We start from the raw sequence: 140905 nt of genomic DNA on the forward strand, positions 1-140905 counted from the left end.
TGTAACAATAAACTTTTTATTCAATAAAATAATTTTATATAAAATTTATTTTTTAATACTTTTATTTTATTATTTTGAAATGATTTAAATATATTAGTTTTTATTTATAATAATTAAAATTTAATACTATTAAAATGAAATATTAAAATAAATAATTATTAATATTTTCTAATAAAAGTGGAGCTTTGCAAACACTGATATTTTATAATATAAAGTAAAATAATTAATAATAAAAATTAAGCATACTTTTTACATTATAAACGACTAAATTTAAAATTAATAATTTTATGTGAAATAGAAATAAAAATTATTGATTTTAAAATTTTATCATATTAATATAAAGTTAATTATTAATACACTATTTATTTTACATTTGTGTTATAATTTTGTAATACTTTTCAAAATAATTATATATTTAATGACTTAATTAAATAAAAAGTATGAATATGATTACATAAATAAAATTTTTATATTTTATTATAATATTTATAATATTTTATAATGAAAGATATAAAAAAATTAAAATTGAGAGAATAAAATGATTTTAATGAAATGATGAATGGATAAATTATTTATTTTATAAATATAAAAATAAATTAAAGATATGAAAGTTAAATTTTTAATAATATAAATACTTGTTAATATTATATTATATATGAAAGTTAATAATAAATATATAAATTAATTAAATTGTAAATTAAGTAATGAGTAAATTGACATTCTCAAAAACACTTCTCCTCAAATATAAAAATTATAAGTTATTTTATTTTTATTTATAATTTTTAATCTAATTAGATAATTATAATAGTGTTTTACTTAAATTAAAATTATGAGAAATTATATTAATATTTTATTAAATTAAATTTTTATTATAATTTTTAAATATTTACTGATAAAATTTTTGTCCCAAATAATTTTTAGAAATTAACGTTTATTTGATGAATTAAATTTATATAAATTCTATTTTATAATAATATTATTTAATTATTTTAAATTAATTTTACCATAGTATTTTCAATTATAATAATTAAAATTTTAATACTATTAAAATGAAATACTAAAATAAATAAATATTGATATTTTTATAAAAATTAAACCCAAAATAATAAATTTAAAATTGAATCATTAAAATTAATTGTTATAATTAGCTTATTAATTAAATATATGCCATGGTTTCTCCTTGTCCAATTATCTTTCATTTTAGTTAATGAAATTAAATGATGATAATGATGTCTTGTCACGGTATTGGAATGGCAACGAATTAGGTGTTTAGGTGTTTTTGGTATCTGATTTCATATTATAATTTAGATTAGAATATATTCAAATTTAAAAAATAATACTCGTTCCGATTTCGGATATTAGATAGAGAGTATTTATTATTGAAATTCGTTTATATAAATAATTAATTTAATATAAAAAATATATTTATAATAATATTTATAAATTTTTTTTATATATTTTTATTTAAAAATTAAAAATTAAATATTTTTTAAAAATATTATTTTTTTCTATTTAAAAAAAATTATATTTTTTAAATAAAAATTATTAATGAAAAATATTTTTATATAAATTATTAATTAAAATATATAAAATTAAATGAATTTAGATTTTATTTAGATAATAATAATCGGGTTTTAAATACATTTTGATAATTTAAATTAATTTTTAATTGGAGATCGGTACAGATATTATATTCGAATTTGAATAGTTTAATTTTTGCGAGTAACAATTTACATCCTACTACTAGGGAATCTTTAAATTAAAAAGAAATAATGCATATATATGTATTGCCAGAAATTAATTTCAAGATTGGAAACAATCTTGAAGATTCAATCTTGATTATGAAGTTTGTATTATTTGGCAGAAAGAAAATATTAATGCTGTAATTGAAAATATGATCTCCCATTAAAGAAAAAAAAAATTAAAATTTTCATATAAATCACTATAAATGCCATATTGGTAAAGAAACCATTTCATAACCAACTCTATGATAATCATGGAGAAACAAAAAGAGAAATTCATTATGTAAATTTTTTGGATGCATATTTAAGATTCTCTGTTGTCAGCTTGATCTTGTTTGTCTATGCTCCATCAGCATCAATATCTGATCATATAGTTTTAAGTCTTCTTATCAGAATTATGCGTTCAGTAGAATTGGTCTTCAGTTTCATATTGGTGATTTGTTTATTCTACAAGTTATATAATACTATTGAAACTAAATAATTTTGCTAAGCAAACTTTACTTGTCATTCTGTTGCAATACTATCTTTACTTGTATATAAATTTACATGACTACAAGTATTGTTACATTGTATTTAGACATATTTTTCCTATTTATATACAAATAATCTGTCTCTTCATCAGCCAAATTCCACAGCTTTTCTCTACACAAAAGAAAGCTCACTTGTAGTTAAAATGATAAATAATCACAAAAAAAAAAAAAAAAAAGACTTACCAAGGCTAGAAGATGGAGCAGTTTACAACCATAGTTAACTGTGTATCTGTGTTCTCTTCTCCTTCGTTTTCATTTCCATTTTTTGATTTATTTGCTAAAATCACGCACAGCTTGCACAGTATTAATCCCATATTTCCAATATGTAGATTTAAAATTCCATGGTTAGCTGGTGGCGCTGATGAGCCATATGGAGGAGCTCCACCTTGAAGAAGGCGACGATGGAAGAACATCTTTCAAAGGGGAAGAATTTTTATAAGCTTTCTCTTCTTTTTAAAGATGAAAAACTTTTATAAACTCTGTTGTGGGTTTTACAAAAGGTGCGAAATGAACAATTACTATAGGATTTTATAGTTGTGTAAACGTAGTGTGAAAGGAAGTAATCATGTGCTTTTGTGATCCCATTCTGTCTGCAGATGAGGATACATGTCATAGTTTATGATTATTTCAATAAGGTTTCAATTTCTTTTTGTATAGGTGTGTATCAATTTTTTTAATTTATTTATGAAAAATATTTGTATTTAAAAGATATCTTATGTGGAAAATATATTTTATAAAAAATGGTGCCCTCAAAATATTTTTTAATAAAAATCTTATTTAAATTGTTTATTTTTAATTAAAAAAATAAAAATATTAATAAATTTTATATAGAACCATTATTGAAAATTTCAAAATGTAGAAAATGAAAATTAAATAAGAAAATAAAAATATAATTAGCAAAGTTAGAATAAGGAGAATTATTAAAGTTGAAATAATTAGATGAAATAAAGAATAATTTAATCAAATTAAAAAGTATTTTGTTATGATTTAAGTGGTTAAATAATTTATTAATTACCATGAAAAAACAGTAAACAAATAAATAAAAAGAATAATGTATTACTCACTTATTTTGAACTCTTTAAAAGAAAAATGTTTATTAAATAAACAATGCCATTTAATTAAAATCCCAAGAAATTGAGTAAAAATTAAATTATCCGAACATGCACATAATTTATATTATTAATATCTGAATCTCTTTTGAACTCAATTAAAAATTAATTTAAATTATTTTTAAATTTAATTATTATTAATATAAATAAAATTAAATCTGTTTAATTTTATATATTTTAATTAATAATTTATATAAAAAATATTTTTTATTAATAATTTTTATTTAAAAAATTTAATATTTTTTTAAAAAATTTAATATAAATTTTTTAAATAAAAATATAAAAAATTTTATAAATATTATTATAAAATATATTTTTTATATTAAATTAATTATTTATATAAACGGGTCGAAATAATAAGTATTCTATGCATATAATCCAAATCCGATTCGAATCCAAATATTATATTTTTAAATTTAAATCCGTTACAAACTCAATTATAACTAGCCAAACTCATTCTATTATAATTCAGTTGGATCGGATGTAAAAAATACCCGATCTATGTTATCTAAAATTTGTTATTCCATCCTATCTATAATTTCACACAGAAGTATATCATATCATACCCTATGAAATTTTTTTTCAAATAATCTTTAGCAATTAACATTTATTTGATAAATTAAATTTATATAAAATTTATTTTCTAATAATACTATTTAATTATTTTAAATTAATTTTAACATAGTATTTTTAATTATAATACTATTAAAATGAAATACTAGAATAAATAAATATTAATATTTTTAATAAAAATAAAAAACTTTGCAAAAATTAGTGATATTTTATTACATAAAAATAATTACAAATAAAATAATTGACAAAAAAAGACTTAGTCTTACTTTTCAAATTAGAAATAACTAAATCTAAAATTAAATATTTTATGTAAAATAGAAATAGAAATTATTAAATTTAAAGTTTATTATATTAAAATAAAATTAATAATCGATAAATTTAAAGTTTATCTTTCTATTTTTTTTTAAAAAAAATTGTTTCAATCGTAAAATAATGGAAAGAAAATAAGCAAGAGATGAAATAATTAGATTAGATAATCGATAATTTAATCAAATTTAAAAGTACTTTATTACAATTTAAGTGACATGTCTTATTATTGATCTATTTGTGCAACTGGACCGTTACAGTCCAACAATGGTGAAATATTTGACAAAAAATTTTTTAAAAAAAATGAATCTCAAAATCTAATCAATTGTTTTTTTTTATTTAAAAAAAAGCACAATTTATATATTAAAAAAGCCCAACAAATGAAAATAGAGGAAAGCCATCAACAAATCCTGATTAAGGATAAGATCTAAGATTTAAAATATCGGTGACCAAGATGAAATCAAATTAGAGAATTTCGATAGGTGAACTAAATATTAGTTATTTTGCAGTCGGACATATTCCAATCTAATTATGTTGTAATGAAAATAAATATTTTCAATAAATAAATATAAACATTTATACGCATTTGTTTCCTAAGAATGAATACATGTCAGTTTGTACAAGGAAAGATTCTGGTTTTCGTTGAAAGATTTGATTTCCAGCCAGCATTACGCCTTCTAATTCAACAGAACTGAGTAGAGGATTTTGGCGGAAAAAAGACAATCTATAGGATTTGACAAGGTAAAAATGACCTCATTCCTCTATCAATTTAGATTCCGGACCCAATTTTGTGGACAGGATGTATCACTTGTTCATTGCAATTGCATCTGAAATTTTCTAAAAACACTAGGTAATTTAGAATGCCATACTTACAATTAGGAAGATGCTGAAAACCTATTTTTACCTACTATACAATTTTAGGTAGCTCGACAAAAGCCTAATATGCCAAGACTCGATGAAAAATGCACTCCCAAAAGAAGTTGGAAGCAGCTAGTTTTAATTGAAAAATGGGAGAATAACATTTCTTAGTATTTCAATGCATCCATCTTCCCATTTTCATCGTCATTATCTTCCTTTTCTTGTGGGCACGATGCTTTGCTGCAATCCTCAATTTCCTCCTAGCATTACGCACTGGATTAACAACAGCCATGACCTTTTCCTCTCGCTTCCGCTTCTCTCTCCTTGCCTTCATATTTCTCCTTATATCACTATAAAGCTGTACAAAATTTTGGATACCAAGAGCACTCCGCACACTTCCACAAACCTCGTGTGCTAGCTGTCTCAGTTCATCTGAAATACATGCCAAACAATTCATGTCAACAGTTAATTGTACGTGAAAGAAAGTAAATTGGATAGAAAATTGAATGAAGCTATTTCAATAGACGTGATGTGATTATAATGATAGATGAATGACAGCCCAAAGATTAGAGAATGCATTCTGCTGGAAATTTGATGTCGCTGATCTCCTCCAACTTAGATCCTACTAACTTCAGCTAATAATAACTCACATGGACAGTTCCCAATAAAAATAGCAGAGATACAAAAAAAGGGGAAAGAAGACCCAACTCGCATGATTACAGGCACATAATGTCAAATCCTTCACAAACTTTCCACAATGGTAGCAGCATTTCAAAATGCATAATGATCAGATTACAAAGCACACAAAATCACGAGGTCATGATAATTCACTTCCCAATAGGACTATGAAATCAGTTATTTTGGTCTCAAATTAAACTGAAACAAACTATTTGAAAAACGGAAATCTAAAATAATGGCAACTAAACCTAAGTACATAAAAACTGAATCAAACTGATAGCTCATACAGACTTCAGTCAGTTTAGTTATTCTATTTTTTGCTTTTTTCACTAAATCAACCAAGCTGGAAACCTGAACTTTTTAATCCATAACTGAAACTGAATGGTCCGGTTAGGTTTTTTGGTTAAAACCTTCAGCTAGCTTTTAGTGCGTCAAAAAGCCAGGTAAGGTTCAAACCAAAGAGAAGAAAACAAATCAAAAGCAGTGCTATTCATCTTCATGCCTAGAAATGGAGAGGCACAGAGGAAGAGCAAACTGACCAGTGACAACTTTCCCAGCAAATCCTTCACAAACTTTATACAAGGGTAACAGCATGTCAAATGCATGCTTCTGTAACTCATCCTGTTTTATTTGTGAAGAAATCTTTCCAAAAGTATTGAAGATGATCCTCATCTGCATGCAAAGTTTAACATTAGACAACAATTGTTAAGCAGGAAAAAATTCCTCAATAACAAGTACAAAAAGGTAAACCAAGGGAAAAGAAATATTCATAAATATTCTAGGCAAGCACAGGAATCAGATGAAACAACCTGAGTAGCCTCCATTTGTAGAGCAATTTTTCCCATTTTTTTAATCAAATTAGAGAGGAGCAAGTATTGGAGATTATGACAACAGTCCCCATCATCTTGGTCACGGACACCAGAGAGAACTTTCAAAAAGATTTCTCTTCCTTTTCTTGAATCAAGCAACTGAAATGCTTTAAGAAGTAGACCCTGTTCGTGCTGTTCAAGCGCAGACCAGAATGTAGAAGGATCCACAGATTCTGCTTTTCCCATCAGAGAATGAATAGCAGAAATTGTAAAGACAAGATTCTGGGTGATCAGACTTTCAACAGTGTCATCAACGACTTGTGTTTTTAGCTGGCAGCAAAGAGAAACAGCTACCATAAAAAGCCTATGTGGCCTCATAAGGAAAAAAGTTCCCAGTGCTTTTTCATTACTCTCTTTGCTGGCCTTAGTCACAGTAGCATAGTAAAAAGCCACAAGGCGACTTGATATGTTGCGTAACCATGGATGCGGATGCAAGAGCAATTCACATACTGCCTCCCATATATCCTGGGGGAAAAAAAAAAAGAAAAAGAATTAGGGGGGGACGGGGAAGAGAGAGAGAGCAAGCACATAGCTGAGCTGCCGGTGACTCGAATAATTGAAATTACTTCATCTAATGTTATCTATTGCATACTTCTCTCCTCTCCTCATGTAAGTAATAAAAACCTGCAAACTAAGCACAAACTAAAATAACATCTTCACACCAGTTTGTAATCCCAGTATCCCACTACTCATCAATAATATACATAGCTGTACATGGATAACCGATTAAGTTACATTTGACAGTCAACTTTGCTCCCAATTCTGCAATGATGGTTATTATTGTGCGTGTAGTAACCGTTATATTTATAGTCACATTTATGACAATAGTGGAAATAGTAGGAAAAGCAAAGATTCCAATCTATAAAAGCTAGCACGAGCAGTAGCAATTTAATTATAAGAGAGCTATGATGGCCTCAACATAACTAAAAAATGACAGAATTTATGGGTTTAATAAGAGAATTGCTATGGAATAAATCATAATAATTTTTTTTGAAGTAAACAATGAGATTTATAAGCTACAACGATATAATTTGAAAATGAGTAGCTTCAAATTAACTTAGGCACTTGGGATCCTATTGACTAGATGTCCTAGAAAGTATGCTTTGTATTTAATGAGTACATTTGTATTCTAATGATAGTAAAAATTGGATAACCTATACCTCAAGATCCCTTTCAAAGCTGAGATCATGAAAATGATGTAGGATCTTCTCCAACAGAACTAATGAATAATATGCTTCTTTCCAGAGAGGAACAGTTTCATGATCTAGCGTTGGACTCTCGCTGACAACATTGGCAGCAGCCTGCAAAATGGTTTTGCTCACAGGCAATATACTATTGATGTGCTTATAAAAGCTATTATTCATGACCTCAACCAATAGTCCCATGACCTGCTCATAAAAAGTTGGGAGACCATTAGAAAATGGAACATATGAACATCAAGAATCCAAACCTAATAAGCAGATAGTTTGATCACTTCAGGCCATCTAGAATTGGAAAAGAGAAAACGTCAAGAAACACAAATATAAATGTGAAATTGCTAAGTTGAATAAAGAAAAAACAAGACATCAAGAACTCCAATTAGGCCCCTTGCAGCAGTATCTTATCCATTATACTCAAGAATGCCACATTAAGCCAACATTATGAGATATGTTCCTCAGAAGCACATTGGATAATAAATCCTCACATCATAGGAGGTCCGTCGACTGGCTTATACCATCCATAGCCTCCTTGCAGACAAAGGACAACATGGATGTTGTAGCGGTGTAAAGACTAGAGATATACTTTCCTAAAGTTCCTACATAGGAACATGCATTTAAGGCCTAATGATCTATTAGGTAATTCAAAAATTTTACCTGTGCACCAGTGCTCTGAACTTGCCGCCTTTTTTCATCCGTATACCAAGATAAACTAAAATCAAGCATGGAATCTAGTAGATGAGGACTTGCACGTCCAATCAGAAGCTTTAAAACTACACCGGTCATGGAACGAACTTTATTGTCACGGTCATTAACCAAACATTGCACCAAATGGATAAACAGTGTTTGTGCATGTTTATCCAGAAAGTTCCTGGGAAATTTGACAATTATCGCATGGAGCATTTCAAGTACAGATTCTCTTCCAGTTGAATATTCATAGCTGCAAGAATAGCAAGTTAATATATTCGGGAAATGGTGAGACAGAGAAATCAAACAAAAATGTGTTGAACGTCAGTTCATACCTCAAATTTCTCAGCAGAAAATCAAAATGTTGTTGTAAATATGTTCCAGAAAGATGATAATCTAGTAAAAATTGTAATATAATTTGACTGCATTTTTTCCGAATTGAATCCACTTGGCTTGTTACCATCAACTCTGCAATGCGAATCATAATATCATAGATCTCAGGAACAACCAGCTTGCGATTCACAACTGCTTTTAGAAGTGAGAGGGCAACAAAAGAGGGATTCCGCTCAAGATCAATAAATAGTGGACACTGAATTAGCTGATGCAGTTGATCCGAGGAAAGAGTAATATTAGTACTTCGCAAAAGCACAGTTAACATTTTTAGACATGACTGCATCAGAGAATTGTTGTTCACAGAATTCTGAGAAATACCCAGTAGTGTCACCTTTATTTTATCAGACTGAGATGCAAGGGATGGCAGAGGTAGTCTTACAAGTGGAGTAAGGCATTTAAGTGAAGTAGACAAAATGTCCTCGTACCTAGAACTCAAGCAGTCACCAAGCAGTTTAACAAAGGGATCCAACATTGATAGAAGTTCTTCATTGCTTTTATCGAATTTCAGACTCTTCAATCGATTGTGGAATAGCCCAAGAGCAAAAACAGTAATCAGATGCGAGCACACTGACTTAGTTCCAATAACTTTGCCAGCAGAAATTCTTTTTCCATTCCTATCAAATTTGTTGGCAAGTGTCGCTTCTGCACCAGAAGAATTCTCACCTTGACCATCTTCACTATTGATCCCATCTTCAATAAACCCATATATAAAAACAAATAAATCAGTCTGCTCAACTAATGGATTACTTTCAATACCAGCTGCTATGTGATTTAACATATTCTCCAACTTGGTTTTCACTTTGGGCGTCAGATGCTTCTGCAAATGAGCTTTAACTGGCAAAAGAAGTTTCAAGCCATGGGTTTTGAATGTTATGTTTTGGGATATTATCTTCAAGGTTTCAAAGGACTTCAGCTTCCTAGTTTCTTTCATTTTAGAAGCAATTTTTTCTACTTCTTTCTCCTCAGAAACATCTCCAAGGATATCATTCTCCACCACATTAAGGAGATCTTCCAAACAATAATCCAACTTTCCAAATATTGGATTTGAAAGAAGTTTCAACAAAATAAAATGAAGAGTATACCCCAAAACATGGAGCTCAAATCCTCGCTTCAAGGTAGCTCGCAAAATCCCAACTACAAATTGCAGATATTCCAGCCCAAGTTCCTTCAAACAAGCAACCAAAGCAAACCTAGCTTCATCACGGATGCTTTCCATACGACTCTTTAAATTGTTTGCAATGCGATGAATGATACTTGGAAGTTGTGAGTCCATTATGTCCACTGGAAGCAACTTCAGTACTTTCAGTGCAGCCACATTGATATTGACATTCACCTTATCAGAATCAGAATCCAGTAATTTTTGCATCTTTGGGAACACAGTTTTTTGAAGACATGACTGTATTTCAGGGTTTATGACAGAGGAAGTACATTTAAGCAGTGTAGCTGAAGAACCACCACCACATTTCTGGAGTGTAATTAAGGAACCTGTTTCAGTTGCAGTAGAGCCTAAAATGCTATCTGCAGAGTCTTTGTTTTCTTGACAGGAACAGTTTTGTGAAAAATGGAACTGGTCCAATATAGAGCAAATCAGCCGCACTACAATTTTCTGCTTGTCCACATTTGACTTCATTTCCCGAAAGCATCTAATCAATAAGGTATAATATGCCTTCCATTCCATCTGAGCAGATATTGAAGCGAGAGCTTCAATGCATGCAGTTCTGATATGTTCTCCCTTTCCACATTGTACATCAAACAACATACCAAACAAGAATGGAACAAACACCTTATTCATGGTATCCTGGAAATTACAGTAGCACAGTGAGTTGCAGTTACATGCAAAACGCTTAAACACAACATGGAAAAAAAATACCTCTGACATCTTCTTTTGCCTGATAACATTACTGAAGCGTAAAACTGCCCTCGCCCTCCTATGCTTCTGCAAAAACATAAGGAAAGTGTAAGGGAACTTCTGTTGCCAAGCACACTGCTTAAGTTCTTTTATGAGCAATAAACAATAAAAACAAACAATGGAAATTCATTAGCCAACAAAATCCTCAAAAAGGAGGAATATCTTGATCAATATAAGACATGCCAACTTAAATTGTATCTAGTAAGATGTAAGGGGATTTTTCAGATTCAAGCACAAAACTAAACCTGCAAATGAATAATATTGTTGAAAAAATCTTGCTCAGCATCCTCAGAGCACAGTACTTTGAAGGAATTGAGATTCTCCATCCCTGGAAGTTTCAACACCATATCTCGTAATAACTCAATCCATTCCTGAAACCATGCCAACCAATTATGAACGGTAAAGTAAAAAATCTATGCAAATACCAGGAACAATATTACTGGCCACATGAGCTTTGGCAAACTGGACGACTTTTGGATGGTAAAGTAAAATATTTGATAAAAACTTTAATAATTCTTACACTACACCAGTTATTCAATTGATTTGATGGCCAAACAACATCATACAATTCTATCCTACAGGAGGGTTATGTTCATACCTTCCTAACTGCACCTCCCTCCTTCATTGTGTTCCCCATATGCTTCAAAAGGAACTTGTTTATTATGCGCTGAACACATGCTTTTGTCCAACAATAATTGCCACCTGTTGGGATCACTTGATGGCTTTTGTATTGACTCTCAACCTCTCCATCAAGAATTAAGGCACAAAATTCAACAAAAGTAAGCAATGATCTGTAAGCACTATTCCTTAGAATTAATTCTTCCGATGACATATCATACACACAATGTGACAAGAGAACTAATGCATGATCCTCTTGGATGGTATAGAACAAATCAACATCTATCTTTTCATATGCGCTGATTATGGTGTCATAATCAAGGCCAGTCATTTCCACTGCAGAGGTTGCATTCAACTCTTGAAGAAGTTTTGCCTGCATTTAAGCCAACATTAAACAAAAGATTATCCCGTGAAGAAAAAATCAGAAACCGTGAAACTTTTACCAAATATCCATATGCAAATAAAAGACGAGCAAGTACTACCACAACAAGTACAGAAGGATCAACTTTAGCGAGAGCAGAAAGCAGATCACAGATGTTCAACCGCATATCCAGCTCAACAGAAATAAGATGTGGAGAGACAGCATTCAGAATTTTGGTTGTACATTCATTTCCTAACACTGGTATTATGTATCGAATGATTTGCAAGCATTCAACAAAGACACCTGCACAAACATAATAAAATTATAGCACTCCTAGGTAGAAGCTGAACAGTATCCATATGTAAATTAGAAACAGTCTCACCAGAATCTTCATGTCTTGTTGCTAACAATGGGAGTAAGATATCCAAAAACTTCCTTGACTGTAATTGATCTTGTATATACTTGGACAACAATTTGAAAATTCTAGTATGTGTCTCCCCAAGATAGCTGGCCAGTTTCCTGGTGTAACACAGGTAAAAGAGAGTTTAAGAATCTAAATTTACTAATCCTACAAACTTAACAACAAAAACCTATATCGATAAGGACCATAATCAACCTTTAAGTTGAGGCCTCAAGCAGCTATAAAGCTCAAATCAATCCCAAGTGTAATACATCAGAATCCAGGCCCTCAAATTCATTTTTGTTGCCCCATTTAACCACCCCCCCCCCAAAAAAAAAAAAAAAAAAGCACAGGCACACACACGGAAAAGGGAGAGAGAGAGAGAGAGAGAGAGGAATATCACATTCAGAAAGCAAGATCCAGTTGCCAGAAGAATTTTGCATAAATTACAATTGGGAGTGAGTCTGCCAGCAGTATGCAGAAGGTTTCTCTTTCATGTAACTGACCTAAAATATTTGGAATTTGGACTACAAGGAGGAGAAACAAAATAACAACCTTCAATCCCATTATTGGTGTCACAAGAGACAATCAGATGAAAACCCCACAAGCCTATGACAAACCCAGTTGTTGGGTGTGATATTGCAGAACCAAGACCAACCATGGAAAGAAGATGACCGCCCTAGCCTCTTTGCTTTGGTTGAACCTTTTGTTCTATCCTATCAATATTCCCTAACCTACTCTACAACCTAATTAATGCTAGTAAAGGGTTTGAGTTGGCTGGCTACATCAAATAGGCTAAATCACTTCCTTAGTCGTGCAACATCTTCAGACACGAAGTAACAAGACCTGAATACCTCAGAACTCAGGCTGACAACTGCACCCAACTGACTAAATGATTCCTCTTACCAGCCCCCACCAAAACTGCTTGAAATCTTACACCACCTCCTGTAACCTTGTAACCGTTGCTATGAATATTAAGAAAACACAAAAGGGCAACCATGAGGCAAACAACCCTCAACCAAAGTAAAATTCTGACCAATTAAGTTAACCATGACAATACAATTGAGCTCGTGTTGTATCTCCGGAAAAGATTCACCAAAGGATTGAAGGATATTAAAAATCATGAAGGTTATGGAACAAATGAAGTAGCAGAAAGTAAAGCAAGAAGAGGAATCCTAATAGCAGAACTAATGAAAAATTACCTTGGGATGGCAAAAGAATGTCTCTATTATCTTTGCAACAAACATCAAAATGTTTTTCTTAGAAAAATACACATGCATTCTTTATTCTACCATATGTCAAGTGCAAGGCAAGCAAAGACACATTTAATTCAAATAAATATAAGTTCCAAAAATACAACCAAAACAAAATTAAGAGTGAAGTGCAAGCATATCATTGAGTAAACCATTAATACCTCTTGTTTGCAGTATCGCCCTGAAAGAGACGGTGCAAGCTACTGATAAGTTTGTCAAAGTTTGGAAGTAGAACGTTCTTAACTGAATTGTCTTCATCATCCAACTCTTCATTGAGATCTAGAAGATGCTCAATGAACTTAAGAACGCAAGATATAATAGCCTTAGAAGCAGTAGTGACAGTTAGAATTGAGAAAATATCAGAAACCAGATTCTTTTCCCTAGACAAAAGTGGTACAAGGCAGCGACTGCTACTCATAGCCAGAAAGCATGAAAACAGTGAACTTGGTTTCTCACTACTAGCACCCTCCTGCTTGAAACTGTCAATTAAAGGTTTTACAGATGCAAAGAACATATCCCAGAATTCGCAATCAAAGTCATGATCACTGTACTTGTTAATAACAAGCGACACAATTTTCAGACACAAAGACCTCAAATCCTTCAACTGCTTCAGTGATGAGCTGGTCTGAATAAAGCAAAAGATTTTTGTTACGAGATGGTCATATTCAGTAAATGCAACTGAATGCCAACAATAAATGCAACTAAATGCCAACAACTACTACTTTAATTTATGAATGACAGAATTTTTTCTCCTCTTCACAAAGTACCGACTATAATAACAGAAGCACTATTGGCCTACAGATGCACTTTATGTATGGCACAAAGCTGGAATGAGAACTCGCAGTTGTGAGGATCACGAACAAAAAGATTTAGTGCTAACAAGGTTCAATATAATCAGCATATCAAAACATTACCAGCACTTGATTTACAGCAGTACTGTCATCATTATGCAATCCAAGGCCGACATCAGAATGACTTTCCATAGAGGATCCACCGCCCTTTGCAGTTTCAATACTTGACATGCAACTTTGCAGCACTCGAACAACACAACCCATGAGCAGATCGAGAAAAGGTCTGATATGTGATTCATCAAAACTTCGGAGGATGTCTTCAATGACATGCAGAAAACCATATTTCTTCTTCCAAGATAGTGCCATGATATTTTCCAAGGTGAAATACTTCAAAATATTTGATGGTTGAAATCCATCCAAAGAATTTTTAGATAATGTCCAAAATATATTTGGGGTACCATCAGCTTCCTTTGAAATATTATGCAAGGGCTTTATTAATAATGCAAAAAAAAGAGGAATCTCATTGACATCAAGTTGAGCTATGAATCGAAGAACTGCCTTCCGATGATGTACACTTGTATGCTAATAAGAAGTGGATAATATTTAGTAAGTAAAAGTAGGTAAAGCTTGTATGCTAACACAAGAAAGAAAGTAGATAACATTCAGAAATATAAAGGCAAAGGTATCAAATAGCCCCTGAACTTCTCATGTTCTTAGTTTCTTACATTAAGCCTTTTCATTGAAGTTCTATTTTATTGAAACCTCAAAACTTTTTGGTTTTGCTATTAAGAAAACAGGTTTTAACATAAACAGGTATAATTTGCATATATATAGAGGCAACATGCAAGACCCAATAGCAAAATCCCTCTAAATGTTGAGGCAGAGGAATAGGATATTTACGATTTGTTCAACAAAAGAACATTTGTTTTTTTAAGTGTGCAAGAGATAGAAAAAAGTAAAGAATTCAGAACTTTGAACCTACTGATCTGAGAGACTGAGATACCATATCAAAAAACCACTCAGCCAAAAGCTCAAGCTTGTAGGTAAGAGCCTGTAGTGATATTTTCAATATCACACACCTTAAGTTGAAGGGCTCAATAGCAGAACTTAAAATGTAAAAGGGTTTTTAACAGGTATGCAACATCTAAGCAGCAGTATCATCATTTTGCCTGGAGGAAATCTTCCCTCTTCCCCACCCACATGTTTGTTCTTTATTAGACAGTGACGATCACAAACTCACAATCAACATATGAGAGGAAAACTAAAAGGAAAGACTCTAGCATACCTTCCTAGAGGCAAGTATCTTCATTTTTCTCACTTTTGGTACCAGAATAAGGATAATTAGAGGCACAAGACTAGCTCTGTGCCCTTCTTCGATGAGAAGAGATTCTCTGTTCAGACTCCACGTTGTTAGTTCTTCTCTCAAAGCTTTTGAACTGATCAAGTTTCTCAGATGGTGTTCATATGGCAGTAAAAAATCATCTTTCCAAGTAAAGAGGCAGTCAAGAACCCTCATCTGGATTTCAGCATCATTTTCATCCATGAGCCTAGTAAAAACACCAAAATAAAATCAATTAGTAGTTTTGAAAGCTATGAAACAACTAATACCCTAAAAAGAATTATGTACAATGATACGTAATCTCCCACAACTGTAACAACCTGATTAACAGAACATCTTTTAAAGACTGGCTCCTATAGAAGGCCCTAGGATTCCGCATAAGTTTAAACAGGTTTAACCATTCCTTGAGGACACCCCTCCATTCCTTGCCTTTGCAAGCATCTGAATTGAATGATCCCACACTGCGATTACAATTTAAAACATAAATCAACTGGAAGGTAAAAGCAAAGACGCTTGCAGAAACCATCAGCAGCAAAAAGGCAAGAAGCTACCTGAGAAGATGTTCATTGTTGTAGCCCAAAAACTTCAAGAACAGCGGTACGATTTGTCGAGAACGAGATTCAGCAACAGAAGGAATTTTTTGTAAAGACTGAAGCAATGAGGACAGAACAGTTGCATAGGGTGTGCTATCAGATGTAGGAGCAGCAAACGAAGTAAAACACTTAACCAGGTCTGGACAACAAAAACAGAGTACAGTTAAACATACAAGCCAGCTATAAAGCAGACACAGATGAGGTACACAAGAACCCACAATCCCAATTTTCCCCCTTTTTTGGCCCAACAGAATGGAGTATCAATTCTAGAAAATAACCAACAAAAACTGACCAGATAAACATGCTAACCTGGCACATCATATGACATGAAAGGAAAGAAGCCATGCAATCATCAATACAATTACAAAAAAATAAAAACAACGTTACATACCACATGAATTGTAAGGCAATTCAGCATTTTGTTCATCAGGCTTATTATGACATGACTGAAATGTAGATAAGCAACTTTCAAAATAATGAACAAATTTGTCCCATACAAGTGCAACATTTTCCCCAATCAGAACTGCAAGGCACTCGGATGCAGGATTCCATAGATAACTGAAACGGTTATAGAAGATCCCAATTATTCCACTCAAAATTATGGGTATATAAGTTTCAGATAATCTTCCAGCAGAGATGGCCATCTGTATTTTAGATATTAACAGGATAACTTTCCTGCTGGTAGAAATTGAAAGAGGAGTTGCTTCAATGGAGAGAAGCAGCTGAAGAACCTGGTTTGTCAAAGGGAAACAACCATTACTTAATTAGAATAATTATAGAAAACGACAGAAGTTGTAACACGCCGTCAAAGTAAGTATACATACATCAACACCACAAGACCCATGATCTTCTGCAGGGTGAGTCTGATAACCTTCTGTTTTCATTATCTTCTCAGGCCGCTCATCATTGGTAGATTTTTTACATTCAAGACATACATAGTGGCACAAAATTCTTAGGGTTGCAACACGAATTGCCTTATCTGAGTTGCACAAGTTATCAGCAAAAATGCCTAATGCATCCACAGCCCTATTTGTTTCAAACTTAGGATGATCAGATCTGCAGTGATTGTCTGCCTCCATCATCGACCTATTACATTAATCATAATAGCAAGTTACAAGGAAACAGTTTTCAAGCAAACTTATGGTGAAAATTAGCAATAAAAAGAAACAAGCTCACTACATCAATATCAGAAAGGTTATAATAGCAAGTTACAAGGAAACAGTTTTCAAGCAAACTTATGGTGAAAATTAGCAATAAAAAGAAACAAGCTCACTACATCAATATCAGAAAGGTTATCCTACCCATACACATGGTCCAAATAATCAGCAACAGCGGATAACACATGGAAGGATGAATTGCAGGTTTCTGCAACACGCAAAATTTTGCTTGTTTCTTCTAGCCCATGTATATTGCTACCTTTGTAACAGGAACTTAGAGCAGCACCCAACAGGCTTTGCCAAGTACGTTTAGGAACACCAGCAAAATTTTCTGGGGTATGAAAAGGAAAAGCAAATGCTTACTTATGATAAAACAAAAGCCTTCTAGATAATGGTACAAACATATAAATACAGAACCACTTCGACTGTTCAACCATCTTTAGGACAATACACTAACTCAGTTAGCTTGCTACCAAGATACAAAATTCATCTCTGTCAAATAACTAAGCTTATATTTGTTTAGGAAGAAACAGCCAAAATGAATGCCAACTTGATCAACAACCTATGCAGAAGCTATCTCCAGAGGATTTAAAATTAACAACAGTCTCAGTCAAAGAATATAAAACAATAAAGTTTATCCTAAAAAGAAATGCTAATTGAAGCCATTTCATGTCGCACATCATTCTTGAAGATATATTAACCCAGCAAGAGGTAGACAGGTTTGCAAACTGCACTTGTATTCAAAACTCACCAGATTCAATCATCAAAAGACAATTAAGTGCATCTATCAAATCCATTAGCAAGGATGAACTTTCTCGGATGGATCTTTCTCGGATATCCATCATATGAGGATAGCAACGGATGACTCCCCAGAACAGAGCCAACCTGCCCTCATCAATTGTGGTAGATAATGGATTACCACAAGTAATATCATTGATCACCCCAATCCAGGAGCAGATGGCCCCCTGTAAAAAACAGCGAATTCTTGAAAGACCATCTGCAGATGCTCCATCTAAGAATCTAGAAACTAGAGAATCGTTTTGCAGTCTCTCACAGAATGAACAAATCAGATATACAACCTCCTCCTGTGCAGTATCTATTAAATCATTCATTGCGCTGAAAATACAAAAGAAAAAGGTTAACTTGTCTGCCAATTGCAAACTTCTGTGAACATCTTAAAATCCCAAAATTATTTGAACCATGACCAAACCACAATCGCTACCTTAAAATATTAACTCTGGATTCATGTAATATGTACGGATCCTTTTCCAGAAGTTCCCTAATAAATGTTAAAACACTAAAAACCCAACCAAATCTGTCAGAATGAAGAAGAGCAGAAAATAGAAAGAAAATGCCACCAAAATACCAAACTATTTCACAGGATGCAATACCTTGAGTTTCTCAATGCAAAAACTGGAGCCCACTGCAATAAACAGCTAGAGATAGAAGACATATCATTGGAACTTTTGAGCCCATCAAGGATGCAAAGCATTAACTGCAGTATCTTATCAACAATTTCAGAATTGTCTTCTCCCACCACTATGCTAGAAGGGACAATGAACTTCTGAACAAGTGACCTTACGCATTCAATCATTGGCTGGTAATCTGTATGACATGGAAGCATTAAATCCATTTTGCTGGTATCCATAAAGAAACTCCCCACCTTTCTAGTAATTTCCTTTTTCTATAGAATAAAATGAAATGGTGATGTGAGTCCAAACAACAAAGAACTTCAAAGGAGTAATGCAACCAAACTCACCAGAAACTTTCATCCCATTATTGATCTGGACAATTGATACAAGCAGTGTTAGAAGGCAACTTAGATGCTGGAAGTCTCCATCATTAACAGAGTCATCTACCCTCTGGTATAAGCAATTCCACATCAAATTTAACTCCTCCTGTCCTAAATTCTCACATAATCTTTTAAAGGTGGCAGTGAGAACTTCAATAACTGTGTCCACATCTGAAAAAGAGAGAAAAGCATAATCACACAAAAATATCCAACTCCCATATATAATCACACTTGAGGGAAGAAGCATCCAACCAAAAAATTTAGTAATCCAATAAATGCATACTAATAAAAGCCACAAAAAAAAGAGTTGAAGGGGAAAATGCATTGCAGGTCTCAGTGTGAACATACTTCACCAAATTTAGATATGAGAAAACACTCAAATTTTTGGCCTACTAAAAGGAATATCAACCAACAGTAGCATGCTCAACTTAGAATAATTAAGTTGAGTAAAAAATATTTGTTACCTAATTTGCTTTATTTTTTATCCTAGGCATGACAGCGCAGAAGGAAAAAGACATGCGCACTGATTTTCCAAATAAATAAATAAGGTAAAAAAACTATAATTATTACTCAAAATATTGTTTCGAGTACGAAAACAAATATTTCTCCGGAACACTGACAAAATAAATCAAGAAGTACCAGATTTATAGGATAAAAGGATCAAAGTGGAGGAACAATTGGCTAAACATACCACAGGAACAAAGAATGCAAAGCAGCAGGATGGAAATGGAACTGTAGAAGTTAATAACAAAACTAATCTTAGAAAAAAACTTGCCTCCATTGAACTTATCACCAATATTGAACATAGAATTTTCTGTCAATAGCTGCAATACCCAACCAGCTCTTGAATGAAATTTTGATGAAGGTCCTTTGATGATATGATAAAGTAAAGCAATGACTCCAGATTTTCGAGAAGACAACGGTTTTTTCACTGCTTCAAACACAATCTTTCTAATGCCTGCAATTGAAGGCACACATCAGTTACTAGCGCATAAAATAAAATTTGAACCACATGAGCCAAGAAGAATTTGAGAATAAGCAAAACACCATCAGAGACCAAAATAAATACTTCTCTTCAATCAAATTTCTTCCTAGATTTTGATATGTGATGTGAATATACCTTTTGCACGAATAAATCTTAAAGCACCTCTTACGAATAGACAAAGCAATTACATAATCACTTATAGTCATGTAGAAGATAAAGATAAACAAGAAAATTGATGAAATTTTAAACTGATTAGTACTAATAATATCTGAAATTGGTAGATATGATACCTTTATTTGATGTATTTATGCTTATCATTATCCTTAAATATCTATTTATTTCATAACAATTTTTTCAAAAAAAAAAACAAATTGCATGAAGATAAGCTGTTGCCATCATATGCCTATCTCCATTACCTGCTATTAACGCAGCCATGACAGCGATTTAAATCCATTTCCTTCCCCACTAATACTCACGCAAGATCAAAAGCAATAGCATAATTTAATAAGGAAATAATGAGATTACCCTTTGAGATCAATAAAGATTGATCAAAATTCACAATGCCAAAAATTGCTGAGTACTGACATTTCAAGCTTTATTGAATATCCATGCCAAAATACATAAAGCATACCAATTACAAATAAATGAAATGGACCTAATAAAACAAAATATGTTATAGCATGTGGAGCAATGAATTCATGCATGTTATCACATTGAACACAATAAACATATTTTTTATCTTAACCTGCAAGATAGGATACCCTCTCCCCCCCCCCCCAATCCTGTCAAGGCCAGCTAATGCAAATAGATAGAGCGAATGAAACAGACAACCCACAGTATGATCATACCTCTTTTAAGTTGCTCTTTAGGAGCATTTCTTAGCAAGAATGATGTTGCGTCCGCCATAAATTCTTGTATGTACCACTCCGGGTAGTACCTTAACTTTGTTGTCACCCTTCAACAAAAAGTAAATACATATATGAAGGAGCAAGAGGAGAAAAAGTAGAGCTAAAATAATGTGGAAAGAAATAGTAATGAATAGATTTACAATTTTGAATATTGATGTGCAATATGAAAAAAAGATCTGTACAGACAAACCCAACTATTTTGGAATTAAGCTTAGTTACAATCACTAATGTATATATTATGAAGGGGGGAAAAAGATCCATCAGTCAGTGAATGAATAAATGTAAAAAGGCTGGCGTTTGCACATGCACATATTCAAAAATTATTGAACACAACTACATCATCCCTCAGCATGTGTAGTAACCCAGCTTCAACTAGTTGAAACACAAAAGCATCATTGTAGAACCATCATTCAGCAATCAAACCCAACCTCACTAAAGACACAAGAGAAAATAGGAGAAGATGAAGAAGAAGAAGACCCATTCAGGGAAAACTGGAAGAATAATCTCATAAAAGAAAAAAAAATAGAACAAATAAAAACAGCTTCTGGATTTCTTTTACTTTGGCTACATCATAGACACATAGTTTCTCTCTTAAAATGGACATAGGAAAAGATCTTTAAGAGTATTTACTCTCTCTATCTCCATCCTAATGTCTTCAACATTGTACTTCAGAATCACTTAAGTTCCTTTCCAGCATATATTCACATTAGAAATCATTATAAAACTTCCATGGTGTTTGTAACAAATTAAACAGGCTTTTATGAAATGTGTTTTCAATTCCACTATAAAAGAAGTTCTACAATTTCAATTTTAAGAAATCAATTAATTTGAGACAAGGTGTCGGGTGTCATCCAAAATTCATAGCCACTAGGGTACAAGTTCCAGACCACCTACCCTTTGCTGTTCCAAGACAACAAGTAATATCCCCTTTTTAACTTAAGGGCATTTTAAGTGGAAAAACATTGAATAGCCCAAACATAATACTGAGTTGAATCTAGGAATTAAAATATAACATATCAAACAAAAATTTTGCCAAATGAGAAGCACAAATTGTTTCATTATCCAACTAACAAAATGACAGAAGATTCTGGAAGCTGATTCAACAAAATATGAAGTCATCAAAATTACCATGTCATACTTACTTGAGCACATGTATAACATCCTTCACAAGATATTTTTGCAAATACATCAAAATATGAGACCATGATTTAAAAACCTGCAAAAAGAGGACAAGCTTTGAGTTCATACAAGTATTAAAACAGATAAATGTAAAACGTGGCATCCACAAATTAACAACTTCACGGAAACCATAATTATACCTGCTCAATGGTCTCTGGCTCCCTATCAGCACCACTTTTGAGAAGAGAGTAGAATGAATCAACAATCCTAGGCAAAAAGCTGGCAAATCCCAAAATTAAGAAATTAATAAGCAGCAACACCACAACATTCACATAGAACAGCTTTCATAACAATAGTCTCTCCAAAACATGGAATCTGCATCCTATTATACACACAAATAACAAACATAATAATTTAAATGGAAACATTCACATAGAATAGCTTTCATAACAATAGTCTCTCCAAAACTTGGAATCTGCATCCTATTATACACACAAATGGCGACCATAACAATTTAAACAGAAATATGAAGAATACAATCAAAATCCCTCTTTTGACCTACCAAGAACTCAAGAAAGGAGAACAGAGTGAAAAAAAATTTTAAACAAACTATGAGGAACATGAGCACAAAACTTCTTTTTCCTTACTGTGAGCACATAGAAAGCGGAAACAAGATAGTTGGACGTAGAAAGAGGAGACAGGAAAAAGATATAAGAGTTGACCAAGCATAGAGTCACAGACAGTATGACAGATGAGCACAAAAAACGACTTGCATACTTGCTTACATCTAGAATATTTCCAGAACTCCTCTTAAGACAAGCATTCATAAAATGGCTGGTAGAAGAAGCAACCCACCCAATACAACCTAATCACTAGATGCATCATGAACAAACATGTGTAGAAAAGAAGAAGACTTCAAGATAACTTGCTTAACTCTTATGTTACTTTGAATGACTTGCTTTACATTACGTAGAACCAAAAATGATTTCCTTGATTACTAGTCTTTCCACTGTACCTTTTTTATGGAAAAGCAAATTGCTCACAGTAGTCTGTTCAATAGCTATATTCACATTGGTTTCATTAGACAATTAGCAGAACTACTCCATTTTTGTACTGAAATTCGGAGACCAGTAGGACTGGTTTCCAATACAATTACAATATCCAGGTGGAGATGTGAACCTCACAAAGTATCCCTTTTTTAATCCTCTTAAGCATCAATTTTTCCTTTTTTTTCTCTTTCAATTATTAGTGGAACATGAGCTTAGTTGGATTTCAGTAAGGCCATGCATAATTATTCAGTTTGCTTTACATCCTTGAACAGGTTTATTTTCATGCTAAAATGCATATTTGAAGAGAGTACGTGCTGAAGATAAAAGTATGCGTGCAGTGAACTGATCATAATTCATTTTGAAAACACATTACATGCATTAGCATTATACTGATTACTGAAAATGGAAATCTGGAACACCATGCAATGAGTTACTTTTGGACATCTAAAACACAATTATTTTAGTACACATTCATCGCATTTACTGCACATTTCTTGATTACATAAAGTATTGATTTCATTTATTTATCTTAACAGGTACGTATTTGTGATACCATCTTGATATAATTCATATATACAGTGCATTCATTGGTGTTAAATTTGGGCCAGGCCTAACTCACCCCAAAAGCTAGCTCAAGGGGGAGGAGTGCCTATGACCCATATAAGGGGCACATTACCCCTTTCCACAACCGATGTGGGATTCAACACACCCCCTCACGCCCAGAATTTTTACTGGTGCGTGGCACATTTATGGTGCGTGGCACATTTATAGGGCGCCCAACATCGGATGGGGAGGCTCTGATACCATGTTAAATTTGGGACAGGCCTAACTCACCCCAAAAGCTAGCTCAAGGGAGAGGAGTGCCTATGGCCCATATAAGGGGCACATTACCCCTTTCCACAACCGATATGGGGTTTAACAATTGGGTTTACTAGTCTTTAGTGGGAAGAGAAAAAAACGACAAATAAATCCAAGTTATACTTCTAAATTCCACAAAAAGTTTAAGCCAGCCCTCTTATTTGTAACCATCTCCTGTATTGAGCTCTTAAAGATTCCCTGCTTTACTCTTTTGACTTATAATTGCATGAGAGAACTACACTAGTGCATAACTGGGTGTGAGGAAAATAAAGGCAAGGATACTCGCATTTATTTTCTCTCCACTCATTTACCATTTTCTTCCCAAATTGGAGAGATTCAAATCATATGGGCCCAAAGCAAAATTATCCTCATCATCTTTCCTTGGCTATTTTCTCTTCTCCCCCACCCCCCACCCCAAAAAAAAGGCGAGGGAAAATCACTTTCTTCTCATATTTTCCCTTATGTTCAACAAAGGATTCAACTAATAACAGTTTGCCAACTTAAACTTCTCTTCCTCACTTGATGACAACTTTTTCCACTAATACATACACTCGTGCAATAAAACCATTTAAAAGAGATGACTGTTCTCTCCACAAATTAAATCACAAATAGTAAAATATCAACTAAACTATATCTTAATCCCAAACTAGCCCGAGCAGTTATACAAATATTTTTCCTTCTCTCAACTCGGTTCAGGGCTATACCTTCTGAAATATTTACCGCCAGTAAATTTTTTTCTCATTACTTTACCTAAGCCATCCTATTCCCCCAACTTTCCTACTTCATCAAAAAATACATACAATTAAAAGAAGTCCTTCAAGTATTTATAAAAAAAAGTTTATTGTAGAGCACAATAATCCAATATAATTCCTCTACCTATAAAGGTAAGCCTACTTCTATTTTCATATAGTTAAGAAAATGCACGTGATATAGTCAAAATATAATTATTATTCCAAATATATCCTCTACTCAAATTGCTCCATTAGAAATAAAAGGATTCATATTACTAAATTATTTGCATATTAGATGACATAAGGGCATATTAATAAATTAAAAATATCATTTTAAAAGAGAGAGTGACCTATAATTTGAGACAGAAGAAGAGGGAAAATGATTCTATCTTTATGAGTCGAAAAGAGAATGGAATATTTTAGAGGAAATGAAATTCAATGACATCCACCAAGAGAAATAAATAAATAAGAACTCACGGGATAAAATCCTCCAACAGATCTCTAGATAGACCTGCAATTAACCTGCAGAAAAGAAACAAACTAAATAAGTTGCAATATACAGATGCAGAAAAGAAACAAACTACATAAGTTGCAATATACAGATGCAGAAAATAATGTAGAATTCAGACCCTAAAAATTAATTGGGTAAAAGGAAATAATTTACAAACATGTAAGAGAAGATCAATCATGACGAGTGAGACATCCATCAAAAAATAAATGAAAAGCAATAAATAAAAGAATTTGCCAGTCCATTGAGTAGAAGCTAAACAACTAGTCTCAAATCTTCATACTCAGAAAATTGAAACAAATGCAAAGAAACCGTCCTATTTCAACAAAAACTAAGATGTTTATTTAACAATGCTATCAAATAATTAAGTAATCACATCCAAGATGACAACATTATTTTCCCTGCAAGAAGGAACAGAGATTATGGTTTTAAAGGAAGCCAGAAGGACACTGATAAGGACTTTAAGCAACAAACAAACAAAAACTGAGATTTTTCCTAATATCCTGATTCCTGAAGCATGTTTAACGCCACACCATCAATTTGTTGGTTACATTCAAAACCACTAATTGCTCATATGAAGAAAATAGTGCCACCACATATTATCAAATCTGAATAAACTAAATCGCAAACAATGAGTAAGTAGAAACACAAGCAATAATAAAGTTTACGCCAAAGAAAAAGATATGCTAAGCATTAAAGAACCATGTACCAGAGAATGGGCTCAAGCGATAGTCGAGCTTTCATTTGCAATCTAGAAAGAAGTTCTGACAAAATTGATTCTTTGTGTAATAGCACTAAAGGTAATGTCTGTACGAAGGGCATCATCTTCTCATAAAATGAGATGAAGTCCTCTGCAGTATTCAACTCCTGTATTTGACACCAGAAAAATCATGAGGATGATGAAACTAGATACCGGACGTATTCAGCAATCAGCAGGTGCTCAGAGTCCAACTTAAAACTGTGTGCTTAGTGCTTGCCCTTTATAATTTGCAATTGCAGCCCAAGCAGAAAACATAATATCAATTATGTTAAAGTAGATCCAACTCCAAAAAATGAAAAAAAAAAAAAAAAAAACCATGCAGAAAAAGGGAATTAGTGTGATTAAATTCAATATGCCAATATTAAAAACATCACCCTCTACCAGCCCCCTTAGCAGCAAAGAATGGCACAACCATAACATAAGAAGTTTCCAGAAGCAATGAAACTAAGAACATATCAACTACAGTCAAATTGCAGGGGCTGAAGCTTTCTTCTTTAAACTTAATTTTCCACAACAATTTTTCTTTCTTGCAGAATTTTTTTAAACCTTTCGGCCAAATATCTCAAATAATGGTCAAGACATCATTTGGCTCTTCAAAAGCCAAGTCCTAACAGAACACCATGCATAAAGCATCACCATCAAACTCTATTTCCGCCTGCAAATAATAATGAACTGGAAACTTTTTTGAGCAAATGCATGTGATGCAGTGACAAGACATCCTTGGTATCAATTTTCTCACAAAAATTCAATTTTGGCAGCTAGGACACCAAAAATTGACTTCTAAACAGAAAAGCCAATTGTCTCATTTTTTTTATCATATGGAATTATAATTTCTAGAACTTTTAGTGAAAAGCAAACCCTTGGCTTCCTTAACTTTGCCACTAATATTTTCTAACAGTTTGTCCAGAGATTTTTCATTTTCAAGTCAAACTAATTTACATTTATTGGGGTTTGTTACTCAATTATAACTGAAACTCAAAATTGAAATTCAATTTTAATTTTCGTAAGACGTTGATTGAATTAGATTCTCAACACTAGCGTTTGGGCTTGACATTATTACTTCTATGGAAACCATAGCTATCCCAACCGCCCACAACATGAAATACAATGATTTAGGTTAAAAAATATCCCTCCCAATCTCCAACAATTTGGCTTTGGCAGCCACAATAAAGTTACTAACATTCAAACCATCCAGTCAAGCAAATAACACAGCGAAAAGGTTTCCACCAATAATACTTTGCTCCAGATTAGATAACTTGCGAAATCAACGAACTACAGTTTCCATAGCTAAAAGATCCCAACAACCAAGTAAACAAATATATTATTGAGAAAAGCGTACCCTCCATTCCACGAGATAATCCCGGAAAAAAGAAGACCCCTCAGATGGCTCAAGCTTAATTTTATCAAGGCTTCGATAGACATCAATCTCGACGTCTTCTATTCTCTGAGAGAAAGTCTTGAACTGGACATAGCAAATCAATTCAAGTAATTATGTATAAAGGATTACTGCCAAACATAATATATGCATATTCATGCATGTTTTATAATTTATAAGAAGGAAAAGCATACAACGAAGCGCCGGCGACCGGGCGATTTGTTCAGTGACTTGACGGCGTGAGCATGCGAAGGTGTCGCCATGGTAAAATCTCTTCTGGAATTGGATTAGTTGACGATTTGGACCTGCAGATTTTGAATAAACCCTGCGTTAAACCCTTTCCCAGGCTTTTCTAGTGCATTGCAAAGCGGCACGAGACAAAGGAATAATTTGGGGCCTTTTACAAGTGACAGCAAGCAATGTGTTTGGTAACTGATGAATAATTTGGGGCCTTTTATAATTCCGCGTCAAATCTGCTCGAGCACGCCCAGCCCGTGTTACTCTTAGCCTGGGTTGATTATCGCCCCAACCTGCTCATCAAGAGTTACCCAGCACGCGGCCCATGCGCGGCTTGCGTGTCCAGCGTGCCTGGACCTTCTCTGGCCCAAGCGCGTCCCTGCTCCTTAGGGCCTGACTCTTGCCCGTGCATGTGTCTCCCTCTTGGCCTGTTGCAGCGCGTGCCTGGGCCTTCTCCAGTCCACGCCAACCTCATCTCCTTTACACTACATTTGGATGAGGTGAGGGAAGTATTAATTTATTATACAGTACATGTAATAATTAAAAATATAATTTTTATATACATATATTCTTTTATCATATAATAATAAATAATATAATTACGTTCATTATTTTATAGTATTTTTCATTTACACACTATGTATTATAAATTTTAAATAATTTATTAATTTAAAATTCTTAATTTTATAATTAATAAATTATAAAAAATACTATGTTCTAAAAAAAAATAAAATTTGAAAATACCGCTGCAATTAGAGTTAATGTGTGTTATCCTTTGAGATTTTTTTAAATTTTATCAAACACTTAAATCGGTTATTTGAATGTCTATAATTATCAGTTATTTCTTGAGCCATCTCCATTCATCTAATTAGGATTTTTTTTAAAAAATCTTTTAATCAGGATTCTTATTTGATTTTAAAATGTTAATTAAATAAATTATTATTAATTTTCATAAGAATATTTAATTGAAATATTTGTTAATATTTTAATTGATTAATAATAATAATCCTGACCATATTAAAAAAATAAGAAAATAAATTAAATATTAAACTGCAATTCATATTTTAAAACTTTGATGCCTACAATTAACATAATAATTAAATAAAAGAAACAAAATAACTTTAGAAGCAACCACTGAGAATTTATCCAAATAATTGGATTGACAGATATTAATATCTTATCATTTTAAATCATTATAAAAATTTAGAATTTACATTTATAGATTTAATTTAGCGATAATTTAGTTGTAAATGCGTCTCAAATTTTACTATTTTGATCTCTAATTTTTAATTAAAAAAAATTAAAATTTAAAGGGGAGATCGAATATTGTTTAATTGCTTGAAAAGTAAATACAAAGCCTAGAATTTAAAAGAAAACTTAGGAAAAATAAATAATAATGCTTTGAAAATTAAGATATTTTTCTTATTTATACTGATATTTTGCAAAAGCTATGGATGGATGTGACACCTAACGTCCATCATATATTGCCGACCTAACCAAAAAATACAAAAAAAAAGTCAATGGTTTCTTTTTTTTTTTTTGAAAAATTTCAATGATTCCAAATTTATTTATTAGTCATTTTAAATTATTTTGAAAAAGAATAATATTGAAAATTATTAATATAAATAAATATTAAAATATATTAAATTTAAATTTTAATAACTCTAAACTCATCAACTATTTAAATATCTTATAATTTTCATATTAAAATCTTTATCACATAAGGATATTATTTATATAAAATTTCATATAATATAGAATTATATATTAGATATTGTATAATTTCATCATATTATATAATTCTACTGATATTTAAATTATATATAATACAATAATTAAATATATTATTTATTTAGTACATATTAATTTAATCATTATAAAGAAAATACCATATTAGTTCATTGATAATTATTTTTTATTAGGTTAACAATGTCAATCAGCATACGACTTTCTTGGCAGTTTTATTATTGCTCAAGTCTTTCTTTAATATTTTATGCTCAAGTAATCTAGTTAGCGAATAAACTTTTTTCCAAGATAGCCTGATTACATATAATATAATAATAATTATCTCATTTGATGGACGTGTAAAGGTTACTAAAATAAATTAAATTAATATTATATATAAGGTTGTAAAAGCATTGCGTGTATATTCAAAATTTATATGAGAATTTTGTCTAATATATAAAATTTACACGATAGATGTTCAGTAATATTATAAAATTTATTATTTTACTATATATATTAACTAAATTTTCTTACATTATGCGAAAATAATCATCTAAATCTGTTATACGATTAAATTTCTCCCAAACAAGGAATAGAAGTTCTATAACTTATGCACAATGGCGGCATTAATAACTGGGGATGGCATAAAATTTCACCTCGTAATCAAAAAAATTCCAGACAGACAATTCTGACAAACTCGGAAATGAGATTAGGAGGTATTTCGTTTTCAGAGGCATCAATTCAAAGCATCTTTCATCAAAACTGTCAACCACTAATATATTATATTAAGTTGTAAAGATCTCACATGAGCCAACCAGAAATCTGGTTCGTCAAATGTCTGAAGAGGAAGGTTAAGCAAGATGACACAAGGAACAACAATGGAAGGATGATGCTCTGGAAGAACAACAAAGAGAATTTGTGTTCCTAAAAGATGAGCCCCAAACTATTGAACTTTTTTATTTACAGCATAAAACGCCTGTAAGGCTGCAAGTTATCATTGACATGGCCAGATTTAAGAACAACTATACAAGATTTCCGATTTCTGATATCTAATTTGGTTAGCAACTTGGCATATGCAGATTTAATTATACTTCTGCTGTTTCATGCATAAGCTTACACCTTCTTCATTACTCTCTCTCTTAGTACCAACCTCGTGGAAACTAGAAAGACGTGTAAGCAGAACACAACAATAACTTATTTTAAATTTCTTGTGATGATCGTTCCCTTTGCCTGCGCATTCGAGCTGCCCACGACATGTTCCCCTCTGCATCCTTGTTCATGCTTCTTCTTGTCAACTCTGATAGCTGAGCTTCCCAGTGATTCTTCCACTCGCCTCTCACTTCCAGCTCCTTAGACCAAAGAGAAGCCCAATGAATGTACAGTAATGATATAGAAACAAACTGAGTGAAGCTTGCTAAAGGAAATTACAGGTTTTTCCTAGATCTGACTCATAAATAAGAAAATTGCATTGTTCAATGAAACAATCCAAGTCAAATAAATGAACATGAACAAACAATTAACATGCACGCTTGGCTACAAACATAAATCCTGTGAAATCTGAATTCTCAGCTTCCACTAATTGACGATTAAACAAAATTAAAGTCTCCACTTTCCACTGACTTTGCCTGGAACAAACTAACGATTCAGTACATGACAAGCATAAATCCAAAGTTTATTTCAAAATTTTCTGACACTCGCATCGAGATTCTTGCTCTACCACGGGTCCACCATTAAATAAGCAAGAAAATTTCTCGATTTATCCATCGCAACTACAAATCTAAAAGAAAGACTCCATAAAACAGGTTGAAACAGAGAGAGAAAAAAAAAAAACTGTAGCAAATAATGAATACCCCCCCAAATTAATACCAAAGCACTTGCATCAGAAACATTAACGAAAACCTCAATTTTTTTTTTCTCAAATTTCCACAATAACGAAAGCAAATTTGCGCAAATCGAAGAACCCACGTAAAATAAAACGAATGTATTGGCTCAAAAAAGTAAAAAGAACTAGAAAAATACCTCATCGTCTTGGTACCGTCTCCTAGCAGAGAACGCGAGGTGAAGACCCCGAGCCATGTCTCGATCATAAAGAGCTCTCCTTCTAGGATCCGAAAGAGTCTCATAAGCCTCCTGAACCTGAATAAACCTCTGGGTATACTCTTCGACTCGATCCGGCGGCGACACGTCCGGGTGGTACTTCCTGGCGACCTGTTTATAAGCCTGTTTTATCTCAATCAATGTACCGGACTCAGGAATCCCCAACAGTTCATAAAAGCTCTTGTCAGTGGCGATTCCTTCCTTAACAGCAGCCTTAATTCGGAACGACGCGTGCGAGAAACGGTTCTCAGGCTTGAAACGGAGAACTGGGTCGGACTTGTACGTCCCGGTGGGAGAGGCGATGGTGGATGAGAAGCAGAAGCGAGAAGCCTCGGTTCCAGGGGTCCTTAAGCCATACCAATGCATCTCCATCTGTTTCTTTCTAGTGGGTCTGTGTAAAAGCCGCCTCTGGTTTTGGTTTCGCTGTAAATAAATTATGAGAAATTTTTTGCGTTGGTGCTGCAGGAATAGAAGAAGATTAGGATGGAGAAAAGAAAAAGATGAAGCTGGAAACCATAGGGTGTTGGGTATTTATAATCCTATTGTTACAAGACAGTTGTTCATCTCAAAATTCTTTTTTTTTTTTTTTCGCCTGTTGAAAAATGAAATTTGTTAATTGACAATATTTTTAGGGTTGACATGTTCTCTATTTTTATACAGCTGATATTGAGTTAGTTATCTATATTTTTAATGCAATAATTTTTAAAAATAATGATTCCATAACTGTGACAAAGACCTCTATCTAACTCACAGGTTCCATAATTATTTTTGTATTATCCACAGGAAATTATTATTATTAAATTATTTTTATATACAAATAGTATGTTTATATAAAAATAGTTATAATTTTTTATAAAAAATAGTTAATTATCGTAATTTCAGAATTGATTTATTTACTTATAAATTTTGTTTATTATTTATTTTATTTTTATTAATTTATTATTGTATATAAAGAATCATATATCATACAAAACTAAAAGACAAATAAATGATGAAAGAATATAATACATAAAAGTTAAGAAAGATAGAAAAAATGGTCGTGTGTAGGGTCTTTAGCTCTAGGTCATGCTAGTCATTGCACAAGTTGTTAATTTGATGGTTATTGTTGGGTTCGGGCAAAGAAATTGTTGATTTTGTGTCTGGAAAATGTGATGGCCCCTTTACTTTTGGAATGAATAGTTTTTCTACAATTTGTGCATGTCTGTTGGGAAGGTTTCTTTTGTTGACAGGAGGGTTTGCATCCTTATTTGCTTAGTTATTCTTACTATGTAAGGTTTGTCTTTAGGTCTCAAGTTCAACATTGGGAGGAAATTCTTTTAAGGGACCTTATTGACAGGATTTTTGGCTATATTTTTTGCTATTTGGGAGTGTTTCTGATCGCTTTTTATCGGTACTGTTTCTATTTGGCTGTTTTCGGCTAAGTTATATCTCCAGTTGACTATTTGTTTGGAACTCAAGTATTTTAAGAGTTAATTTATTTTTACATATTGATTTTTTTCTTTTGTTTGTTCATATGTATTGGTAGTTGTAATAGTTCCAATATGATGGAGGCGGTTGGTATTCTTGATATCTCAATTTTTATAATTAAATTCACGTATTTGATTTTTATGTTTCGAGTTTAGTTTAATTTATTATATTTTTATATTTATTTTTAATTTGAGATATATTTTTTATTTGAATTATTTTATTGAATTATTTATTTATATTTTAGGCTTTGAAATTATGTAATCGTTTTTTTTTTTGGCTTATTGAGCTGTAAATGTTAATCATCAAGCATTGATTAAAAAAAAAAAAAAAAAAGGGACGGTGGCCATTGTCAAATTCAAATTGTGTCAAAATCTCACCACCGCTAGTCTACAGCTCTAGGAGAAAAAGCCTTATAAGCATAGGCGTGCTTTAATTTTCAGTGTGGTCCTTTGACAGTATTTTAAATTTAATTACCCAATTTTTATTTTCGTAAAACATGTTCTAAAATCTAATACTTTATTGTTTACATAATAGAATAATTATTATCAAGTTTTTAATTTTTTTTAAAAAATTTATTAATATATTTATATTTTAAAATTATTCAATTAAATATTTATATATTTATAAAATCAAACTATTTAATTATTCTGTTAAAAAATATTAATTTTATTAAAAATATTAAATAAAATAAATATTTAAAATTATATAAATTAAGTAATAAGTATACTTATCATTTAATATGATTTATTTCATAGAAAAATTTTAAATAAATTATAATAAAATCATGCATGATTTTATTTTTTTAAATAAAAATATTGTGAGTTAATAAATAAATAAATTTTTATATTCTAAACAATAAATGTAATAAAAAGAAATGAATTGACTTATGAAATCTTTAATTTTGATCATTAAAAATATATGAATTAAATTAATAGCATAAATATTTATAATTTTTCTAATAAAAATATTAAAAATTTTAATTTTATAAAATATAACAACATTTTATTTTAGTAATTTTGAAATAGAAATTAATTAATAAATTTATTAAAAATCAATGAATATGATAGTAATCTTTTCCAATTCTAAATTCTAAACTCATGTAATCGTGAATATAATAATTATTAAATTAAATATATATATTTAAAATATATAATTTAATTTTATATAATTTTTAATATATAATTATCTTAAAAAAAATTAGCTTAAAATTTGAGATAAATAAATTTGTGGAATGAAAATAATATTTTCCATCACCTTTTTTTTTATTATTATTCCTTCTTTACATTCCCATCTCTCTCTAATCAAGTTTCTAAACATATTGGTGGCATTTGTTTGGATAAGAGTCCTGAAATTCAATAATTTATTTCAACTTTTAATTAAAATTTTTCACAGAAATAAGAATCCACAAGATAATTTTTTTGAAAATAACTACTAACAATAATAAGGATTTCTATATTATAAAAAAAGTTAAAAAGGCTTTTTAAATTTAAAGTTAAATAGATATTGCTCGCATTATAATTTTTTTGGTATGGATTGCAAGATAAAAGAAAACAACGGATGAATTGATTCGACAATTTTTTTGATATTTAAATCAATATATGTGATAAATAAATTATGAAATTTACTAATAGATTTAGTGCCGAAGAGAATCGTGTATTTGATTATGAAGGTTGTGAGCTCATATGAAATTTTAGATAAAAAAGAATATAAAATCCTAAATAAAATAAGATATAAAATCCTATCGAATTAATATTCTGATATGGATAATGTCCTATTGTGAATAAATTTCTACCATTTTATTAAGAGTTACGGTGATATTAATTTATTTCAGTTGTCCACCTTACCGTAGTGGACCGAATTATTCATTTGATGAAATTATTGTATTTCAGAATTTTAGTGGCAAATCACTTTGATAATTGTCTTGACTTTTTTCTTGACGATCTTATCGCATTGTGTTTTGACTTTGGAGACCTTAGTTTTTTTTTTTCTTATTGTTTTGTGGTGATGATATGTTTATGGATGTATTTTAATCTAAATGAGAGGACTAAATTTACTAATATATAACTAAAATATAAATGTTTTATTAGATGAACTTATATAAATTAAATATTACCTGACTTATGTTTCCATTTGCTTTGATGGCTTGATATTGATGAGATTTGGTACTATGATGCCTTTATAAGAAGTTGTTGATGAGGGCGTGCAGATCGTTCAAGGGGACAATTGGTTGCCTGAAATTGCGCTTTTACATCGTCTAAACGGATAATTAATTGTCTGAAAGATCACTCTTATGTCACTGCGCTTTTACATCACCTAAGGATGTTCTTGATTGCTTGAAAAGACACTCTTTTATCGTATAGGGGCACTCTTACATCGCCTAAGTGGCCAATTAGTTGCCTGAAAGAGCACTATTACATTGCCTGAAAGAGCACTATTACATTGCCTAAGTGGGCAATTAGCTACCTGAAAGAGCGCTCTTATATCGCATAAGTGCGCTCTTAGGTAGTCTAAGTGCACAATTGATTGTTTAAAATGGTACTTTTATGTCGCCTAAGCAATTGATTTCCTAAAAGGGGCTCTTACGCATCCTAAAAAGCGCTCTTACGCTGCCTAAGTGGGAAATTGACCGTCTGAAATGGCGCTTTTACGTCGTCTAGGGGAGCAACAAGTCATTTGAATTTGAATAAGAGTATTTCAATACGTGAAGCGTATTATCATTTTAGAGTTGTGCCTCTTTTGACATAACTTTTTATGTCGATTCCTACAGACGACACTAATGATATTGTTCACATTATAATTCTTCGAGTATAATATAAAAGAAGATAAAAGAAAACGTCTAATGGATTGTTTTGGTAATCTCTCTGATACCTAAATCATTATATGTGATGAATAAATTATAAAATTTACTAATGGAGAGAAATATATATCATTATATGTGATGAATAAATTATAAAATTTACTAATGGAGAGAAATTTATATTTGATGATAGAGGTTGAGAGTTCCTTATCTAGTGTATTAGACATAGTTTAAATATGATATATAGCCCTGGATATAATAGAATATAAAATTTTAAATAAAATAAGATATAAATAATGTCTTATTAAAATTAGGATTCTACCACTGAGTTGTAAGATAATAAAAGTTATAGAGTTATTTAAATAATTAATGTGATTTGAATATTTTAATATTAATTTATATCAGTAATTATTATTTTAAAATTTTGAATTTTGTGAAAGTTCAATTATATGCAAATAATGAATCTATATATTTTGGAAATAAAAATTATGAATTTAATATAAGAAAATTAAGATTCATGTATCCAAATTAAAGTCATTCCTCTAAAAATAATTATTTTATTCACACACCTACCTTCTGTGATATCACTATGAGTTTGTTGCTCAAAGCTAGATAGAGCTCATCTGACAATAAGAATAATAGATTAAAGACGGATTTGATATTTATGGTTATCTTAAATATATTAATGATAAATATTTTAAAATTAATTTAAATTAAATATTTTAATTATTAAACTTTTTAAAAACTAAATAAATTTCAAATAATTATTTGAATTTTTAAAATAATATATTATTAGAAAATAAATATAATATATAACTCGAATTAAAGTGTTTAAGAATTTAGGAGGACGGTGGAGAAGAAAAGAAAAGCAAGGAAAAAAACGAAGTTAATTGGGTGACGTTTTGTTCCACGCTTTTTAAGTCTTTCCTTGTGCTTGCGCATTGAATTGGAGTTTTCTTTAACGGGAAAAAAAAAAAAAAACACTGAAAAAATAAAATTTTATATTTCTCAAAATAGCTTTATTTTAATTCTAGAAGGTATATAAACCATGTGTATCTAATTGCTATTGAGACAGTCATACGTGTTTTTGGCATTTTTTATGATTTAAGCCTTTTTTTTTTCATTAATTCTTATTTGATTAGAGTTAAATTAACTTAATAATTTTAAATTTTATAAAAATTGATATATTCAGTTTAAAATTTTTTAAAATTATTTCATTGAAATAAGGATTTGAATTAAATAAAATTTTATTTTAATTAGAAATTCGAATTTAAAGGACTCTATTATGAATAAATTAAAATATATTAATAATGTTATTTGGGCAAGATGTGAATGTAATTAATCTTCCGTTTTGAAATTTTGTTTTGTTATTGGGACGTTGAATTGGATTCAGCTATAATGGGAAGAGTCGTCTCTGTCCTCATGTTCTTTGTTTTATACACACAGACACGCATTTCGATGTCCGTTTGATAATAATGACGTCGATGGTAAAAAAAAAAAAAAAAACAAACAAATGTTAACTGGCTACCTATATGTATAGTTTAGATCTAAATTTAAATTTAATATTTTTTAATTATGTAAATAAAATTGTATTAAAAGGTTGAAAAGTTTTAAAAAAATACAAATCTATATAAAAAACAAGTGAATTTCAAAGTGAAATTAATATATTTCAAACAAGAGTCTAAAGGAATTGAGTGGTGTTTTGAAAAAGTTAAATTTGATTCGTTAATTTTTGAGTTCGAGTACAATTTGAGTTTTATTCATTTCGAATTTAAATTGAGTATTAAGAAATTCAAATTTGACTCGTTTGTTAAACGAGTTTAGACAAATCGAGTTTTTACCGAGTTTAGTTTCGAATAATTTACGAGTAATTTAATTTATTTACCTTTAGTTTTAGTTTAAAATTAATAAGTTTAAAATTAAAATAATTTTAGTTAAATAAGTATATTTATAAATTAACTCATAAATTTATAAAAATGAGTTTTTAAATCTTAATAATCTAAATATATGTAAGTTTAAGAGTATAATTAAACTATATAGAACTGAATTTTAAAAAATTTAAATTTGGCTCATGAAAATATATACATAATTTGAGTTTATTTCTTTTATAATAATAATTAAATTGTTTACGAGTTTATTTGTGAGTCTACTCTTAAACTAGTTCAGAAACAAAACGAACTTACAAACCGAATACTGTGGAGTTTAAATTTAGCTCGTTTACTAAATGAGTTTAAAAATTAACTTTAAAGTTTAGCTCATTTAAAAATCGTGTCGAATTCAATCAAATTTTTATCAAATTAAATTTTAAATAATTCACAATCAATTTAATTCATTTATACTCCAAATTCAAATAATGATAAAAAAAATTAAAAACAAGTTCATATCCAACAATTTAAAACTTCAAGCCAATTAAATTCTCCGCTGCTGAATTACAGTAATCACCTCTGTTTCTGCATTGGTCTATTCATAAGTCGTTTTTTATTTTAATATAATGCAATATGATTGTAATTATAGTAACTCTAAATTATTTTTTTAAGCTTCGACGATATATTAATAGCTAAAGTGCAAAATAGATCATGAATATATCACGATATATATGCCAAATTGTGAATTAATTTCACATGATATATTAAATTTATTTTTGAAATATTTAACTATGCAAACTTGTGGTGGGTGAGTGTAGCTTTCTAGTCTTCAATTTCTAGCAACGTAGACTGAGTGTTGGGTTCCAGCGTTTGAAGTGACTTACATATTGCCATGTTGCGCTTGATAGATGGAGCATTAAATATCTTCCACGTGTATGGTGGGATGGTGGCTGGATTAAAAATTTTCTTTTATAGTCGGTTCCAACTCCAATAATTTGTGTGAAAAAACAATAAAAAAAAATCATAGAATTCTTTTGATGCGGAGTGTTAACGGTGGATTAGGACAACCTTTTTAAGACGTAAAAAAGTACAAATCAATTAAATTTGTCAGCTTTCCTTTTTTTATTTATGAAAAATAAAAAAATATATTCTATAGCAAATATTTTTTTAAAATAATTTTTTAATTTTAATTTTAAAAATAAAATATATTAATAAATTTATATATGAATATATTAATTAAATTTTTAAAATATAGAAAATAATTTTATTTTAAGGCTACTGCTGCGTTTTGTGCGGAAAAAGAATTGGTGGTGCTGCGTTTTGGTGAGGGTCCCAAAATTCCATTTTGTTGGAAGGACAGTACTAAAGGTAATAGTACAGATGTAGGATGCAGTTGTTCAGTTTTTCTCATGCCATTATCATTTAACTTTTGAAAAGGAAACACATGCTCAAAAACTAAGACATGCCTTGAGATAAAAATACGTTTAGTGGAGATATCAAGACAAGCATACCTCTTGTGAATTTTACTATAACATGAAAAAACACGTCGACTGGACTTGGATGTCAATCTGTGAGAAGGATATGGTTTAAGCTATGGATAACATAATAATCTAGAGACACGTAGTTCATCATAATTTATTTTTTTTATAAAATAAAAGTTTATAAGGAATTTGATTTTTAATATTTGGTGATGGTAATCGATTAATAGTATATGCACCAGTATCAAAAACATAAGTTCAATACGAATATGAAACTGAAGCATGATGTAAAAGAATACATCTTAGCTCAACAATGTGTTTGTATTTTTTTTTTTTTATACAACTATTCTGTTTAGGTGTATAAGGACAGAAAATATATTAAGCAATCTCGTTATCTTTTAGATATTTGGTTAAAAATCGAAATTTACTCTCCAATCAGATTGAAAACGTTTAGTTGGAAGACCAATATATTTTTCAACAAGATTTTTCAATTGAATAAAGACATGAAAGACATCATATTTTTACTTCAGAAAATACAACCAACAATATTTACTAAAGTTATCATAGAAAATGATATAAACTATCAATAGAAGCAACAGGCGAAAGCCACCGTATATCTGAATAAATTAATTCAATAAGTTTTTTAGTATGATAAAAAAATTAAAAAAGAGCAATTTATATAATTTACTCACATTAATTAAATTATTTATTGCAATCAAATGAAAATTTATTGGACCTAAGCACATGCTTAACAACACGAATATTAATATGAGCCAAAGGTTCATACCATAACAAATACTGTTACGGAAAAAGCTTGTGGAGAAAAAGACGAATTGATTGCATGGGAAACTAGGGGCGAGCATTCGGTCGGTTCGGTTCAAAACCGAACCAAACCGAATAAATCGAAAACTGAAATTTTAGTGTTTATAAAAATCGAACCGAACCGATTTTGGTCAGAAATCAAATCGAACCGAACCGGTCTGATTCGGTTCGATTCGATTCGATTTAATCGGTTTTGATTTTTAATAATTTTTTTTTATTTTTTACACTTTATTTTTAATATTTTAAAATTTAATTAAAATATTTTAATCTTAATATGATTTAATTTCTCTACATTATTTAAAAAATATATTATTATCACTAATCGGTTCGGTTCGGTTTTTTCGGTTTTTTTTCTTATCAAAACCAAACCGAATCGAAATAACTGAAATTTCTGAAATTAAAAACCGAATCGAACCGAAATATATAAAAAACTGAACCAAATTTTTAAATCAATTTGGTTCGGTCGATTTTTTCGGTTTGAACCGAATACTCTTCCCCCTGTGGAAAACATGTACATTCCATCATAACTTGGATATGGAAAGAGCACATATCTCGTGAAATATTATTAATTAAAAATAAATTTGTGTTTATTTCATATAATATATATTTTTAAAAGATATTATTATTTTTTTCATGTTTAGCATATTTTGTAAAATAATGAATGGAAAATATTTTTGTAATTAAACAAAAATTGAAGAAAATTATTTTTTATTTTAAAATAAAATTATTTTTTATATTTAAAAAATGTTATTAATATATTTATATATAAATTTATTAATATATTTTATTTTTAAAATTAAAATTAAAAAAAATTATTTAGAAAAAAATATTTTCTATAAAATAGATATTTTTATTTTTCATAAATAAAAAGAGGAGAGCTGTCAAATTTAATTGATTTGTATTTTTTTACGTCTTAAAAAGGTCGTGTCCTGATCCACCGTTAACACTCAGCATCAAAAGAATTCTATGATTTTTTTTTTATGTTTTTTCACACAAATTATTGGAGTTGAAACCGACTATAAAAGAAAATTTTTAATCCAGCCACCATCCAACCATACACGTGGAAGATATTTAATGCTCCATCTATCAAGCGCAACATGGCATGCTGGAACCCAACACTCACTCTACGTTGTTAGAAATTGAAGACTAGAAAGCTAGACTCACCCACCACAAGTTTTCATAGTTAAATATTTTAAAAATAAATTGAATATCTCGTGTGAAATTAATTCACAATTTGTCATATATATCGTGATATATTCATAACCTATTCTGTACTTTAGCTATTAATATATCGTCGAAGACTAATTAAAACTCCAATCGAATGCGCAAGCACAAGGAAAGAGTGAAAAAGCATGGAACAAAACGTCACCCAATCAAATCCTATGGAGAACATGGATGAAAGCTAGCACCAGGATACCCTAACCATACATTATGGAAAAAATATATATATATATATTTAAATTACTACAGTTTTCATACATAACTTTATGTAATTAATTACATATAAATTTTAATTTTTATAAAAAAAATTGTCTATATATATTTATAATAAATGCATTTATCATCTTCTGAAAATTTTATAAAATCGTTTGGAATTTAAGGCTCAATTTTAAAGATAATATATGGCTCAAAAATCAAATTAAGGGTGCATTTATTTCTTATAAAATAATTTTTAGAAAAGTATTTTTCACTTTTTAGCGTTTAGATTATTTTAAAAAATAAGTTAATAAAAATATTCTTTAATTAAATAAAAATTAAGTTATTTTAAGAAAAATTATTTTTTTTGAAAAAATTATTTTTTGTATTTTAAAAAATTTATTAACATTTTTATGTATAAATTTATTTTAAATTAAAATTAAATAATGAAAACTATTTTATTGTAAAATATTTCTTATGAAAAAAATATTTCATATAGAATATATTTTTTAAATATAAAATTATTTTTAACAAATAACGAACAAATTTAATTGATTTGTACTTTTTGCCGTCTTAAAAAGTTTGTCCTAATCCAACGTCAACACTACACATCAAGAGAATTCTAGGATTTTTTTTTTTTTTTTACACAAATTATTGGAGTTGAAATCCACTTCAAGACTTTAATTGTTATATAAAAAAATATTTTTTTATAAAAAATAATTAATAAAAATATTTTTATAATTAAATAAAAAATTAAATAATTTTAAAAAATATATATTTTTAAATAAAATTATTTTTTACATTTAAAAATTTTATTAATATATTCATGTATAAATTATATTAATTAATTTTAAACATCAAAGTGCTAAAAAAAAATTTAAAATGTCTTTAATCGAAAAGTATAAAATTAATAAATTAATTAATAAATTTTTTTATATAGTAGAGATCACAGAACACTTAATATTTAAAATTAATAATTGATTATTAATTTTTTTAGTATTTTAAAAATATTTTAATATATTTTTATAACATAAAATATTAACTATGAAAATTAAATAGTAAAATTCCACAAAAAAAATGCTAAGTGGTAACCAAAACATGGACCATTTAAGGTAAGGAAAAAAGGGTTTTGAATAAGCAAGTCAGAATCAATTTGATTGAAATCAAAGGTTAGCAAATTGACCTTTGGCTTTGGGTTGATGGTGATCATCCTGTTGTCTTCTTCATCAGCTTTTGTATTTGTGGTCCTCATTTTAAGATTAGGTTATGACTTTTCATCCCTTATCCCTTTTTTCATTTGTTGACTTGTTAATATTTGCTTTCAAAAGTAAGCTCTTTTTTAATTATTGTTATTATTATTATTGCACACGTAATTCAAGTTAGCACTCACAGATTTACAACTTCTATTCTCTTTAAGTTATATTTGCTCTTTTGTTTTATGTAAAACACAGTTTCTGTTTCTAAATCACTTTCTCAATACAAGTTGATTGAGAAAAGCTTGCCCAATTTGATTGAAAACATTAGTGTCTCCAAATCCCTTTCACAGTACAACTTGATTGAGGAAAAAAAGCTTAAACTTGCTTTAATTTCTTTAAATTCTTGAACACAAAAAGTAAGCAATAGATGCTACTGGTCAGCCCTTGGGTTGCCTTCACAACTGAAGAAGTAGACAGCTTTTAGGTAGTGAAGCTTCATGGCTAAATCCAACCCACTTGGCTCGTAGACAACATCTCCAACCGTAGCCCTGCCTAGAGATGTTATAGACTAGATTCTGGTCATTACAAGAAAACATGGTGGCGATTGAAAATTAAGAGATAAAGCGAAAGACAAGAAAAAATTGCACAAAGCAGAAAAGGTTTGAGAAATTATTAATAGCGATTGAGACTTACTGGAAGACGGTTGGATTAATATGAATGCTCAAAGATTATGCCACATTACAAAACTCAAACGCTTGGTTAAACATCCATTCAAAATAAATAGGTTAGATATAAAATTATTAATACTCTTAAACTAACTACTTCTGATAGAAGAAACTACGGCAAAAACCATATGGTCATACCACGCGGCTAACAAAATTAAAATCCCATGTTGTCAAGTTAAATCAAGAGTGGCCTAAATATTTTGATGTCCTACAAAAGAGGCATTGAACAGAGAATTCAAGGAAAGGAGAAGAGATGATCTTGAAAGCCACTAGAGAGTCCAGATCATAAGCTACTGAGGTAGAAGCAACAAGAAGATCAAAACAAGTTAAGAGATCCCATGCCTATACAGAGCACAGAAGAGAGGGTGAATAAATGAATGGGACTACTTTTCTTTCCCTCTATCTTACATTTCTTGTAAATAAGAGTGTTCTATTTTACAAAACAAAATTGTGGTGGAGTTGCAAAGATCACAGCTAGTTTCTCTTGCATTCTCGATTAGAAAGAGATTAGCTTTAAGCAAATAAAATAAAATTGCACAAGCTCATACATCACCTTTTCCAAGCAACCCCACTCAGGTGCCTTTATGAAAATTTCCATTTTGAATGAATTAGTGGTACCACATGCATAAGTAAAACCTGCCCCTCCCATCATAGCTTTTCTCAGGATGTGCCAGAACTGTGTGATAGATCATTTCCATTCAGCACCCTCACAAAACTGAGAAGGTCAAAAGAATGTAGACTGCAACATTGCTATTAATCAGATGAATGCAGCATCAGGATCATCAAATAATTGGATCAAGCGCAGAATGTTGCTACTTCAAACCCCCAGTTTACTATGTTGGATGACCAGCATATCAGACGAACAACATGTAAATCACAGTGCACAAAAATGATCGATCAGTATGGAATTACATATGGCAGTGCGCATACTTCAGCTGCCTCCATCTGCAAAGCTTCTGACCATACCTGAGGTGTCTCATCAACCCCAAAAGAACCCACCTTGGCCTTCTTTGATTCAAAATCTCTACCTTGAAAAAGCCATTCTTGGTTGTCAAAATCACACCATTCTTCCATTTTGGGCACCGTAAGCACCTCAGTTAGATACTTGGTATCAGGATGGGGTTTCTTCAACGCTTTAGCTATTTGATCAGCCTGTGCAGTCGTGGGGAAAGATTTTGATGTCGGAATGGACAGTGGCTGTGTTGTTGAGGATATAGGTAATGCCTGTGTTTCTATTAGACCATTTATTTTGCGTTCTTTTGCATGGACCTTAAGATTATTGACTGCACAATTCCCATCAGATAAAAAAGGAACGGAAGTTTGAGGAGTTGCCAATATCTTTCCATTTTCCATCAATGGATGCGAGGAAGCAGGCCTTGGCATCTTACTGGGCTTAATGTCAATAGCTGAAACAGAACAAAATAAAGCAAAACCTGTTAATTAACAGGAAAGCATAAGTATTTGATTGTAAACAGACGAGTCGCTGTGAAATACTGCTGGTCAAGTTAACAGCAGAACATGAAAAAATGGGAAACCTACCAAGTCTTGCTCGAATTTTTTTCTACCATGTACCAACACAATAATTTCTCCCCATTTCAAAATATGGAGGAAAACAGGAAATTTAGGGAAGGATGGGCTGAAAATAAATGATTTTCACTTCTATATGACTCACCGTCAAAAAATCCATTTGTGTCCAAGTCCTTTTGTTTCCTTAGATTTCCCTCAGTGACACCACTCTTAGTGTTCTCCTTGAGAAGATGAGAAGCTTTGGCATTATGGACTCCCGTATGGTCAACCTTGCTGTTTTCTTTTAATTTATCCAGCTCTCGATTCTTATGTTCATTTTTCTCCTTTTCTTTCTCGTCCTTTTTCCTTTTTTTGTCCTTCCCTTGACCTTCTTTTCCCTTATCTTTATCCTTCCGTTTTTTGCCACGTCTATCTCCACCTTCATTTCCTTTGCTCTTTTCTTTTCCTTCAATCCTTTTCTCAATATCCTTCTCCAGTTGTATTGGTGTTTTATCAATTTTAGTCTGAACTGTTCCAGGAAGGCTCGGAGACATTGCCTTTCCAGAAATTTCTGACTCATCCCTGATTCCTTGCCCATCCAACTTCTTATCATAGCCTCTCTGGTTCTTGTCCTTGCTATCAGCCAAAGTCCCAGTAGCCTCTGACACCAGTCTGACCACTTGCTCATCCTTTCGTGCATCCACACAAGTGATTTTCTCAACCAACTGTTTTCCACTTCCTCTGGCTTCATCTCTGGTCCTCCTGTCCACCTCCTGTACAAAATTAGACTCCTTTGGTTGCTCAGTGAGATGGCCGTTCTGAGCAAACCTCTCACTGTAACTTGAAAATTGCCCAGAAAATTTCTTTTCACCTGAGATATATTTTCTATCAAAGTCTCTTTCCTTCCCCCTTTGGATGAATATTTCTCCGCTATTAACCTCAGATTTACCAGAAATTTTCTTCTCATCTGGGGCTTTATCTCCATTGTTATGTTCAGATTGCCCTGGAAGTCTCTTCTCATCTGAGGCACTAATTTTGTCTTTATCCTTGTCTCTGTCCCTCTCCTTTTTGTCTCTGTGCTTATCCTTTTTCTCTTTCTTATCCCTAAGCTTTCCATCACTTCTATCTTTTTCTCTTTTTTCTTTATCTTTACCTTCTCTCTGTTCTCTGTTCTTCTTCTCCTTCTTATGCTTCTTCTCCCTGTCCTTTTCCTGAAAGTCATGGAAAGCAAACCATTCAACTGAAGAGCCAAACCTGGTCGATTCTCAGCAGTACATTACCTTGCATCAAGCACGGACATCGTATACAACATTGAACTCATGCATTTCTACCTAAAACTTAATATGTACGGAACAACTTAAATACAAATTTTTTACTAAAAAAAATTACTTCAAGTATCCATTACGCATGCAAGTGAATCAAGTGAAGATTTAAAGAAAAGCTTTCATATCACACACACAACCTAAGCTTCGTAGTCTGACACCAAAGGATCACCTTCGGGAACAAACACAAGCAGGGTTAAATAGATCTCCTATTCAATTTGGCTTGTAAAGAGATCCTTTCAGAGAATTGAAAAAAAATGAATGCTGCTTATAAAGAGCTTTTATTATAAAATCATAACTACATGTTGCTCCCTTAAATATAGGATAAGAGGGGAAAACGATACAGATACTTTTTCACATGGCAGAAACTAACCATTTCTCTTATTAACCGAAACACCAATTACAAATATACAACACTCAACATTAAGAAGAAAACGATACAGACACTTTTTCGCATGGCAGAGAGGCAATTAAAAGGAAAAAGGAAAGGAAAAAAAAAAGAAGATAAAACTGGAAAGACTGGATCACTGCATCTCTTCGCCCACATTAAGAATAAAATGAATACAATGAAGAAAAAGTGAATTAAGGACACCCCAAGTTAAAAGGCAAGAGTGTGTACGATAAGTTTCAAATTTCAACCAAATCTTCAATTCCCAGGAGGCTCCCTTAGGAGAAACCTCCAATTCTAGGAGCATCACGATGTAAATGTAATTTGGTAGAACACCAAGATGCACTGACCCGTGCCAATAATTAGCTACACTGCCACAGTGACTCATTATAATCCATGTTGGTAAAATATGTAGAAAATTCCTATTACATCAGTACATCACAGAACAAGAAGGCTATTTACTAAAAGAAAAGTGTAAGACCTGGCTACAACACTATCACTAAACAAAAATTAGGCAGTTTGCAGTTATGATCTTTAGCATCTATTCCCTTTCCATATGCATACAAGAACCAAGATGTATAGAAGAGGCATTTCCAACACAATATATTTGTCTACGAAGAAGATGCAACTCGTCCCAGTCTTAAGAGTTTGATGACTTAACTCACTGTCCAGCACACTGATGGTGAAAAAACAAACATGTCAGAGTCCATGCATTGCAAGGATTTAGCTGAATGGCACATTCAGCGCCTCAGGGCACCAAATCTTAAATAACAGTTTCAAACAAGGATGTTTTTGAAAACTAAGATAATCACCTTGGACATATTTCAGAAGTACAGGAAATCTAGAAAGTGCAAGATTGTAACCATAATTAATAAGCAAAATGGAATGAGAATAAATCAAACAAAGCAATAATAAGATAAAGTCCAATTGCGACAATAAGATGAACAGAGTTTATGAAAAGATCTAGTATTCTCACCAACATTTAGCAGTACAATAGGGTCAGTGTTGCCAGTAAAAGAAAACCAAACACAAGTAAAGCATAAAGATTCAGTGAAAGCTCCAGTGGCTGGGAGAAAAGTGTACTAGAACACTACATTTTAGTAGTATATCCATCCTCAGTTAAATAATCCCATCAAAGTTCAAGGTAAACTTTCAATCATGCAACAGGTATAAAACAACAAGTCAAAATGGTAACCAAAATAACCTGGTTCTGGTTACATGTTATTTTATTAGCAATGCTCTGAAGAAAAGGTTTTCAACATTATAGCAACAGGAGGATATATTCCACTACGAAGTAAGAAGCAAGAACGATTGCATCCATTCAGAATTATAAGACCCGCAAGTCCGCGTGATCCTCACTTTCAGGGTTCATAAAAATTAAGATGAATCTCTCCAGTTGCAAAAAATGATGAAGATATCATCATTAATGAAACAATTCCAAGTTTCAACAAACATCTGCCATCAATTTAGTGCATGCAACATGCACCTAATTAGTGCATTCACAGCATCCAAAAACTCAAAGCGTTTTAGCATCAAAGATACTAAAATTGATATTTACCAGAAGATTATGATTTAAAGAGCTAAACCAGAACTCTATATGTTTCTATCTGATCTCTCTGGATGGTTACAATCCAAATACAGGGGCAAAGTATAGTAACCACAGAAAAGATAGCGACTTGTGTACAGATAATTCAATAAATCAGGCAAGGATCAGAATTTTGGTAGTTGCATAGGGCTCGGGCACTTTTCTCAAGACAGTAGCTTTGCTAGTCTCGGTAAGGATTTTTGAAATAGTGGCATGAAGAAGCACTATGAAGTGAAGAATTGAGGCTCCAATTCTACAACCATCTCTTACGCCATAACGTCTCCAAAAAAAATCAGAAAGAGAGAAGCAATAAAGAAATCAAACGTTCTGCAAGATCTCCATCTGAATGTTAATTACAACAGGCCAAACAAAGAAGCTCAAAAAGAATGGTTTCCAATTGCTTGAGAAAGTCAGCATCAAACTTGAGAGGGAGGCAACTAAGCTAAAGTGTCCTTTTAAAAGTAAGAAGTGCAGCAATCATTCAGCATGTTACAATTTTAGGCACACCCCAAAATGATTCACATAGAACTTCTGAAGAAGCCAAACATGAAAACAGCGGACACATTTTGATGAAGTAATCTTGACTTAAAGAGATGAAGGGAACCAGAAACATAGCATATAAGAGGAAAGGATTCTACTGTCAAGACATTAAACATGTTGAATTTGTGTTACTCGGAGTGAGATCAATTTTGTTATGCCCAGTGTTCAAGACATCATTGCACCCCTCACAATTAGCGAATATGAATGGTAAAGTTAGCATCCAACCTTACAAAATTCCAGAGCTTCTATCCCTATTTACCATAACTTAGTGGTGATAAGGCCACAATCATGGGCATGAAGGCTAAGACATATCTATGAGAAAAGCCCAAAAAGTTCCCCTCATCGTCTCTTTGATTTTGCAAACAATTTAATACAGAACAGATCTTGTTCTATGCCTCTAAACCTTAAACTCTCCTTTTAAGACTCTAATTACCTCACAATTTATGACAACAGAAGAACCATAAAGACCCTAAAATTAGCATTCATAAGTATCATTCCCCAAAACTCAACTTCTCATTACTCTCAGGTAGTTGCTGTCATAGAGAGCTCCTTAGAAGAACTAGTAAATTGAAAAATTAAATTCACGTCCTTTTAAGGCATATAAATCAACCTCTTCACAATGAAAACAAAGAGAAAAGTTAATAAACATGGCAAAGTAGAAAAATGACAGAGCTGCAAATGATAAAGTAATAAAATCTTACTGGAAATAAAAGCCTAATAAATGTATGACATTACCAAATTTCATTCTAAACTAGGTTTGAGAAATTATATATCTTCAAAGAACCAGTTACTAATGTCCTAACTCCTAAGTGAACATTCCAAAATCAGGCTGCCCATACAGGGGGGATGAAACAACTTCCAATATGATAACTTGGGATATAGAGGCCAAAAAAATATATACAAGAGAGACAACACAAGCGCCTATTGTTGTCCCTCTAAATCAGGGAACAAGAATATCATGCTGCCATCTCAGCCAACCATTACCTTTGATATTATCTAAACTCCCAGTTTAACTCTTTGTTCCTCTAGTAATTAAAATCTTGTCTGTTCTTCAAACAGAATGAATGCAGTTGAATCAGCAAGAAAACACCACTTTTGCACTCTAAGCTAAAGCTGTTGCCTACAATAATTCACATAATTGAATTTGCAGTACAAAACGGGATCACTTGTTTCAATCCAGTGCATATTAAAACATATTCTATTCCATAACCATAATGAAAGCCATGCCAATGTATAATTGTGCAGAAAATAGGGTTAGCATTTCACCTTTTTTAGTAAGTCCACGTCATGTCTCCTAGCCTTTTCATATCCTGGTGGTGGAAATGGAAAGCAACGCGACATTGCACAGAATCTCAGAACACAAGACACGGCCAACTTCCACAAAAGAAAATGCTTGTATTACTTTCCAGTAGCACTGTTCCGAAAAGGGAACGGACCAGTAACTATGTTCCTGTCCATGCACCATGTCCCCGCATTCATTTCCTGCTTCAAAACTGCGCCATGAGCTTCTCCATCCCTCCCAACAGCACAGATACCAAAATCCAGCAACCTTCTAGTAGAATTCACCAAAATGTACACAGCGCAAAGCAGAATTCATTGAGGAAAACCCTTAATACCAAAGGTCACCACTGCTTCCACCAAATCAAACTTACTATAGTATTACACTACACGGTGATAGTTCAAGAAAAGCAAGATGACAAAAGTAACTTTGGAGAAATTCCTCCTCCCCCAAGAACTTAGCTCAAACTATGTCAACCCAAAAGGTTTCTTAAGAAACAAAAATGGTGCACTACAATCTGATCTTCTATGTTGTCTTCCTGGCCAATACAGAAACATCACCTTCCTTTCCTTGTGACCAAAACCAAATACCCAAATCATCCCCCAGTTGAAGATCGGAACATACAAGGCAGCAAAAGCCCTTTATACAAAACATAATACTTGGTTAGTCACAAAATCCAATATATGCAATCCTCTTCCATGCGCAAGGCTAACAATCTTAATTGATCACCGCAATCAATTCAAGAGTTCAATAACAGAACTGCCCACCTCAGAACTCCAATCCCTTGAAAGATGGTTCATTCTCCAGTTTGCTCCTGAATCAAAACCCTAATCAGTGGAGACATCACGAAATTCAATGAGTGCCCAATTATGATCGGGCAAAACCCTAGAAAATATAACAAAGTCGCCAAGCAGATATCCAGCTCCCAACAAAACAAAAACCCATTAAAATTCAGTTTTCAGGCAGAACGAAAATGGTTATTAAAAAAACTAAAACCCAGAAAAGAGTAGCTCTTAAGAAACTTGTAGAACAGCATGAAGGAATAAAGGGAATGTAAGAATAACAACTTTTTTCAAGTTCCTAAGTGTAATGGGTATCAATTAAAAGCGAATAAGAAGATGGATTCAGAGCGTAAATGGGAAGAAAAACAAAAACATAAGCCAAAAATTTTCTTTCAAAAAAAAAAGTGATAGAAAATCCGTCAAGTGGAGATTACCTTGTCCGCTACAACAAATACGACATTGTAGAGGGACAAGATCTCTCTGTATGATATTAGGGAAGCTGAAGAATAACAAAGATTTGATACTTTGTTGTTTCTTTTTTACAGTGTAGATTGTTCGTTCTCTTTTTTTTTTTTTTCCGTTTGTTCTTGATGCTGTGTGTGTATCTTCTAAGAAAGAAGGCTCGCGTTCTCTCTATCTCTCCCTCTTGTTAGTAGGTTTCTTCTTTTTTTTCTTTTGTTTTTTTTGTTATTTAAGATAAAAATAAAAATGAAAATTGTTGGGAAGCTACACGCGAGAATGAGAGAAAGAGGGAAAGCAAAATAAGCAGCTCTAAGAAACGCCCTAGCCCCTAATGCCCATATAAATTTGTGAAGCGAAGAGAGAGAATACTCTGACACTGACACGGACCCTTTCTCAACCTCTGTTCTCCACCTCACGCGCTCTCTTTCCATTATTCTTACACGCTCTACCCCTATTAAATTTCGTATTTCCCATATAATTCAACATTTTTTTATTCTTATTTAATACTTTAATTATTTAATTTAATAAAAAATCATATGAAGTCTTATATAAAAAAAAAATAGACTCGAAAAAAAGTTTATTGTTAAAAAATTATGAAAAATTAACTAACAATCCTCTCCATTTATATATTTTTTTTTATGATATCTCTTCCCAACAGAGAAATATAGTAGCCTCAGGATTCTTTAACTTTCACTCCACTTCAATAATACGACAGCGTTTTTATTTGTAAAATAGTTATTAAAATAATAGTTTATGATGTGTGTGTATAATTTATAATAAAAATATATTAAGAGTTGTTTTATTTAAATTTATAAGATATAAAAAATAAATTATTATTCGCCTTACAATTTAATTTTATGATTATTCATAATTTTTTTATTTTTAAGGATTTGAAATTTGAGATTTATAATTTAAAACTTTTAGATATTATAATTTTAAAAATATATTTTTTAAAGTAAAACTATTGATTATATTAATAAAATTGTATCAAACAAAAAGAGATATCATCTCAAACAAAGAGATAATTATGCCTAATAGAATATCTAGCCAAAATATGAGCAGTTAGAGTAGTATTATGATAAACTCATATAACAGAAATATCAGTTCTAAAGTCTAACAAAAATTTACAATCATTCAAAATCAAACCCCTACATAAGATAATTTGGTAAAAATGCTCCTCATTTTTTCTCATCTCTCGAGTATAAATCATTAAAATCTCCCGAATAAAGCCACAGAAAAAAGTTCTACAAGATAAAGTTCGAATAAGATTCCAAAACTGACGTTGTCGTTGTGATTCCGAAAACCCATAATAACTAGTAAACATTCATTGAACATTACCTTCTGAAACAACCAAATCAATAAAATTTGAAAAAAAGCCAACCACAGAAACAGACACATGACTCTTCCATATTATTGAAATGCCTCCTCCCAATCCTTGTTTATTGACTGAGAAGCAATTATCAAAATGTAAAAATTACGAAAAAATTCCATACGAGAACTAAAAGTTTTTATTTCCATCAAAAATAAAATGTTCGGCTTGTAATTAGTAACCAAATCCTTTAATGCATTAACTGTCCGAGGATTGTCGAGTATTCGGTAGTTCCAACAAAGGACGATCAGTGCTTTTGGCTATCCCAACCTTTGACGGGATGAACTGTTTCACTGTTGCCTGTCAAATTAACATTTGTAGGGATGTTGTTAGAGGCATCATGTTGAGAGGAAGGAAAACCTATGTTTAGTGTTTCTTGACCTTTTTTTAGCATCATCATTTATTTGGGTGCAATCTCCTCATCAAGCTTATTAGAACTGTCTTGACCCACAGAATTATTGTCCATATCCATAATATGGTCTTCAAACTCCTTATTTACATGGATTGACTTTTGCCAAATAAGGAAAAATGCCTATTATGTGCTGCCAAATTAGTGTTTTCAAAATTACTAGTTGATACCAATCTGGACAAAAATCCTGGCGGAGTAGAATTGCCGGAATCACACAGCCATAGGTTTGTCGGTCTCTGGTTCCGATAAACAAGTGTTCTGAGGAAATCGCCCCAACCAAACTTGACATCTTCTTTCTTCAACCTCAGCCGCAAGTTACAAAAAGTCTCCACGTGATCCAGTTTTCCACATAGATAGCAAAAAATTATCAGTTTTTTGTATTGAAACTTCACAGTAAACACAGTACTGTCATTTTCAACAAATTTCTTTCGTTGTTTCAATGGCTGTCGAATGTCCAAACAAACTTTAACTCTCATGGGGTCCGGCGACATAACTGAAACATTTTTCATATCATACTATTTATAGTGGTCAATAAAATATCCGACCAATTTAGTCAACGTCTCATTATAATAACCAAAAGGGAGGTCTTTAATCATAATCCAAAAATTAGAATGAGTTAGAGGGATGTGGAGAGGATTTTCATTACATTGTATTTCCTTCCAAACAAGTAGGAATCGATTGTACAACCAAGGGCCCCATTCTCTATATTTTCAAAATCAACATTATTAAAAAATCGAAATAGATATCTTTTTGCCTCTAATTTCATAATAGATACCCCTCTAAATGACGCTATAAATCTGGCAAAAAGGTCTGCATATTCTGAAAATTGATTGGATTGTATGTGTGAAACATCCCCACCATACAGAAATCATAAGTGACGATCAGAATATCTCTGTAACTCTTAATAGGGACAACAACATCTTTTTATGATAGTCAATTAACGCAAATAGTCTTCCATGGAAAAATAAGAAGTTAAGTTTAAGGAAGAAAAAAATACGAGAGTATCGAGTCATAAATAAATTACTGAGAGAAACTTGCGTCAAAGAATAAGGATATTAAAAGCAATCAAAGCTATGAACAGAAAGGTTGTCTTTGTAGTGTATAATTTTAAAAATATTTAAAATGTTATTTAAATACAACTTTATTAACAATCTTCTAACCTCCTTACATGCTGAATTGAGTTGCTTTTATTTTTGCATTTTAATTCTGATAAAATAATTTATATTTGAAAAATAATTTTTAATAGAATAATTTATTTTTTATTATTTAATTTTAATTTAAAAAATAAAAAATATTAATAAATTTATATATAAAAGTTTTAATAATAATTTTAAAATATAAAAAATAAATTTTCTTATTATTTTTTTAAAAAATAATTTATTTTTTTAACTAAAAAATATTTTTTATTAATTAAAAATTTTAAATATTTCAAATAATATAAAATATAAAAAAATATTTTTTTAAAAAATAATTTTTATAAAATAAACGGATTCTTAATATGGTAAAATTCTAATTATGATCCGAACATGAATGATAAAGGGTGAATCATTGCTTTTTGTATTAAGCATTTAGTTTTTGGTTAATCTTTACAAATGCTCCATTAATTTTTTTATTATATATATAATTAAAATAAATAATTCCAAAGATAAAAATATAATTTTTTAATTAATTTCATGCGCTTTACTTTTGAAATTATTACTTTTTAATTTTCTCCCTCTTTTACTGTATTTTTTATTTCAAACGTGGGAGATAGTAAATAAAAAAAAATTTACTTTTCAATTTTATTTTTTTATTTATTTTATTTTATATATAATGAATAACAAAATATCCATGAATTATAAGCTTCCTAATATATATTTATTTTTAAAAGCTTATGAATTGTTTATTTTAGTTATTAAATACAATGGACACTTATTAATAACTGAACAACTAATAATTTATAATAATTTTAGCCGACCTATATTAAATACAATGTGCATGAATGACGAAACTACCCTCCATATGGCCGCATTTGTCCAACCTACAGAAGAAAGACAAGACGCAGCCAACTTGTACATCAATGACAAAACTGCCCTCCATATGACCGCGTTTTGTTCAACTAACAGAAGAAAGACGAGAAGCAGCGAAACTCCCCCACCGTTGTAGCTCCTCATTATAAAACGGGAAGATAGTTTGCGCACTTTCGGTTGTGCGCAGCTTTAAACCCTAGCCGCTCCTTTCTGATTTCTTCGATTTTTCTCCTCAAAGCCAGGGTAAGCTATTTTCTTAAACCCTAATTTACACACGTTTGCTTCTTTATTATTTGGCTCTGTTTTTCTATTTATTGTGATTTGGATTGACAACTGATGGATAAATAGTTTATTCCTGCATAATCAAGATTCTATAATTGCCTGGAGCTGGGATTTGAGTACTAATAGAGATTTTTCATTTCTTTTTTTTGTCGTTTTGATGGGTTTCGTTGGGAAATCATGAAGCTTCAGTAGACTAAATGGCTTTCTGTAACAAACTTGGGAGCTTGGTGAGGCAGAGCTTTTCGCAGAATGGGCAAGTTCAAATGGGCTCTATGTTGAGCTCTATTCGGTGCATGTCATCTACGAAGCTTTTTGTGGGAGGTATTGATAAATGCTGTATCAAATAGGTGTGTTTAGTAGTTCACTAGTGTTCTGCGTTTAACTCTTAGGGTGTTTTCTGTGTTTCAAGGTCTTTCCTTTGGAACGAATGACGAGTCGCTAAAGGAAGCTTTTTCTGGATATGGTGATGTGGTCAATGGTAAGTTTTATTATTCATCTCATAGCATGGAAGAGGTTTTATAACGTCAACGAAACTGAAATTGTGAATGCAAAATCCAACTGCTAGGAGCGTACGTGATTATCTGCTTTATCTTGCTGCGGTCAAACCCATATGTGTAGTGCAGAATTCGTCTTAAGCCTTGGGGATCATTTGAGTCCTAAGTTGTGTACTGCTGCAACTTTTGGATTGGTGTGGAAATTTCTTTTCTTACTTTCTGTGGTGGCTCTGTTTTAATTAGTTTCTCTTTCCCAACATAACGTACCTCCTTCCTGGAAAAAACAGTCCAAGATAGTTATCCAATTATCTGTATATATTTTTTATTTGTTACTAATCTCTTCCCTTTGCTCTGCCTGAAAACCATCGCAGTAGCAGTGCAGCAGTCGTATATATGGATGCCAATGTAAAATGTATCCACTGGGCTGCATATTTATTCACTTAATTGTCCTACTTTAGTTATTAGCCAATATAAATGTTTTCCCCTCAGTTTGTCACCTGTCCTCTAACTAAAAAGAAAGATGTATGTATGCTCTTGTGGAGAGAACCACAAAAGTGGATATTTTTGTCCCTGAGTAGGGTCATAGTACTGATTCGCATTGTTGTTCTGGTTACAGCAAGGGTTATTACTGACAGAGATTCTGGAAGGTCAAGGGGATTTGGTTTCGTTGACTTCTCAAGCCAGGAATCTGCAAGCTCAGCATTGTCAGCTATGGATGGCCAGGTTAGAAGTAGAACATTTAAAGAGATTGTAGCAATGCCTTTTCTCTTTGATTACATTTTGAGTTTGTATATGCTATTTTTTTCACAGGAATTACATGGACGAAATATTCGTGTGAGTTATGCCCAAGAAAGACCTAGCGGTCCACGATCTTTCAACAACAACTTCCGTGGGAATGGAAGCTTTGGCAATGACAGTGGTTTCTAAGTTGTTGCGATCAATGGCCCTGCTCCTATAGCTAGTTATTACTGGTTCATGCTTTTATTTACTTGGGTAGTATTTGCTTATGTATTTTCTTATAACTGGGTGGCATTTATCGCCATATTAAATGTTTTCTTGGTGAGTTAAAAATATGGAGATGTGCAACTTTGTTGTTTGCATTCTCTCTTAGAGAAGCGTATCATTGATTAAATGGTTCACTGCAGGGGATTTGCGTGCTTAGGCGTTGCAAAACTCTAAAAGGCTGTTAACTGTAGGGAGGGAAATTTCTTTTGCGGCCTTTGGGAATTAAATGATTCCCTATGAACATTGCTTTCTGGCAATTATGATCTTCTGGCCTCTTTGATAATCTTGGATCTAGTCCATGGTATGTCTCAATATCCGGCCCATGTCTTGAGAAGGTCTTGCATGCGGAACTCTATTTTTCATTTTAGAATATAAATTTCATTAGAGTGAAAAGGACATCAAACCCATTACAAAAACCTTATACAGGCTAAGGTTTCTAAGAAATAAAAATAGAAAAACAAGCCCATAAAACTCACGTACATATGAAGGTCCAAATTTCTGCAAATGCCAACTCAAAGGACTTGCAATCGAAACAAAGAGAAATTCTCTCTATAAGTAGAGGAGAGATTCTTAATCCTACTAAACGAGGTGAGATCTAAAAGACTGGTTTGTCATCCGTGTTTTTTAAATGGTAGATAAAATGCAAGTGGGTGTAACTGTCGTTTTTGCCATTCAGTTTAATTGTCTGTTTTTTAGGCCAATTAACTTAAAAAGTTTAATATTTACGTGCATTTGTATTTTAATTTAAGTTTTTTAATCTTGATTTAAATGGTTCCATCTTTGTATTTTGGTATAATTTTAATCATATGTAAATTATAATCAATATGTAAATTTTTAATTTAGTTGGCATTATTTAAATTAATAATTAAATTAACGATAATATAATTTTACATTTCGATTTAAAATATTTAAATTTTATTTTATATTAATAAATATGAAGATTTTATAATATATATTATTTTTAATTATTTTGTATATAATATTATTTTAAATTAAATAATATGTCTTTTATAAAATATTTATAATTATTATTATAAAATGAAATTTATTTCTGTAAAAAATGTGAATTTTAAATTATTTATTTTTAATTTTAAAAATTAATTAAAATTATACTTGAATATAAATATTAAACTAGTTTATACAAAAATTAAATATTTAAATTAAAATGTAAAATAATATAAAGCGTTAGGCTCGACAATCAATTTATCTCATCTGATAAAATTTTAAAAATTTAAATTATATCAAATTATAAAAGTTGAATTAATTAAATTAAAATTAAAAGATAAAAATTTGGATTAAAATTGCTTCAATTTTGCAGTTGGGTTAATACATGCAGACCATTGGTTTTTTATATATATATATATATATATTATTATTTTTAATGTTAGTTAAACAATTAATAAGGGACTATTAAATTATAGAAAAATACCATGTTCCTCTGGTGTATGAAAATTTTGCCAAATTGATGAAGTTTCGTCCACCCATCTAACATAAAATTCTTATAAATCTGTGGTGCCAAACACTGCCTCAAAGGTCAAGAATCAATTATTTATATGAGATAAAATCCTGAATCCACAGCTTAAAAGCAAGCAAGTTGTAGATATCACAGACTGGAAATCACAAAAACACATTCTCTGGCATTTGGAAAAAAGGAATCCATAGATTATTCCTCCGACACTTGCTGCTTCTAATTCAAAGTCAACAATTGATGACACTACCCCAGCTAATAGATTTTCAGAATTTGGATATATGCTATCTTTATAGCTGACTTCTGACTTTTTGCCCTTAATTTCATTTTTTATATTTGATGTTTGGAAGTTAGGCTTTCTTTCTTTCATGGTTGGTGGAACTTGCTAGTTGGAACCATTTCTTCTATATAATTAATTTTTATATATTTATTGAATTAAAATTCAATTATATTTTATCTTATTTTAAGCAAATTAATGACAGCATTGGATTTGCAAGTTGCAACTTTTCAACTGCAAATAAGCAATGTGATTAACTAATGGATTATTTTTAGATACTCATAATTAGGAGATGATATTTGAGGATCAGCAGAGATTTCCAGCAAAAGCAAAAAAAAAGAAAAAAGAAAAATCAATTAAAGTGATGAAGTTGGGGCAAAGTGCAATGGAGATCTTTGAAAATCAATTTGATATTTAGCCCCTTCTTTTTTCATCTCAACAGATACAAAGACTTACCTAACTTGGTAAACTGAAAATCTAACAGCAATCAATCTCTCTCTCTCTCTCATAAACACACTTATATTTATAGACTTTGTACGTATACATTCGATCAATTAATAAATAATATACTAGATAAAATATGATATGTTCTACATTTAAATTAAAATTAAATTAATAAATGCAAAGAAATTAAAAAAAAAAAAAAGAACCCAGAGTTTCTCATAAGTTCAAATATCAAAATTCTATTGTAGCCAGAAAAATCATGGCGTATAGCTATTTGAATCATTGCATTCAAGAATAAAGATTTTGCCTCTCTCGCTTCACTCGGACCAACTTTGTCATTAAACAACCATTCGTGATTCTTCAAGGCATTTTCCCTTCAGTGTTCCTTCAAATTATTGGAAGGGAACTATTAATTCTTCAACCCATTTGCATATGAAAGCATCTCATCCACTTGCATTCTTAAAAAGCCCAAAAAAAAAAAAGGTAATTCAATCGATTTTCTGTCATCAAATATCGACAAAATTATTAAATAAACCCTATTTCAAGAAAGGAAAAATAATGAAGATCACATAGAAAGAAGAATCTTGATGCCATTCATTGCTGTTCAATTACAAAATTTTCTTTTAAATATGATCTAAATGGCTGAGATCTGCAAGCTTTTTAGCAGACCCCACCAAAATTATTATTACATCCCAACTCCCCAGATCTACAACTTGTCCTTCTCCTTTCATTTTCTTTAGTTTCTTCATTCACATTTATCTTCTCTTTGTATTAGAACTATAATTTCTACATGCTGCATCACCACCACCACCTCCTCAAACATTTTCACTTCAGAACAGCAGAGAAAAAAAAAACAAGCAGAATTTATAAATTAATCTAAAGAAAAGAAAATGAAAATAAATAAAAAGCATCATCAATCATGCGGTGATGGTGATGACGATGATGATGAAGAATGGTCTGACGCTTAATTCTGGGAATGCTCACTGTCGATTTCGCTTTCCTTTTTTACCCTTGTATGAATCCCGTAATAACTTACGTACCACTTGACAAATTTTCTCAATCCTGAGCTCAAATCTGTGGTTGGCTTGTATCCAAAGTCCCTGTAAGCCAAGCTCACATTGGCATGTGTATAGGGCACATCCCCATTTCTTGGCATCTTAATCACATGCTTCTTGGCTTTTGTGTTCAATAAGGATTCCAAAATGGACACCAGTTTCCCTACAGGAACAGGTGATGTGTTCCCGAGGTTGTATACTCTTAGCTGTGCTGGTCCTTTCTTCTTTCCACCGCTTCCTGTGCTCTTCTCCGCCGTGTCCAAAGCCCCTATGCACCCTTTCACTACATCGTCAATGTATGTGAAGTCACGCGCCACCTGTTTTTCGTCCTGTGTCTGGTATATGTCTATGGGTTTACCTTGTAAGATATCCTTTGTAAAGAAGAAGTAAGCCATGTCAGGTCTTCCCCAGGGACCATAAACTGTAAAGAATCTTAATCCTGTAAGAGAAAGCCCGTAGATATGGTTGTAAGTATGGGCAATTTCTTCTCCTGCTTTCTTAGTAGCTGCATAAAGGCTGGCGGGTTGATCTGTCCTGTGGGTTTCAGAGAAGGGGACTTCAGTGTTGAGCCCATACACGGAGCTTGAAGAAGCCCAGACGATGGCCGGTTGTGGATTTGCTGCTTTGGCTACCTCGAGAAGATTGACGAAACCTGCAATGTTTGAGCTAACGTAGGATTGTGGGTTTTTCATGGCGTAGCGAACCCCAGCTTGAGCTGCCAGATGGAGGATGTGAGTGAAGGGTACAACGTCAAAGAGCTTGGCTAACAATGGTGCATCATTGAGGTCTCCTTCAACGACGAAGACTTGGTGTTTGAGCAGAAGTTTTTGTCGGTCTCTTTTCAATGATGGGTCGTAATAGCTATTGAAATTATCCAACCCAAGAACACCATCACCTCTCTTTTTCAAGGCAAGGGAGCAGTGTGATCCAACAAACCCAGCAGCACCAGTGACCAATACAGAGAACCCATTGGGCCGGCGAGGGGTAGCGGAGTGACGGACTTGTTTCTCCCAAGAAGAGCCGCCGACAGAAGAGGAAGAGGCAAAGAAAGAGGTGGAGAGGAAGCTGTGGCGGTGGGGATGGTCATGAAGATGTTGAGGATGATCAGAAAGAGGAGGGTAATTAATGGTGAAAAAGAGAATAAGAAGAAGAGCAATGAGAAGAGTTGCACGGAAGATAATCTTAGAGGAGGCATTGAGAAGTTTAGTATTATGAACCTTGCGAATGTAGCTGTTATACCTCTCAAGCTTAATGGTCTTGCTGGTGTCTGGCGGAGAAGCCATTGCTTAAAACTATAAAAACAAGGAGTTGGTGGGCAAGGGCTCAATCAAATGTTTTGGAAGAAAGAAAAAAAGCTGAGTGAGAGCCAATGGGTTGAGGTTGAGCCCTGAAATTGTGAAGAGTGTAGATCAAACATTATAAAAGAAAAGGGAGATAGAGAGAGAGAGAGAGAGAGATTGGTGTTGGTTGGAGACCACTTAGTTTTTTTTTTTTTTTGGTTGAAAAATGGGGATCATCATGATTATCATCTTCAAATTACTGTAAAAATAATGAAAAATTATAATTATTATGAGATGGAAAAATGCCAGCTATCTTCTTCTGTAGAAAACCCTTTCCTCTCCCATGTGATTTCCACGTGCGCAGATGTGAACACTAATCACGGCCCTTGTGAACTAACGAGACCCTTTTACTTTTTATCTTCATTTCAATCTAAAAATAATTAATAAACAAAAATTTCAACCACAGCAGTTAATCCGACTCATAAATATTCCATAAAGAAACGAATACTTTTTAGTATAATCACACTATTTTTAATTCATTGGCTTTCGCATATTATTAAAAATAAAATAATTTTAACGAGTATTTATTCTATTCATAAAAATTAAATTTTAAATTTTATTCAAAAAAAATATTAAACTATTTATTTTAATATTTTTTAATAAAAAAATTACGAATATTAATTGACATATGTTAATAGAAACAGCTAGCATGTGAGAAGATTAGCTTTATAATGAATGATGAAAATTAGGGAAAGCTTAGCAATTAGCAATTAGCAATTAGCAATTAGCAATTAGCAATTAGCAATTAGCAATTAGGAATAGCATGCAAGTCACCGACAAAGTGGTAGAAATGTAGAATAATGAAAATATAAGTAACGAGGCGAGTGATTAAAAGTGAATTTTGAGTGTGGGGGCGGAATCAGCATGGAAGTTGGTGCAGCTGATGTAACCAATTAATAGTCGGTGGTCTTAATCACGGGATTATAAAATTGGGAGAGCTGGAATTGGAATTTTCTGAAACCAAATCAAATCATGCTTGGCCGGCCACTCTCTATTTACCATTTCTAACTTTTTTTTTTTAATATTCTATTAATAGTAATATTGTTGAATTTATTTTTCATATAAAATTACATTAGGTAGATAATATAAGGGACCCACAGAGGGGTTCTTATCAAATGGTTGGGAGAAGCTATAGGGAGACGTTTCTACTTTCTAGGGTACCCTACACTGTAGGGTATTGCCTTTGTAACATGGGTTTCTCTTTCACATGGGACATGATTTTCTTAGAAAGAGACCCCATATATTGTTTAATCATCATAGTTTGTTATTCTTCTTTTTTAATTTAGCCTCAAGCTTATAACATCATTTTACAAATTTTTTTATTTGTCTACTTTTACTCTTATCTTTTTAAAAATTATCCATCACATTGGAAGACCCAGTAAATGTTTTTTTTTTTAACATAAAAAACAGTTTATCATTTTTTTTTTTGAAATAGGAGTGGGGGAGTCGAATGATGCACTTTCCACCAGCCTAAGTCTCGGAGTGCAAAAAAATAGTTTATCATTGTATTTATTAAATATAACAAGTAAAAATTCATTAGAATTACTATAAGTTTTCTTTGTCACTTATCATTTATTTTATTGCACTTTAATTAATATTTCTTCCTCTCATTATAGACTTACTTATGTTTTCATTAAATATAATTAATATAATTAAAAATAATAAATATATTTTTTAATATATTAATACAAGTATGAGAATGATGTAATATTTCAATAATAAATTATGATTTGACACTTTTTTTAAAATTTAATATAAAAAAATTTTAAATCATTATAAATTAAATTAAGTGAAATTATTATCGCTTAATTCAAAATTTATAAATTAAAATTATTTTTAAAAAGTATAAAAGAATTAAAAAAATAAGTAAAATATTTATCAAATACATATTAACATACTAATATAATTATACTAATATAATTTTACATCGCATAATGCATATATATATAGTTGCATTACACTCGAATTAATTTTATTATGTTAATATTTTATAACATTTATTTTAAATTAATTTAATTCAAATTAAAAATTAAATTCGTACCGTGTATGTAGGAATGAAATTTTTCTAGAATGAAATTTTCTAGACAATCTAATGTAATTTAATTTTGACGATTTGATTAAATATCCTCCATAAAGCTAAAAATTAAAGTTTGGAATTATAAAAAAGACTTTTAAGATGGCATTCACATGTAAAAATAAATAGAGATAATGTTATAAATTATATTTTGATTTTTTTAATATAAAATTGATTTTTCTTTGTATACCTTCATATTTAGTAAATTTATCAAAATTTTTATTATGTTGATTTTAATTGGTTTATTATTTTATAATTTTCGTTTTTAATCATATAGAGATGCTGAAAGATATATTTACCTCGTTTTTTATTATGTGATGAATTTTTGATATTTTAAATTTTGCAGTGTATTCTCTACTTATATGTTACACTAAAAATAAAATAACTTATGTTTTTAAATCATTATTGAGACTAATAATTCATGATGTTAAATGCAGAAATAAATCATTATTTAAAAAAAATTCAATTTAAAATATAAATAAATTTTTATATTTTTCAAACAATAAGCACTGAAGTCTTTATGGGTATGATGAGAGTTTCACAATTTTTGATTGGTGGAGTTTGGAAGAAATACTAAATTAATAAATATAAAAAATTAATATGTTTTAATGAAATGGATTTGCACTCAAACAATTATGCATTTTTCTTCTCCCATAGTTTAATGGGTTTTTTTGACCCAAATTTGAATTGTTTAATTTAACAATGGGATGTTGATGAAGCACTTGCATTGTGGATTTTGTCCTCATTTACTATATACAATCACTATCATTGAATTTTAACTTTGCAAAAACAAATGCTAATTGATTTGATATGGTTTTCTTTGGAAAAAAAAATTAAAGTATGTTAAATCATAAATTTGTAGTAGTGATTAAAATATTTTGAATTTTGAAATGGAAAGGTATGAGTAGTTAATCCATTTGGAGAAATGGAATTGTTGGTTATAATTGGGAATGAGTTATTTTCATTCTATATATACATAAAAATTAGTTGTTGTGAGGAGGAAAGGGACATTTTTGTCTATATATAAAATGTCGGCAGAGGTGGATGAGAGCCTTCCATATGTCATCTTTAATGTCAATTATTTCATTTAATAATATTAATTATATATTTTTTTATCAATGCATTAAGAACTGAATTAGAATAATAAAATATATAAAATGTTAGTTAAAAGCAGAGCATGACTCACACGTCCTCAAATAAGATTACCATGAAATGAATTAGAATATTCCAATTAGTTAATATTTTACGAAATATAAATAATGTCTTTTATTTTATATTTATTATAATTAGTTAACATTCCATTTATATAATATTTTCATAACTAAATAATATTCATGTTTGACCTTTGCTCTTTTTTTTTTTCCAAAAATGAAAAACGAAAATGGAGGAAAAGGCTTAAATAATTATTAGCGAGGGAGTGGGATCGTCTGTGTTTTTTACTTGTAATCATAGAATACGTTGATCAATTCTATTGCTGCTTTAGACAAAGCAAGAGGGCATTGTAGTAAAGGCCATGAGAGAACAAGCTTAGCTTTGGAGGCATGAAATCAATGGAGTTTTATTTTTACATTTTGGAAAAGAAATTGCAAATGCTACAAGGGAGAAAAGGAAAAAGAAAAAAGAAAAAGGTGTCATTTATTCAATTTTGTCGGCAATGAATGAAAAGGATTGAAACTGAAAATGAGTACAGGTTCTGTCATTAACAAGTACGAATTATATCTATTCAATTTGCCTTTGTCTTTTGCCCTTCTTCAAAGAAATGAATCATTCCACCCCAACTCTTCTATTTAATTGTTTATTAAGTTCAGTTAAATAAACTCTTAGTGTTTATTTGACATTAAATAGATATTTAATGCGTAATCATGAATGATTGAAAATAATATAAATTAGCAATATCAAAGAAATCCTTAAAAAAAAAATAAAAATTGAGGAAAGCTAGGGAAGTGTGCCATGTAAATGTTCTTATCAATACTGGTTGCTGGGTTACATGTATTTGGAAAGTTTCAGAGTGGTAGCTTATCTTTTTCAAATAATTTTCATGGGTATATCATAATTTCTCCCCCAATAGGAATGGCAAGGCTAATGGGTATTAAAAGTAAGGATAGAGAAACGAGAGGTCTACTCACATTGAATAAAGACAATAGCTTGTAAAGGATTGGGAGGCCCACCCCCAGCATGTCGTTTTGTGAAGAAAAACATTGAAAAGGTGATAAATTCTGCAGAGTAATGAGGTAATAAATATTGAAATAATTACCTCGTATAAGCTGCAACCAAAATGATGAAATAAACCTAGTCTTATTCGTAGATTAAAAGCTTGTTCAATTTTTGATAAATCAACTAAACATCCTTGCTAAACTTGCATAAACATCAGTAATCATTAGCATTTATTTGCCAACTAAAAAGAAAAGAGTGGGTATTGAGCAACTAGTCTAATAATCTAACACCTATCTTGTAATATAAGAAATTAATAATACTTAATTATTTTTATATTTTGAATCGCAAGGTGACACAGCCACATGCCATGACAAGTTTGACAAACAATTAATACCAGTAGAGAATTCCTGTTTGATTTTAGGGACCCAGAAACTAATGAAGAAAAAGAAAAAGGGGGACATGGATTCTCAATATAGGCAAGAAATAATCATCAATATGCAATTTTCTCACATGTAAAATGTCCATATATGAATTGCAAGCTTTATTTATATCCTGTAATATTATTTCATATTTGCTCCCTTAATATTTTTCTATTTTCCATTTTATCAAGACAAGTTATATGCGTCTCTAAATTCATAAAAGAATATCAACATTCAAATTCTAAATTTATGCCAAGACTCACTTATAAAGTCAATACAGTAATTTACTCTTCATAAAATATTTTAAATGCAGTAAAAAGAAAGAAATTTTAATTTTTCGACTTATAGTATAAAAAATAATTATGACAGTAAAAATATCAGATAACTGAAAGTCTAATGATTAAGACGTGTCCGACTGTCTATGGGTGTCGGTGGCACACAAAACACGCTCTCCGGACACGACACACGCATATAGCTTTCATTTACTACAATGTCGAATTTAAAAAGAAAAAATTGCAAATCTTTACATACAAATAGCAAGGTAGCTTCTCGGAAACAGATAACGACGAAAAAAATCCAAAGCAGAGGACGGTGTACTATTTAATTTTTATAATATAAAATTGTATTTAAAATTTTAAAAATTTATTAATTAATTATTTAAATATTTTTAATTATTAAATATTGTATAAGAATTTAAAATGTTTTTATATTTGAGTAATCAATTAATAATTTTTTATATTATAATAATTAAGTAATAAAATACTTAATAGTTAAAATTATTAGAAAAATTAAAATGAATTTTTTAAAATTTTAAAAATATTTAAATATATTTTTTAAAATTAAAAAAAATTCATCTGCATAATAATTTTTTTAAAAAAAAATAAAGGAGAAAAAAAGGAGGGTACAACGAAAAAGAAAAAAAAGTGTACGGGAAGAGGAAAAAGGAAAAGGATGAAATCCATTTTACAGCTAAAATGTGGACAAAAGAACTAAATATGTTGGATTTTCTTATGAGCCTTTTTTTAGGAACAGCGAAAGCCACCAAGAGAAACGAACAATAGACCATTGTCTCTTTAACCATGTGCCATTCATGTGGGATGTTGGGTATTCAATTGAGGGCAACCGAGAAATTCGGAGGTCCATTTTGGATCTTGATTAAGACCCATCACTTCCACATTTCAAAGATTTTGCCTTTGCAAAATAATAATTTGGCACATCTCAGTACAATGAGAAGAAAACAAACCTACTACCATGCCCCATTCGTATCTCATAATGTTCTTCTACTTTTCTAAATTCTGGCCAGTTTCATCCCTATTCCAAGGCCCAGCTCGGTGGGTATGGTGGTCCAATCCCGTTCCAAAGAATGTTTATGATGAATACGCCATTAATGTACCATCTAATGGGAACCAGTAATTAAGGTTTCATACTTCGACTGACAAATCTCTAGGTCTTAAATCCCATTGATACTGGAGTACAATTTGGTTTAGCTCATGTACTAATCTACAATATTCATAAGACCAGTGGAGCTCAAGTGAAAGTGTCTCTACGCCAATGAAAAAAAATGTAAGATTGGTTTTCATTGAAGCAATAGGACGGAATTTTAATTCATTCTAGACAGATATGTATGCATGATTATGTAATGATAACAGCAGAGCAGACCTCATTGTTGTGGCGCATCTTTCAGCAGTTGCATCCTTTGAATCTGGAAGACTTTAACACCTATATAAATAACAAAAATGTCAGAAATTCTACAATAATAATTGCAATAATTTGAGAATTCCCTGGTAAAGCTGCCAAGCAAAAAGCATACATATATATATATATATATATATATATATACGTAATAAGTATAAATATCACTAGGAAAGAGATGAAAAAACAGTATCTATATTGATTTAAGGCATATGAATTATTGAAGTAATTGTTGTTATAGTTACTGAAACCATGATCTAGTACCATAATCGATTTGATTCTTTGGTAAAAACATCTACTTCCCAGTTTCTGAGTCTAATTTAGTTCGGCTTCTGAAACTGCAAAATTTTACAGGAATTCCAAAAATAAAAAAGGAATAACTTGGAAGATATCAAATGCCAAAATTCCAGAATTTTGACAATGAACTACATATGAAGTTTCTGTAAGACAACAAAAGAGTGATGTCCAAGCATTGTCAGTTAACATGAACCACAAATTAGGGCCCTCTAAGACAATTGCACAAGAGAATAAAGAAAGCCATTAAAACAGAAGATGCAAGAAATAGAGGAATATAAAGAGGATCCATGTAATTAGGTTAATTAGTCATTTCATCATATTAAATCTCGAACTAATGCTGATTTGTAATTACACATTATGCCCATTTATAAGCACGTTATATGACACAATTTGCAAAGAAGTGCCCTGTAACCAAATAAGAGGGCTCAGAATTCGCAGTAAATTCTGTTCTCCAGAAGTCCCTTTTAGATTTGAATGACAACGTATTAAATCTAGCAAATGCATGACATCTTCTACCTACAGCACGAGCCATTTCCCCTACAACGGAACAATGCACTATAATCATAAATGTTATTTCGCATGACTTAGTATACAAATTTAAGATTATGGAAGGTATTTTAAAACAAATAATTAAATTTAAATTATTTTAGTAAAAATTTCAGTTAAGATTCAAATTGTTTAGGATCTTCTTTCATTTTTTAACTACATATCAATATGCAATTGAGTGCCTTTCAACTCTCTTATCTTTCTCCCCTCCCAAAAACCAACAGCATGACAGTGCACAAGAGATTCAATCAGAGCTTGTTTTCATTTTCATCGTTCTTCTCTGAATTATTAGCTGTTTTTGAAAAAACTTCTCTACAAGAAATATACATTAGCCAAACATGAAAACGCATCAAAGGAATTTTACATCTTTACATCATAGTGACAAGCCTCATTCTTCACCATATGGATTTGCTAAATTAACATGTGTGGCAAACGATAAAGCGTATAGGGTACAGACATTTCATTGAATTTGTTGTTAAATTCCATTTTGCAATAGAGAACCACTAGAGCACTTCAAAGAATATGTAAATTTAAATATGAGAAACAACAAGATAAAACACAAATTAATAACTATTATCACCAATTCACCATAAACCAAATCCAAAATGCTTAATGTCAACCATTGGTACGGCTGCGAAAATGGATCATCAAATTCCAGCCACCGAGAATATAAATCTAAACGAGAGTAAATAAGTTACCCGCTACTGCCAATCAGCCTGACTCGGTCAAAAAAATAGGCATATATTACTGAAAGGGAAGCAACGAAAAACCCATAAGTAAAGCATTTAGTTGGAAAAACTGAGCAGTGGAATGGGGAAACAGGCAGAAAGTGGGAAAAAAAAAAAGGGAGTAGAATGAGTACCTTGACAAGGAGATAGCAAAAAGGGTGTAGATAGACCAAGAACGGAATTGGGAGGAGGTGCAGATCATCCTGGGAAGGTGAATCGTATCCTGATAACTGAAGAAGTAGTAGTAATAGTATTCTTGAGAGAGCATAGCAGCTTTTAATATTGACTGTGGGAGTTTTTGGAGGGAGTTTGATTCAATCTGTTTGGAAAATGGAAAAGTAGTAGAAAATGAGAGAATTCCCTTTCCAATTAACTAGAATTTAGCGCACATATATCTGCTTTTTCCACTTTGAAGCTTCGCGCTTTACCAACATTTTTAATGTTACATTTTTCAAGAAACACATTCAAATTGAAAATTACTGCACTCTATTTTTATAAAAATACATATATATTTGGGATGAATAAATAAGATTTTCACAATTTTTAATAATGGTAAATGAATTTTCTCTTTGGCCAGAAAAAATGTGTAAATGAATTTTCTCCATTAACTTCTTTATTTTTGGGTTTTAAACTTATTAATTAATTATTGTAGGTATCATTGCTACAGAATAAACTCGTATTTCCACCGAGTTCATGGACAACAAAAATTGACGATAACTTCTTAAAAGAAATCGTCAAAGAGTTTTCAATACTTCTATTTTTTAAAAATTTAAAACTATTTAGTCCTTTTTTTTTTAAGATTAATAATTTGTGTAAAAATATTTAAATTTTAAATACAATAAATCACAAGAAACAAACTCAATTGAATCAGTTTGGATAAACTATATATTTTAAATAAATGCATAGAAGTATATGATCTTGTATAATTAAACCCACAATTGTATAAAACGCAACCATCTCATATCCCTAAACACTTTTAAATTATTATCAGGCAATTATATTTTACCAAAAAGTGCATCCACAAAAATAAAAAGAATAGTTGTTTTTTCATCAATTATTCGGAATTTTTTTAAAAAAAAAAAAAATCAGAACCTCATCGTTATTAATTGGGGACTAAGCATATATAAAAAAGACAACAGGAGGTAATACATTCAGAATTGAGAGGATGAAACATCCTACCCAAATAACAAAACATGAGCACCAACAGTAAACTTCAAATTCCATGAAAATTTCATAGCTAACCTATAAGACCGAAAAAAGAAAAAAAAACAAAGAGAGAATGAAGTAGCCCTTTTTTTTTTCCAGCGGACAGTAAAGTAAATTTTCAATGATTGAGGAGCTTAAAAAATGTGAAATTATTACATCTAATTCTTGTACTTCATTTCGGACATGAGGAAACCAGGCATGTCAAAGGAGGAAGCAAACTTTTCAACATCAGCCTTGAGGGCCTCAATGTCCTTGTTGTTCACCAGACCCTTGTTAAAGTCCTTCAAGAGCTTTCCATGTTCCTTCTGGACGCTCAAAGTGATGGTTACAGCACGGTGGAGGAATTCTCCAATTTGCTCAAAGTCCGTCTCGACCAAACCTCTTGATGTCATGGCCGGGGTACCTGCAAATACAAACTCCAATCGATAATTCACATCTACTAGTAAATGGGAGTTTTTCTTTAAAATTGAACTGGATTTGAAAGTTGTTCTTTCTCTCCATCAGTGAGAATGAGAGATGACAGCACATCATTTGAAAACTTTCACTCGTTTTCCATAATTGACTACGAGATTTCTTTTATGGCAATAGAACAGAGTAGCAACCCATTCAAATTTTTTATAAAAAAATGAGGAAAAGCAACGTCAGAACAAGATATTACCACCTTTTTCAGGTTCAAAACATAATTAAATTCTCACATTCCTAGACTGAGGACTTCACCATATTGGTATGACCCTAGAATCCAATATGGGATATCAATTTCTTATAGGGGAAGATAATCATACCAATTCTTACACCTCCAGGAGCCAAAGCGCTGCTGTCACCAAATACAGCATTTTTGTTTACAGTGATGTTGCAAAGGTCACACAGTTTTTCAACTTTGTTGCCTGCAAGAATAGTATTACAGAATCAAATTGCATGATGCAACAAATTTACATAGCCAGTGAATTCCACAAGCCAAGTGAACTCAAAACTTATACCAGTCAATCCAAGAGGTCGAAGATCCCAAAGGACAAGGTGGTTCTCAGTTCCTCCAGTGACTAGCTTGTATCCCTTGCTCATCAAGTAGTTTCCAAGGGCAACTGCATTTGCCTTGACTTGTTTGGCGTAAGCCTTGAACCCAGGGGTCATGACCTGTTTCAGTGCAACAGCCAGAGCACCAATCTGGTGATTGTGGGGACCACCCTGAAGAGAGGGGAAGACTGAGAAGTTGATCTTGTCTTCAAAGTCATAAACTGCACCCTCCGGCTGACCCTTCTTGGCTGGTTTAGGCCCCTTCCGGTAGAAGATCATACCAGCCCTGGGACCCCTCAAGCTTTTGTGGGTAGTGGTTGTGACGATATCACAGTACTCAAAGGGATTGGCAGCTTCCTAAAGGCAAAAAGACAAGTATAAATTTAGACTTGTATATTTCAATCCTACGCCAGATTCCAACTAAAGATAATGATCTATCTCAATGCAAGTTTACTTATTTGCACACCAGATATGACAGAGGAGTAAATAAGTTTAGAAACCAGATCTAAAATAATTTGGAAATGAAGCTAAAGTACACAAACCAAGATCCAGTGTTTCACAGTTTTAGACTCCAAAGAACAACCAAAACCAAACACAAATCAGATCCACTAAAACCAATATGCAAATCCAAGGGAAAACAGAGATCCAACAGGGAAAATTATCGAATCAAATATATGTGTACCTGAGCAGCTACAAGACCACTAATGTGAGCCATATCGCAAAGCAACAGCGCACCGCACTTGTCCGCAACAGACCTGAACTTAGCGTAATCCCAGTCCCTCGGGTAAGCACTGCCACCACAGATAATCAACCTGGGCCTAAAATCCAATGCCTTCTCCTCCAACTTAGCATAATCAATGTACCCAGTTTGAGAATCAACCTTGTAAGGCAAGCTCTCAAAGTAAATCGAGGTAGCGGAGATTTTCTTGCCACCAGAGGTATAGTAGCCATGAGTCAAATGACCACCGGAAGGAAGGTCCAACCCCATAATCCTATCGTGGGGCTGAAGAACGGCAGTGTAGGCTGCGAAATTAGCCGGAGAACCGGAGTAAGGCTGGACATTAACACCCCATTTGGTGGGATCGAGATGGAAAGCTTGAAGAGCGCGGGAACGGCAGAGGTTTTCGATCTCGTCAATAAACTCATTGCCACCGTAGTAACGGTTACCGGGCATGCCCTCAGAGTACTTGTTTGTAAGTGCACTGCCAAGGGCCTCAATTACAGCGAAAGAGGTGAAGTTCTCGGAGGCAATGAGCTCGATCCCGGTGCACTGGCGGCGCTTCTCCTTCTCAATCAAGTCGTGGATTTCAGGGTCCACGGTGTTTAGGGGAGAATTGCCCCAAGCGTTCACTGGATCCATATCGAATGATTGAGGGAGGAGGCGGGAGAAAGGTAGGGATTAAGAGGTGGAGAGAGCGAGGTGTGACGAGTGAACCACTCCCTGAGAGGTTTATAAGAAAGATATTAGAGATGGTCAACAATGAAAAATTACGGTTATGTCCTTTTGTAAAATTATTATTATTATTTTATTCAAATATTTTGGTGGGGGTAGGTAGGTAAGTAAGCTCTCTCCTTTTACAGTGTTTTTGGGTTAAACAAACCGTTATAAATTCAATTCTCTCTCATTTTGGAAGGCGTTGTTTACATTTTCCTAAGCTCAGTTATTAATTGTAAAAATAAATAAATTAGCTCAAATTCTTCCCTCCTTCCAGATCTGGCAAAAAAGAAACAATGTATTATTTTATTTTAAAAAATTATTATTTAATTTTTATAATATATAAAAATAATTTTTATTTTTAAAAATATATTAAAATACCTTTTAAAATTTTTACAATTAATCGGTCTATTAATTCTAACCATTAATTATTATAAAAAATTTAAAATATTATTAATACGAATGAATCAATTAATAAAATTTTTTATGAATTTAAAATTAATTTATAATTTTTTTAAATCATAAATACTAAATAATAAAATATTTAATTATTAAAATTAATTTATGAATAAATTAGTAAATTTTTAAAATATTATAAATATTTTAGTATATTTTTTAAATTTATATGAACAATTAATAAAATTTTTAATATAAAGATTAAATATTTATTTTTTATTTTTAAAAATTTTTTAAGAAAAAAATAAAAATTTTCATTTTAAATAAAACATTAATAAATTAATGAAATTAAATAAATATGAAATTATTGATTTCAACCAAAAAATTAAAATAAAGAGTTTTAATTTAAAGTTTTAAAAAATTAAACTATACAGCCTAAGTTTTAGTTTCAGCTTTAATTTTAATTTAATTTCATTTCATTAATTTTCTTCTTTTTAAAACATAAAATTTTTTTAATTAAGCCAGAAAGAAATTCATCTAATTTAATTTAAATTAAAATTTCATTTTCATTTTTTAATTTTTAATTAATTTTCAATCAAGTTGCTTTTGATATTTAACCTACCCCGATGGGTCCGCCTTTCAATTAATTATTTTTTAAAATATCATTTAAAAAAAAAAAAGAAAAGAAAACCGCCTCTTCCCTTTGCAAGGAAAATGGTAAATTGTCTGATCTTAAGGGAATTTTTGCACTTGTAGTCCTTGAATTTTAGAAGTCCTTTCATGTTAATCCCTAAACTTTAATTTATTATTAAAAAAATCTTTGCACTTTAGTTTTAAGCTATAGAATTACTTATTTAATTGTTTTACCTGCGATTCTAGGTTTTCCACCATTAAAAGTTAAATTAATTAAATACTTACTCCTCATAGCACTTACTTTTTATTGTGAAACTCACTTTTTTTTAAAATTAATAAAATATAAGATATTTAATTTTCTAGTATTAAAATATTTTTTAGAACTGTAGATTTTTTAATACAATAATAAATAATATCTGTTATATTTTAATTTAACATAAAAAGTAAGTGGCAATAGAGTTGGTGGGGTGTTGGCAAGCAGTTTATACTTTTTTTAATAAAATATTGGAGAAAAGGAAAAGCTATAGCTTTTTGAGGTTGGTGAGACAGAGAGAGCATGGGTTGTTGAGGGAGCATTTGGTAATTTGGACCCTGATACCGACACTTTCCTTATTCCATCTACATGGTCCATGTATCTAAATTTGACAATATTGTAAGAGGTAGATTTATCTTTATTAAAAAAAAAAAGAAATTAATATTCTAGTATAAATTTCTTCTCTTTTTTTGACTGCAACAAATCATTTATAAAGCACTCTAAAGCAACATCAATTTACAAATACAAAGGATCAACGTTGATTGAATTGAAGCAACCCCCAAGATGACGGTTGGTGATCCTTACCAACCCCCAACTACGTGGTCACTCATGCTGATTCAATTTGTTAATACCAAGATTGTCTACCTTTGCCTCACCTAAAAAATATTTATTTCATAATGCGATTACAAATTAATTTTTGTTGTGATATTAAATTTTTCCTAAATTAAAAATTAATAATATTTTATTTATTTAATTGCTGAATATATTTATTAGATAATTTTAACCTAGACGGATGGACTTTCACTTTTGTGTGGATCCATTCCCAATAAATGAGTTTTTATCTCAGCACACAATGGTTAGGTGAGAATATTCACAACAAATATTAAAAAAAAATTCTTCACCAACCCCACTTTGTATTGGACCATGCCCCCAGTTTCTTTCGTTTCAAGTTGACGATACTAAATTCCAATTCAGCATGATTTTTTTTAATTAGTTTTAGATTTTGATTTAAAAAAAAGTTTTATTTTTAATTTAGGATAAAACATCATTCAAATCATTATTTTATTTTTTTACCTTTCTTTTTGAAAAAAACAGTCTGATTTATTATTATTCATCATGGCGTTAATGATCTTGAAAATAGAATAGAAGAATTATACCCAACTGATTACTATCTTGCTGAATTAGATTTATTTTTACCAAATAATATAGCTAAATGATTATATAATGAAATAAATTAATAATTAAAATTCATATAGCAATATGCTTATTGCTAAATTCTGCATAATTTTCAATGGCTGAGAAGCTATGTTGGAAAGAATCCTCTGCCATGATTGTAAATCAATCAGTTGTTGGAAAAAATTCTCTGTCATGATTGTAAATCAGTCAGTGATCAAATCTTACTATATTTAGCATAGCACGATTCTAGGACATAATTGAGGGCTCAATCAAAGGTCTAATTGTTCATATCATGTACTATATAAACTCTGTAACTTACTACACAAGAGGTAAGAAAATAAAAACAATTTTCTTCCTATAATCTCAAGATGGTATCAGAGCAGGTTTCGGTCTAAAAATATAGCCATCCTGCAATAATCTTTTACCAGATACCATTCCCAACTTCTTTCTCTCACCGAAACAACAATGGCCGACCTCCCCAGCCCGGTTGACCAATCCCAGGCAATAATTGATCCAATAGCAGACCTGTCACAAAAACTATTCCAATTAATTCAGAATAGCCAATATGGAAATCAGAAATCAGTGAACCAATTCACTCTTAATTCAGCACAGCCACCGTCCGACATAAAATTGAATGATTCCAATTATGTTGTATGGGCAAAGATGATGGAGATGTTTATCACGGCACTACAAGGAGCCACGAAAGGAGGAGGCACGGGTGTCCCTTATGATCGGAAAGGAGGTATTTTAGGGTTAGAAAGGAGGGCAAATGACCTTTCTACCCCTGTCTCTTTAAATAAATCTAAATGTGCCTCTGCTTGTTTTAATTCTAACAAGGTACAAAATACTAGTGGGTGGATATTTGATTCAGGAGCTACAGACACTATGACTAATGATTATTCAGATTTTGTTGTGTCAGCCCCACCTTCAAAATCCAATATTCTAAACGCTACCGGTGGCTCTTTCCCGGTCATCGGTGGTGGTACCGTTTCTATAACGCCCACTTTAAATGTCTCCAACAGCCTCTATGTACCTTCCTTATCTTGCAAATTACTCTCTGTCAGTCAGATCACCAAACAGTTAAATTGCAGAGTACTCATGTATCCTCATTTTTGTGTTTTGTAGGATATTCATACGGGCACGGTACTGGGCCGTGGTACTGAGAAAGATGGACAGTACTATGTGGAGGAGATCTCAAGTACTGGGTCAGCTCATTTAGCTCAAGGGTCCTCAACCCGACAGTTATGGCTCTGGCACCGGCGCTACGGCCATCCCTCAAGTGATTATCTTCGTACTTTGTTTCCTGAGTTTAAATCCATTGACATTCCAGTTTGTTCTTCATGTGTGCTTGCTAAGAGTCATAAGAGTACTTATCATATATCCACAAATAAATCTGATACTCCCTTCTCAATAATACACTCTGATGTATGGGGGCCTGCCCCGGAAACTGTCTCCCCTGATTATAGATACTTTGTGACTTTTATTGATGATTGCACTCGTGTTACTTGGGTTTACCTGTTAAGACAAAAAAGTGAAGTGGCTGAGAAATTCTGTGATTTTTTCTGCATGATTAAAACCCAATTTCACAAGACCATTCAAGTCCTCCGATCTGACAATGGGGGGGAATTTGTCAATAACCATCTCCAAACCTTTTTCCGGGATAATGGGATCCTTCACCAAACTACTTGTCCTTATACACCACAGCAAAATGGGGTTGCTGAAATCGACATATCCTTGAGACTGCCCGAGCCCTATTGTTTGAAGCCCAAGTTCCTCCTAAGTTTTGGTCTGAAGCAGTTGCCACATCCATTTACCTCATCAATCGACTTCCGTCTCGCGTCCTTAATTTCCAATCTCCCTTGCATACCTTGTCCTCTCATCACACCATCCCTTCCTTTCTCAACCTTCCACCTAAAATCTTTGGCTGTACAGTTTATGTTCACATTCCTAAAACACACCGCACTAAACTTGATCCATGTGCTCTTAAGTGTGTTTTCTTTGGTTATGGTGTCCATAAAAAGGGCTATCGGTGTTTTGACCCAATCTCTAAACGGCTCTTCACTACCATGGACTGCACTTTTCTGGAAGAGGAATATTTTTTTCTCTCGCCAACTAGCAGTGAGGGGGAGACAACGGCACAATCACCACCACTGCCAAATTGGCTTAGTCAGGAGGGGCCAGAACTTGATCATTCTTCTCTTCCTGAGTCTACACCAGAACTGGGAGACACTGACCATCTAGTACAGTCCTCGGTCTCAACGTCACAACCAAAACCTGACACCGTAGAATATCCTGAGGAACACACAACTGAGGTATGTGAATCTGAACTTTCCCCTGGTTCTAATAACCTTACTACTGAACCCATTTCCCTTGAGGTTTCTGAAACAGGCCAATATGTCCTACCCCCTCGGAATAATAGAGGAATTCCACCCAGGAGATATGATCCAGAATTCGAGGCAGCCAGGTCCAGATACCCTGTGGCAAATGTTACCAGAGGAGAAAGACTATCACCTCAGTTGGTCAACCTACAGAAAAACATTTGCTCAGAATGGATACCAAAGGATGCCACAGAGGCCCAGAAGGACAAAAGATGGGTTGAGGCGATGGAGACCGAGATGGATGCCCTGGAGAAAAACAAGACCTGGGAAAAATGCTGGCTACCCAAGGGAAAACGACCAGTGGGATGCAAATGGGTGTTTACCATAAAGTATAAGTCAGACGGAACGGTAAACAGATATAAAGCTAGACTTGTAGCAAAAGGATATACTCAGACTTATGGAGTTGATTATTCTGAAACATTCTCTCCAGTAGCAAAAATTGATACAATACGGGTCCTATTCTCTCTAGCTGCAAACCTAGACTGGCCACTTCACCAATTTGATGTGAAAAATGCTTTCTTACATGGTGATCTGGAGGAGGAAGTATACATGGATGCTCCACCAGGGTTCATGAATGGATATAGAAGGGGAGAAGTGTGTCGATTGAGGCGAGCCTTGTATGGGTTGAAACAGTCACCCAGAGCATGGTTTGAGAGATTTACTCAAGCAATGAAGAAAAATGGATATCGACAGAGTAACTCTGATCACACTCTATTCTTGAAGAGGCAAGGAAGGAAGATCACGTGTTTGATTATATACGTGGATGACATGATTATAACTGGAGATGATGTGGACAAAATCAAACAACTGAGGGACAACTTATTCCAAGAATTTGAGATGAAAGACCTGGGGATGCTAAAATATTTTCTTGGAATCGAAGTTCTCAGATCAAACCAGGGAATTCTAATATCACAGAGAAAGTACATTCTTGATCTGTTAACTGAAACAGGAATGATAGATTGCAAACCAGTCGATACTCCGGTAATGGTCAATCACGAGTTGAGCAAGGACTCAAAAGAAGGACCCACAGACAGGGGGAGGTACCAGAGACTGGTAGGAAAACTGATTTATTTATCACACACCAGACCAGACGTGGCATATGCTGTGAGTTTGGTAAGTCAGTTCATGCATGATCCAAAACAAGACCATATGGAGGCAGCATTAAGAATCGTTCGATATTTGAAAGGAACAGCTGGGATGGGCATGTTGTTCAAAAAGAATGGTCATTTCAGTATCAGTGGATATACAGACGCAAGTTGGGCAGGAGATCTCTCTGACAGACGATCTACTTCAGGATACTTTACCTTTGTCGGAGGAAATTTGGTAACGTGGAAAAGTAAAAAACAGAAGGTGGTGGCACTGTCAAGTGCTGAAGCAGAATTCAAGGGAATAGCAAAAGGATTGGCAGAACTCCTATGGATTAGAAAGTTGATGTTTGAGCTTGGATTCCCATCAAAGGATGCAGCTGAACTCCGTTGTGACAACAAGGCGGCAATAAGCATTTCTGAAAATCCAGTTCAGCATGATCGAACAAAACATGTTGAAATAGACCGACATTCCATCAAAGAAAAGTTGGACAGTGGTCTGATATCTTTACCATTTGTTCGATCAGAGGATCAATGGGCGGACATCCTAACCAAAGCAGTAGCTGGACGAATATTCCATGAGGTTTTGGGCAAGTTGGGTATGCTAGATCCACATGAACCAACTTGAGGGAGAGTGTTGGAAAGAATCCTCTGCCATGATTGTAAATCAATCAGTTGTTGGAAAGAATCCTCTGTCATGATTGTAAATCAGTCAGTGATCAAATCTTACCATATTTAGCATAGCACGATTCTAGGACATAATTGAGGGCTCAATCAAAGGTCTAATTGTTCATATCATGTACTATATAAACTCTGTAACTTACTACACAAGAGGTAAGAAAATAAAAACAGTTTTCTTCCTATAATCTCAAGAAGCTAAATAATGCAAAAGTGTAAGACCTAATTCTTGTACTTCATTTCGGACATGAGGAAACCAGGCATGTCGAAGGAGGAAGCAAACTTCTCAACATCAGCCTTGAGGGGCTCAATCTCCTTGTTCAAGTCCTTCAATACCTCGTCATGTTCCTTCTCAATGCTCAAAATGTTAAAGTCCTTTGAGAGCTCTCCATGTTGCTTGTCACTGCTCAGAATGATGGTTAAAGCACGGTGGAGGAATTCGCCAATTTGCTCAAAGTCCGCCTCAACCAAACCTCTTGAAGTCATGGCCGGAGTACCTGCAAATATCAACTCCGATCAATAAATAGTAATTGGCGGTTTTGTTCAGAATCAGTTTCTCATAGGGATATACAGCTTTACCAATTCTGACACCTCCAGGAGCCAAAGGGTTGCTGTCACCAAACACAGGATGTTTGTTTACAATGATGTTGCAAAGGTAAAACAGCTCTTCAACTTCGTTGCCTGCAGGAATTAATGGTATAACAGAATCAGATTGCATGATAAAATAAATGTATATTGCTTTCACAAGCTAAGTGAACTCAAATCTTATATACCAGTCAATCCAAGAGGTCGAAGATCCCATAGGACAAGGTGGTTGTCAGTTCCTCCAGTGGCTAGCTTGTATCCCTTGCTCATCAAGTAGTTTCCAAGGGCAACTGCATTTGCCTTGACTTGTTTGGCATAAGCCTTGAACCCAGGGGACATGACCTGTTTCAATGCAACAGCCAGTGCACCAATATTGTTATTGTGGGGAGCACCCTGAAGAGTGGGGCAAACTGTGAAGTTTATCTTGTCTTCCAAGTCATAAACTGCATCTTCTGGCTGTCCCTTCTTGCCTGGTTTAGGGCCCTTCCGGTAGAATATCATACCAGCCCTTGGACCCCTCAAGGTTTTGTGGGTGTTGGTTGTGACGATATCACAGTACTCAAAGGGGTTGCCAGCTTCCTAAAGGCAAAAAATACAAGTCTACCTTAAACATATTTCAATGCTGCTCCAGATTCACACTCAAGAAAATGATCTATCTATAGACTACAATGCCAGTTGAAACCAAAAAGTGCATGCGAGTTGAAAAAAGGGATTCAACAGGAACTACTACCGAATCAAATTACATATGTACCTCAGCAGCAATGAGACCACTGTCGTGAGCCATATCGCAAAGCAATAGCGCACCACACTTGTCCGCAACAGATCTGAACCTAGCGTAATCCCATTCCCTCGGGTAAGCACAGCCACCACATAAGATCAACTTGGGCCTAAAATCTAATGCTTTCTCCTCAAGTTTATCATAATCAATATACCCAGTTTGAGAGTTAACCATGTAAGGCAAGCTCTCAAAGTAAATCGAGGTAGCGGAGATCTTCTTGCCATCAGGTGTATAGTAGCCATGAGTCAAATGACCACCGGAAGTAAGGTCCAACCCCATGATCCTGTCGTGGGGCTGAAGAACGGCAGTGTAGGCTGCGAAATTAGCCGGAGAACCGGAGTAAGGCTGGACATTAACGCCCCATTTGGTGGGATCGAGACGGAAAGCTTGAAGAGCCCGGGAGCGGCAGAGGTTGTGGATATCCTCAAACAAGCCACCAACGCAGGTGAGGGGACTGCCAAGGGCCTCAATGACAGCGAAGGAGGTGAAGTTGTCGGAGGCGACGAGCTCGATTCCGGTGGATAGACGGAGCTTTTCCTTCTCGATGAAGTCATGGATTTCTGGGTCCACAGTGTGTAGGGGAGAATTGCCCCAAGCGTTCACTGGATCCATATCGAATGATCGAGAGAGAAAGCAAATAAAGAAGAAGAATAAGAGCTAACATCGACCAAAATGCGATTTGAAGATTTGATGCGTCGACACAGCCACGCATGCATGCAGATTGCAGATGTAATGTACGCATGTCCTAATAGAGTCCACCTGTTTTGTTACCATAAAATTCGTAATTGAATAAAAAGTTAATTTATTTTATGATTGATGATAAGATTTTAAAAAAGGTCAGATTTCTCATGACAAGGCGACACGTGTCAGATGGAAAGGATGAGGAAACGGGCAAGGTGGGGGCCATTGTGGGGTCACTGGGGAGACCTTCAAATATTTGCTCCAATTGAATCCAATAAAATTAATTTTGACAATATATAATTATGTTTGAAGTGGATTTAAATTTAAAAATTAATACATATAATAAGTATATATCGAATTATCCCAATCCTTTCATAAAAATAATTAATTTAATATAAATATTTATATTTTTTCGTATGTTTAACAAATATTTTTTTAGAAATGATAATTTTCAATTTATTTTCTTCACCTTCTCTCTTTTTTTTTTTTTTAGTGAACACCACCTTATTTATGTTCAGTAATTATATACCGTACACGTGTCAATCTTACCCACCCAGCCTCCCCTACGTTACCGATTTTCTACATTTACCCAGATCCACCAACTCCCAAAGCTCCGAATCCCCACCGTGATCAACCTATTTATACACCCTCAGTCTCACCCAATCCCCTCGCTCAAACCCCTCTCTCTGTATTCATAAACCCCATAGAGAGAGAGTGTGCGCGTCTTCTTCTTCCTTCTACTCTCATTCTAAAGTCTCGGATCTAAACCTCTAACAACCTTAACTATGGCTTTGTTGGTGGAGAAGACCACTAGCGGCCGTGAGTACAAGGTCAAGGACATGTCTCAGGCCGACTTCGGTCGCCTCGAGATCGAATTAGCCGAGGTTGAAATGCCTGGTCTTATGGCTTGCAGAGCTGAGTTTGGCCCTGCTCAGCCTTTCAAGGGCGCCAGAATTACCGGCTCCCTTCACATGACCATTCAGACCGCCGTTCTCATCGAGACTCTAACCGCCTTGGGCGCCGAGGTCCGCTGGTGCTCTTGTAATATTTTTAGCACTCAGGACCACGCCGCCGCTGCCATAGCCCGTGACTCCGCCGCTGTATTTGCTTGGAAGGGTGAGACCCTCCAAGAGTACTGGTGGTGTACCGAGCGCGCTCTTGACTGGGGTCCCGGCGGTGGCCCAGATCTGATTGTGGATGATGGTGGTGATGCTACCCTTTTGATCCATGAGGGTGTTAAGGCTGAGGAGATTTATGAGAAGACTGGACAGGTTCCTGATCCGTCTTCCACCGACAATGCTGAGTTTCAGATTGTTTTGACGATTATTAGGGATGGGTTGAAGACAGATCCCAAAAGGTATCACAAGATGAAGGAAAGACTGGTGGGTGTCTCTGAGGAGACTACCACTGGAGTTAAGAGGTTGTACCAGATGCAAGCTAATGGAACTCTGTTGTTCTCTGCTATTAATGTTAATGACTCTGTCACCAAGAGCAAGGTATTGTTTACACTTGCTAATTTATTTGAGCTTTAGATCTGGCTTGGATCTGGGTCCCCGCGGCTTAGATCTACTACGTTTTTGCTAAAATTGTTTGCTCTGTGTTTCAGTTTCTCTACTATTATTTGCTTTATGGGTATGGATTAGGTTAATTTGATTAGCTATTCATCTTGCTGAACTGGAAAGGTTTCTTTGTTTGCTGATTTAATTTTAGGCCTGGTATTGCTTGCTTGGTTTTAAAGAGCATTAATCTGTTGTTTAATCGTTTGAAAAAACGAGTTCACTTATGATTTAGACCGAGTTTTAGTGCAGATCTGTATTCATAAGCTATGGTCTATTTTGATAGAATGCAACTTAGTTTCGTCTGAATGTCATCAATTTTTTCAAACCTAATTGGCCAAAATGAGTTATCAATCGAAAATTTATTCACTTGGTGCTGTTGGCTGCCTTATTCTTCTGTCATGTTAGATGACCAATTGTCACTTATCAGCTAGTATTCATAGGCATTTGGCTGTCAATTCAAATACAGAAACTGCAGTTGATGAATGCCATATGGAAATATAAATATCTGATCCGGTGTAATTCCTTTGACTTGTTATTGACGAACACTCATGGATACTACTATTTTTGTTGCAGTTTGATAACTTGTATGGATGCCGCCACTCTCTCCCTGATGGTTTGATGAGGGCTACTGATGTCATGATTGCTGGCAAGGTTGCTGTTGTCTGCGGTTATGGTGATGTGGGCAAGGGCTGTGCTGCCGCCTTGAAGCAGGCTGGGGCTCGTGTGATAGTGACTGAGATTGATCCCATTTGTGCCCTTCAGGCTCTTATGGAAGGTCTGCAAGTGTTGACCCTTGAAGATGTTGTTTCCGAGGCTGATATCTTTGTCACCACCACTGGTAACAAGGACATCATCATGGTTGATCACATGAGGAAGATGAAGAACAATGCCATTGTTTGCAACATTGGTCACTTTGATAATGAAATTGATATGCATGGACTTGAGACCTACCCTGGCGTGAAGCGCGTCACCATCAAGCCCCAGACTGATAGGTGGGTGTTCCCTGAGACCAAAACAGGCATCATTGTGTTGGCTGAGGGGCGTCTCATGAATTTGGGTTGTGCCACTGGTCACCCCAGCTTCGTGATGTCATGCTCTTTCACCAATCAGGTGATTGCACAGCTTGAGTTGTGGAGGGAGAAGGGAACTGGCAAATATGAGAAGAAAGTGTATGTTTTGCCTAAGCACCTTGATGAGAAGGTTGCTGCTCTTCACCTAGGGAAGCTTGGAGCTCACCTCACTAAACTCACCAAGGAGCAAGCTGATTACATCAGCGTTCCCGTTGAGGGTCCTTACAAGCCTGCTCACTACAGGTACTAAGAAGGGACGAGAGAAGAAAACAATATATTGGGACAATGTGATTGTTTTTACAAATTGAAGATTGAGTTGTGGTAGAATGTTAGGCATTTTAATTTTTGTAGGATTTGTGTTCTGGTGGGGAAAAGTTGGTTGGAAAGAAATGGATTGGTCTCTCTATTTGAAGGCCACAAGGGAATGAATAAGGTTTTGGATGGGGTTGTGTGGGACGTGTACTGTAACTCCAGCAGCCAATCGAGTTCTGCTGCAGCTGGTTATCATTTTTATTCCCCCAAAAAAAAAGGATGAAAAGATAGTATTAAAATATGATTTGCAATTTTGTTTTTGAGTGGAATTGCTTTCTACGGTTTTTCTTTTGATTGTGGTATTTATTCACTCGTAAATAATTTAAAACACTTGGAACGGGGAATGGACGGTGAGAAGTTGTAGGGTGAAATGATTTGCTGGTTGAAATATTTTCAGATTTGATTATTTCATTTTCATGGATGCGTGAGAAGATAAAAGCCTGCTTATATTATAAATTTCTAATTCTAATGCGTTGGTGGAAAAATAATTAGTTGGTGAGCTGAACATTATAGTATAAAATTCAACAAGTTGGGGGGGGGTTGGTGTTAGGTAAAGCATGAAGCATGTTAAATGTTGAATAAAACTCTAAACTTGTAGCATATGAGCTTGTCCAATTAGGTTGGGCCGCCAAGCCACCCACCTTGGCACCTAAGCCGCTTCTAGAGACGGACAACAACAAACCAGTAGAAGTTAAAAGGTATTTACTTCCCCAAACAATACTAATTGCTAATTTCTTGAATTTGAAATGCCTTGAACAAATAATTTTATCATAATTTAATTGAAATTTATTATTTATTATTTGTTATTTGAAATTTAATTTTTAATAATCCTCAAATTTAATATCATCATTTTTTTAATCCACAGCTTCTAATTACATTCATATATATAAATATAATAAAACTAAGCTCTAAAATAAGTTCTTCTAAGAGTGATAAGTGATTTTTTATTAAAACTTTTTTATTTGTTCATTTTATTCTTCTTATTATTAATTAATAGATAATTTTATATTTTTTAAAAGAAAATAACTTTTCAATCTAATAATGATTAATACGTATATTAAATACTTTTTTATTTCATATTTTTTATTCATTTTAATTTTTTAAATATATTAAAAAATATAATTTTTTATATTAATTTTCTAATTATATCTATTTTAAATATATAAGTTTTATTAAATACTAATAAATGTTTTGAAAGGAAAATAGACAATAATTTCAGAACTATTAAAAAAAAGTTCATAAAAATTATGAGATGAAGTAAAATTTATGATATTATTACTATCCTAATAAATATATAATCTTTAAGTTTTTTAATATTTAATATAAAAATTTGAATACAATTAATATATATATATATATATGCGCACGAGAGATAAAATTTGAAAAAAAAAAAGAAATTATTCAGTAAAAATAATTAAAAATATAAAAGAATTGATCGAGTAATTATAATTTTAATGCATATCATATTTATCTTTTAGCTCTGTTTTAAATTGATATTCTTGTTATGTGAATCTATAAATTAAAGATAACTAATATTCATTAGATGTATAGTCATATTTTTATTATTAATTACTCATTAGTATGATTATAAAATATCTATCTAAATATTGAATTTGTAAATAAAGAACTGAGTTATGATCAAATATAAAATTATAAATTATAAATTATAATAACAAATTAAAAAGTTACAATAACCGGTATATAAATATGAATGAATACCAAGTAAAATTAATATTAAAAGCTGATGATCTGATATCCAATAGAATAGGGTTTTACAAGGGTTTTAGTATTGAAAAATAAACTTAAACTTTCTGGGGAGGTGATTCCTCTTTTATCCATTTCGCTATGCTTGCTGGTGACGTGTAAAGGCCTCTCCATGATTGGGACACGCGTCTCTGACATACAGATTCGGGCGTACGAGGGTATCAGCCGCCTGCTCCATGCGTAACGGCCTCTGTTTCTCCTCGTGCGTACGTTCGAGCGGATCTGCTAGGTTGTCTGAGTATGGCTCTGGAAACTGGGTTGGGCCGAGAGTCGGGCCGGACGCTGATCCTGAGAGGAGAGGGCCTGCTGGTCGCGGACTGGGCCGATCCGAATGAAGAAGCTTGGTTGAGCCCGGCCTTGAAGGTTGAATGAGCCAGGCTTGTTGTGCATATCAGGTGTGTGGGCCTCTACGTTATGGGCCTTTGGCTGTGGTTAAGCCCCTGATCTGGGGTGAAGAAATCCAGCGGTCATCAATTGCCCCTTCACCTTCTCGGTAGTTATTGCTCCTACTGCCGAGGGGGTGAATATCAAGAACCATTATGACCGCGCCTGTTTGTGTTCAGGTGCCTTAATAACATCCTTTCATCTTTCTGTCATTATGCAGTTTCCGAATCCTATATGCTCTTTCCCCTTTCTGGCTTTTCTCCATTCTTCGCGTTCTTTGCTGTCTTTGCTTTTCTGTCATCATTATCTGGACATGTCCTTTCTTTCCTTTCCCATGACTATCTTTTAAAATCCTGACACCGTTAGCTTAGAGTCTAGCATAGTTCTGCCCCGTGCTAAGGCCTCAGACTCTGGGTATATATCAACGCTAACTTTTCTTCATTCTCAAATCCTCTGTTGGAACAAGAGGTTCTTCCTTTCCGTTTCTCTGTCTGCTTCTTTCCTCTAGCGAGATTGTTTTGTTTTATCTGCAAAGGATCCATTTGATGCTTTCTTCAAACGGAATGAGGTGAGCTTGAGTTTGTATTGCTTTGTTGCCCCAGGGGTTTGTTTCAGTCTTGCTTTTATCATCTTGATGGAGAATTGTTTCTGACTTGTCTCTGTTTTGAAACTTTTTGCAGTACCTGAGATAAGAATGGGTCAGTTCAAAATTCTTGAAAATTTGATGTTACCTCTAAAGAGTCTGGACAGTGCTTTGGAGATCCTTCTGGTAGGATGGCCGATGGGTGGGACTATTCGGCAAGCTGCTGAGACTGTTTTACCCAGATCGTCTGGTCGGCCTCCTCCTCTGTTTGTTGTCCGGGCTCCAAAGAGGTTCTGGGCTGATGAGAGGTCTGCTCCTTCTTCCGAGAAGAAAAAGGAAATTTCCTCAATGCCCCTGTCGTCTTCTTTTGATATAAATGGAAGTGGAGAGAATGATCAACTTATTGTTCCCATTGATGTGAAGTACCAGTATTATGCGAGACTGAGATCTGCTGCACTCAGTCAAGCTTCGGGTGATGCCTTCGAATGTATGCTCTGCGATCTCTCCGGTGCCGTAACTCGAAGACTTATGTTTTTCATGTGTGGTGCACGGCCGGCATATAATATCTGAGCTTGTCCGAATGTACTGTGCATCACACTTGGGTAACCGAACGTTTGCCCAGGGGAACAGTGAGAAATGCTTATGGGAATCAACTTGTTCAGTTCCCCTATAATAGCGAGACAGATCTTGGCCTTTTCTGAAAAACTCACATTCCGAGCTGCGAGAAGTCCTCCGAACTGAAGACTAGAATAGTAGGGTAGGTGATAATCGTAGTTGACGAAGTATCCGGATATGTAAATCCTTTAAGGGTAGTCTTCCATTCTGTAATGTAGGCCTTTGTAACGTGCTGTAATGTACTTTTCTTTTAATGAAGTTCTTGTTTTTTACTCATACTTGTTCTTTCTCTGTCCTGGACGGAGTACTGATACTGCTTTTCTTCGTAGCTTTAGCAACTAAATTTTGTTTCGTTTTTTCCAAGCTGAACTGACCATATTTCGTGAACTCTTGCCTTTAGTCGATGAGCCGAGCTCTGGGCCTACTTAACCAACTGGACGGTCGGTTTACTTTTTCAAGCTTGACTAACCGACCTGTGAGCTCGGTCTTTAATCCTTGATGGGTTGAGCTTTGAGCCTCCTTTAGCCGACCGGGCTCTCAAGTTATGTTTTCCGAGCTGGACTAATCCGACCTGTGAGCTCGGTCTTTAATCTTTGATTTCTGAGCTCTCAGCTCTGTATAGTTCCAAGGTGCCCTTATCGCCTCTTTTCGATCTCGCAGCCTTTGTTCAATAACGATAAGTCAAATCTTATAACTTTTTTAAGTGATGAGCGAGTCTGACCTTTATCATACTCCCATTTGCTTGTACTTTTGAGTCTTTTCATGACTTGCCCCTCTGTTTCCTTGGTATTTACCATGGAGGTGGCGGAGTGGTGAATTTTGCAGGTTGAGTTGTTCCTGCGGGCTAAGTTGGGCTTGTAGGTGGTGAACGGGCCTTTGGTTGATGGGCTGTAATCACGGATCTGGCCCTTGACGGATGTGGAGAAGCCCAGCGATCATCTTTTTGCCCCTTTACCTTCTCACCGGTTATTTATCTAACCGTTGAGAGGGTAAACTTCGAGAGTAATTAATGGTCGCGCCGCTCCAAGATAAAACTGTTTAGATCCACGTTCCGTTTCATTATTGCCTTTCATCTCGAATTCCTTATGTCTTCTGAAGAAACTAGCTCTTTTCTGCTCTCTGTCTTCCTGCAACTCCTTCTGCATTTTTCACCCCATTGTGTTCTCAGGTACGCTTCCTTGTTCTTCCATGGCCAGTTCAAGGCTTCCTGATATTGTTAACCTTGAGTCGCATATTACACCCTCCAACATAACTAAGTATATTCCCCAAAGATTTTTAGATACTCCGTTGTATTTCATTCGAGCACCTTTTTCAAATGAAAGAATAGTCCTTCCTCACCCTCCCCCTCCGGGTTTGGTGGATCCCCAAGAGGGTCGTCGTATAGTGTTTTTCTTGAAGCAGAGAGAATTCGGTCTACCGTTTCCTTTTACCCCTTTCTTTATTGAGGTCTTTGAATATTTCGGGGTGACTCCTCGGATGCTATCCCCAAACTCCATTTTGTTCATGTCCTGTTTTGAGTCTATCTGCTTGAGTTGGGGTTTTACTCCCACGGCCTGTCTGTTTGTCACTTTTTTCCGTTTCGTTAGGGCGGTTCAAAATTTCTACTATTTTTCCCCCCGTACTGGGTTATCTCTTTTCACGGGGTACAAGGACTCCATAAAGGGATGGATGGAGAACTTCCTTGTGGCGGAGCTAAAATTAGGGTCCGCCCGTACGTGGGAGGTGGATCTAAATTGGGGGGAGATCTTTCCGGGTTGCAACGAGCTGCCCCAATTGAGTCTTATTGAGCAGGTTGGGCTGCTTCGACTGACTTCCGTTGATAGGAAGTATGACGTCGAGAAGTGTATGTTCGCGTCCAATCTTAGGGATATCCGGGACACGGGTATAATGCCTTGTCTGACTATTCTGTTTCTTCTTTGCTCATAATATCGGGAGGTATGCTGATTTTTTATAATTTCGTTGCTTTTGCAGCTTCCGAGGTAAAAATGGATGATACCAAGTTCCCCAAGAACTTTGTCTTGTCTCGGGATAATATGCATGCCATTTTTGATGCCTTTGGGGATGGGCGTTCAGTGACTGAGACTGCTGCGGAGATGGTTCAAGCTGCTTCCTCCAAGAAGGTTAGCCGACCTCCCGCCAAAGCTCCTTCTAGAGCTTCAAAGCCGAGCTCTCGCGGCACCAAGTCATCTCGGCTGTCTAGCCGGGGTGGATCGAGTTCAACTTCGAGGCCTGCCGAAGGGTTGAGATCTGCTCCAGCCTCCTCAGAGGTCGTGAGGGAAGCCTCACTAGCTATTGTGGAGCAGACCCAAGGTGCTGAACAAATGGAGCAGGGCATTGCCCATTCTCCTGGGGGTGTGCCAGGGGGAAAGTCTAAGTCCCCTGCTACTGAAGGTAAGGAGGCCTCTGGGACAGGGATGGAGATCATCCTCCTAGATGACCAAATCTCAGAGGCTTCTGCTCAAGATGCCCCTGCCCCCGCGAGGGCTGAGCCTGAGGGATCTGAGGGCATTTCATCAAAGACCGGGGACAAGCGTCCAGCCCCCTCCGGATCATCTGCCCCGTCTCCTGTTCGGAAGAAGTCCAGGACTGCTGCAGGATCTTCTCCAGCTCTTCCTCCCATTGGGAAAGGGAAAAGTGTTCCTGTCGAGCCTTTGTTGTCTTCTTCTGACAACTCTCTGAGCGCGTCAAATATTACTCCTGAATCTCCGGCTAGTGCTGTTGCTGACCTTCTCAGAGAGCGAATGTTCAGCGAAACTACAGAGGCTTCAGATCCTCGTCTTCTTGCTCTGACTGGTCTCTTAGCCAGTTCTACCAAGGAGCAAGTGTCCTTCCGATCTCGCTCTCGTGAGGAGCTCGGGTCTTCGATTAGAGAGATGCTTCTGATGGTAAGTTATTTTTTCACCTCTCTTTAGTTTTGCTTCGTTTCTTTTTCTGACCGTTGTTCTTCCTTTTTAGCGACGGGCCTCTTTATGGAGGTGGATGCTCGTGATCGCTCCCTCCAGGAGTCTGTAGACCGCCGGATTGAGGAGGCGCGTCTGGAAGAGAACTTATCTGCAACCAGTGACGCAAGGGGTAATCTGGTAGCTGCTCGAGAGCAAATCCAGTCCCTCCAAGTGGAGCTGCATTCGGCGCTAGAGGCCCTTAAAAAGACTGATGAGAAGGCGGCTGAGACAGCAGGGCATACCAAGTCTTTAGAAGCAGAGCTGTCTCAGACTCGCGAAGTTCTCAAAGTGTCTGATGAGAGGGCAGCTGCCTTGGAGGTTCGCTGCGAAGGAGTTTTAAAGCAGCTGTCTTCTATGACAGAGGCCCTTAGCGAAAGGGATGAGGCCGTGAGGCAAAAAGCTGAGGTCCAGCAACAATATGGGGCCTTAAAGGCTGATTTTGAAGAGCTTCAAGCTCAGCTGAAGGAAGTGAAGGCTCAGAAGGAAACAGCCCTAGCTCGGGCGGAGGTCCTTGAGCAGGAGTTGAGCACGAGCTCTGATCGTATCAGAGACCTGGCTTCATCGGCTGAGGAGTTCAACCTTCGCCACCAGCAACTCAACCATGAAGTCAAGACCTTAGAGCGCAAATGTTCAGCCCTGCTTGGGGTAGTAAAGCATGTTGAAGATAATGCTCAACTAGTGCGCGAGCAATGTATTGCGGAGTATCAAGAGTCTGATGAGCTGAAAAAGAAGATCGAGCAGGCCTGTGAGGCTCACCTTCAGGACTACAAGGACTCTTCTGAGTTTAAGGAATTTGTAGCTGAGGCCTGTGAAGAACATCTCGATGAATATAAAGCTTCTGGTGAAATGAAAGCGGCTATTCTTAAGAAAGCCTTCCGTATGTATGTGACCGGCTACAATCGCGGTTTAAGAGAAGCCAGACACGCTCCTGACACTCCGTTGGCCGAGCTTCGCAAGTACGAAGCGGACTCAGATGGCGAGCCAGTACTGTATGGAGAGGATGATTTCCCTATGCCCCGAGGAGATTGCCGGAGGGACATATGCCGGCCTGCTGAGTCTTCTTTGGAAGAGTCCGAGCTAGAGGGGGAGGACGTGGAAGTCCCTGAGTCAGGGAAGGATGACCCTAGCTCTGAGAAGGAGGATCTCCACCTTGAGTCAGAGATAGCTCCTGTCGTAAACGTTGAGGGCTCGGATCCAAGGGATTCTGAGCTTCCTGCAGATGTGACTGCAAGTAGAAATAATGTAGGCGAGGGTGTTCTTACTGATGTAAGTCCTTTAAGGACTATTTATCCCCCCACCTCGTCAGAAGGATAATTTGTAATAATTATTTGTAATGAAATATCAGTTTTCTTTTTCCTCAAAGTACTCTAATATCTTTTTTCTCATATTTGTGCACTATGTATTCTCATTCATACGCTTTGAATTACTCTTGAGTTGCAAGCTCAGCTCTTAGCTAATAGTCTGAGAGATCAAATCTCATACCTTTTAATGGCGACTAGTATGTCTGCTTTTTGCTTCTAGCCCCTTCTTCTTGGTTGTAAATTTGTTTGTTCCAGATAAACTGATCTGGGTATTGAGTATAGCCCTTTTTCTCCCTTATTTATCCTTCTGAAGGTTTCTTCATTTATGAGCCCTTTTAGAGAGGGAGCTCGACTTTTTCCTTTGGTCTTCATATCTTTGAGCTTTTGAGGATATAAGTCTATCCGAGCTGCGAGCCCGGCTTTGAGCTTTTGAGAATATAGGTCCTTCTGAGCTAGGAGCTCGGCTTTTTGTTCTATAGCCAAACTGTTAGCATCTATTTTGAGGTCGGCACTGCTTAGTTATCGTGCCTTTTCAGGAGGTAGGAACCTGATTTTTCTTTGGTAGTTCCGGGCTCCTCTCCTCTTGTGAGGTCGGAACTGTGTGTTAAGTTGTCCCTGCATATGATATGGGGAATTTTCATTTCGGGAAGCGCTTAAGTCCTTCACCGACTGTTTTTAGGGGATCTTACGAGATCCTGATTGTTTTTGTTCCGGGGTGACCTCGGGGCCCCGCCGGCAGTTTTTTTTTTTTTTTTTTTTGATTTCTCCGGGAGTTCTAGGGGATCCCGGTCTTCATGCTCCGGGAGGCATCTTTATGATCCTCACCGGCCGTTCCGGGGTGACCTCGGAGCCCGCCGGCAGTTTTTTGTTTTGTTTTCCCGGGAGTTCTAGGGGATCCCGGTCTTCATGCTCCGGGAGGCATCTTTATGATCCTCACCGGCCGTTCCGGGGTGACCTCGGGGCCCCGCCGGCAGTTTTTTGTGCCTTCTTGAGGTTTTTGCACAAGATTCAGGCTCGTTGGCCTTACTGTCGCTTCGTCATCTCAGTTGGTTTTGTGCCTAACTGAGGTCTTGTTTCAAGGGATCTTTCTGAGCCCTGTTCTTTCTTTTTCATGGAGGAATGTTATTCATGAAGATAATTCATATAAAGAATTTTTGTTTATTTACTCGTATTTGTCAAAATACAATGTGTTTCTTTACAAATATTTCAAGGGAAATACCGTTTTAGGTGCTAGATGTTCCAAGCGTGGGGCTCGGGGTTTCCTTGCATATCTTCAATTCGGTATACCCCTGGCTTAACCACTTTTGTCACCTTGAAAGGACCTTCCCAGGTCGGTGCTAACTTGCCCGCGGCCGCTCTTTTTCCTGTAGCTTCCAGGTTTCTTAGGGTCAGATCTCCCACTTTTAAGCTTCTTTCCCTGACCTTTTGGTTGTAATATCTCGCTGCTCGTTGTTGATAAGCGGCAGTTCGGACTTGGGCTTCTTCCCTGACTTCCTCAAGAGCATCCAGGTTGCTTCTTAACTTATCCTCATTAGTATTCTCACTGACGAATTGGACTCGATGAGTGGGGATCTGCAATTCAACTGGAACTACGGCTTCTGTGCCATAAGCGAGTGCAAACGGTGTTTCTTTAGTGGGCGCTCTGGGAGTGGTTCGGAGTGCCCATAGTATACTATTGAGTTCTTCTGCCCAATTCTCCTTTGCGCCATCCAGCCATTTCTTTAATCCTTGAAGGATAGCTCTGTTAGTGACTTCTGTTTGGCCATTAGTCTGAGGATGAGCCACGGAGGAGAACTTATGCCATATGCCCATGTTCGTCGTGAAGGCTCTGAAAATGTTGCAGTCAAATTGTCTGCCGTTGTCCGAGATAAGCACTCTAGGTATGCCAAATCTGCAGATGATATGTCCCCATACGAAATCTATCATCTTGCGGGCTATTGCTTCTGCCTCAGGCCATTTCGAGAAGTATTCCACAACCACCACCACGAATTTCCTTTGCCCCGTAGTCTTGGAGAAAGGTCCCAGGATGTCGATTCCCCATTGTGAGAAAGGCCATGGACTGGATATGCTTGCCTGAGGAGTGGCGGGGGTTCTGATGGCGTTAGCAAATCTTTGACATACGTCGCACCTCCGGACAAACTCCTCTGCTTCTTTTTTAGCAGTGGGCCAGTAGTACCCTTGCCTGAATATTTTGTTGACTAATGTCCCTGCTCCCTCGTGAGCCCCACATAGGCCTCTATGTATTTCCTCCATTACCTTTGCAGCTTCTTCCGGACTCACACACCGGAGCCATGGGCTGGACTTCCCTTTTCTGTATAAGGTTCCCCTTATTGCTTGGTAGTTGGCAGCACGTGCTGCTATCTTTCTGGCTTCATCTTTATCTTCGGGGAGCTTGCCCTCCTCCAGGTATCTCAGGTATGGGGTCATCCAAGTTGAGCTCTGTTCTACCTGCAGTACCGTGTTTGTCTTTTTAAAAGCAGGTATTCGGACATGCTGTATATATACTTCATCGGAAAGTTGTTCTAACGCCTCTTTGGTCAATCGACTAAGTAGGTCTGCTTCCTCATTTTCATCCCGAGGTATTCTTTGAAATCTGACGACAACTCCCCGACCCGTGAGCTCGGCTTCTATAGTTTTTACTTTATCAAGATAGTTCTGCATGATGGGGTCCCTAGCCTGATATACTCCCGTCACCTGGTTGATCACCAACTGAGAGTCGCTATTCACCTCGAGGTCGGTTACCCCTATTTCTGAAGCTACCAACATTCCATTTACCAGGGCTTCATATTCGGCCATATTGTTAGAAGCCGTGAATTCTAGACGCAAGGCATAACATACTTTCAAACCTTCTGGCCCTTTAAGCATTATCCCAGCGCCACTACCCTCAGCACCTGATGCTCCGTCTACATACAGCTTCCAGCTAAATTCTTGGGGGGGCTCTCTCTCTCCCCCCTTTCTTGATATCTCCGAGGATGATCCTCCCTTCTCCTCATTGAATGCGCACTCTGCTATGAAGTCAGCCAGAGCTTGGGATTTTATGGCTGTTCGAGGTCGGTACTCTAGACAGTAAGGGCTAATTTCTACGGACCATGCCAACATCCGCCCTGAAGTTTCTGGCCTACGTAGGATCTTCTTTAAGGGTTGGTCTGTCATCACGACTCCTTGGTGGCTTTCTAAATAAACTCTGAATTTCCGGACTGCCAGCAATAAGGCGTAAGCCAATTTTTCAATGTTCGAATATCTGACCTCAGTGTCTCTGAGTACCTTGCTAACGTAGAAAACAGGTTTCTGTTCTCCTTCTTCCACCCTTACTAGCACTGCGCTGACTGCTTGTTCCGAGGCCGCCAGATATATCAGAAGTTCTTCTCCTTTTATGGGACTGCTGAGCACATGGGGCGAGCTAAGATATTTCTTAAGCTCTAGGAAGGCCTTTTGGCAATCTTCTGTCCATTCGAAATTCGGTACCTTCCTCAACTTGTTGAAGAATGGCAAGCATTTTTCTGCCGACCTTGACATGAATCGGTTAAGCGCTACTACTCTCCCGGTTAGTCTCTGAACATCTCTTACGCAGGTCGGTTCTGGCATATTCAGTATGGCTTCTACTTTCTCCGGATTGGGCTCAATGCCTTTACCGCTCACCATGTACCCCAAGAATTTTCCTCCCCTAATGAAGAAGGCACATTTTGCTGGGTTCAGCTTCATTCTGTATTGATCCAACACCCCAAATATCTCCCTCAAATCTGCTATGTGTTGTTGGAAAGTTGAACTTTTGACCACCATATCGTCCACATACACTTCCAGATTTCTACCGATCTGGTTTTTGAAGATTTTATTCATCAACCGCTGATAAGTTGCCCCGGCATTTCTCAATCCAAAGGGCATAGCCCTATAACAGTAAGTTCCATCTTCAGTTATAAATGAGGTCTTTTCCTCATCCGACCGTTCCATTGGGATTTGATGATAGCCTGACATAGCATCCAAAGAAGACATATAATCAAAACCGGCCATTGAGTCGACTATTTTATTAATATCGGGGAGGGGGTAACAATCTTTAGGGCAGGCCTTATTTAGGTCGGTAAAATCTATACACATCCTGTATTTGCCATTGGCTTTTTTGACTAACACCGGATTTGCCAACCATTGTGGGTACATGACTTCCCTAATAAAGCCTGCCTCTTCTAGCTTCTGCACTTCTTCCTGGGTGGCTTGCTGCTTCTCTTTTCCCACTACTCTCTTCTTTTGCTTCACCGGTCTGGCCTCGGGGAGAACATTCAATCGGTGCATCATTACTTTGGGGTCAATTCCCGGCATGTCTGAGGGCTTCCATGCGAAGGTCGGCGCGTGACTTCGGATCAGGGCCATGACTTCGCCTTTTTGTTCTTCGGTGAGGCCGACATTAAGACTGAAAACCTTGTTTGCATCTGCTTCTGATAAGGGGAAGGTTTCCAACTCTCCAACTGGCTCTGTCCGGGCTTCTTTTGTTTCATCTCTGACCTCCAGAACTTCCGAGTCGAGTGCTTCTCCAGTTGAGCTCGGCTCTGTTACTGTGGCCAAGTATACTGCCCTTGCTTCTTCCTGGCTACCTCGAACCATTCCCACTCCTTCCTCTGTTGGGAACTTGAGTGCTAAATACCTAATGCTGGTGACAACTTCAAAGTTGAACAGCGCCGGTCTCCCCAAAATCGCATTGTAGCTCAGTGGGAGTTTGACCACCAAAAACACCTCATGATGAGTGCGAGCTCTGGGTGCTTCTCCCAGGGTAAGAGCCAGCTTCACCTTTCCTTCTACAAGTACTGGTGCTCCTCCGATCCCCTTGATTGGTGACTGGTCCCGAACCAGCTGTTCTTCTGGGATTCTCATCTGCTGGAAAACCCGATATGGCAGCAAGTTGACCTTACTCCCGTCATCTACCAGAACCTTCTTTACTCGAAAATTATTAATGACAGCCTCAATGACGAGCGCATCATCATGGGGCATCTGAATGCCTTGTGCATCTTCCGGAGAGAAAGCGATAGTCATGGGAGAGTGCTCAACGATCTGCATAACTTCACTATTGCTGGTCTCCCCTTCCCGGTTTCTCTTCTTTCCTCGACGGCTCATCCGTCCTCCCGTTCCTCCAACAATCATGTTGATGGTCCCACTGGACCCATCATTCACTGGTCCAGCTCCTATTCTCCTAGGCGTCTGAGTTGTCGGACCAGGCTGAGGCCTCTATCCCTCTGGTTTCTTCACAAAATTTTTGAGGTGCCCCCTTTTGATCAGCCTCTCAATCTTCGCGATTAACTGAAAACAATTATTCGTATCGTGCCCATGGCTCCGGTGATACTGACAATACTTGTCAGGATTTCTTTGATCTGCTTCCGACTTCATGGGTTTGGGCCACTGGAGGAACTCCTTATCCTGGACGGCCATGAGCACTTCGGCTCTGGAAGCGTTGAGGGGGGTTGGTTTCTCGGGAACCCAAGGAGGGAGCACTCTTGGTTCAAGAGCCCGAGGAGGAGGAGGAGGCCTTTGATCCCTTCTCTCCCAGGCCTGCTTGTACGGCTCAGGTCTCTTTCCATGTTTCTTCTCGTGCTTCTCCGGCCTCCTCTCCTCCGGGGCCTTCTCTTTTCCTGCCATTCCTTTAGCAAATCTACTCGTCACTAAGGCGTCATCCTGCCTTATATACTTCTCCGCCCTCGTCATCAACTCAGCCAGTGAGGTCGGAGGTTTCCTGCTCAAAGAACCAAAGAACTCGGCAGAGGTTGTTCCCTTTTGCATGGCCTCCACCGCCCTTCCTTCATCTAGCTCGGAAATCTGCGGGGCCTCCGTATTGAAGCGGGCGACATACTCTCTAAGTGATTCTCCTTCTTTCTGTTTCACTGTTTCTAGATAGCTCGTCTTCCTATCTGCTGGCACCCCGGCTATGAACCGGCTGATGAAGCGGGTGGCAAGATCTCCAAAACTTTTAATGCTTCCGGCCTCCAGGCTGTTGAACCACGCCCGCGCTGGTCCCGAGAGCGTGTTGGGAACACCTTACACATTAAGGCATCTGACAGAGTTTGCAACTCCATGAAGGTCTTATAGTTCATGACGTGCTCCCTCGGGTTACCAGCTCCGTTATAGGCCGCCATTGGCGGCATCATAAACTTCTTGGGAACGGTCTCCTGCTGCACTATCTTTGAGAAAGGAGAAGAAGTGGGCAAGGAGGTTTGGCTCTGATCTTTCTTACCTAGCTCGGCTAAGAACTGCTCCTTCAACCTTTTCAACTTGTGGTCCATTTTCTCGTCTACTGAACCGGATCTTCCCTCCAAGCTGCATTCCTCTTCTTCTGTTGCAGTTCCCGTTGTTTCGGCAGAATAGTTGTTCGCCCCCTCATTTTCTATCATCTCTCTTGCCCTCCTCCCATGGATTCGGGCCTCCGGTTCTTCCTCTTCCCCGGTATCACGGCTGTTAGTTTGGGGGCGGTCTAAGGTAGGTCGGGGTTCATTGGTTCTGGGTTCCTCCACCACTGGGAGTGCGTTTGCTGGGGTGCTAAGGCCCCTCTGCTGCATTATCTACCCCAACCAGTGAGCAGTGGTCTGTAGCTGGAGAGCCATGGTTTGAATGTCCTGGTTAGACAGGGTCACAGTGGGAGTATTCCCTGCCAAGCTTGGCGAGGGATTAAGAGGAATAGGCGTTTGGTTATTCAACGTTGTAGGGCTAGAAAAGGAGAACTGCTGCCCATCTTGGGCAGAGCTCAGGTCATTTGGAATGTTAAGGTTATTTTCTTGGTGGTTTGCCATTGTGGATCTCAGTGGGTTTTGAAAGTGAAAACTCCGGTGATGAAAAGATCTCCTTCGTTTCCCACAGACGGCGCCAATTGATGATCTGAGATCCAATAGAATAGGGTTTTACAAGGGTTTTGGTATTGAAAAATAAACTTAAACTTTCTGGGGAGGGGATTCCCCTTTTATCCATTTCGCTATGCTTGCTGGTGACGTGTAAAGGCCTCTCCATGATTGGGACACGCGTCTCTGACATACAGATTCGGGCGTACGAGGGTATCAGCCGCCTGCTCCATGCGTAACGGCCTCTGATTCTCCTCGTGCGTACGTTCGAGCGGATCTGCTAGGTTGTCTGAGTATGGCTCTGGAAACTGGGTTGGGCCGAGAGTCGGGCCGGACGCTGATCCTGAGAGGAGAGGGTCTGCTGGTCGCGGACTGGGCCGATCCGAATGAAGAAGCTTGGTTGAGCCCGGCCTTGAAGGTTGAATGAGCCAGGCTTGTTGTGCATATCAGGTGTGTGGGCCTCTACGTTATGGGCCTTTGGCTGTGGTCAAGCCCCTGATCTGAGGTGAAGAAATCCAGCGGTCATCAAAAGCAATTGTACTCTATTTTAATTAACAAAATATCTATAAATATAAAATCATTATTAATATTTATAAAATATTAAAAATGTAAATTTTTAATGTTTTACCTAAAACTTATATATTATATTTTTCTTTTCATTCTTTATTTTATTAATAATTTTAAAAATAAAAATAAGTGCACAATATGCAGAAGTACCTAGTTATATAATGCTTAGGTCATCCAGCTTAATGGTCCAAGGCATTCTGTACCCGTAGGATCGAGTCTCCCCTCCGCTTTGTAAAATACCCGTTAAAATTTAAAAATATTTCAATAAATTTAGTTATATAATATTATATCAAATAATAAATTCATAAAAATATATATGTTGACTGACCTCCTCCCTGTCCTGTCCTATCACGGGACTCAAAATAATAGCGACTGCAGATGGGGCTTGGAGATGCAAAGGTAGAGCAGTGGCCGCCCCTCTCCTCTTGGCTTCATATGCTCACTGCAGCCTCACGGGTATTTGTTCAGTGAAAGCTACGATAACTCCAAGGCCGTGGATTTGTTTCTTTGTCCGTCCAGTGTCTCTGTGTTTTTGTAACGGGAGGCTAAGTACTTGTGATGGTTTTTCTTTTAGAAGATTGAAATAATGTCCAACAAACTGAAAGACTGCAGCTTTTTGCAAGTCCAACTCATCAACTCCGTCTTGGGCCTAACCTAAAATAACAACGTCAAAATCTGATATAGTATTATCCGAAACTCTCTCAAGCTTTAGGCCACCGTATATGGTTAAATGAACAACCATAAATGCAAAACGGAGTTAGGAAGGTTGACAATGGGATTCCGATGCCAGAGTGAAATTAAGCTAAATAGGCATCTGCCATTAAAGAAGGGTCTAGTGCTGAGAGTTTCACTATGATATCTAAATTAAAATTTCATGATAAAGAGAGACGATATGAATATACACACATAATGTTTGTATATAGAGCTATTTACAGAGGAAGACATACAATCCAGAGAGACCTTTCACTACTGCTTGGAGTCTGACATTATCTCTAAGTAGTTTTACCATATCAGAAAAATTTCAAAGCAGATCATTTCCTATAGAGGACACCCCCAATGACTCTTGGTTGTCTATAGATTCAGGCTTTTCTTTTTTGGTACAATTACCTTTGATTGGCTTCGAACACGAATCTATCAATTGTGGAGATGACTCTGATATCAATGAGCTAAAGTCCATTGGTTACAAATTCAGACTTGTAGTTGAGCTAAAATATAGGTTAGAGTTGGATGGTTTTGTTGCAGAGAAGGGGGAAGATGGTTTCCACCAATCCATATATGAGTTGCTAATAAGAGGACTTTGTAAAGGAATTCAATACAAATTGGTAAAGGACACAAGTACCAAAGTCATTCTCTAACAGAACAATCGAGGAGGAAAGTGAGCATTCCAGGACTCATAGTTAGCCAAATATTGAAAGAATCTTACTTAGTTGGTCATGTCTCATCTTCTGTTGTCACCAAGCCCAACTCCTCTTCTGTTATTATTATCATTATGCTTTGATTCAATGAAAACTGATAAGAAAAGAACATTGTACATTAGATGTTGAGCAATGGCTCAGCCTTTGAGACTCTTGATGAAGATCTTATTAACACCTCTTCCTACATTATCAAGGATGTTAATACAAAGCATATCAGTGCAGATTCTTGATGGAAAATTTAGACTTGGTGTGAATTTCGCTTTGGGTTCATTTACACAATCTTTTGCTCTCCATCTATAAATACATTTTCTTTCTTTTGAATCTTTTGAAGTTGAAGAGAAAGATCAAAGGCAAATCTCTGCCATTGATTCCTTAACCTCTCACTAGTAATGAGAACATCTTGTCAACAGAATATGAAAAATTGCTTTTGCTTTGCTGGTCTGCCCAGAAACAGAGAAGGATGTAAAGAAAGACCAGAAACCTTAAATCTTCCACAACAAAAATGCTGAAAAAAAATTTAATTCCTCTGAGAAATATAAACCATTTATTTTAAATAATCTTGAAAAGGACAACCCAGATCTTCCCAAAAATTAAGCTTATACAGATGCATATGGGAAATCAGAATAAGAGTCTTAAATATACAAATACGACCAAGAAATCCCAAATTAAGACAACAAATCTAGGAATGTAATTAATTGTTAATGGCCTCTGCACCTTGTAATGACCTCACAGCCTCTGCTGTAAGGATTAGCCTCTCCAGCATGACAATCATAGTAAGATGCACCTGGTTTAGCGCATGGAACCATGTCCCTCTTCAGTGTCTCATAGCTTATGTACTTCTTCTGCAGCAAAAGAACTCTCCTGCTGATCTCTGACTCCATCTCTGCATCTTCAAAGCAGCCTCCACTCTTGTTGGTGCAACCCCTCCTCACCATGGCATCAATCTCAGTGTTTTCCAGGCCTGAAACTGAAACCCCATTGCAAATTGCGAGATGGGTATGAAGGAAAAGGAGCGCCAGAATGTAGAATGTGGGTCTGGACATGTTCTTGGTTCGGCTCGAGTGGTTCAGTTCTGGGGGTTCTTGTGGTGTGAGATACTTGGTGGTTGGGAAGGTCATAGATGGGACAAGAGGGGCAAACAGTTCCCAAGTGTAATTCTAAGTGTGAAGGCTGTGTGGTTACCACTAGAGAGTTATGTCCACTTTTATTTTCTTAGGTGCAACTCACTGAACTCAATCATCATCAGGCAGCAACTTCTCCAGTCGTGGAAAGAAAAAAAAAAAATCTAAATATACGAGTGTTTGTTAATCTCCAAAACACTCAACAATCTTTTGAATGGAAGGATCATTTTAGTCTTGTAATTAGGTTCGGCATTAAAGCAAGCAGGTGGTGAAGAAAAACTGTTAAACCTTCAGTGTAGGAAATGGGTGTAGAGTTAAGCTTAATGCCGCTGAATTATAAAGAAAAACAAAATCTAATTATTATAGAATGAGATAACAAATGATGTGGGGGTGAAAAAACAGTTGTTCCAAGTTGAATGTCTGAAATAAAAGTGGGTGTAATTTTGCAGAAACTTTGGATGGGTTTAATTTTTCATAAAAATCCAGGAAGGGAAAATAAATGAAGCAGTGGGCAGACGTCATAATCTCTCACCCACTGGGGGGCTATCCGAGTTTTTGTGAATAAATGACTGGAACCAACCTTCGCTATACAGTCTCCTGCCTTTATTGAATTTTGCAAAGCTGCTCTATACATCTATCCACCACATGCTTTTGCCTTTTTTTTTTCTCCCAAGAAAACCCATTACTTATATCACAATGATTTATTTGCATATTTATATTATAAAAAAATTACTAAATAATCACTTCATCTTTTTTTCTTTTAATTAAAGCATTAGGCATCTCACCTGCACATGACATATAGATATAATTAATCCACATTCAGACTGAGAGTGTAAGTATATATATTTTTTTAAAAATAATGCCTTCAAGGGCACACGTGTCCTTTTAACACACAGACAACAGTGCAATTCATGTGGGAGAGAGCATATAAGCTTGAAATGGAAATCACATTTTCTCAATGAACAGAAACAGCAAGGGAAAAGAAAGGCCAAAGTAGGATAGCTTTAATCATTGTAAACATTGAGGACTGAGGATTCCAGCAGAAGATTTCATAATACCGCTCAGGCTCAGGCCCCATAATATAAAAGATCTTAATATCATACTCAACTGACAAGTTGCCTCTTAATTTTTTATAAAACATTATTTTATCTGATTTCTATTTTATTTCTATTTTTAATTTTTTTTAAAAATAAAATTATTATTTATATTAATAAAATTTCATTAAAAATATAATTCCATACGAAAATAATCATGTCTAATAAATAATTAATTAAAGTAGTACGAAAATGAATTCATTGAACAGAAATATTAATTTTAAAGTTTAACAAAAATTTATAATTATTCAAAATTAAATTATCGTATAATTTAAAATTAAATGGTCATATGCATCCGCTCTTATATTATAAGAATTAAATTTTTTATAATTTAAATATTGGTGAAATAAATAAATTAAAAATAAAATTGATAAATAAAATAATATTTTTATGAAAAGATTAAAAACAAATCATGCATTTAGCCGTAGTTATGCAATTTTACAACATAAAATAGATTTCATCCATTAACAGTCAGTCCCCATTATAAGAATAATAATACAAGTAATCAAGATAACAGATTTAGTAGAAACAAGGCTGTAAATAACTGAAAGTGACGAAAAAAGAAGAGAGAGTGAGATCGCCTAGTCGTGACCTTTTGAACGACGGATAAACTTGTGAAGCTGTGGCTCAAAGTTGGTCTCATTCAAATGATCAGAATACCTAATCACGCATATTCACAAGGAATGGTAACAGGGACAATCATTTGAGCTTCTATTACCGATGCCATCTGAAATATCTATATGTTGGTAGGTACTGGTTTTTTTCAGCCTCTTCTATTGGGGAGTGAAGGCCAAATAAAAAGGAAGGGCTTCCAAAATTTTATTGTTCCCAAGTAGAACTATCACTAGTAAGGAGGACCTGTTCTCATCATAATCATAATTTCCATGTTGACAACAGGTCAAGATTTTAAATTATGTTGACGGAAGCAAAGTTAATACCATCTAAGAATACAGAAAGATATAGCCATGGCCTACCATTCACCATTGAAAAATCTGTAACGTACCCACACTAAATGTAGAACACTGGCCTTTTGGGTCAGATATAAACAATCATAGCAACCACCAGGAACAGTAGCATTTCAAAACTATATTATTTAAATTATACAGATAGTTTACATCTTAGTCATATCATATTTCCATATCAGATATGGTGAATATCCAAATCATTGAAAGCTCTAGGAGAAAACTTTACAAATCTGCCACGGGCCTTTACAGCAACGGTGGTGCTCAAAGATAGAGATGCTCCATATTTTTAACGTTTCTCACTACTCCATGGCTAGACTTTCTATCTTCCTGCTCTTCATATGGATTTGCCCTATAATTAGAACTTGCCTCTTCATTGTCAAAAGAGCCTGGTCTTTCAGTAAGGAACTGTTCCCAAAATACATCATTTACTCGAGCTGGAACAGCTGCAGGCCCTTGACTGCTATTTGGGGCTTCCTTTGTCGGCGATAAAGTTGTATCTCCATCACCTGCATTCCTGTCCTTTGAGGTAGCCATCGTATCAGATTCTTTACCATTGCCATTAAACTGTGATTCGGGAGATCTGCAAATTTCCTGATGTAGTTGAGTCATCCTAGCTGGATAAGGATTTCTATTGACTTGAAGTGGAGAAGATGCCAGAGTTAGATTTAGATGGCAGGAAATATGGCCATCAACTTCTTCATTAGAAGTGAAATTCTGCTGCAACAGATGTAGTCCAGGGGTTTCATTTACCGTCACTTTTCTCGTGAAAGGTGGATCCACTTTATATGGGTAAGATGTCCCAGTATCTGAAAGTTCAAATGTTTCAGCTGGAAATAATAGACATGATGTTCTTGGTGGTGCATCTTTTGGGTCTCCTTCAGATATTTTCCTCTGTGGACTTCCCCCATCTTCATTGGAACTCTGCGTGCTCTTTGAGACCAAATTAATATCGGAAACAGCTGGTGACAATTCCAGTCTCAGCTTATTTGAGAAATCTTGACGGATAACATTCCCAACCTCAGGTCTAGAAAAACTTTGATTATCCACAAAACTATTTTCAACAATTGACTTTGAGTGATCAACTTGAGGCAGTCGTCTTTTCTTATTATATGCAGAAAAATCCATGGAATCTAATTTCTGAGCAAGATGTTCAATAAAGTTTGGGTTCTGAACTGCCTTTTCTAAACAAGTCAGCAATCTTTCCTGCCTCTGTTCCATACTATCTACCCGGTGAGTCAGATCTTCCAACTGAAGCTTTTCAGCTGACCTCTGCTGCTTGCTCCCCAAAACACTTGCCTCAAGTGAAGCCTTTTCTCGTGAAAGCCTATCTATTTCTTCCTCAAGTGCTGCTCTTTCAGGATCCCCCAAAGAACCCTGAGGGTGACTATGACTGTGAATCGGTTTCCTTCGGTGGATATTTTTGAGGAGATGCTTTTGATCTTTCACAAACTCTTCATTGGCAAATTCCCATCTCTCAGGATCAATCTTTCTGAATCCCTGTCATCAAATTACACCAAGTGCTGAGACACATGAATAAGTCAATTACAGAACAAAAACCTCTCCGCCAATATTGTTTTGAGGAGAAAGAGATGAATGGGCTACAACATGGAGAGAGAAAACCATAGTGATATCATGAATTCCAGCACCGGCACCAGAATATCAAAGAGACTTACAGAATATCAAGATGTCTAGAAATAAATTAACCATCCAAAGAGCACCTTTGATAAATGGGAAAATTTCCTCAACAAACAAAAGCGCAAAGGTTAAATTACTTGCATCACAGAATTGCTGACAAGTTTTAGTTGTTGGATGCAATACAAATAGTGTGACAAGTTTTTAAGAAAGCAACGAGTCACAAGAAGAAACTTAAAATTCAAGCTAGAAGAGAATATCCCAGACAAAAAGAAAAAGAAAGGGTCAAAACTAAATGAATGATTCACCAAGATGAAAGAAATGAATGTAGCAGTCCATCATAGGTTCAACTAAACTTGAAGAAAAGATGATCTGCGTCATGTGTGCATTTGCATAATACATGATTTACAAATAGCAACAATTATATACATCTAATTGTTTTTCTAAACTAATTTACTTGTGAATATCTTTATCTTGCCACTGAGATTCAAGTTATTGAAAGCATATCAAACTCTTCCATTTTTAGTTCTCCGAGACTAAATTTAAGCCTTTTTAAGGGATAACTGTCACTGAGGGTTACCATATTAATTCACCATACTCGAATTAGTTAACACTTCAAACTCATAATTAGTCCTTGAACTGTCTCACTTCCATAAAATAAAATAATAAAAAAATAAAAAAAAGCACCAAAAACAAGGTTCAAACTCTACAATAATCCCACTAATCACAAAATACAACAACAAACTATTAGATAAAACTCACATAGGTATTTAATTGCCTGATGAAGCTGGAGAAATTGTTATGCTTGAAGTAGGTTGGTAGGAGGAGTCGCGCGAATTCTGGAGGATTCCATACCACGAAGCTGTTCTCGTTCGAGCTCCACGACACGATCTCATCCGTCGAAGAGTCATCCACCATATCGTACGTCTTCAACAAGAACGGCGCCGGTCCTCCGCCTCCTCCGCTAGCGACAGCAGAGGAGGCTGAGTTTGGGGCCACTTCCATTTGACTCTGTCTGACTTCGAAATTAAGAATTCTGCGACTAGAGATAGGATAATCGAAGGAATAATAGAATTGGAGGTATTTGGATCCAATTGAGAACAAACCCTAGTTCAGTAGCGGAGGAGAAATTGGGGTGATCGAGAACGGAGAAGGATAATCGAAGAAAATTTGGACATTTTAGGTGCATCCAAAAGGTTCAAACTGTACGGTTTGTCAAGCAAGTCTCTTGCCACGTCAGTTTCCACGAGTAATATTCCTTTTCTATGGGATGTTATTTCCAATTTTCAGTTCTATTTCATATTTCTCGAGAAAAGAAATATGCTGGTTTCTGAAATTCTCGAATTCTTTCTATAATTTCTTTTTTTTTTTTTAACAATGCATACTATTGCATTTCTTTTTCTTTTCCATTTCATGAAATAATTCGAATTTGATAAATAATTTTTATTTAATTGAACAAATTAAGATTTTTACTAAGTTATAAACTCTCTCCTAATGCTGAAGTATCTTGCTATGGGAAAAAATGCAGAACAATTTCAAATATAAATTCACTAATTATAAAAAATATTAATTATCAGCAATATTTATTTAAATTAAATTTATATAAATACATAGTAAAATTTATATAAAATTCTATATAATTATATAAGGGGTGAATGTAGATTCAATTTAAATAAATATATACATATATAATTAAAGTCTAAAAAAAATTATAAGTAGTATATTTAAATTTATACATTTAATATATTTTATTTTAATTTTTAAATTATATTTTTATATTTAATAATATTATTAATTAATGTATTCATAATAAATGTAATTTATTATTTTTATTATTACAATTTATATATAATTTTTAAAATTTTTTATTACTATTAATTCGAGACTTTTTAATTTTTTATATTTTTAAATTTAATATAATATATAAATTTAAAATTAAAAACTAATTATATCTTTAAAATAATCAATAAAAAATTAATATACATATATTTTTTTAATTATAAAATAATATATTGAAATTTATAATATATCATTTTATTTATATTTTTATCGTTAATAAATAATAAATTTATATTTTTAAACTTATATAGAGATTGATAAGTGTAGCTATTAAATATATGAGAGATTGATGTGGCGCAAATATATTTATAATTTTTATAATTTATAATTTTATTTATATATAAAATAAATATCAATGTATATATAATAAATATAATTTTTTATTTTTTAATCACCATATCATCTTTTAATTTCTTACTATTTTATAATATAATAAATATAATTTTTATTATATTTATTATCACTTTATATCCAACTATTTTTTAATATATTATATTATTAATATTACAATAAAAATTTATTATATTTTTATTATTAAAAAAATTTTATTCTATTTTTATATTTTAATAGTAAATAAAAATATATTTATAAAAAATCAAGATTGGACAATAAAAAAAACTATTTTACCATTTAGCAATAATTTTATAATAAAAAATTATATAAAAAGTTTTTACTCTCACAGATTATTTATTTATTTATTTAATAATTTTATAAAATTATAATTAATATAATTTAATTACAAATGCTCTATATAATTAATTATATAGAATAAATATATATAATCGATTAAAATTATTATAAAAAATATTAATTATGATAAAAATATAAAATAATTAAAAAATTAAGAGAACATACAATACTATTAAACTAAAATTTTATTAATCCTTGTCTTATATTAGAGAAAAAAAAAAAAAAAAAAAGCTTAATCAATGACATTCTGAACCATTAGGGCATCAAGACCAAATCAAATGCTAGCATTAGGTGCAAAGAACAAGCAATCTTGGTTCTCAAGTCTCAACTGCTACTGACTGCATCTGTGCTCTATCAACTGTCCATCTGGTTAATATCAATTATCCCATTGGCCGGTAATGCTTTATTTTGATTAATTTTTTGAAAAAACGGCTTTATTGTAACTATTAATTATGGTGTATATACAATAATAGCATTGAATAAATTTTCAGTTTCAACGGCCTTCCATAATAATCCAAATGCTACAGCATAAATAGGCATGTCATTATCTCTTGTATATAGATCAGACAACTGAGGAAATTTATTAAGAACATACAGATATATGCTTGTTCATAAATGCAGCTTTCTGCAAATTTAATGAACAAAAATATCATGTGAAAATAGATCAGATAGCAATTTCAGTAAGGGCCTCCTTCACTTCAACATAGTTCTCAAGATTGTCATGCCATGAGCAATTACAGGGAACAAAGCAAACAAAATGTCAGTCCTGATTGAATAGGCCTTTATGCGAGCAGTACATCTTAACAGCAACAACAGATGAAAAGTTAAAAAGAATTTTATTCACTGATGGTGGACACCTGAACATTATAGATAGAGAGAGATTATGGAATTCACTTGCTTAACATAGAGATTTAAGAGAAGGTGAGAAGAAGAGAGTAGTTTTCTTCAGTGAGACTGAGAGCATAAAGATGACAGAAAACCAACAGCATTTGTAGCAGCAAGGTATTTTATATATACTGATCAATACTCGCACAATGTATTTAAGTTTCATGTACATGTACTGAAAATATGTATTACAGTGTAAAACATCAAATGTAGAATTTGGGGGTATCGTGTTGTGGTTACTGGTGAGCTCCACTGTACAAGCAAATCACTCGCTCAAGTAACCTTGTAAAAACATGACTCCAGAGACATAGAGTGTGTGTCATGTAAACACATGAGAATCCCACATAGCAAGTAAAGCACAAAAAAGAAAAAGCCCTAATAAAAACTTCTGGCCGTTTTTGTCTTCTTGTCTATCTCTCCAGTTCTTGTTTACAAAGTGGGCAACAGGATAGAATTTTGAGCCACTGATCTATGCACTTGAGGTGAAACAGATGGGAACATGGCATTTGCCTCACTTCTTCCTTGTCTTTATACTTGGCTAGGCAAATACAGCATTCCTATCAACACCATTTCAATCATATTAAGAAAAAAAATTCTTAAGTGATTATGACAGAGCAGTGTAAACAAGTTAACTCCTTGATTGCATACTTATAAGCAACTTTAGTTCCTTGTCCTCAACAAACTATCTAGAACTTACCGGATCTTCATTTGCAAGGGTCGAATTGCAATCAACACCATTGCCAACCTCCGAATTGGTATCAACTGCTTTGTATTTCCAGCTTGGTAGACTGGAGATTTGATCCTCAGATGCCCCTTTTTCAGCAGATCCCATATGCATGTTATAACCAAGGATGCTGCTAATGAGTGGCACACAACAACACAGCAGCAGAAACAATAGAAATGGAAATGAGTAGGTCAGAGCATTCCAGGCAAGCAGAGAGATGCAAAGCGCATGGAGTTTGGGAGCTCGGTGGAAAGATTCAAAGCGAGAATCAAAGACCCAAACATTACCCATTACAAACCATATTGCAAAAAATAGCTCCAGTGAAGTCCGACATTTGTTCATCAGATGTGAGTACCTGAATAAACTACATACAAATCAACGGACACAGATATAAGTTCTTAAATTTATCATTTCAGCAGTTTAATGAAAATCGTCTGGAATTTTAACATGTTGAACACAGAAGATGTACAGTTATGGTTTCATAATCTTAAGCTATACAATTATCTAGAAATAGACAACCTTTCCACTTCTTTTCATTTCGTGGTTATACTATATAATTTTATCTCATAATATTTTATTGCTCATTACTGTTCATTGACCCCCAAGCTATTTGCCAATTTCTAGCAAGAATATTATTTACACTATTTTGTCATTATACTAGAGGCCAGAAGTTTTAACATATAGATTGAGCCCCTGCAGGACAAATAACAAGCTAAAAAATATATCCAGGGAGTTGGAAGTATATAAAACCTGGAATCATCACTGCCCCTCTGCTGCTCCAAATCAGAAAGGCCAAAACCATCTCCTTGAGTGGCATGAACTTGGCGGTAGCGCCCATAGAGTAGCAGCAGGGTAAGGAGACAGCCAATATCATAACCAATTATCCATAATCTCATAGGCCAAACAGGTTTCTCCCTCTTTGAAATTGCCAAAGTGAATGTGGTCATAGTTATCTGAACAATCAAAGCTATAAGCTCCATCATCATCCAAGTGATAGAATTGAACGGATTAGACCCAAGACTGGATCTTGAACCATTCTGATAGTGGAATACTCTTCTCAAAAAGGTGAACCACCTTGCTCTTGATATCCTCATTGCCATTCTTATCAAGAAAGTAGAAGGGGGAGCACGAGAAGACCTGATTCTGGTGATTACAGGCCCACGAGCATCTCCGACTGCAGAATTTGCTGAAAACGAAACTGCGGTACCCGAATTACAAAGCGAGTCTGGTGGAAAGAAATACCGGGTATTCATTTGGGAATATCAAAGGTGTAAATTTTAGGACGCGAGCCTGCTCAAAAAAATGGAAACAAGGCTGGTTTCGTGAAGAAGTACAAGATTGAGTAATCAAGCTATAGCATGATCTTACACGAATGTTAAACGGAATTAACCGAGTCCAGGAAGGAACACCAACATGAATTCTAAGTGACCAACACTATGATAAATCACAGAAATTGTATTGGGGATCACAAGAATGGATTGGCAATACTTCTAATTGAAAGCTTTAGATGATCATGAGAATTCAGTGAGGCAAAAATGCAAATACCAACAGGGTCGAAAGGCGGGACCAAATACTTGAGCCCTGTTTGCTGCAATTCTTGAAATCCCAGAATTCTATGCGATCAAAATCTCAACCTTCAAACATAAATCATTTTTATCTGCACCAACTGAAAAATCTCTCAAAACCAATAAACCAAGATTTCAAAGAGTACAAACCGAAAAGAGTATCAGTAAATAAGCCTGATATCCCCCCAAAAAAGGGGGCCTTTATCCTCGAAGCACAACAAAACTTGAAACTTTCAAGTGGGTATTTAAGCAAGGACCTGAAGGAGCACCAGAGAGGGTTTTAGAATTAAGAAAGAGAAGCAGACTGGGGGTTGGGAGATTATGAGAGGAAGGTGAAGGTTGGGTTTCAGAAGGCGACCAAGAATCAACTGCAAAAGCCAAAAATATATTTGCTTTGATTCCAAGGGAATGAGCAAGTCAGGATAGAAGCTAGCTAACCGTTTGCCTAACTTCCCTCTGGTTGTTATTTATCAAATAAGCAAAGCTGAGATAGAGCGAGCGAGCAGCAACTGCTGCTTCAAGGACAAAATCTCTCTTATCTATTTGACACACAAAATGAGGAAAAAAGATTGGATTTTTTTTCAAGTTAAAGTTAGATGTCGCTTTGGATAGGAAGCAAATTGACAGATGGACTACGGATTGATATTTAATATCTTGATTTTTAAAAAAAATTATTATTATGCAATTATTAGTGATTTTGAATTATGGCGGGCACAGAGACCGTTGGATTTTACTTCTGTGGCGGGTGCTTGGCCAGCTCCATCCCCTCTCATTTATGTTATAGCTCACTAATTAAATATATTTTTTTTAAATTAAATTTAAATTTTTATTAAAATTTCAAAATTAACTTATAATGTATTTGTTCGTAAGTTAAAACTATAAACTAATGCTTTAAAAATATCACTTTAATTATTGTTATTAAAAATTTTAAGGAAAATCTTATTGTTATTTTAGTTTTTTTTTTTAATTTGACGTATATTTTTAACATTTTAATTGATATTTTAAGTATAAATTTCTAATTATATTTTCAAATAAAATTCATTACAGTGGCGATTCAATAAACAATTTACAAGTGAATTTTTTTACCCAAAACAATAAAATAAACAAATTTACAACTGATTTGATGCAAGAAAAGTTTGAATAAGGAATATAATAAAATAAATAAATAAATCTAAGTTGGTTGATTGACCCAGACGTGAATGTGTGGACCAATGAGTAAAGGCAACATGTGATTTTATGTGAATTCAACATGCCTATTATTTGTAAAAAAAAAAAAATTATTTATATATTTATTATGGTTATATATACAAAAACATATCGATTTAATAAGGGTGTTCTGATTTTTATTTTTCTAAAATTTTTTTTATAAAATTAAGGATACGGTAAATATTATACTTTTTATTTTTAAACTAAAAATTAAAAATTGTGTTACATTTTCACTTTTGAGATTATAAAATTAAAAATAAGGATATATATATATTTGAAATAATTGTGATTCATTTTCACTATCTCTTAGTTTAAACACTATATATATATATATATATATCGGTACTAATGCACCGAATTCAGTCCTCTAAAATTAAACGTGTTATATATATATATCGATACTAATGTATCGATTAAACGTGTTTGGACGAGACCAGTACTAAAATGAATGACTTTCTTAAAAAGATTTTGTATTGCATTCTTTCAAAAAATATATATATAACCATAAAAAAACAAAGTAGAAATAAATGAACCGCACGGAGTGGAGATTATATTTTTCAGACCATGCTATTATGGAGTTGCAACAATGAACATTCTCATACACGAATCCTTATGGCAATAAATACACGGGAAAAATATACAATCTCTTCTCATGATTTTGCCAACTAATCAAGTAGAGATATAAAACAGCCAAGACAAAAAAAATATAAAAAAGGCATCTATGCTACAGAAACATTGGCCGAGTTATGAAGCGGCTCAAACTAATATACATCAGTTAAAAATTTGCAAACAAAAGAGATGGAAGTTGGAACTGGCACTGTTTCAGACTCACTCTGCTAATCACTTTTCTTCGGTTCTTCCAGAACAAATTCAGCATATAGATCCTTCAGACCAATTACAACTGTAGTTATCAATGGCCCCATTATTGCTCCCTGTCAAACAATAAGTACAAACAATTTTCTCATTGAGGATCGGATCCTTTCATGACATTCAAGAAATTGCTATGCTTCACACTGCTTCTTTTGAGGATGAAGAAATCAGTACAAAAGCATCTTAAATTAGAAAATTAAGTAATGGGTGTTAGAACATAGACATAAGAAGTTACCTCCACTGGAGATGGAAACAATGTCATTCCACCAATAATGCTGAGCCCAGTAAGATATTCACTGTAACCAGGTATATCCACCTGAATTTCAGATGCACCATAATCCATAACCACAATGTGAATAATTGACAAGCTAATTGCCAGTATGTATCTACTTTCTAGCACCAGTTGCAAAGCCACCGGAATTGTTGCAAACCAAGGTGGAAAGATTGGAAGCAGAGGGCTGATGAATGCCAGCACAGTTGACATGTACAGGAAGTGAATCTTATACAGTCTAAACAAAAGCCAGGTAACACATCCCTGGAAGAATGCAATCTCAGCAGTAGCCAAAAGAACTCCAGAAATAGCATTGTCCAAAACATCAACACACCTACGCCTTGCTTCTTTTGCAATTGGAAGCATGCATATTACTTGTTCAGTTACTCCACCAGACTCTGATGTAATCAGATAATATAAAACCCAGAAGAACACCATAGACTGGGATACAAAATTGAATACCTCAGCTGCTCCAGAGATGATGGAATTTCCAACAGAGAACATGAGCTTAACACCACCACCTAAGACAGATGCACTGCTGGCAAGTACATGCTGTGCCACATCCATCCCTCGAACAGCAAACTCTTTTGCCTTCTCAACAAGATCCACCCTGGTGATTATCAATTCCCTAAAAATGGCATCTAGTTCAAAATAAATTTCTCCCCATTCGTGATTAGTGACTTTTGTTCTTAAACTCACAAGCTTCGCGGTGTAAGGTGATGGCCTCATCATAGCAGATGATTGCTGAGAAGAATTGGCAGGGGAACTAATGACAAAATGCTTGATCCCAGTGACAAGCTCTGTCAAATTATACTGCATTGCCAAACTATCTATTTGTTCAGACACTGTTTCATAGATGGTGGTGGTGTACTTATCTACCATTCCAGGAACATCATTCTCATCCATCCATTTCTTAATGCCAAATCTCTCCGCATAATTATTCTCTTCCACATGTGATTTCAATGAAATGACTGCATCTTTTCCTTCTACACCAATCTTATAAGAGAAAAAGATCAATCCAGTCAAAAACCCCACAATCATACAAAAAATTAATCCAATTGCCACAATGGTATTCAATTTCTTCAATACGCCTCTAGTGAAAAATGCGCTGATTGCAGTATGCTTGAAGCTGTTGCTCTTAAAAGAAGATACAGCAGAAAATGTAGAACCCGCAGTTTGGGTGCTACACATGAACCCTAAACCAAGAATCAGTAATGATCCCATACCACCAAGACTCTCGTAGGCTATCAGAAACACCCCAAATGAAACTAACCACCTAACTAACTTTGAAAACCCACTTCTTCTAGTTCTTCTAGGACCTCTTCGTTTTGACCTTTTAAGAAAAACCCTTAAAAAAACCTCCATAATATCAGTAATAGTACCTACAAAAACCTTAAAAATGGCAACAGGAACTGCAAGAACAGTCTCAGCAAGGCCTAACTTCAAAGGTTCGCTCCAAAAATCAACAAGAGTCTCTTGTATTCCTCTCAAAGGAATTGAACACAGAACAGCCCATTGAATAGGCCTCAAATACCCTTGCAAAAGCTTGCACACAAAATAAAGAACAAAGATGGTAAAGGCAAGGCCCGCATGAGCCATGGCGATGTAAAGAGCAAGGCGCACCTGAGGATCACCCGAAAAGGTACTATTGTGATCTGGGTTATTGGCATTTGACGAGCGCGGTGGTGCTTTGGATGAATTCGGTGGCGGCTCTTCCGGATTGGTTGTGGTAGGCTTGCGAAATGAAGCGGATCTGAACATGTCCTTCCATGGGACGGTAGAGGATTCAGGCTTCGAATTGGGGTCGTCGTAAGGTACTAACTCCATTTCAATACACAAATAAACAAACCTTGGACTGACAGAGGTCTGCAGAAAGACAGAGATTGGATATTATTACACTGTGCACGTGAAACCCCAGAGAGGAAACAGAGACAGAGACAGAGACAGAGGAGATGAAGAAAATGGACAGTGGAAGAAAGACAGATGGATTGAGATGAATGGCGACCAGCTTTATAGATTTTATTCTGCAGGGAATGGTAGAGAAAGGAAGCGCAGATAAATTGTGGTGGTGTCAGTAACTTTCTTGACCATATTTAGGCTTGGATACATGACGACGAGGAAAGGAAACAGCATTAAATTTTGTTTGTGGGGTGGGGAGGGGACATGCAAATTAAATTTCCTGCTAGCATAAAATGACCAAAATGACACCCCCCAGAAGCCTATCATTAAAATTGGTACTATTTATTCAACCAAAAATCATTAGGAAATATATCAATTCTATAGATTTTTTAGCAGAAAATCCGGTTCAACTTTATTTATTTATCCATTGTTTCGAAAATGTATTATCTCTTTGCCAATTTCAACTTTAGTGCAAATGAAATTTATTAAAATATATATATATATATAAGAAGGTAGATGCTATGTTAGGGTTTACTGAAGGGAAGTGAAACAAGCTAAAAGATGAATCTGAGAAGATGAATGCTAATGCAGGAGCCTGGATGTGACAAAACAGTTGCACATGTTGCTTCTCTGATCTTCTTTAATATTTAGTCCTTATGGATCTTGCCAATGTGCCTTCATATTACCTTGTCCATGGTGGCAGCCTACACCAATAAATTTTTTCACTGTGCCAATGTTATGAGTTTAGTTTTTCTCTTTGTAAATATGGTTTTTTTAAACTGTAAATTAAAAATTAGAGGAGTATAACTCGAAATTTTTTATATTTATTTAAATACAATTATCCTCAGATTAAATTTGTGGGTGTGAATGTGTAAATATGTTAAAATGTGTAAATATGCATTTTGCATTTTAAATTTATATTTATAAGATTTATATTTAAAACAATTGTAATAGACAAATAAATGATTTAAATGAGATATATGTGCAAACTAACAAAAAAAAAGCAAGTGTGAGCATTTTAGTGAGGTAAATAATACGAATGATTTAATTGTGAAATTCATTTTATTAGTTCTAATTTTCCTAAAAAATATATCTACATGAAAAGATGACATTTATCTCAATAAAATGTTCACACTTGTTATTTTTTTATTGTTTTCGCAAATATATATATATCTTATTTAAAATATTTATATCTACTACAATCATTTCAATATAAAATATAAAAGTATTTAATTTGTAAAAGTAAAATAATTAATAAATTAAATAAAAATATAAAAAATGATTAAAACATTTTTAATAAAATAATTGTTAGCTTTTATGCTTATATTTTTAAGTTAGGGATAGGAAGTAAGACTGGATTATATATATATATTTTTCAATTACTGAATCAAAGCCAAGTTAGACTTTTAATATACTGAGAGTTTTCAAAATTATTATTAAGCCAAGTGTTTTATTTTTGTAGAGATTTTTTTGAGTTTAGGCTTTCATACAGATTTATATATGATTAAATCTTCCTTCCAAAACGTATAATATTTCTTTTGTTTTCTAATTTTTATTTTTTATTTAATTATTTTAAAATTATTATTTATTTTTTATACCATAATAATATATAATTATATTATTATAATTTTATTTTATTTTATTCTTAATTTTTTTAAATATCTCTTAATATTTGATAAAATATAATATATTTAAAATATATATAATTGTACTCACAGAATTAGTCTGATGGGAGATATTTCAATTTTTACTCACTCAATTTTCAATTCAAAAAATATATATATATATAATTAATAAAAAATTAATTTTTAAAATATGTATGAAAAAATAAATAAATAAAAATTATGAAATGGATACTGTGAGTACAATTGGAAGAAAAGAAAAAAAAAAGCACCTCCTTCATTTAGTCATCGGAATTGTTTCTGAAATCCTTGGAGCATTTTCTGCTCAAGTAGAGCCACAAGCAATGAAGAATACTTGATATATAAACAAGAAAGAGTCTCTGCTATGTTATGGATTCCAAGAACATGGAGAAGAAGATGTTCTTAATTTTTTTTCTTTGTCGTGATTTCATTAAATATTCAACAAAAATCAAACTTCTAACCGGACAATACTATTCGATTTAAATCAAAACAATTTAATTTATTTTAATTTAAATTTTATAATTTAATTTAATTTATATGATAGAATAATTTTATTCAATTTTAATTTTTAAATTTTTTATATTAATCAATTCGATTTAGTTTTAAAAATTAAAATTTAGGTAAAACGAAATTGCATATCATTTTTTTTATGACTCAGCGGTGAATTACTTATTTTTTTACTTTAGAGATTTAGGTTTCGAATTTGTGGCTCCACAATATGCATATTTATTTTTCATCAAATTTATTATTTTACAGTAAAAAACTCTAGCTGCCATCTCAACTTTCCATCATCTGTTCTCCTTTAATTGAAATTAAATGTATGAATCAAGAAAAAAATTCATAGCACATAGCACCAACACTATTTATTAACTTTTAATCCTAACCGTCAATCTTTAATAGATATGGGCCATCAAATTCATTATTGTAGAGTAAAAAAGTCTAGCTGCGGTCTCTTCCTTCCTTTTCTGTTCTCCTTTAATTGAAATTAAATGTATGAACCAAGAAAAGAAATTCATAGCATATAGCACCAGCAGCATCGCAATTTGCGAGACCTCTAGTGTCGATGCAATACGTCGCTGCAGCATCTCCGCCACAGCCCCGCATTACAGCACGCAACACTCTCTCTTACATCGCTGCCATGCAGCCTTTTTTTAAGTATCGCAGCTACTACCTCTAGTGCCGCAGTCCGGAACAAGAAAAACTACAAATTGAAGCATCATATTTCAAAGCCCAAAAACCTCTTTGAAACCCAAAAATCATCTGCATGCACACAGTAAAGAAAACAACAATGCAAAGAAAACAGGCCAGTTAAAAAAAAAACACTCTCTCATAAATTTCAACACTGTCCAGAAAATATATAATAAAAGAATAAAAGTATGTACAAACCCCGAACGATGGGAGAGTGAAGACCATGGATCGGGAGGGAAAGGCCGACCTTTCTTTGCTCGGAGGAAAAGAAGAAGATCGACGAAGCGGCAGAGAAGAGGCCGAGAGCCTAGAAACGGTGACCTAGAGTGAGTGAGAAAATTTCTCTACAAAAAATAAAGAGACAGAGTCCTTTTGTGGAAAAGATGTTCTTAATTAGCATCCCAGTCCAGAGAACATTAGAATTCAAGGGTTTCTTTTAAACATTTCTGAAGTCAAAAATAAAAATAAAAAAATAATCCGACAATGTTGCCACGTGGCCAGCGATAACAGGACAGGAGCAAGAGGTATCATTCTGTGGCCGCATGCTAGTATTTCTCTTGAGCGCTCATCGAGTCCGAGTATCGACTCTCCAGTGTTAGTCTGTTAGATCAGCAAAGCTAATGAGTCAGTGAAACGTAGAAACCTAGTAGACAACGAAAACGCAGGAAACAACCGCAAAAAGAGAGAATCCTTTTTCGGGGAGAGAAAGAGAGGGGAATCTTCATGGAGGAGTACGAGGACGTGTTGTTGAAGTCTCTCCAGAACGCCGGCGTTTCAATCCCAAGCAACGTTTCGTCGATCCAAGACTTCACGTCGGCAACCTTGGTCTCGATCTGTGCTCAGTCTGTTAATCTCCTCGATGAAACAGCGTCACTGCCTTCATCTTTTCCCGACTCCTTGGTCGATAAATTCAAGATCTGTACGGATATCGCTTTAGCTATTAAGCGACTCGGTTACATTGGAGACATGACATACTATAAGGTACTACTGTTTCAATCTCCACCCCCCCAAAGCCAAAGATATCTGCATATGCATTTATCGTGTAATTGTTAGAATTCGTCGCTGGATTAATGCTTTGGCTGCTGAGAAAATGGAGGAAGAGGAAAGAAATTTTTCTTCAGTTGGTGTTATTCGGGAGTCAGAGAAGATAGCTACTTTGGCATATTCAGTTGTGTGTCTGTTGTCAATAGAATAAGATCTGATTTCTGTTTCTAATTTTGAGTTCCTGATGAAATTAATGCAAATAGAGTGAGGGTAGGATTGACATGATTCATTCAGTGTTAAATAGGAATTCTAGTAGCTTTAATATTTATTAAGGACCAGTTTATTGCTTTAGAAGTTTTACTTATACGCAAACACTGCAGAGGAAGAACATTAGCTATATTGGCATGATAAAATTTAGTGTAAGTTCTGAGATAAAATGGCAGCTGCAATAAGCAGGATCTTTAATTAAGAGCTTTATCATTAGGAAATTTTGTGCTTCAATTTGAAATTTAAAGGTGTGTAATGAGTAGACTATTGTTTTGACTTTTGGGACAAAGCTTCCATTGGATTCCTTGAGAATTTGTTGGTTGAGTAATATGTACTTATTTGATATTTCATTATCCTATTTCCTAATTTAGGAATGCAACACATTTTCCTTTGCGTCTTGATATTGTTATTGGTAATACTCATTGTCTGGATTGTTAAAGCATTCATCTTAATGTGGAATATGTGATATTTAATGCGTCTGTTTCCTGACTCAAGAAGCTTTCTAGTTGTTATTAGGAGGGTTTTTTTGAGATGGTTGGTTGATATTTTTAGTAAACATCTTATTCTACAACATATAACTTCTGATCAATTTGGGTTCCTGAGAATAATCATATCAATCCATCTTTAATGCATACAGTGTCAAATAAAATTACAATGACTCCTAACAATCTTCAGTCTTCATTGCCTAATGAATGTCGTCTACTTGCTTGTTATGAGTAACAATAGCTTTACCAATTTTGAGATTTAGCAACCCATATACTTGTTCATGTCATTGAAAAGTAGCATTTCCACATTAATTGCAATAATGCTAGAAAATAACCGTCATTTTTAGAAGCTGTTTTGTGCATAGATTTGTGACCATCGACATTTCCTTCTGAGTATTGTGGGCCAAAATTAAGTTTCATAGTTCAAACAGATCTAATCATTCAGAAATGTAGGATAGGCTTTGTTTTTGAAACTTACCATTTTTTTATGTGTTTGATCTTGATGAATGTGCATCCTTTTTCTCTCATTCTGGTTACTGCTATTCTTATTGTTTTAAAACAGATTATATGTCTTGCTTACGGCAGTTCCTGTACCCATCTGAAGAGGACTTGTTTAAGTTGGTGAGGTTCTTGGTGGAGAGGCTTTCTGAATCGTCTGTTGGTGTTAAATTACCTGATCTGAAGGATGTAAATAGCACAAGGAAAATAAGAGTGGAGGGTTCTACTGATAATTCGGAGGACTGGATGGAGAAAGCTGATGACAGGGGCTTAGATCATCAGCAGGAAAAATTGAAGAATCTTAGTCTTCATAATATAGGATCAGAGTTGTCTGATTCCAATGTGGAAGATACATCCTTCAACAGGTTATTGGCTGCGGAAGGGGAGTCAGAAAGAGTTGCATTTCAGAAAGTGACTCCTGCTAAGGACCAGTCATCCCAGGTATACACTTGTGTTCTCCTTTTTTTTCCTTTTGATGCCTAGAATGGTAGCATACTTGTTTAAATGTGGTAACTTTATGCTATTGCATGGCTGTGCAAGTTAAACTGACATTAAAAGCTGAAATATATGGGTAGGCAGATATACTTTTTGAAGACCATTCTCAGTAAATGTTATCAAAATTTAGTTCATTGGTATTGGGTCATAGAGTTCTCGAGTTTGAACTTCAGTCAGGGTCAATTGTATCGAAAAAAAACAAAAGCATAAATTTTGATGGAGAAATAAATATTTAAAATGAGTTTTGAAGCCAAAATAATTCTGATGCTCCTTGTTTGCGTATATTTGTGCACTAGATGAGACATGAGAGTGAAACATTACAAAATCAAGAAAAACTTCTCGTGAAGGAGGTGACTGCAAGGACTTCAGAATTACAGAAACTTCAAGAAGAGTTAGAGATGTTAAAGGATGCAGCAGAAATGGCATTTGATGATCAACATCCTATTGAATTTTATGTTGAGCAGCTTAACAAGCAAGATTCCAAAAGGTGTAATATTGTGGAATTGGAGTCAAAATGGTAGGATATGTCTGTTTTGTTAACTTTTAAGTTTTGTTTGATTTATATTTCCACTTGGCAAAGAAATCCTTTATATGGAATTGATTGGCATGACCCATAATAATTACAATGATAATAATAATTGGCATGTACTTTTGCTTCAGGGATGCTTTCAGAAAGCCTCTGGAGGAGAAAAAGAGAAGCCTAGAGGAGTCTCTTTATGCAGACATACCAGAGGCTCAAGAGAAGCTACTCAAGTTGAGGGAAGTTGAGCTGGAGAAGCAGGCCATCTTGTCCAAAGTTAGGAGGCTGTATGCAGTCAAAACCTTGATCAATACATTCTATGAAGATTTTTGCACATTCTTAATAACATACATCTTGTTGTTCTTTAGGGAGGAGGAACATTCAAAACTTTGTGTGGATTTTGGGAAGCAACCTAAACTGCCAACTAGAACATCCTATATAGAGCGGATAAAGGAGATTACTAAAAACAGTCGAAAACAGGATGCCGACATAGAGCGGATTTTAAAAGAAACCAGAGAGCTTCAGCTAGAAAGCAACTCTATACGAGAATGCCTTGATAGAACATATGCTGTTCTGGATGAAATAGTATTCAGGTATGAAATGGTAACTTCTCCTGTTTGTTTCCAATATGAATCGTCAGTACAGACTTATCATACTTTTTGCTTTGTTGACGTATGACCTTTATTGATTGCTTTACTGAAAAGAAGCATATTTCCACAGGGAAGCAAAGAAAGACCCAGTAGGGCGCCAAGCGTACAGGCTTCTCACTAGCATACACGAGTGCTTTGAACAAATTTCTGAGAAAATCCTCATGACTGACAGAATACGAAGAGAAATGGCTGAATGTGAAAAGAAGCTATCAGCTATGGCTTTCCGAAGCTTAAATGTAGATAAACTGCAAGCCGATCTTGATGCCATAACAAAAGAAAACAAGTACCTTGAGCAACAACTTGGAGATGATTAAGGGCCATAACTCATTCTTGTGACTATAAAATGCCGGTTGTTGTTCCATAGCATAACTTGATTGTAATTTTTTCTGGGAAATTTACATTTACACGTAAAATTCTTACGTTCACTTTATCAAGTGAGAGCAATGAAATGTTGGTTTGCGGGCAAGAACAATAGCTTCCTTCTTTTCCCCTACTTGAGCTGCTTTTTTATCCATTTTCAAACAGCGTAATATGATGGCTCAACGCATTCATAGAGCTGATGTTTACAGTTTATAGTCTTAAATACGTTATGGAGATTAAACTCTAGAAGTGAAGCATCACACCCAATAATGCAGAATTAGGGAAGTGATTAGTGGTAATTTGATCCATTTAGAGGTAGTATTAGTTGTGGTATTTAACTGTTTGGTAGCTAAGTTGTTAAGAGTATAATTTCTGTATTAAGAAAGTTCCCTCTTTGAGGAATTTTCTCGCTGGTTCTTTTCTCTCTCCCTACCCCATATTTTCTGTGTTACCATTACCAAACACTGCAGTCTGCAGAGCTCCTCTGCAAGATAGAAAAACGTACACGTTGGGTAGTTGAAACCTTGGGATGGAGGCCTATCACTTTCACTTGATACGGAGAGGTTACCCTTTTCCCATAATTAGCAGTATTTGGCAGGCCAATTGTCTAATACAAACCTCAAACTAAAGCGTACGACATAAGAAAAGGACATGCCGTTTGGTGAACCTACTAGCAAATCAGCCAACAAAAACCATTTCTTTTTTATTTCTATTTTATTTTTTTAATTTTTTTTTCCATCTCCCTTGGTAGGAGTTATAGCAAAGGCTTAAACCTCAATCTTCTTTCATTTCTAATTTGTGAAAAGGTATTTTTCTTCTTTTTTTTTTCCCCATATTTTCTGCTTATTTGTCCTTTAGCTTTCATTTATTTTTATAGGTTGACGATGGTAATAGCATTGATCAAGTTGAGCCATTTGGCTACAAAATTGGGTGGTTTGTTCCAATGAGATCATCACTACGGCCTAGAGAGTATTTCTTAACGGCCATGATCGCACCTTGTTTTTGAGTCTTTTGACTCTTTCATTCTTTATTTTATATAATATTGAATAAAAACTCTCCTTGATCTTATAAATTAATGTTTCCAAATCATTTAAATATAAATAATATGGTTGATGTTTCCTTAACTTCTCCGTAACCCATGAATCATTTACAATTTGCATATCCAAGAGAATCCTCACTATCCTTCTAAATCCTTTACAAGTCATTGATTATTAATAAACGACGTGTCATAGGATAATTGGATGTTATTAATATCCTATTATTAATTTACTGATTTATTAGAAATAACCAACAAAATCTATCTAGAGATGGACTCCTCTCAATCTCATCTCCCAAATCTCCTTGCTTCATTTGTTACAATCCATCAATTACCTCTTATTTATTATCTTCTCTTCCCTTCTCTTCTTCTTTCCCCTACATTGCCATTAGTTCAATGAAGGGTTTACATTAACTTCTTGTTATAGCTATACCCATTATTTGTTTTTTGCTTGTTATGGGGTTAGTTGAATCCTTGTTAGAGAATGAAGCAAGAAAGTTCATCAAGAGAAAAGATAGCGATGCAGGTTCAGCAGGATCTTATCAAATGAATCCTCTTCTGCTTTCATTTTCATTATTCTTTTGCTTGCCATTTTTTAACCCATCTCTTTTGGTATGGTTTTTAAAGGATTCCTCGTGTTAGTGAATCTCTTCATTCATGGAAATAATACCCTTTAGGATTTCCCTTGTTTTTTCTCATTCAAAAATTAAAATATATGAGAATTTTCCTTACTGGGTTTGATTATCATGGCCTGTCTTTGATTCTTCACATTCTTATGATCAGCATTTCATTGTCGAGACAATTGTTTGATATCTAAATTGGCACAATCATTTGATTTCTATGGATGATTTTTCTTTGATTTACATACCCAAAATCTCTTCTATGTTTCTGTTTCAATTGCTTGTATAAATAATTGTAATTTCATTTCTGATAGAGGAGATTTAGTTTAATTTGGCTTCCACATGCTGGTGCTTTTGGACAATTTTTCTTTTAACCTTTTGCATAACTTGGTGTCCCTTGTTTTTGAATTCCTTACTTTTGATAATCAAAATTATCAGGTCGAGCATTGGAAGAACTCAGAAGTTCTCTATATAATGATTTTCGAACTTCAGAAGGAGCCAAGAGGCAACAGCAGCGATTTTGTGGGCCGGTTGTGGCTATGACCTTCAATTTCATGGTGGCTGTTGGGGTTATCATGACAAACAAATTAGTGAGTTTCCTAATATTCTACTTGCCACTGGCATTGTTTCTGAAACTATTTGAGCTTAATATTATTGAAATCGTCTAAAGGGCTGCAATAATTGGCGATTGGTTACAGGTGATGGGGAAAATTGGCTTTAACTTTCCAATTTTTCTCACATTGATCCATTATACTACAGCATGGATTTTGCTTGCCATTTTCAAGACATTGTCGCTGCTTCCAGTCTCCCCTCCTTCCAAAACTACTCCTTTCACTTCACTTTTCTCTTTAGGAGTTGTTATGTCTTTCGCCTCCGGCCTTGCCAATGCCAGCCTTAAGCATAACAGGTCACCATTCAGACTTGAATATTTAATTTATGCACTTCTTTCTTTCTAAGCAACTTGCCATTTTCTTACTCTTTTGTTCATTTGCATGCAGTATTGGTTTCTATCAAATGGCTAAAATTGCAGTAACTCCTACCATAGTTCTTGCTGAGTTTGTTCTGTTTAGAAAAGCCATTTCACATAAAAAGGTTAGCATAACTTTTCTGTGCAAACTCTTTCCAAGAAGAGACATAACTTGTCAGGAAACATACAGTAGTTCAAACTTTAACAATGCATCAAAGCTTGCAGGTTTTGTCTCTAGTTATTGTTTCAGCGGGTGTGGCAATTGCAACAGTAACAGATTTACAATTCAACTTCTTTGGTGCTTGCATTGCAATTGTATGGATCATTCCAAGTGCTATAAACAAAATTCTTTGGTCGAATCTGCAACAACAAGCCAATTGGACTGCTCTTTCGTAAGTACACAAGTTGCAATTTACATGAAAGTTATTCTGAATTCTAAAACAAGATTTGTTTTAATGTTGTAGGTTGATGTGGAAGACCACCCCAGTAACAATTTTGTTTTTATTAGCATTGATGCCTTGGCTAGATCCACCAGGGGCTTTATTGTTCAAGTGGAATCTACACAGCTCATCAGCAATTCTCATATCAGCTCTCTTGGGATTTCTCCTGCAATGGTCTGGTGCTTTGGCTCTCGGGTAAGAATCTGAAACATGAACAAGTAAATGAAAAACAATGTATGCAATTGAATGGCTTTCAGTTGAATCTTAACTAGATGAATTTTCTGATGTAGGGCAACATCTGCAACCTCTCATGTGGTTTTAGGACAATTTAAGACTTGCGTGATATTATTGGGTGGCTATCTAATTTTCAATTCAGATCCTGGGATTATGAGCATTGGTGGAGCTATTATAGCTCTATGTGGAATGTCAGCTTATGCATCACTCAACTTAAAAGAGTCCGGTGAAAATTCGATGAACCAACTTCAGAAGCAAACCTTACCTGTATCAAAATCCAAAACAGAATCTAAAGCAACAAGTGAAGATACCACAAGCTTAGATTCAATCACAACCACTAGTGCAAATGTTGTCTAGGAGGGAATGGTTTTCTAGGATTGTTGTCTATGGTTAGAAAGAGTATAGTCATAGGAAATCTGATTCAACTATGTAGAAGAAAACAATTTGCAAGCTTACCATTGACTTCATCTCGCTTTCACTTGATGATTCAATGTTTTACTGCATCAGAACAGAGTAATCCAAGTTGGCTTGAAGAAAACTAATAAAAAACAGTATGAAACAACAAATAAAAACAGCAATGGAGAAGAAGTCAATCCATTATCAACTGCCAATTAATAACCAATAAAAAAATAAAATGCATTTTGATGTCTAAGATTCGAGAATAGATCAGGGCTCAGATGAATTTTGGTAATTTCTCTTTTCTTTTCTCTTCCTTTTATTCCCATTCTTGAATTTTGGTAATTTCTCTTTTCTTTTCTCTTCCTTTTATTCTCATTCTTTCTTGTCTTTTCCGGAATCCTTTATCCGTACCTCTGTCACATTCACGCGGACAGCACCGCTTGTTCATGTGTCTTACTGTGTCTTTACTTTCGTCAGCGGCTATTTAATTCTTCCCGTACCACTGGGACACGATCCCTTTGCAGGCTTTCATGGTGTATTAGGCCAGCGTTTAGACCGGCACGATTCCTTTTCGTTTGGGCTGCGTTAATCCTAGTCGTTTGCCGCTCACAACAAGCCCTCTGATACTGAAAATTCATGCCAAGTTACAATCACATACTTCCACATGATCTGGGTCTAAGCAAGATTTTTTTCGAAGATGTAAATGTGAGTCAAAATCTCCTTCAGGATTTTTCTCAGAGGACCAACTTCCCTCTCCACCATCTTCTTACAACTTAACCAGAAAAAAAAAAGAGTTGATCAATTTTTTTTTCATCATTTACAAACACAGCAGGGCATCTTCATCAGTCAGCTAAAATAACAGCAACCAAAAGACCAATAATTATTTTCCACTAGGACCTTAAAACTAGCTTTAAAAGAAAATATTTCAAGAAAGAAGGGCAATCACCAAAGATCACCGGAATCCCACAGCTTTCTCATATCGGGTATTAAAATTACTATCCAACTCCAAATCAATAATCAATCTTCAATCTGCTTATGCTCTTCGACTTCGTCACCTCGGCGTTTGTACATGCACAGATAATATAGGCAGATGCAAATTTCAAAAAAAATAAAAAAAGAGGTTTTCTAAGGATTTGGCCCAATGCTCAGAAACTTTGACCCAAAGAAATGAAAAAAACCACCCTCGGAACTCGTAATGGGCTGGGCTTCATGTGTAAATTTGCAGAGTGGCCTTTTCCTGTGAAGCAAATTTTTCAGATTTTAATTTTTATAATTGTATTTAAAAAAATTGTTTAGAAATTTTCCTTTTTGTAGCGTAATATTATTAGTTTTGAAATTAATATCTAGTTGTTCATACAATAATTTTATAATTTTATTTGATACCTAATAGCAAATTTTGCGTATTAGGAGCTTCTGGCTTTTGAATATCATTAAAATGAGTTATGAGATGGGACAGACAGGTTTACAGAATTGCGTCAACAAAAGGCCTCTAATGATTTTAAACTTGTTTAATAATCTGAAATTAAAACATTTTATTAAGAGCAACTTTAGTAACAAAAAAAAAATGTAAAATATAGGTCCAAAATTATATCCAATGCAGAGAGAAGATCACAATAATAATAATAAAAGTATTTATTTAAACAAATGTACACAAAAAGGGATTGCACTAATCAATTTAAACAAGAGAGCAGCCACTTCTGATTCTGATTATAGCACTTACAGTTGTATAAATCACTGTTCCCAAAATTCAATTATACAGGCGAGACATCTCACAGAGAAAATTTTGATAACTCTCACCTTTCTCACTCAACCTCCCTATAACTTACGACATTTATGTTTTAGCACAAGAAATTAAGTTTCAGCATAACAGCAGAATAATATCACAGTCAATATAACAACATATTAGATGGGTCATATTAGAAAAGGATGGGGAGGATGGCAACTAAAGCAACACTCAATAACCAAAAAACCTGGACCTATCATTTTGTAATGTCAGCAATCTGTATCCCCATCTACCATATTAACCTAAAATCTCTTGGCTGCACCTTTTATATTTACACTCAGATCCTCCAATCTTTCTGAAGCATTCTGAGGCTCTCCCTCATCCCATTCCCGTTATGCATTTTACTTTCGAGACATAGTTGAGGTTTTATCTGCTTAATAATTAGAGTTCCAGTTGATTTGTGCAAGTTGAGTCTGCTGATAAGCGCCAGATGGGTGTCCCAATCCCACAGTTTCAACGGTTGCAGACCCAGCCTGAGATTGTTGCAGTAGTGGATTTAAAGTTGAAGCAGCGGCTATTGTCTGCACTGGTGGATAAATTCCAGGAAAAGGACCATGACCAACCTGTGCAGGGGAGAAAGTAAGGTGTTGTCCCTGAGGGCTGAGGTGGTACAAAGAATTAAGATGCAAACTGGAGACCTCCTGCCCTGATGGAGGAATCCAAGATGAAACATCGCTCTGCATAACCATGTTTCAGAAAAAAAAAATTATGAAATCAAAACTGAAAAGAAAAAAAACCTAAAGAAAATAATCAAATAAACACTTGACATTATCCTTGACATATGCTAGTGCAGCTTAAAAGTACCCAAAAAAAAATTTTGATTTTTGTTGTGTCATAGATAGCAGGGTTAAAAATTATAAATCCTATACTGAATGCAAGCAATAGGAAAACCATTTTAAATGTAAGATGGGAAGCAAAACCAACCAGTGGTCCAGTTGTGTAGTTTTGACTTTCCTTCAACTGAGATGTTGATAGATCATTGTTGCAGTCAGAGCAGCCAGAAGTCACACCTGAAGCAGGATTAAAGCCAATAGGGGAAGAAGCATATGCACCATATAAAGGTTGAATTCCAATGGGCGCTGGATTTCCAGTGCTAGTTCCTGGATTGAATTGTGGAAGAGGAAACTTCATACCAGGTGCAGGAGTAAGAAATGTGTTGCCAGTTGACAGCTGTTGGCTGAGACCATTGTGGCTCAAGAATTGGTGCATTGGTGGCAAAAAATAAGGGTTAAAGTAATGCCCATATGGAATATAGCTAGGAGGATATGGTGGCCTGAAAAGAATTTGGTGTGGAGAAGCAGCTAAAGAGTTCTGCACTGGTGGAGTTGGACTTGGACTAGATGAAGTGGTAGGATTCTCACTCTACAATTTCACATAGCACAATTTCAAAGAACAGTATCAGAGAAGGCAGTGACTAGTGAGGCAAGATAACATCAATTTTCATAAATCAAATAGCAAAAACCTTCAAAGAGAACTACAACACATCTGGTATTGGGAGAATATGGAAATGAATCAGGAACTGTAAGGTACCAAACTATCCTGAGACCCGACACTAGAACAAAATGACCTAGAAAAATAATGTGTTTGTTATTCTTCTCCAACTTATGCTCCCTGCCCTAGCCCTCCCCAAAATAATAATAATGTAGCCCTCGTTTGCTCTTGAAAATTATAGGTAACAAACTACTACATAATTTCAAGGTAAAAAGATATATCCAATGTAAGTAGCCATGTTGCACACAAATTATTCATATCAATGTGCCCAGGGAAATTCTACCACCAGAATGTTAGATTGGTGGGCTTAGGAGAGCAGCTATAAAGAAGACACACCTATAATTGCCAGCTAAAGAAATTGGTGTGGAAAAGATATGCAACAGAGTTTTGAATTTCTTCCTCTTTTTTTTTTTTGGGAGAGGGGGGGGTTCATCAAGTTCAATTTGATATTGAAAAGAAGTATTATTGGAACGGGTAAGAATAAGTGCAAACACTAGCAAGAGGGAAGAACTTGACAAATGAGTAACAATTATAGCAACAGGATTAAAATACTTACAACATAGCCTGAAAGATGAGACATATCTCGTGCCTGAATCTCATGTCCCTCAAACTGTAAAAGGTGACCCCCCTGCATGGCTGGCATGATTCCCAAACCATAATTTGGAGCAATTTGAACAATGGGGTTCTGATTGCCTTCTGGAAGCAACACTGTTTCCTGCATGGCTTTATCAGATTTTGAGTTCGCAGTTGATACAAAGCTGTCCTCTGAATTTGTTACTTTTTCAAATGATGGCTGAGGAGATTCTGGTTGATCAGAATTATCCACTTGTGTTGTTGATGAAATACTTTGATTGCTGCAAGCAATTGATTTAATGAAGATGGAAAAAGAAATAAATCTTTTTTTTTCTTTTTGGTTCTGATAAGCTAAATTGTTTACTATATTTTTGTAAACGTAGAATATTTCATATTTGCTAAAATTTTCCTGTGCAAGAATATTCTCACTCTCAGATATACTTCGTACTGTGCAACAAGTTTAGACTTTCTCTTTTGGCCGGATGGGGGGATGTCTAAATAGGGGAAATTATGTAGGCAGTCAAGTCAATACTGGTAATCCTTGAACTGTATATATGGCAAAAGAATCTGGCCAAAGATCACTCAGATACTCAACATAAAATTTGAGCCAAGTCAAGCATAATATAAAGATCACCAACCTAGAAGGTTCCCTAGCAGTTTCATCATTGCCACACGATGATTCAATAGCATGAGTACCACTAATTCCACAACCATTACTATTGCCAAATTCTGTTCCCAGTCCAGAATTGGTGTCAAAACTTCCAAAAGTCAACCCAGTCTTTAAAGCTTCAGGAACTTTGAAGTGATTTGGAAATGTAACATGTCCATTAGGGACAGTTTGCTCAGGCAACAAGCAAGAACTGTCATCAGCTTGTACATCATTTGAAGATACCACTGCTTCAAAAAAAAAAAGAAATTTTAGACAGTAAAGTACTTTATAAGACATTGAAAGGAGAAAAACATGCATAAGTTTAAGAAAATTTTCAGAAAATTAGTTCTAATACCATTCCAAATCAAACATACAAAAACTGAACAATAAATAAAATAGTACCTGTTTGAGGGAGAATAGACTCTTGTGATGAATTGCTATAACAACTAGAATGTCCAACAGGCAAAAAATTGTCACGATCTGACAAAGAAGGCTGCAGTGTTTCAGATAACTCCTTTTCAGCAGCTTTCAATTTTCCTGGTAACTTATTTCTATACACAGAATTAATTATTGATGAGGTTGCTGTTTCATTCTTGGGCAACTCTGATGGATCATCATAGGAAACAAGTTTATTACATTGCATGTGATACTGTCCAGCAGCTCTTCCCTGGTTTTCTACTTCCTGTTTAATTCCACCTGCAGCACTAGGATCCTGAGTCATAGATGGTTCCAATACAGGGTTCGATTCAGAGGAATAAACACCAGATACAGATGATGAAATGGTAGGGTTTGGCAGATCATTCAAATTTGATGTGGGCTTTCCTTGCTGAACTTGAATCACAGGCTCAGCTACCTGATTAGGTGTAGCTTTTGGTACACCAGGGAGGCATAATGGAGATTCTGGCTTCTTGACATCAGCATCTGAGCTATCTTTAGTGAAATCGACAATACTTTCAGGAGACTGTTGGCCAAGTCCAGGAGATGAGCTCCCACTGGATAAACTTGAAGGGCCATTAGGAGAGACAGTTGAAGCCCTGTAAGAGCAGAAGAGGATGTAAATTAAATTGAATTGCAATTGCTAAGCAAAAAATCCAATAAATCCCACATCCACATATATGCTATAAAACATAACCCAACCAAACATCAAATGATAAAATTACTTTGTCCCAGTAACTGCTGCACTACTATTTGTTTTATGCACAACTGGCAAAGAGGCTGAAGGCCTCCTCTCTTTCATGTGATTAACTCCATTTTCCCTTCGGAAAGATGCATTCCTACCACCCACAGCATCTGTCAATAGCAGTTTGCAAGGCTACTCATCAGGTACAAACTCATAAACTTTCTCACAACAGATAATATATCAGTTTCTGAGTTAAACATAGACTTATATGATAATTTAGACACTTTAGAAACAAAATCATCATGATATATACAGAGAAAAGGACAAGGAAAAATAAATTTCTGAACTTCATATATGAAGTTGTAAAGCTCACTTTTCAGAAAAAAAAAGTTAGACCATTAGGTATCATTTCCCACTTTAATCTCTTTAATGAAGGAAATAGGGGAATCCCATGTTCCACCTGTACTCAAAGACATTTGTTCTTTATGAAGGGCATCCATCAGTATTATGATGAGAAGAAGTCACTAGAGGTTGGTCTGCTCATAGTAAGTTTTAAGGCTATTAAACAAAAAATGGCGCCTTGTATTTTGGATAACAAGTAGTAGAATACCCGAATAGGCATGGTTTGCAGAATTGTTTCCTCGACCACCCCTGGCTCCTCGACCTTGGGTGCTTGACATCTGCAATCACACAGGCATGAAATATTTTAGCCACCAAAAAGGCAACAAAACTAAAAGAAAAAAACGTGGCAATCATTGTTACTATTGAAAACAAAATCCAAAAACTAAGCAGCAACAATTGAAAAAGAAAATACAAATTGAATAATCAATTTAAGATTAATAGCAACAAAAGAATAAAGAGCATGTACAGCAAGTTTGTCAAAGATTCATTAATTCATTACTGCTCTAGCAGGAATCATGCCAACTGACAGACTGAGGAAGGTCATTACTATTCATAAAAATAAAGCTTGGCATCTATCAATGGACCAAATCAGAGAAGACACTTAAATGCCATGTCACATCAGTTATAAACAGAATTCTGAAATGAGATATACCTCCTTCCTCCGATCACGCTTCTCATGTTTTCTTTTCACCTCATGAAATGTATCTGGCGGCCCAAAAATATTATTCATTAGAAAATAGATCATACAATTGCCACAAATAAATTAATGTAACAAAGATATTGTAAACATGACACAAAGAAACAATCATATCAGCTTATACAAATTTTGTAAATGATATATCCTGCCTCAATGATGCAGAAATTTATACTCAAGTCTCACTCTCACAATAAACGCTATTTAGTTGCTGTAGAAAATGCATAAACAAGTAGCTCGCGAATCCAAATAAAACCTCTTCTCAGCAAGACCCATAATACAATAAATATATCATCTCGAAAAATTATCTCCTTCTTTTGAGTAAGAAAAACACAGTGCTAGTGAGCTACTTCAAGCTGTCCATGAGTCTAAACAATGCTAGAGAAAACCCCAATTGTCCTCCTTTTTTACAGTTCTCTCAGTACCAAAATATTCTTGGCAAAGGAAAGGAGAAAACCAACTAGTATCGAGTTAACATTTTTTATGAGTCCATCAACCAAAGGAACTTATTCTTCCCTACTCACATCATCCAAGCACAACCCTTTACAATAATAAACAAAACCGAAAGAGATGATAATCAACGAAATAAAGGAAGCAGATACTACCCATTAAACCCTAATGAGCATTGAGAAGGAAAGAACAAAAGCCCTAATGCGTATGTACACAGTGATATATACGTATATACCTAAATAGAGGAGCTTTTGGGCAGTGTCATTAGGATCCATGGAGCAGTCTCTAAGGACAGAATATATATCTTCATCGCTGTGTTGTTTTCCTGTGATCTCCCTAATGCTCTGTATGGTTTTGAGTACAGTCTCCGGGATCGTAACCCTAGCAGGTCCACCTCCTCCTCCGCCGCCGCCGCCGCCGCCGCTACTGCTCATATTGGGTTAGTATCTCCTATGTTTGCTTGTATCTTTTGTATTGCAGAGGGAAGAGTGTGCATACAGAGAAAGACAGAGATTGATTTTGATTAAAATAATTTGACCTAACGAATAATAGATGGGAAGGCGGTGAAGTGGAAGCTTTGCTCATATAGGCCAAACACACGCCATGATTTTGAGCAAATGGCTACATGAAGCTTTTTCTTGAACCTTGACCCTTTTCCTTTTCCCCTTAAACCTGTTTTTTAATTGCTTTGTTTTTTAAAAAAAATAAAAAAATTGTTATTTAATCGGGACTTTAAGAAATTACCATTTATTTTTCAATTTCTTTTTTTTTTATTCTTTTTATTTTTGAGTTGTACTTAAATATTTTTATTAACGAACGAGCTTAATTTCAATAAAGTAACGTGCTTTAATTTTGATAAAGTATACGTTACTTTATTCATAATCACTCCGGAGTTCTTGCATCTGTGAATGATTGGGTGTGCGGTTCTTAGTTTCAAAATGATGTTTTTTGCTGTAATTGTGATCGAAATTGAAATTTGATTTTTTAAATTTTTTAAAATTATAATTATAATTAAATTTAGGTATATTGTTTATTTTGATTTAGTTTGAATATTAATTTTTAATTCAATTTGAATTTTAGTATAATCTTTAATTTTTATAATAAAATTTAAATTTAAATAAAATAATTAAATACTTTTAAAATAATATTGATATTTATATTAATATGACAAATCTCATCTTTTAAATAATATCAAATATTTATAATATTTCATTTTATAATGTATTAAGACATTAAAATTTTGTTACGCTTTCTATATTTTTTAATATTTGAAACACTTATAAAAATTTAATCAATATAAAATGTTTTTTTATTAAAAATATAAATCATATTAAAAAATAATTTTTATTTCGAAAAAAAAATTATTTTCCACCACTTACGATTCTCATTAAAATTTTGTATATAAATTTATTAATAAATTTTATTTTTAAATTAAAATTACACAATATAAAATAAATTATAGATATTTTTCACATAAAATATTTTTTATAGAAAATATTTTTCAATTAAAAATTCTTTCTTGTTACCACACTAAAATTAAATAATTAAATATAATATAATATTTCTATTATAATTTTCAAACTTTTTTAAGATAAAGAAAAATAAAAGAAAAACTTCTTAACAAAGTTTTCAAAAACTTTTTCTGTTATCTTTAGGGTCAATGTTGCTTTTCTAGGCGATTTTGGTGGTCTGTTGGTTCTACGGGTGGCTGATTAGCTGCTGTCAACCATATTTACTTATAGAGTTTTTAATTCGAGATCAGTTGGTTTACGGTTTGATTTCACGGTGACTTGTTTGAATTTGATTTCACTTGTTAGGCCTAAATTTGTATCATTTCTTTTGTTTGTGCTCTTAGCCGGTAGGATTTTGCTAATGCAAATCTTTATCTGTTTTTATTGTTTGAAATGAAAATCAGGATCGAATAAATAAAATTTAAAATTTTTAAAATTTATTTAAATACACTTATCATTATATTAAATTTGTAAATTTAAAAAAATATTATTAAAATAAAATAATTATATAATATATTTTTATAATATAAAATAATAAGATCCATTAAATGGCTGTAACACCTCTACCCGGTTATTTAATTAATTGAACCGCAGATATTATATTATGTAATAATTCTCTTATTTTTTCTTTAATTTATATCATATAATTCATGACTTTTTTTTTTCAAAAATCCGGCAGAGTTTCTCCTGAAATATGGACTTAATTTCCCCTGTGAATACTAATATTACACTTCTATAAACTTCAACTGTAACGATCCGGAAACCGGACCGCTACCGGCGCTAGGATCCATATCGACTTAAAGTCGCCGGGACCCGTAGCAAGCCTAACATACATCCTGTCATACCAGATAAATCTCATACATGATCATACATATTCATAAAACTTTAAACTTTTCACATATACCAAACTTGACCTGTGCATGCACCATAACTGTAAACGTAAAACCCCTTACTGGAGCCCTCATCAAATGCTCCAGTTGGGTCAACATCTCATATGTCAAGCCTGGTTCAACATGTCTCATCATTAAACATTTACATCAATATCATGTACAACAGGGATTTACAATAAACATTAGGGTCAAACACAATACTAATCCTCATTACATTACATCATTTTACATTTCATTACATTACATGTCCACTAACACTCTATTACATGACATAACTATAGCCATTACCCTTGCTGACTCTTTGTGCTATCTCTGGTCCTGCAAATCTGGGGGTTAGGGGAAGGGGGTGAGCTACTAAAGTCCAGTGAGCAGAACAATAAAACAGTTTATAAAGATATGCCATCATGAAGTGCATCACAACACAAGTAAATCACCTTAAGATGGTATTGTCACCAATAGCCCTCTACATATCCAATAAATGCCCGGCCCTCGACGGAGCTCCTCAGGATTTCCTCTTAAACATAACATAACATGTCCAACTGTGCCAGGGGCGATACGGCCACACTTGGTCTTCTCTTACATATACATATTGCCAGGGGCGATACGGCCACACCTGGTCTTTTCATCTCATATTGTAACGACCCAAAAATCGGACCGCTACCGGCGCTAGGATCCAGATCGGCTTAAGGCCGCCGGGACCCGTAACAAGCCTGGCATACATCCTGTATAATTGGTATAATCCCATACATGATCAAACATTCCATGAAAACTTTAAAACATTTTAGAAACACATTTTACCCCTCTAGAAGACTCTGGTATCATCAGAATTTCAGATTCCAACGGAGATTCCGCCGGAAGGTAGGGATTCCGATATCGGAATCTAGCCGGGTATTACACATATCATATCATATCACATCGAGGGCTAATGGATCATCCAATATCCATCCACATCAACAATGAATAATGCAATGCGTCATATTCGTGGATTCTAATGCAACAACTTATAAATATGGCAATCATGATGCATGAACATGCTTAAAAGTTTATTTGCTTTAAAATAAAAGAGTCGTGTTCTACTCACCTCTGGCTGACGCTTTACTAACTCTGTAGCAGCTAGCTCACTGCTGACCTCCTTCGGGGGCAAGTTTAGGCGGCCTAAACTGCCTTCCTTGGCAGGTTCAGCAGCCGAACCTGGATCCTTCTGAGTGGCAAAACCCGATTTTGCCCTCCTACATTCAGCCATCCCAACTTCCCAACAAGCATTTAACTATTCTAAAACATGCATAAACACATTTTCAAGCATTTAGGGGCTTAAAACTAGCCTATACCCCAACAAACATCACATTTAGCATACATTTATCATAAATGGTACATAAATCCTAATATTTTAGATCTACTCTAAACATTAATTAAAACCCTTAGCCCCTTCTTAAAACTTACTTAAAACATGAAAGAATATGAGGATCTACACTTACCTCTTGAAGATCGAGAGGAGATGCGATCCCAAACTTGTAGATGTGGAGGAACGAACTCTAGAGATCTCCAACCTTCTAAAACCTTGAGCTTAGCTTAAAATCTTTAAAATATGGTAAAAACTCATAAAAACTCTGGGAGATTTGAAGAAAAACATAAAATCAACCATGGAGGGTCAAGAACTCACCTTTGCCCGAAAATGGAGAGAGAAAAACTCGCTTATTTTCGGACCTGAGGCCTTTTATAGGTTGCTGGCCATACCACTTTCGGAGGTCAAAGGTGCTTCTACAACTCCACCATGTTTGGCGGCCGAACTTGAGGTTCGGCGGCAGCAAAAGGGAGCCACCTTTGGCGGCAGCAAAAGGGAGCCACCTTCGGCGGCCGAATATGAGGTTCGGCGGCCGAACCTGACATTTTTCCTTCAAAACTTTCTTTTCTTTCAAAACTCAATTTTCTTTCTTGATCAAACCATAAAAACATATAAAAACATTTTAGAAAACTTTTATTTTACCCTTCTAGAAGGCTTCCGACAATCCGAGGAAATTCCGAATTTCAATGGAGATTCCGCCGGAAGGTAGGAATTCCGATGTCAGGGTCTAGCCGGGTATTACATCAACCTCGACCCCCAAACTTTTTTTAACATCAACACAATTTCCACTCAGATCAAACACTTCATAACCATCTCATTAATCTCAACACAAAAACTTATACTAGTAACCCATATTTACACCAAAATTAAAATATTAAAATATATCTAATTCAAGCCATATACAACTTTATCTTTAAATCTTTATGTACATGTCATATTTCCAAAACTAACTTTATATAAAATTTACAAAATATACCCAAGATAGTTAATGATATAACTCTGACTGGGTTGATACAGATATTAATCTACTGTTCATTGAATCTACAACCTGCGCAATGAAAAATTATTTTTATTATTAATTTTTTTTTCTAATTATCACAATATACCATATCTCATATTTCTTTTTCTTTTAATTTTTATTTCTATAAAAACTTTTTTTAAACCCTAATTTAACTAATTTACAACGTTTACCATAATATTTCTTATTTAGACTAATAATTAATTTTTTTTTTATTATTACTATATATTAGCCAAACTACATCCCTATCAACGAAAGTAGAGACGTTCCTACAATTTGAGTTTTGCTCAAATTACATATTAATTTCAAAATTTTCTATTTATCAAACTTTAATCATGCTATATAACTAAAATATTATTCACTTGATCTAGTTTTACTAAGGTAGTAAAATTTTAAAATAAAACCTAATTAACAAATTATTGAATTTATTCAAATAAAATTGAGCACAAACCTTAAACCTTCCAAAATCTTCCACTAAGTTTAAAATTTATATTCTTTCATTTCCTTTTCCTTTAGAGTTTCCACTATTCTCTTCCACTTCTTCTTCACGAAAAATAAACAAATAAATCATATTAATACAATATTTTTTATAAATATTCACATAAAAATAATAAAAATATTTTTACATCAAAACCCCTAATATACCTTTAAATTTTTAAATCCTTGTTACTATTCACTATCCCTCAACATTAAATCTTTTCTTTGATTTTTTTCTTTCCTTCAAATTCTATTTTGAAAATGTGTTAGGAGAAAATGATTAATTGATTGGAGATGAAAATTTAAAAAAATTTCGGTGTAGAAAAAAAAAAAAATGATTCTTCTCTTGAGTTCATGGCAGAGGAATAAAAAAATTTAAAGAAGATAACTTCCTCTTTCTCTTCTAAACTTTTCTTCTTTCTTCTCTTTTTATTTTTTTGGTTAAGTGACCATTTATAAAATTTATTTTTTTTTTCTCTCTCTTTTTTCTTTTAATTTTTATTTTTTCTCTTATTTATTGTTTTATTTTATTTCATTTTATTTTTGGATGTTACAATGGCAATTATGGAATTGAGATATTCTATCTCTGGACCCAAACTATACGTAAAAAATATCTCAGCGATTTGAATTAGATCGTTTTTACCGGAAAGATTAATTAAACAACCTAAAATTGATAGGTTTGAATATAAAGAAAAAAAAAAATAGAACGCATTAAATAATTAATTATTTGTTAGTATTTTATTTTTTTAATATTTCAATTTTTTAATTATACCAATAACTTTTAAAAATAAACTAAATCTATATATCTATTATTAATTTAGTTTAATTTTTTATATTTTAAATATTTTTAATTATAACAACTTTTAAATGTTTTAAATAGTTGAATGGAGTAAATATTTTATTTTTATGAATGAAGCGAATAAGAGTATAAAAAATTATATCACTTCTGATCCATTTATTTTGCATAAAGTATAAAAAAAAATATATTTTTAATAAAAAAATTAATACTTTATATATAATTTTGTTAATATATGTTATTTTTAAAATAAAATTAGATAATAAAAAATAAATTATTTTGTTAAAAAATATTTTTATTTTATTTAATAAAAAAATAATTTTTCACCAACAAATGAAAACTTAATATTATAAAATAATTTTTTTAGTTCCAATTTTTATACACTCTTTTCATGTCGTTTCATTCAGTTAAATAAACATAAACTAAAATTATTGAAGATTAAGTAAATATCTGAAGCATTATAAATTTTTATTTAATATTTTAAATTTTTAATAATAAAATTAAACTTTTTCAATTTATCATAATTATATTCAAAAAATTAAATTAAATATAAAAATTAATAATAAATTATAATATAATTTTTAAAATTTTATATTATTAATAAATATATAATCTTTTAATTTAAATTTTATATTTATTATATATAATATTAAATATATTATATTGATTAAATATTTACTACAAATAATTTTCTATTATATAAAACATTACATATAAATAATACATATTAAAGTATTTCACTAAATACTTATACTAATATTATCAATTATGTGTATATTTTTTATATTTAAAAAACTTTACTTCTTATTTATAATATTTTAAATAAAATAAAATATTATATATTTTAAATTATAAATTTTTTTATATTTTAATTTTTTATTAATATTCATGTTATTATATAAAAATTAAAATAGAGAGTAAACAGTAAAATTAATAAAAATAATATTATCATAATAAAAGTATATATTTAAAAACTGTTTTTTTATAGAAATAAAACTTTAAAAATTATATTATAATTTATAATTAACTTACATAAATTAAATTTAGTACTTTTAACTATAATTATAATAAATAAAAAAATTTAATTTCATAATTTAAAATTTAAAATGTTAGATATGAATGTGAATTAATATAAACGTTTAGACTTTTTTTATCTAATAATCCATAATATGAAGCTATTGGAAATAATACTTAATTTTTGAGACATACATATTTAATTAATTTATATTAAAATTAAAATTAAATTTTAAAAATATATAAAAATATTTATTTAATTCGAATTTATATAACCTCATTCTAATGGAGTATGTATAAAATTTCATTTATTTATATTACGTAATTGATAGAT

General features: G+C 34.0%; 15 protein-coding genes and 1 long non-coding RNA gene across 28 annotated transcripts; 4 read left to right on the forward strand and 12 right to left on the reverse strand.

Moving 5' to 3' along the window:
- Window positions 1–4992: 4992 nt before the first annotated feature.
- On the reverse strand, window positions 4993–27877 carry LOC110602107 (U3 small nucleolar RNA-associated protein 20). The gene is made up of 31 exons (XM_021739530.2): window positions 27642–27877; window positions 27412–27534; window positions 26022–26179; window positions 25282–25326; window positions 22367–22445; window positions 22190–22263; window positions 20988–21094; window positions 19930–20112; window positions 19122–19325; window positions 18754–18967; window positions 18585–18659; window positions 18114–18478; window positions 17507–17693; window positions 17030–17291; window positions 16597–16936; window positions 16164–16344; window positions 15933–16073; window positions 15559–15820; window positions 14397–14855; window positions 13644–14107; window positions 12212–12348; window positions 11951–12132; window positions 11449–11841; window positions 11096–11221; window positions 10812–10877; window positions 8884–10739; window positions 8519–8801; window positions 7826–8053; window positions 6606–7130; window positions 6336–6468; window positions 4993–5550 (listed from the first exon to the last, which is right to left on the reverse strand). Exons 1-31 carry the CDS (start codon window positions 27708–27710, stop codon window positions 5294–5296), a joined length of 8178 nt encoding a protein of 2725 aa, XP_021595222.1. The 5' UTR covers window positions 27711–27877; the 3' UTR covers window positions 4993–5293.
- Window positions 27878–30341: 2464 nt separating this feature from the next.
- Window positions 30342–32105, reverse strand: LOC110602609 (chaperone protein dnaJ 20, chloroplastic). The gene is made up of 2 exons (XM_021740171.2): window positions 31429–32105; window positions 30342–30758 (listed from the first exon to the last, which is right to left on the reverse strand). Exons 1-2 carry the CDS (start codon window positions 31876–31878, stop codon window positions 30609–30611), a joined length of 600 nt encoding a protein of 199 aa, XP_021595863.1. The 5' UTR covers window positions 31879–32105; the 3' UTR covers window positions 30342–30608.
- Window positions 32106–43638: 11533 nt separating this feature from the next.
- Window positions 43639–51431, reverse strand: LOC110601406 (RNA-binding protein 25). 4 transcript variants are annotated; one of them, XM_021738528.2, is made up of 5 exons: window positions 51109–51431; window positions 50660–50706; window positions 49880–50531; window positions 44945–45989; window positions 43639–44678 (listed from the first exon to the last, which is right to left on the reverse strand). In XM_021738528.2, the coding sequence occupies exons 3-5, from the start codon at window positions 49952–49954 to the stop codon at window positions 44170–44172; spliced, it is 1629 nt and encodes a 542-aa protein (XP_021594220.1). In that variant the 5' UTR covers window positions 49955–50531; window positions 50660–50706; window positions 51109–51431; the 3' UTR covers window positions 43639–44169. The 4 variants fall into 4 exon arrangements, with proteins under 4 accessions (XP_021594220.1, XP_043807013.1, XP_021594219.1 ...); XM_043951078.1 differs by having other exon boundaries at window positions 50660–50719; XM_021738527.2 differs by having other exon boundaries at window positions 49880–50706.
- A 3574-nt stretch (window positions 51432–55005) lies between these two features.
- Window positions 55006–56799, forward strand: LOC110600734 (glycine-rich RNA-binding protein 2, mitochondrial). 2 transcript variants are annotated; one of them, XM_021737590.2, is made up of 5 exons: window positions 55006–55166; window positions 55389–55526; window positions 55615–55683; window positions 56316–56422; window positions 56510–56799. In XM_021737590.2, exons 2-5 carry the CDS (start codon window positions 55403–55405, stop codon window positions 56624–56626), a joined length of 417 nt encoding a protein of 138 aa, XP_021593282.1. In that variant the 5' UTR covers window positions 55006–55166; window positions 55389–55402; the 3' UTR covers window positions 56627–56799. The 2 variants fall into 2 exon arrangements, with proteins under 2 accessions (XP_021593282.1, XP_021593283.1); XM_021737591.2 differs by having other exon boundaries at window positions 55023–55166; window positions 55395–55526.
- A 2666-nt stretch (window positions 56800–59465) lies between these two features.
- On the reverse strand, window positions 59466–61407 carry LOC110601871 (UDP-glucuronate 4-epimerase 6). Its single transcript, XM_021739248.2, has one exon. It carries the CDS (start codon window positions 61229–61231, stop codon window positions 59858–59860), a length of 1374 nt encoding a protein of 457 aa, XP_021594940.1. The 5' UTR covers window positions 61232–61407; the 3' UTR covers window positions 59466–59857.
- Window positions 61408–70320: 8913 nt separating this feature from the next.
- On the reverse strand, window positions 70321–72851 carry LOC110601861 (serine hydroxymethyltransferase 4). Its single transcript, XM_021739224.2, has 4 exons — window positions 72098–72851; window positions 71382–71772; window positions 71187–71288; window positions 70321–70807 (listed from the first exon to the last, which is right to left on the reverse strand). The coding sequence occupies exons 1-4, from the start codon at window positions 72773–72775 to the stop codon at window positions 70563–70565; spliced, it is 1416 nt and encodes a 471-aa protein (XP_021594916.1). The 5' UTR covers window positions 72776–72851; the 3' UTR covers window positions 70321–70562.
- Window positions 72852–79648: 6797 nt separating this feature from the next.
- LOC110602559 (serine hydroxymethyltransferase 4) lies at window positions 79649–81999 on the reverse strand. Its single transcript, XM_021740107.2, has 4 exons — window positions 80786–81999; window positions 80223–80613; window positions 80029–80130; window positions 79649–79946 (listed from the first exon to the last, which is right to left on the reverse strand). Exons 1-4 carry the CDS (start codon window positions 81422–81424, stop codon window positions 79672–79674), a joined length of 1407 nt encoding a protein of 468 aa, XP_021595799.1. The 5' UTR covers window positions 81425–81999; the 3' UTR covers window positions 79649–79671.
- A 144-nt stretch (window positions 82000–82143) lies between these two features.
- On the forward strand, window positions 82144–84685 carry LOC110601593 (adenosylhomocysteinase). The gene is made up of 2 exons (XM_021738782.2): window positions 82144–82989; window positions 83626–84685. Exons 1-2 carry the CDS (start codon window positions 82279–82281, stop codon window positions 84370–84372), a joined length of 1458 nt encoding a protein of 485 aa, XP_021594474.1. The 5' UTR covers window positions 82144–82278; the 3' UTR covers window positions 84373–84685.
- Window positions 84686–99657: 14972 nt separating this feature from the next.
- On the reverse strand, window positions 99658–102597 carry LOC110601434 (protein RALF-like 24). 3 transcript variants are annotated; one of them, XR_006348691.1, is made up of 3 exons: window positions 101529–102588; window positions 100823–100908; window positions 99658–100053 (listed from the first exon to the last, which is right to left on the reverse strand). XR_006348691.1 is itself a non-coding variant. In XM_021738559.2 (2 exons), exons 1-2 carry the CDS (start codon window positions 101930–101932, stop codon window positions 99970–99972), a joined length of 483 nt encoding a protein of 160 aa, XP_021594251.2. In that variant the 5' UTR covers window positions 101933–102597; the 3' UTR covers window positions 99661–99969. The 3 variants fall into 3 exon arrangements, 1 of the variants encoding a protein (XP_021594251.2); XR_006348692.1 differs by having other exon boundaries at window positions 100033–100048; XM_021738559.2 differs by lacking the exon at window positions 100823–100908 and having other exon boundaries at window positions 99661–100048; window positions 101529–102597.
- Window positions 102598–104105: 1508 nt separating this feature from the next.
- Window positions 104106–106857, reverse strand: LOC110602304 (heat stress transcription factor A-5). Its single transcript, XM_021739792.2, has 2 exons — window positions 106389–106857; window positions 104106–105491 (listed from the first exon to the last, which is right to left on the reverse strand). Exons 1-2 carry the CDS (start codon window positions 106629–106631, stop codon window positions 104256–104258), a joined length of 1479 nt encoding a protein of 492 aa, XP_021595484.1. The 5' UTR covers window positions 106632–106857; the 3' UTR covers window positions 104106–104255.
- A 2267-nt stretch (window positions 106858–109124) lies between these two features.
- On the reverse strand, window positions 109125–111926 carry LOC110600983 (E3 ubiquitin-protein ligase At4g11680). 2 transcript variants are annotated; one of them, XM_021737944.2, is made up of 3 exons: window positions 110515–111926; window positions 109738–110119; window positions 109125–109597 (listed from the first exon to the last, which is right to left on the reverse strand). In XM_021737944.2, exons 1-3 carry the CDS (start codon window positions 111015–111017, stop codon window positions 109451–109453), a joined length of 1032 nt encoding a protein of 343 aa, XP_021593636.1. In that variant the 5' UTR covers window positions 111018–111926; the 3' UTR covers window positions 109125–109450. The 2 variants fall into 2 exon arrangements, with proteins under 2 accessions (XP_021593636.1, XP_021593635.1); XM_021737943.2 differs by having other exon boundaries at window positions 109738–110128.
- Window positions 111927–113083: 1157 nt separating this feature from the next.
- Window positions 113084–115795, reverse strand: LOC110601135. The gene is made up of 2 exons (XM_021738159.2): window positions 113641–115795; window positions 113084–113467 (listed from the first exon to the last, which is right to left on the reverse strand). The coding sequence occupies exons 1-2, from the start codon at window positions 115501–115503 to the stop codon at window positions 113372–113374; spliced, it is 1959 nt and encodes a 652-aa protein (XP_021593851.1). The 5' UTR covers window positions 115504–115795; the 3' UTR covers window positions 113084–113371.
- Window positions 115796–117988: 2193 nt separating this feature from the next.
- On the reverse strand, window positions 117989–118811 carry LOC110600824. The gene is made up of 2 exons (XR_002485730.2): window positions 118605–118811; window positions 117989–118419 (listed from the first exon to the last, which is right to left on the reverse strand). It is a non-coding gene; the product is annotated as an uncharacterized LOC110600824 (long non-coding RNA).
- Window positions 118812–118979: 168 nt separating this feature from the next.
- On the forward strand, window positions 118980–122771 carry LOC110600823 (coiled-coil domain-containing protein 22). 3 transcript variants are annotated; one of them, XM_021737711.2, is made up of 6 exons: window positions 118980–119387; window positions 120728–121081; window positions 121432–121652; window positions 121796–121942; window positions 122024–122248; window positions 122376–122771. In XM_021737711.2, exons 1-6 carry the CDS (start codon window positions 119130–119132, stop codon window positions 122617–122619), a joined length of 1449 nt encoding a protein of 482 aa, XP_021593403.1. In that variant the 5' UTR covers window positions 118980–119129; the 3' UTR covers window positions 122620–122771. The 3 variants fall into 3 exon arrangements, with proteins under 3 accessions (XP_021593403.1, XP_021593404.1, XP_021593405.1); XM_021737712.2 differs by having other exon boundaries at window positions 122360–122565; XM_021737713.1 differs by having other exon boundaries at window positions 119182–119387; window positions 120705–121081.
- Window positions 122772–123673: 902 nt separating this feature from the next.
- On the forward strand, window positions 123674–126468 carry LOC110601691 (nucleotide-sugar uncharacterized transporter 2). Its single transcript, XM_021738925.2, has 7 exons — window positions 123674–124227; window positions 124760–124911; window positions 125020–125228; window positions 125320–125413; window positions 125514–125680; window positions 125753–125923; window positions 126019–126468. Exons 1-7 carry the CDS (start codon window positions 124158–124160, stop codon window positions 126317–126319), a joined length of 1164 nt encoding a protein of 387 aa, XP_021594617.1. The 5' UTR covers window positions 123674–124157; the 3' UTR covers window positions 126320–126468.
- A 1507-nt stretch (window positions 126469–127975) lies between these two features.
- Window positions 127976–134200, reverse strand: LOC110601690 (GBF-interacting protein 1). 4 transcript variants are annotated; one of them, XM_021738924.2, is made up of 9 exons: window positions 133759–134196; window positions 133032–133084; window positions 132588–132657; window positions 132018–132147; window positions 131260–131891; window positions 130847–131105; window positions 130192–130489; window positions 129069–129506; window positions 127976–128707 (listed from the first exon to the last, which is right to left on the reverse strand). In XM_021738924.2, exons 1-9 carry the CDS (start codon window positions 133955–133957, stop codon window positions 128519–128521), a joined length of 2268 nt encoding a protein of 755 aa, XP_021594616.1. In that variant the 5' UTR covers window positions 133958–134196; the 3' UTR covers window positions 127976–128518. The 4 variants fall into 4 exon arrangements, with proteins under 4 accessions (XP_021594616.1, XP_021594614.1, XP_021594615.1 ...); XM_021738922.2 differs by having other exon boundaries at window positions 127976–128821; window positions 133759–134191; XM_021738923.2 differs by having other exon boundaries at window positions 127976–128821; window positions 130847–131102; window positions 133759–134190.
- Window positions 134201–140905: the final 6705 nt, after the last annotated feature.

Source organism: Manihot esculenta, chromosome 15 (genome assembly GCF_001659605.2).
Source record: "Manihot esculenta cultivar AM560-2 chromosome 15, M.esculenta_v8, whole genome shotgun sequence".
Classification (NCBI taxonomy): domain Eukaryota; kingdom Viridiplantae; phylum Streptophyta; class Magnoliopsida; order Malpighiales; family Euphorbiaceae; genus Manihot; species Manihot esculenta.

Coding starts and splice junctions, on each gene's coding strand:
- LOC110602609 (XM_021740171.2), bottom strand. CDS start 31,878: ATGGAGATGCATTGGTATGGCTTAAGGACCCCTGGAACCGAGGCTTCT. Junction 30,759..31,428: donor GACGGTACCAAGACGATGAG/GTATTTTTCTAG, acceptor CTTTGGTCTAAG/GAGCTGGAAGTGAGAGGCGA.
- LOC110601406 (XM_021738528.2), bottom strand. CDS start 49,954: ATGTCGCGTTGCTTTCCATTTCCACCACCAGGATATGAAAAGGCTAGG. Junction 45,990..49,879: donor ACGTGGACTTACTAAAAAAG/GTGAAATGCTAA, acceptor CATGACTTTCAG/GAAAAGGACAGGGAGAAGAA. Junction 44,679..44,944: donor CACAAATGGATTTTTTGACG/GTGAGTCATATA, acceptor GTTCTGTTTCAG/CTATTGACATTAAGCCCAGT.
- LOC110601861 (XM_021739224.2), bottom strand. CDS start 72,775: ATGGATCCAGTGAACGCTTGGGGCAATTCTCCCCTAAACACCGTGGAC. Junction 71,773..72,097: donor GTGGTCTTGTAGCTGCTCAG/GTACACATATAT, acceptor TTTTGCCTTTAG/GAAGCTGCCAATCCCTTTGA. Junction 70,808..71,186: donor TCCTGGAGGTGTAAGAATTG/GTATGATTATCT, acceptor TTGTATTTGCAG/GTACCCCGGCCATGACATCA.
- LOC110601593 (XM_021738782.2), top strand. CDS start 82,279: ATGGCTTTGTTGGTGGAGAAGACCACTAGCGGCCGTGAGTACAAGGTC. Junction 82,990..83,625: donor ACTCTGTCACCAAGAGCAAG/GTATTGTTTACA, acceptor TTTTTGTTGCAG/TTTGATAACTTGTATGGATG.
- LOC110602559 (XM_021740107.2), bottom strand. CDS start 81,424: ATGGATCCAGTGAACGCTTGGGGCAATTCTCCCCTACACACTGTGGAC. Junction 80,131..80,222: donor TCGACCTCTTGGATTGACTG/GTATATAAGATT, acceptor TAATTCCTGCAG/GCAACGAAGTTGAAGAGCTG. Junction 79,947..80,028: donor TCCTGGAGGTGTCAGAATTG/GTAAAGCTGTAT, acceptor TGATATTTGCAG/GTACTCCGGCCATGACTTCA.
- LOC110601135 (XM_021738159.2), bottom strand. CDS start 115,503: ATGGAGTTAGTACCTTACGACGACCCCAATTCGAAGCCTGAATCCTCT. Junction 113,468..113,640: donor TGTTTCCATCTCCAGTGGAG/GTAACTTCTTAT, acceptor ATTGTTTGACAG/GGAGCAATAATGGGGCCATT.
- LOC110600983 (XM_021737943.2), bottom strand. CDS start 111,017: ATGAATACCCGGTATTTCTTTCCACCAGACTCGCTTTGTAATTCGGGT. Junction 110,129..110,514: donor AGGGGCAGTGATGATTCCAG/GTTTTATATACT, acceptor ATTTGTATGTAG/TTTATTCAGGTACTCACATC. Junction 109,598..109,737: donor CCCTTGCAAATGAAGATCCG/GTAAGTTCTAGA, acceptor TGGTGTTGATAG/GAATGCTGTATTTGCCTAGC.
- LOC110600734 (XM_021737590.2), top strand. CDS start 55,403: ATGGCTTTCTGTAACAAACTTGGGAGCTTGGTGAGGCAGAGCTTTTCG. Junction 55,684..56,315: donor ATATGGTGATGTGGTCAATG/GTAAGTTTTATT, acceptor TTCTGGTTACAG/CAAGGGTTATTACTGACAGA. Junction 56,423..56,509: donor TGTCAGCTATGGATGGCCAG/GTTAGAAGTAGA, acceptor TTTTTTTCACAG/GAATTACATGGACGAAATAT.
- LOC110600823 (XM_021737711.2), top strand. CDS start 119,130: ATGGAGGAGTACGAGGACGTGTTGTTGAAGTCTCTCCAGAACGCCGGC. Junction 121,082..121,431: donor CTAAGGACCAGTCATCCCAG/GTATACACTTGT, acceptor TTTGTGCACTAG/ATGAGACATGAGAGTGAAAC. Junction 121,653..121,795: donor GTGGAATTGGAGTCAAAATG/GTAGGATATGTC, acceptor CTTTTGCTTCAG/GGATGCTTTCAGAAAGCCTC.
- LOC110602107 (XM_021739530.2), bottom strand. CDS start 27,710: ATGGCGACACCTTCGCATGCTCACGCCGTCAAGTCACTGAACAAATCG. Junction 25,327..26,021: donor TCGCTTGAGCCCATTCTCTG/GTACATGGTTCT, acceptor TCTTTTCTGCAG/GTTAATTGCAGGTCTATCTA. Junction 17,694..18,113: donor TCTTTTGATGATTGAATCTG/GTGAGTTTTGAA, acceptor TTCATACCCCAG/AAAATTTTGCTGGTGTTCCT.
- LOC110601691 (XM_021738925.2), top strand. CDS start 124,158: ATGGGGTTAGTTGAATCCTTGTTAGAGAATGAAGCAAGAAAGTTCATC. Junction 125,414..125,513: donor AAGCCATTTCACATAAAAAG/GTTAGCATAACT, acceptor CAAAGCTTGCAG/GTTTTGTCTCTAGTTATTGT. Junction 125,681..125,752: donor GCCAATTGGACTGCTCTTTC/GTAAGTACACAA, acceptor TTAATGTTGTAG/GTTGATGTGGAAGACCACCC.
- LOC110601871 (XM_021739248.2), bottom strand. CDS start 61,231: ATGGCTTCTCCGCCAGACACCAGCAAGACCATTAAGCTTGAGAGGTAT.
- LOC110601690 (XM_021738922.2), bottom strand. CDS start 133,957: ATGAGCAGTAGCGGCGGCGGCGGCGGCGGCGGAGGAGGAGGTGGACCT. Junction 132,148..132,587: donor TGCAAACCATGCCTATTCGG/GTATTCTACTAC, acceptor TGCTATTGACAG/ATGCTGTGGGTGGTAGGAAT. Junction 129,507..130,191: donor CTCATCTTTCAGGCTATGTT/GTAAGTATTTTA, acceptor GTGAAATTGTAG/AGTGAGAATCCTACCACTTC.
- LOC110602304 (XM_021739792.2), bottom strand. CDS start 106,631: ATGGAAGTGGCCCCAAACTCAGCCTCCTCTGCTGTCGCTAGCGGAGGA. Junction 105,492..106,388: donor TCAGGCAATTAAATACCTAT/GTGAGTTTTATC, acceptor ATTTGATGACAG/GGATTCAGAAAGATTGATCC.
- LOC110601434 (XM_021738559.2), bottom strand. CDS start 101,932: ATGACCTTCCCAACCACCAAGTATCTCACACCACAAGAACCCCCAGAA. Junction 100,049..101,528: donor GGCTGTGAGGTCATTACAAG/GTGCAGAGGCCA, acceptor ATTTTAGGTTAG/GCCCAAGACGGAGTTGATGA.